This window comes from Zalophus californianus, chromosome X (genome assembly GCF_009762305.2).
Source record: "Zalophus californianus isolate mZalCal1 chromosome X, mZalCal1.pri.v2, whole genome shotgun sequence".
Lineage (NCBI taxonomy): Eukaryota > Metazoa > Chordata > Mammalia > Carnivora > Otariidae > Zalophus > Zalophus californianus.
The window spans coordinates 75,927,540-76,071,718 of NC_045612.1; the positions used below are offsets into that span (position 1 = coordinate 75,927,540).

General features: G+C 38.1%; 1 protein-coding gene across 7 annotated transcripts; it reads right to left on the minus strand.

Moving 5' to 3' along the window:
• Positions 1 to 21,669: 21,669 nt before the first annotated feature.
• On the minus strand, positions 21,670 to 104,063 carry HEPH (hephaestin). 7 transcript variants are annotated; one of them, XM_027609506.1, is made up of 23 exons: positions 103,957 to 104,042; positions 102,116 to 102,490; positions 95,684 to 95,889; positions 93,589 to 93,833; positions 91,804 to 92,016; positions 90,935 to 91,117; positions 90,654 to 90,791; positions 89,561 to 89,815; positions 87,380 to 87,548; positions 85,339 to 85,475; positions 74,144 to 74,275; positions 68,281 to 68,492; positions 67,170 to 67,320; positions 64,588 to 64,800; positions 59,074 to 59,287; positions 56,979 to 57,118; positions 55,941 to 56,072; positions 36,337 to 36,443; positions 35,148 to 35,373; positions 32,255 to 32,394; positions 31,201 to 31,363; positions 28,097 to 28,141; positions 25,482 to 25,714 (listed from the first exon to the last, which is right to left on the minus strand). In XM_027609506.1, exons 3-23 carry the CDS (start codon positions 95,857 to 95,859, stop codon positions 25,482 to 25,484), a joined length of 3,624 nt encoding a protein of 1,207 aa, XP_027465307.1. In that variant the 5' UTR covers positions 95,860 to 95,889; positions 102,116 to 102,490; positions 103,957 to 104,042. The 7 variants fall into 7 exon arrangements, with proteins under 7 accessions (XP_027465310.1, XP_027465312.1, XP_027465307.1 ...); XM_027609509.1 differs by lacking the exon at positions 102,116 to 102,490 and having other exon boundaries at positions 21,670 to 25,714; positions 103,957 to 104,063; XM_027609510.1 differs by lacking the exon at positions 102,116 to 102,490 and having other exon boundaries at positions 85,339 to 85,472; positions 103,957 to 104,063.
• Between the last annotated feature and the right edge of the window lie 40,116 nt (positions 104,064 to 144,179).

Below are 144,179 nucleotides of genomic sequence, written 5' to 3' on the forward strand. Positions count from 1 at the left end.
GAAGGAAACATAAGATAAAAACAAAGTGGTAGGCAAACTGTAAGAGACTCTTAACTATAAGGAACAAACTGAGGTTGATGGAAGGGATCTGGGTGGGGGGATGGGGTAATTGGGTGATGGGCATTAAGGAGGACACTTGATGTAATGAGCACAGGGTGTTATATGCAACTGATGAATCACTAAATTCTACCCCTGATACTAAAAAACAAAACAAAACAAACAAAAAACAACATGGAAAAATACAATACTGTGTCTTCTTTTTTCTTCCTGCCTTAAATATAGTTATGATGGCTGGAGTAATAGTAACCATTTTTGTTATTGTGAGAAAAAACTCAAGAGTATCTCAGTGACTTCACACTAATGTCACTTGGTTACTAAACCACTAGCAACCACTTTATGCTTCTTGTTAATGTGAAAAAAAAAACTATTTGTTTAAGCCACTATAAATGGATTTTCTCTTACAGTCTAAGGCAACTGTAATTGAAACTGCTAGTTAGTGTGGGGTAAGAATTCATTACAGGTCCGACTGAATATAAAGTTTATTTTCTTGATCAGTATCCTATACCACATACCATAATTAGACACAATTTATAAATAGCATAAAATACTGTAGATTAAGTGCTAAGTGACATGGTACAGGTTCTTTGTGGTATGTAACAGAAAGGTAAATTCTGGTATAGTCAGGAAAGGCCTCTTCCAAGGATGGAGTAGTGTTGATAAACAGAATGATGACAGGAGAGCATTTCATGTCATAGACAGTGCATTAAAAACAAAAACAAAAACTGGTCATTACTTTTGCTCCAGCAATGATTTGCTCCCATCCTCAGGTTCCTTCATGGGTCCCACTCACTTCCCAAAGGAGCCCTTATCCCTTGGCTCCATGAAATCAGGCATCTGAATTACCTCACAACTTAATAACAGCCTATAGTAGACCTGGTATGTTCCATAGAGCAGAGGGCAATGGAGGTTGTTGTATCTCCATCTGCTTTGTTGAAATTCTCCTGGGTATGGATCAAAATGTTGTATAAAGGAAAGTCCATAAAAACCTCAGGGATTTCTGTGGAATGGGTCTGTAAGGTCTCTCTGAAACCTTCCAAATTGTCCTGGGACCAGCATTCCTCAAAATCCCTACCTGGCCTATACCCCAATTAAATCATTAGGCCTGGCCTTGCTTCTTTATGATTATCAGCCTCAGTTTCACAGTATCAACCCCAAAACTTCATGTCACTGTAGCTCAATAGCAGCTCTTAGATTCATATTAAGATACTAGCCCCCTACTCCAGGATTTAGCAGGGATGTGTGTCTGGGGGTAAGGGTAAAAAAGTAGGAAATTACCAAATTTTCTGTGCACTTGCTTGTCATTTTAAATGTTTCATTCTTTATGTGATATCATCATTACACCAAGCCTTTCAAAGCCTTACACCTTTCAAAATGGAAAGTATTTCTTTTTTTCAGCTTTATTAAAGAATAAGTAACACATAAATTTGTATATATTTAAAGTGCACGATGTGGTGATTTGATATACATACATACTGTGAAATGATTACTGTGATGAATTTCATTAACACATCCATTGTCTCACATAGTTAATTAATTTTTCTCTTTTTGTGGTGAGAATGCTTATAATTTACTCTCAACAAAGTTCAAGTATACAATACTGTATAATTAACTAATTAATCATGCTAGATATTAGATACTCAGAACTTATTTATCATATAACTAAAAGTTTATACCCTTTAACTTACATCTCCCTATTTCCCACATCTTCCAGCCTCTGACAGCCACCACCATTCTACTCTATGTTCCCATGAGATAGTTTTTTTTTTTTTTTCAGATTCCACATACAAGTGATACTACACAGTATTTTTCTTTCTCTGCCTGGCTTATTCCACTTAGCATAATGCCTTCCAGGTTTACCCATGTTGTTGCAAATGGGAGGATTTCCTTATTTTTCATGGATTAATTATATATGTGTGTGTTTGTGTGTGTATAGCATTTCTTTATCTATTCATCCATCGATGGGCAGTTTCTTTCCACATCTTGGCTATTGTGAATAATGCTGAAATGAACGTGGAGGTGTAGATATTTCCTTGAGATACTAACTTCATTTTCATTGGCTATACACCAAGAATGGGATTACTGGATCATATGGTATCTCTATTTTTCATTTTTTAGGAATCACATTACTGTTTTCCATAATTGTTGTACCTATTTATATTCCCACCAACAATACACAAGGGTTGCTTTTTCTCCACATCCTTACCAGCACTTGTTATTTCTTGTCTTTTTGAGAATAGCCATCCAGGAGTGAGGTGATATCTCATTGTGAATTTTATTTGCAGTTCCCTGATGATTACTGCTGTTGAACACCTTTTAATGTACCTGTTGGTCATTTGTGTGTTTTCTTTGGAGAAATGTCTATTCCGGTCTTTTGTTCATTTTTTGATTGGGCATTTGCTTTCTTGTTTGTTTATTGTATCCTTTCCCCATCATGTGTTCTTGAAAATCTTGTCAAATATTAACTGACCATACATTCATGGGTTTATTTCTGAGCTCCCTATTCTGTTTCATTGGTTCATGTGCCTATTTTTGTGCCAATACCATACTATTTTGACCACTATAGCTTTGTAATATAGTTTGAAATTTAAAAAAAAGTATGATGCCTCCAGCTGTATTCTTTGTCAAAATTGCTTTGGCCTTTTAAGGTCTTTAGTGATTCCATACAAATTTTGTGTTTTTTTCCGATTATTGTGAAAAAATGCCATTGGAATTTTGAGTCAGATCATGCTTTTAGTTTACAGTCATTAGTTCTAAACGGTGAATTAGTGATTTGACAGCAGAGATTAGTGGCCTAAAGGCATACAAATTTTAGTGATACACTTTCAAAGGTCTTTGCCCTTTTATGCTTCTTCAAATTGGGTGCAATATGTTTTGAGAAGCATAACTTAAAGATTAGAGGGCAGAACCATATGCAGCATTATTGTGGACACAAATCACCTCTGCAATATTTACAGATGTAGACAGATGGTAGATATCAAGCTTTTTGCTTTCTTCACATTTGTCAATTTCTGATGAAGAAGAATTTAAAATTCCCAATAAATTAAGCTTTCTAATGGTTGTATTTTTATTATGTGAAACAAAGTACAATATAATAATGAAATAATTTTTGATAAATTTTGTTTGCAATTAGCACATTGTTTTAATAACAACAAATCCCACTTCTTTTGTGGACTGATGTGTATCATACAGTGTTGATACCCAAACAATATTTAATTTGGTTTGTATAAGTGGTTTCCAGATCATCCAGATCTTATTAATTTAAGAAAACAGAATTCTAATGAAAAAAGGGCAGAATACATTTGAAACATGTGACACCACTTTAGGAGAGCACTTTGTAAAAAACAAACAAACAAACAAAAAACAAAGCATGAGCATATTGAAAGATAGTAGGGAAAACATTAGGAAGTATATATGGATATTTGTTTTTATTTTACTTATCTTTTTAGCTGCTCAGCCTCAAAACTCCCTTCCCATGTTTAAGGAATCTGTCATTGTGTGAGTGTTAGCAGAACATAGGAAGACTTGGCCAATTGGATTTTCCTACATAGGACTATAGAAATGGAATGGTGGCAAAGGAGCAGGGACTAATTAAGAATTTATTCCACAATTAGTGGCAAAAATAACATCCAGGTTTAGGGTGTCCTAAAGTGAAAATTTTCATCAATTCTTTGAGCCATCTAATATTCTTTCAATAGACTATCTTTCTTATTGTGTTAACTGCAGAACCCTGACAAAAAGAAAGAAGATGAAAGCTGATGAATAATGGTATTTGCAAAAACGTCATGAGGCAGGAGATGATAAAACCAAGACTGAAAATAGATAAATTCACTTGGGTGGAACAGGCACACTGGTATAATTCCACTTCTTTTTTATTTTCTTTACTTTTGGTGCCAAAATCCAAAAAGTCACTGCCAAGACCAATGTCTAGGAATTTATATTTTTTATTGGAATTTTATGGATTCAGGTCTTACATTCAAATCTATACTTCACTTTTAGGGGTCTCATTTTTGTATATGATAGGATACTGGTAAATGTTTTTGCAAGTGGTTATCCAGTTATTGCAACATCATTTATTGAAGGGACTCTCCTTACCTTATTGAATATTCTTGGTTCCTTTGTCATAAACTAATTGACCATATTTGCATGAGTTTATTTCTTAATTTTCTATTTTATTCTACTGATCTATGTGTCTATTTTGTGCCAGTATCTTACTGTTTTGAATACTACAGCTTTGCAATATAATTTGAAGTCCAGAATTGTAAAGATTCCAGTTTTATTTTTCTTTTTTCAAAATTGCTTTGGCTATTTGGGGTCTTTTGTGGTTCCATACAAATGATGAGATTGCTTGTTTTAGTTCTGTGAAAAATGCTGGTGGTGTTTTGATAGGGATTGCATTAAATGTGCCGGTTGCTTTGGATAGTATAGATATTATAACAATATTTGTTCTTTCAACCCATGAGCATGGAAGTATCTTTTCATTTCTTAGCATCATCTTCAATTTCATTCATCAGTGTTTTACAGGTCTTTCATCTCTCTGGTTAGGTTTATTTCTAGGTATCTTATTATTTTTGGTGCAATTTTAAATGGGGTTGTTTTCTTAATTTCTCACTGCTGCTTCCATTATTGGTTTATAGAAATGTGACAGATTTCTGTACATTTATTTTGTATCCTGTGACTTTACTGAATTCGTTTATCAGTTCTAAAACTTTTCTTGTGGAGTCATTCAGGTTTTCTATATATAATATGTCATCTACAAATAGTGAAAGTTTTACTTCCTCCTTATTGATTTGGATATCTTTTATTTCTTTTTGTTGTCTAATTGCTGTGGTTAGGACTTCCCATACTATGTTGAATAAAAGTGGTGACAGGACCACTGAGGTGGCTCTGCCGCTTAAGCTTCTGACTCTTGATTTTGGCTCAGGTTATGATCTCAGGGTCATGAGTTGAGCCCCATGTTGGGCTCCATGCTCATTGCTGAGTCTACTTGAGATTCTGTCCCTCTCCCTTTGCTCGTCCTCCTGCTCATGCTCAATCTCTCTCTCTCTTTCTAAAATAAATAAAATAAGTCTTTAAAAAATAAACAAAAAAGTGGTAACAGTGGACATCCTTGTCTTCTTTCTGAACTCAGGGGGAAAACTCTCATTTTTCCCTATTAAGGATGATGTTGGCTGTGGATTTTTCATATATGACCTTTATTAAGTTGATGTATGTTCCCTCTAAACCTACTTTGTTGAGAGTTTTTATCATGAATTGCTGTTGTGTTTTGTTGAATGTTTTTTCTGCATCTATTGAAATGATCATGTGGTTCTTATCCTTTCTCTTATTGAGTGATGTATCACATTGATTTGTGAATATTGAACAACCCTTGCAACCCAGGAATAAATCCCACTTGATTGTGGTGAATGATTTTTTTAAATGTATAATTGAATTCAGTTTGCTAATATTTTGTTGAGGATTTTCACATCTATATTCATAAGAGATATTGGCCTGTAGTTCTCTTTTTGTGGTGTCTTTATCTGATTTTGGTATCAGTGTGATATTGGCCTCATAGAATAAATTTGGAAGTTTTCCTTCCTCTTTTATTTTTTGGAAAATTTTGAGAAATGTAGGTATTAACTCTTCTTTAAATGTTTGGTAGAATTTGCCTGTGAAGCCGTCTTTTCCTGAAATTTTGTTTGTTGGGAGTTTTTGATCACTGATGCGATTTCATTGCTGGTAATTGGTCTGTTTAAATTTTCTACTTCTTGTTGATTGCATGTTTTTAGGCATTTATCCATTTCTTCTAAATTTTCCAATTTGTTTGGTATTTGGATTTTCATAATATTCTTTTAGAGTTTGTATTTTTGTTTTTATCACTACTTTTTTTTCCCATTTTTCTTACTATGTGTTGCTGTGGACCTCCTTTGGTTGAGTTTCTGGGGGCTCTCTGTGCCTCCTGAATTTGAATTCTGTTTCCTTCCACAGATTTGTGAAGTTTTCAGCTATTATTTCTTCAAATAAATTTTCTCCCCCTTCTCTCTCTCTCTCTCTTTTTCCAGGATCCCTATAATGTGAATGTTATTAATCTTAATGGTGTCACAGAGTTTCAACCTAGTTTCATTTTTTTTTCATTTTACTGTCCAGCTTGGTTGTTTTCCATTACCTTGTCTTCCTAATCATTGATTGGTTCCATATCTTCTAATGTGGTGTTGATTCCTTTTTGTGGATTTTTAAAATTTCAGTTATTAAATTCTTCTTGTATGACTGGTTCCTTTTTATATTTCCAGTGTTTTTGTTGAAATTGTCACTGAGTTCTCCCACTTATTTCTCAAGTTCAGTGAATGTCTTTATGACGGTTACTTTGTATTCTTATCAGGCATATTGTTTATCTCCATTGTATTTAGCTGTGATTTTTCTCTTGTTCTTTCATTTGGGACATATTGCTCCTTCTCTTCATTTTGTTCTATTTCTCTTTGCTTGTTTCTATGTCTTATTAGGTCAGCTATGTCTCCTGGTCTTGAAAGTAGTCACCTTGAATAGACGAGACCATTGTTATATGGTGCCCTATAGAACAATTCCCCTTGGTCACTAGAACCAGGCATTCCATGGGTGTCCTTTGTGTGGGCTGTGTGTGCCTTCCTATTGGGTCTGAGACATGTTTGCCTTCATCCCAGCTGGATGCAATAACCTGCTTTGCCTGTTGTGGGGACACTGGGCCAGGTTTGTTCCCAGTGCTGTTGAGAGTCCTGTCTTCAGCCACCACAGTCTCATTGGTAGGCAGACCTGACAGTAAGCTTAGCTGTCTGCAATTATCTTCTCTGCCATAGCTGTAAGTTTACTAAATGGCAGGAGACTGCATGCTAGGTGTGGTGGGTCAGAGACTGCTTGGGAAGAATGCTTGCTGAGGCAGGTGAGTTGGATGAGGCAGGTACACAGGGGAATGCTGAAACAGAGCATGTGGTGTTAGTTTCCATAAGCATCCAACTATCTAGGTTGGGGGAGGGGAATAGAAATGGCAACCACCAGCTCTTGGCCACCAGCAGCACTTTTGTCCCCAGGTATTCTCCTGCAGATCCCTGACCCTCCAGAATCAATAAATCTTGTGCATTATACCATAGGTTCCCACCCCCCAACTGCTGGTTCTGTGCTGTGTTTCAGGCTGAGTTGTTTGGTAATCTGTCTCTTTAAGGGTGGGGACTCAGCTTCCTAACACCTTCTGGCTCTCCTAGAGTTAAGCCTGCTGATTTTAAAGCTCTGCAATTTAAGCACCACTGTTTTTTTCAAAGCCAGATGTTATGAGAACTTGTCTTCTCAGTATAGTTCCCTAGTGTCAGGGGTGCCTGCTGTGGGGCATGATCTTCTTGCTTTTTGTGTTTGTTATATCCCTTCTGTCTGTGATTAGTTGCACTGGAGGTTTGGTCCTGAATCACATCTCTCTCCCTTCTACCCTATTGCCTTCTCTCTATAATTAGTTGTAGAAAGTTTCTGCCAGTCTTCAGGTCATTTTTAGAGTTAGTCACATAGATGTAGTTGTTAGCTCGGTATATCTGTAGGACAAGGTGAGCTCAGAATCCTCTTACTCTACTATCTTCCCTGAGTCTCACTTTTGATATTTATGTGTGTGTGTGTGTGTGTGTGTGTGTGTGTGTGTGTGTGAGATACTTGCTTATTCAGGAGTGTGTGCTTTCATTTCCATGTATTGGTGTATTTTCCAGTTTTCTTCCTATTATTGATATCTACGTCCATACAATAGTGATCAGAAAATATATCTGATATGATTTCTAACTTCTTGAATTTTTAAGGAAATGTTTTGTAGGCTAATATGCATTTTTCCTTAAAAATTATCAGTGTGCATGGGGCTCCTGGGTGGCTCAGTCACTTAAGCTTCTAACTCTTGGTTTTGGCTCAGGTCATGATCTCAGAGTTGAGGGATTGAGCCCTGTGCCAGGCTCTGTGCTCAATATGGAGTCTGCTTGAGATTCTCTCTCTCCCTCTACCCCTCCCCTCTCTCACCCTCTCTCTGAAATGAATAAATAAAATCTTAAAAATATATATCTGTGTGCATTTGAAACAAACATGTATTCTGGTGCTGTTTAATGGAATGTCCTGTATATGTCTGTGGATTCTTTTGATCTATGATGTTGTTGAAATCCATTGTTGTTTTTTTTATTGATTTTCTGTTTGGATGATCTATCTATTGTTGAGAGTAAAGTATTACAGTCCCCACCTATTATTATATTTCTGTTTATTTCTCATTTTAGTTTTATTTGTATTTGCTTCATATATTATGTGCTCTGATATTGGGTGCATAAATATTTACATTTGTTATTACTTCTATTTTTATTTAACTTAAAGGCAGCTAATATATAGTGTATTACTAGGTTTGGGGTAGAATTTATTGATTCATCAATTGCTTATAACACCCAGAGCTCATTACATCAAATGCCCTCCTTAATTCCCATCACCCAATTACCCCATTCCCCCGTCTACCTCCCCTCCAGCAACCCTCAGTTTGTTTCCTATAGTTAAGAGTCTCCTCTGGTTTGCCTCTCTCTGTTTTTATCTTATTTCATTTTTCCTTCCCTTCCCCTATGTTCATTTGTTTTGTTTCTTAAATTCCAAGTGAGTGAAACATATGGTATTTGTCTTTCACTGACTGACTTATTTTGCTTAGCATAATATACTCTAGTTCCATCTATGTTCTTGCTAAATGCAAGGTTTCTTTCTTTTCGATGGCTGAGTATATATATATATATATATATATATATATATATATATATATATACCACTTCTTTATCCATTCATCTATATCCACTTCATATATATACCAAGTGGTGTGTATATATATATATATACCACTTCTTTATCCATTCATCCATCAATGGACATCTGGACTCTTTCTGTATTTTGGCAATTGTGGACATTGATGCTATAAACACTGGGTTACATGTGCTCCATCAAATCACTATTTTTGTATCCTTTAGATAAACACCTAGTAGTGTAATAGGTGGGTCATAGAGTAGTTTTAAGATTTTTTTAAAGATTTTATTTATTTATTTGAGAGAGAGAGAATGAGAGATAGCACGAGAGGGAAGAGGGTCAGAGGGAGAAGCAGACTCCTCGCCGAGCAGGGAGCCCGATGTGGGACTCGATCCCGGCACTCCAGGATCATGACCTGAGCCGAAGGCAGTTGCTTAACCAACTGAGCCACCCAGGCGCCCCATAGAGTAGTTTTAAATTTAAATTTCAAGGAACATCCATACTGTTTTCCAAAGTGGATGCACCAGTTTGCATTCCCATCAACAGTGTGAGAGGGTTCCTCTTTCTCCATATACTCACCAACATCTGTTGTTCCCTGAGTTGTTAACTTTAGCTATTCTCACCAGTGTGAGGTGGTATCTCATTGTGGTTTTGATTCCTATTTCTCTTATGATGAATGATGCTGAACATATTTTCATGTGTCTATTAGCCATTTGTATATCTTCTTTGGAGAAATGTCTATTCATATCTTCTGCCCATTTCTTAACTGGATTTTTTGTTTGTTTGTTTTTTGGGTGTTGAGTTTAATAAGTTCTTTATAGACTTTGGATACTAGCCCTTTATTTGATGCGTCATTTGCAAATATCTTCTCCCATTCCTTAGGATGCCTTTTATTTCTGTTGATTGTTTCCTTTTCTGTGAAAAAGACTTTTGTCCTGATGAAGTCCAAATAGCTCATTTTTTGTTTTTATTTCCCTTTCTTCTGGAGACATGACTAGCAAGAAGTTGCTGTGGTCGAGGTCGAAGAGGTTGCTGCTTGTGTTCTCTAGGATTTTGATGGATTCCTGTCTCACATTTAGGTCTTTCACCCATTTTGAGTTTATTTTTGTGTATGGTGTAAAAAAGTGGTCCAGTTTCATTCTTCTGCATGTGGCTGTCCAATTTTCCCAATACCATTTGCTGAAGAGACTGTCTTTTATTCCATTAGATATTCTTTCCTGTTTGTCAAAGATTAGATAACCATAGACTGGAGGGCCCATTTCTAGGTTCTTTATTCTGTTCCATTGAACTTTGTGTCTGTTTTTGTGTCGATACCATACTGTCTTGATGATTACAGCTTTGTAATACAGCTTGAAGTCCAGAATTGTGATGCCTCAAGCTTTGTGTGTTTTTTTTTTTTTGGTGTTTTATTGTTGTTTCATTTTTTGTTTGTTTGTTTGTTTTTTATGTTATGTTAGTCACCATACAGTACATCATTAGTTTTTGATGTAGTGTTCCATGATTCATTGTTTGCTTATAACACCTAGTGTTCTATGCAATACGTGCCCTCCTTAATACCCATCACTAGGCTAACCCATCCCTCCACCAACCTCTCCTCTGAAACTCTCAGTTTGTTTCCCATAGTCCATAGTCTCCCATGGTTTGTCTCCTCCACTTATTTCTCCCCCTTCATTTTTCCCTTCCTTCTCCTAATATCCTCCATGCTATTCCTTATGTTCCACACATAAGTGAAACCATATGATAATTGTCTTTCTCTGCTTGCCTTATTTCACTTAGCATAATCTCTTCCAGTTCCATCCATGTTGATGTAAATAGTGGGTATTCATCCTTTCTGATGGTTGAGTAATATTCTATTGTATATATGGACCACATCTTCTTTGTCCATTCGTCTGTTGAAGGGCATCTCAGCTCTTTCCACAGTTGGGCTATTGTGGACATTGCTGCTATGAACATTGGGGTGCATGTGGCCCTTCTTTTCACTACATCTGTATCTTTGGGGTAAATACCCAGTAGTGCAATTGCTGGGTCATAAGGTAGCTCTATTTTTAACTTTTTGAGGAACCTCCACACTGTTTTCCAAAGTGGCTATACCAACTTACATTCCCACCAACAGTGTAAGAGGGTTGATAGACCAATAACCAGTAGCAAAATTGAAGCAGTGATCAAAAACCTCCCAAAAAACAAGAGTCCAGGGCCTGATGGATTCCCAGGGGAATTCTATCAAACATTCAGAGAAGAAATAATACTTACTCTCCTGAAGCTCTTTCAAAAAATAGAAACAGAAGGAAAACTTCCAAATTCATTCTATGAGGCCAGCATCACCTTGATCCCAAACCTAAGCAAGGACCCCTTCAAAAAGGAGAATTACAGACCAATATCCCTGATAAATATGGATGCCAAATTTCTCAACAAGATCCTAACCAATAGGATCCAACAGTACATTAAAAAGATTATCCATCACTACCAGGTGGGATTTATTCCTGGGATGCAAGGGTAGTTCAACATTCGCAAATCAATCAATGTGATAGAACACATTAATAAGAGAAGAGGCAAGAACCATATGATCCTCTCAATTGATGCAGAAAAAGCATTTGACAAAATACAGCATCCTTTCCTGATTAAAACTCTTCAGAGTGTAGAGATAGAGGGAACATTCCTCAATTTCATAAGAACCATCTATGAAAAACCCACAGCGAATATCATTCTCAATGGGGAAAAGCTGAGAGTCTTTCCCTTAAGATCAGGATCAGGACAAGGATGCCCACTCTTGCCACTATTGTTCAACATAGTACTAGAAATCCTAGCAACTGCAATCAGACAACAAAAAGAAATAAAAGTTATTCAAATTGGCAAAGAAGAAGTCAAACTCTCTCTCTTCGCAGATGACATGGTTTTCTTTTTCAACACTACTTTGGCTATTCTGGGTCTTTACTGGTTCCAATAAAGTTTCAGAATTATTTGTTCCAGCTCTATGAAAAATGCTGGTGGCTATTTTGATAAGGATTGCATTGAATGTGTAGATTGCTTTGGGTAGTATAGACATTTTATCAATATTTGTTCTTCCAACCCATGAGTATGGAATGTTTTTCCATTTCTTAGTGCCTTTCTCAATTTCTTTCACAAGTATTCTATAGTTTTCAGAGTAGAGTTCTTTTACCTCTTTGGTTAGGTTTATTCTTAGGTATCTTATGGGTTTGGCACAATTGTAAATGGTATCAATTGCTTGATTTCTCTTTCTGCTGCTTCATTATTGATGTATAGAAATGCAACAGATTTCTGCACATTGATTCTATATCCTACAACATTGCTGAATTCATGTATGAGTTCTAGCAATTTTTTGGTGGAGTCTTTCAGATTTTCTACATATAATATCATGACGTCTGCAAATAGTGAAAATTTGAATTTTTCCTTGATGATTTGGATATGTCTTATTCCTTTTTGTTGTCTGATTGCTGAGGCTAGGACTTCCAGTCACATGTTGAACAACAGTGGTGAGAGGGGACATCCCTGTTGTGTTCCTGACCTTGGGGGAAAGCTCTCAGTTTTTCCCTATTGAGGATGATATTAGCTGTCAGTCTTTCATACATGGCTGTTATGATGTTGAGCTATGTTGCCTCTATCCCTACTATGTGGAGGGTTTTTATCAAGAAAGGATGCTGTATTTTGTCAAATGATTTTTCTGAATCTATTGAGAGGATCATATAGTTCCTTTCTTTTATTAATGTGTTGTATCACAATGATTGATTTGCTGATGTTGAATGACCTCTGCAGCCCAGGAATAAATCCCACTTGGTTGTGGTGAATAATCATTTTAATGTACTGCTGGATCTGATTAGCTCGTATCTTGTTGAGAATTTTTGCATCTATATTCATCAGGGATATGAGTCTGTGATTTTCCTTTTTAGTGGGGTCTTTGTCTGGTTTTGGGATCAAGGTAATGCTGGCCTCATAGAATGAGTTTGGAAGTTTTCCTTCCATTTCTATTTTTTGGAGCTTTTTCAGAAGGATAGGTATTAATTCTTCTTTAAATGTAAAGTTCCCCCGGGAATCCATCGGCCCTGTACTCTTGTTTGTTGGGAGAATTTTGAGTTCTGATTCAACTTCTTTGCTGGTTATGGGTCTGTTCGGATTTTTTATTTCTTCCTGTTTCAGTTTTGGTAGTTAATATGTTTCTAGGAAATTACCCATTTCTTCCATATTGCCTAATTTGTTGGCATATAATTGCTCATACTATTCTCTTATAATTGTATTTCTTTGGTGTTGGTTGTGATCTCTCCTCTTTCATTTATGATTTTATTTATTTGGGTTATTTCTCTTTTCTTTTGTATATGACTGGTTAGGGGTTTATCATCTTGTTAATTCTTTCAAAGAACCAGTTCCTAGTTTTGTTGATCTATTTTACTGTCTTTTTAAAAATATCTATATCATTGATTTCTGCTCTAATCTTTATTCTTTCTCTTCTCCTGCTAGATTTAGGCTTTATTTGCTGTTTTTTTTTTTTCTCCAGCTCCTTTAGGTGTAGGGTTAGGTTGTGTATTTGAGACTTTTCTTGCTTCTTGAGGAAGGCCCATATTGCTATATACTTCCCTCTTTGGGCTGCCTTTGCTGCATCCCAAAGGTTCTGAACTGTTGTGTTTTCATTTTCATTTCCTTCCATGTATATTTTTTAATTCTTCTTTAATTTCCTGACTGAACCATGATTCTTTAGGAGGATGTTCTTTAACCTCCATGTATTTGTGGTCCTTCCAAATTTCTTCTTGTAGTTGACTTCAAGTTTCATAGTATTGTGGTCTGAAAGTGTGCATGATATGATCTATATCTTTTTGTACCATTTGAGGCCTGATTTGTGACTCAGTATATGATCTATTCTGGAGAATGTTCCATGTGCACTTGAAAAGAATGTGTATTCTGCTGCTTTAGGATGAAATGCTCTGAATATATCTGTTAAGTCCATCTAGTCCAGTTGGTCATTCAAATCCTTTGTGTCCTTGTTGACCTTCTGCTTAGATAATGTCTATTGCTGTGAGTTGAATGTTAAAGTCCCCTACTATTATTGTATTATTATCAATGAGTTTCTTTAAGTTTGTTATTAATTGATTTATATATTTGGCTGCTCCCAAATTAGGGGCATAAACATTTACAATTGTTAGATCTTTTTTGTTGGATAGACCCCTTTATTATGATATAGTGTCCTTCATTTCTTATTACAGACTTTGGTTTAAAATCTTGCATGTCTGATAAAAGTATGGCTACTCCAGCTTACTTTTTATGTCCATTTGTATGATAAATTGCTCCCCACCCCCTCACCCTCAATCTGAAGGTGTCTTGAGATCTAAAATGAGTCTCTTGTAAGCAGCATATCAATTGGTCTTCCCTCCTCCCATTCTGACACTCTATGTCTTTTGATTGGAGCATTCAGTCTACCTTCATTCAGAGTAACTATTGAAAGATATGAATTTAGTGCTATTGTATTACTGTAAGGTCACTGTTCCTGTAGATTGTCTCTGTTCCTTTATGGTCTTTGTTACTTTTGGTCTCTCTTTCTGCTCAAAAGGCCCCATTTAATATTTCTTTCAGGCTGGTTTAGTGTTCACTAATTCCTTTAATTTTTGTCTCAGAAATTCTTTATACCTCCTATTCTGAATGACAGCTTTGCTGGATAAAGTATTCTTGCTGCATATTTTTTCCCATTTAGCACATTGATTATATCATGCCAGTTTTTTTCTGGCTTGCCAGGTTTCTGTGGACAGGTCTGCTGCCAGCCTTATTTGTTTACTCTTGAAGTTTAACAACTTCTTCTCCCAACCTGCTTTCAGAATTCTCTCTTTATCTTTGTATTTTGCAAGTTTCACTATGATACGTTGTGGAGTTGGACTGTTCTTTATGATTTTGAGGGGAGTTTTCTGTGCTTTTTGGGCTTGAATGCCTGCTTCCTTCCCCAGATTAGGGAAGTTCTCAGGTATAATTTGTTCAAATAAAACTTCTGCCCTTTTTTTCCTGTTCTTCTTCTTCTGGGACTCCTATGATATTGATATTATTTCACTGTATGGAATTGCTGAGTTGCCTAAGTCTACTTTTGTGATCTAATTGTTTTTTGTCCCTCTTTTCAGCTTGCTTATTTTCCATAATTTTATCTTCTGTATCACTGATTTGCTCTTCTGCTTTTCTGTCCTCATTTTTACAACCTCCACTTGGGACTGCATCTTAGTTATAGCATTTTAAATTTCGGCCTCGCTATATTTTAGTTCTTTCATCTCTACAGTAAGAGATTCTCTAGTGTCTTCTATGCTTTTTTTCAAGCCCTGGTAGTATTTTATAACCATTATTTTATTTTATTTTATTTTTTTTAAGATTTTATTTATTTATTTGAGAGAGAATGAGGGACAGAGAGCACGAGAGGGAAGAGGGTCAGAGGAAGAAGCAGACTCCCCGCTGAGCAGGGAGCCCGATGCGGGACTCGATCCCGGGACCCCAGGATCATGAACTGAGCCGAAGGCAGTCGCCTAACCAACTGAGCCACCCAGGCGCCCTATAACCATTATTTTAAATTCTAGTTCAGACATCTTACTTATATCTGTATTGATTTAAATCCCTGATTGTGAGTACTACCTCCTGTTCTTTCTTTTGGGGTGAATTTCTCCATCTTGTCATTTTGTCCAGAAAGGAAAATAAGAAAGAAAAGAAAAAAAAAAAACAGTAATGACAACAACAAAAAGAAAAAAAAACCTAGATCTTGTCTGTGTTTTGGTCTGCTTATTAAAAGAAACTAGATCTGAAGATAAAGAAAGAAAAATATATAAAATAGAATGAAATACAATGAACAGAAAAAATATATAAAGTGTATATAAAAATAAAAATTAAAAAATAATTTAAAAAAATAATAATAATAAATGAAGAATAAAAGTAAAAGAGCTGAAGCTTTGCAGCCCCCTTGATCAGTAAACCTGATGGGAACAAGTTGTTTATGCTGGTCTTCTGGGTGAGGGGTTTGTTGCACTGATTGTCAGGTGGGCTTGCCCTGGTGGAAATGTGCCTTCAGTGCCCAGTGAGGCAGGGCTCGGTGTAAGCGACTCTGGACTACACTAGGTGGCGCTGTTGTGCTCCCTGAAGGCTTTCAGCACTGATGGGTGGGATGAAAATGGCGGAGCCCCGCTCTCTAGTCCGTCGCGCCCCTTGCTCTTCAGTGAGCCCTTACAAAAGAGCAATCAATAGCTCTTGTCTCCCTGGTTTCTGTAAGAACCCTGTGTTCATCCTGCCTGTGTCTGAGGATTTTTTGTTTTTTAATCTCAGGCACGTGACTGAATTTCAAAACTACAACTTTTAGGGACTCTTGTGGCACGGACCCACACTGTTCCTCCCCGGGTCTTGTCAGGCTTCTGCATTTTGCCTGACTCATCCCAGGAAAGTGACTGCACAACCACATAGTGGTTTGCAGTTTATGGCAATACAGAGCCGAAAGCCGGTACCTAGATTTGCTGTTCTCAGCCGGCTTCCGCACGCCTATGCCTGGGAACAGTGCAGCAGTTAGGCCCCACCTGCTCTTCTTGTGACCCAGGGGAGCCTCAGACCACTGTGTCACACCTGGGATTGGGATTCCACCTACTTTTCCACCTGAGCACCTTAAGCTAGACACGTCTCCCGACTTCTAAAAGTTCCAATTTTGCACTCCACTCCTTATAATACTTTGTGGTAGCCTCCTTAAGCAGGCTCCCTCCCTTCTGCTATACCCACAGCTATATCACACTGGATTCAAGTCTCCACGCTGCCCACTTTCCAAAAGATGGTTGCTTTTCTACTTGTAGCCTTGCAGTATTCTCGCCAATTTCCAATTGATTTCTCAGGTGTTCAGAATGATTTGATAACTATCTAGCTGTATTCCAGGGATTAGACAAACTTAGGGTCCCCCTAAACCTCCGTCATTTTAACTCTTCATTTGTTATGGAACAAATTGACCCCTATATTTTCTTGATTAATTGACCCCTATATCATTACATACACATATGCATTATATATCTTTTTGTCATTTGTGACCATTTTTCACTTAAAGTCCTTTTTGTCTAAGTAAAGCAATCCCTGATTTTTATTTTGGTAATCATTAACTCAAAATATCTTTTTTTCATCCCTTTATTTTCAACCTTTGTGTGTCCTTAAATGTAAAGTGAGTCTCTTTTAGGCAGCAAATCATTGGATTTTTTTTTTTTTATCAATTCAGTCATTCTATGTCTTTGGACTGGAGAATTTAATCCATTTGCATTTAAAGTAACTATTAATGTTAGATAAAGGCTAGTACCATATTGTTAATTATATTTCTCAACAGCTGTAGATCTTTTGTTCCTTGATTCCTCTCATGCTGTCTTCCATTTTAACTTGATGACTTTTTTGTGGTGGTATACTTTAACTCCTTAACATAATCTTTTGTTACATACTACAGGCTTTTTTTGTGATTATAAGGCTTACATGAAATATCAGACTATTTTAAGCTTACAAATTAACTTCAATAGCTTATAGAAACTTTATATTTTTACTTCTTTCCTTTTATATTTGTTTTTGATGTTACAATATGCATTTCTAATAACATGTATCCAATAAAAATTATTGCAGTTATAGTTACTTTAAATATGCTTTTTGTCAAACTTTTAAACTGAGGTTGTAAGTAATTTACACACCACTATTACAATATTAGAGATTCTGGCCTTGACTATGTATTTACTTTTACCAGTGAGTTTTACACATTAATATGTTTTTATGTGTGAATTATCATCATTTCATTTCAACTTGAAGAACATCCTTTAGCATTTCTTATAAGGAAAGTCTACTGGTGTTGTACTCCCTCAGTTTATTTGTTTGGAAAAGTCTATATCTCCTTCATGGAGAGCTTTGCCATGTATAATATTCTTAGTTGATGTTTTTTTTTTTTTCTTTTAACATTTTGAATATATCATCACACTCTCCTGGCCTACAAAGTTTCTGAAAAGAAATTCACTAATAGTCTTATGGGGCTCCCTTTTATGTGATATTTGACAAGTCACTTTTCTCTTGCTGCTTTCAAATCCTCTGTTTTTGACATATGACAATTTCATTACAATATGTCTCGGTGTAACCCTTTCCCAGTTCTTATTTGCAGTTTTTTAGGCCTCATGAATTTAGATGTCCATTTGTTTCTTCATGTTTGGGAATTTTTCAGCCACTTATTGCTTTTTTCTTTTAAGATTTTATTTATTTATTTGACAGAGGGAGACACAGCGAGAGAGGGGACACAAGCAGGGGGAGCAGGGGAGGGAGAAGCAGGCTTCCCACGGAGCAGGAAGCCCGACATGGGGCTCGATCCCAGGACCCTAGGTTCACGACCTGAGCTGAAGGCAGACGCTTAACGACTGAGCCACCCAGGCACCCCAGCCACTTATTGCTTTAAATTAGCACTATGTCCTTTCATTTTTTCCTCTCCTTCTTGGGATGCTATGATGTGTATTTTGTTTTTCTTAATAATATCCCACAAGCCCCACAGGCTTTCTTAACTCATTTTTTTTCATCTTCTTTTTTTCTTTGTGCTCCTCTTACTAAAAAATTTCAAATGACCTATCTTCAAGTTAATTGAGTCTGACTTCTGCTTGGTTGAGTCTGTTCTTATGCTCTCTATTGAATTCCTCAGTGTAGTCACTTTATTTTTCAGGTCTATGAATTCTTTGTGTTTGTTTTTTGTTTATATTTCTTTAACTTATTATTTTGTTCATGTATTATTTTTTCAAGATTTGTTTAGTTGTTAACTTTTGCAGTTTGTTGGACTCTTTAAGAGGATTATTCTGAGCTGTCAGTTAGTTTTTAGATCTCCATTTTTTAAGGCTCAGTTATAGAAGCTTTATTAATTTCTTTTAGTGGCTCAATTTTTACTTGATTCTTCATAATCCCTGTATCCTTGCATTGTTATTTTCTCATTTGAATAAGCAGTCTCCTCTTCCAGAACTTACAGGTTAACTTCAGCAAGGAAAGGCCTTCACAAGTAAGCTTTGCTTGAGGTACTGAATGAGTCAGTTGGTAGCATCCATCGGCAGTCAGTGTTTATTATCAGTGTTTGTAGTTGGGTGAGGCCAGCTTTGGAGGCAGGACTGGGCTCTACAGTTGGGTAGGTCTGCTGGCTGAGCTCAACATTGAAGCATGGGCACTGGGTGGGTTTCTTGGTTTCAGGCTTGTTTGGTTTTGTAGTCAAGTGGGGACACTAGCTGGGCTCTGTAGTTACCTTTGTGTGAGTGATGTTGAAGGCTGTGTTCAGTAATCAGGCATTGCTGTTGGTTGGGCTACATGGCTCGGCAAGGCTAATAACAGTGCTCACAGGGTCACTATGTAGGCTCCCTAACTACACAGGTTTAGAGACTATGCTCAACAACTGGGCAGAATAATCCAACAATACATTTAAAAAAATCATTCACCATGATCAAGTGGGATTTATTGCTGGTATGCAAGGGTGGCTCAATATTTGCAAATCACTCAATAAGATACATCATATCAATAAGAGAACTAATGAAAATCAAATGATCATTTCAATAGATGCAGAAAAAGCATTTTACAAAGTACAACATACATGCATTCTAAAAGCTCTCAACAAAGTAGGTTTAGAGGAAACATACCTCAACATAATAAAGAGCATATATGAAAAAATCCATAGCCAACATCATACTCAGTGAGAAAAATTGAGAGCTTTTTCCCTAAGGTCAGGAACAAGACAAGGATATCTATTTTTACCACTTTTATTTAACATAGTACTGGAAGTCCTAACCACAGCAATTAGATTTTTTAAAAAGGCAACCAAATCAGTAAGGAGGAAGTAAAACTTTCACTATTTGCAGATGACATGATGCTTTATATAGAAAACCCTAAAAATCTCCCCCCACACAAAACCTACTAGAACTGATAAATGAACTCAGTAAAGTTGTAGGGTATAAAATCAATGTGCAGAAATCTGTTTTAGGGGAGCCTGGGTGGCTCAGTTGGTTAAGTGTCTGCCTTCAGCTCAGGTCATGATCTCACCATTCTAAGATTGAGCCCCATGTCCAGCTTTTTGCTCAGGGGGGAGTCTGCTTCTCCCTCTCACTCTCCCTCTGTGCTCTCTCTCTCTCTTTCTCTCCCTCAAATAAATAAATAAAATTTTTAAAAAAGAAATCTATTGTATTTCTATATGCTAATAATGAAACAGCAGAAAGAAAAAATGAGAAAACAATCCCATTTACAATTGCACCAAAAATAATAAGATACCTAGAAATAAACCTAACCAAAGAGGTAAAAAGATCTGTATTCTGAAAACTATAAAACATTGATGAAAGAAATTGAAAACTACACAAAGACATGGAAAGACATTCCATGCTCATGAATTGGAAGAACAAATATTGTTATAATGTTTATACTACCCAAAGCAATCGACACATTTAATGCAATTCTTATCAAAATGCCACCAGCATTTTTCACAGAGCTAGAACAAACAATCCTATAATATGTATGGAACCACAAAAGATCCTAAATAGCCAAAGCAGTTTTGAAAAAGAAAAAAAGCTGTAGGCATCACAATTCCAGACTTCAAGTTATATTACAAAGCTGTAGTAATCAAAACAGTGTGGTACTGGCACAAAAATAGACAGATCAATGGAACAGAATAGAAAACCCAGAAATAAGTCCACCATTGTATGGCCATATAATCTTTGGCAAAGCAGGAAAGAATATCCAACAAGAGTTAACACACTCTCTACAACAAATGGTATTGAGAAAACTTGTCAGCTACATGCAAAAGAAAGAAACTGGACCAATTTCTTACACTATACACAAAAATAAATTCAAAATGTATTAAAGACCCAAATGTGAAACTGAAACCATAAAAATCTTAGAAGAGAGCATATGCAGGAATGTCTCTGACACCAGCTATGGCAACTTCTTTCTAGATATGTCTCTTGAGGCAAGGGAAACAAAAACAAAAATAAACTATTGAGCCTACTTCAAGACACAAATTTTCTGCACAATGAAGGAAACAATAAAAAAAGGCAACCTATTGAATAGAAGAAGACATTCACAAATGATATATCTGATAAAAGGTTAATATCCAAAATATATAAAGAACTTACTCAAATCAACATCAAAATACAAATAATCCAATTTAAAAAGGGGCAGAAGACGTGATCGGACATTTCTCCAAGGAAAACACCTAGATGGCCAACAGACACATGAAAGAATGCTCAACATCACTCATCATTAGGGAAATGCAAATCAAAACTATAATTTGATATCACCTTGCACCTATAAAAATGACTAAAATCAACAACACAATAAACAGGTGTTGGTAAGGATGTGGAGAAAAATGGACCCTCATGCACTCATGGTGGGAATGTAAACTGGTGCAGTCACTGTGCAGAACAGTATGGAGGTTCCTCAAAAAGCTAAAAATAGAACTATCCTATGATGCAGTAATCATATTAGTTATTTACCCCCAAAATTACAAAAACACTCATTCAAAGATTTACATGAACCATTATGGTTATAGCAGCATTATTTACAATGGCCAAATTATGGAAGCAGGCCATGTGTCCATGGATAGATATATGAATATTATTCAGCCAAAGAAAATAATAAAATCTTGTCATTTGCAACAACATGGATGGAACTTGAAAGTATAATGCTAATTAAAATATGTCAGTGAGAGAGAGAGAAATATCATATGATTTCACTCATTTATGGAATTTAAGAAACAAAACAAAGGAGCAAAGAAAAAAAAAGGAAGAGAGACAAATGCAGAAACAGACTCTTCCCTATTGAGAACAAACTGATGGTTACCAGAGGTGGGGTGGGTGGGATAGGTGAAATAAGTGATGGGGATTAAGGAGTGCGTTTGTCATGATGAGCACTGAGTGATGTATTGAATTGCTGAATCATTATTGTACACTTGAAACTAATAAAACACTATGTCAACTGTACTTGAATTAAAATTAAAATTAAAAAAAATAAAATAAAAACCAAATGTGCAGGGCTGCTGTCTTGTTTCCCTGCCTGAATGGGGTGTTAGAATTGATTCCTCAACTTCCCAGGTTCTCTGGCATGAACTGGGGGCTATGCTCAGCAGTTGGGTAGGGCTGTAAGTTTGCTTTCTTGCTCAGGTGGGGCATTAGAATAAGTTCCATAGTCAGTATGCTAGACACCCAATTCAAGCCGAACTGCCAACTTAGCTCACTGGACAGACAGGGCCACCGCTTGGCTCTTCAGATGAGTAGAGCTGTTGGATAGAATCTCTGCTTGAGTACTGCTACAAGTAGGAATAGGGTCCACTGATGTCTAAGTACTGGTTACTACAAATCCAACACCAATTCTATGTCTGTATCTGATCCCCAGTGTTTCAGCCCTGAAGATCTCCCAGTAATCCTCATGAGGTGGGACCTGAGTGGGCCCCCCAGGAAACATCACAACTCTGGGATAACTAGATGTTCACTTTGCACTTTTTTCTTCCACTGGAAAAAACATAGGCCCAGAGAGGTCCTCTCCATGGGACACTGTGCCAGACTGGCCTAGTTGCGATATGGGCAAAATGAAACTGCTCTTTTTATCATTCCTTTTTTTAAGTAGGCTCTAGGCCAATGTGGGGTCCTGGCATAATTTTATGTTCCAGTAACAATGTAATTTTCAGAGACTTTGTTGTGGTATTTTGTTTTGTTTGGTTTCTCTGGTGCTTCTGTTGATCACTGACAGAGCCACTTATTTTCTCTGGGTAGTGAAAGGGATTCTCCAGCTTGCAGCAAAAGAGTGCTTCCTGGGCTGGGCAGCTTGTTATGTTGAGATTCCCCTTGCAGGTTCTTCCCAGTGCCTAAATAAGAAAGGGGGGTCTCTGGCCAAAAGAGATGATGACCGGCTTTCCTGGCTACTCGATGTCAGCAGGGATCCACCTCAATCTCTCTTTGTGCCTCTAGGTCCATCTGGGGTTTTCATTAGGATTCCTCTTTGATCTTGGGCTGTGTTCTGCTAGGTTGGGTGTTAGGAAGATGCCCAGTTGCTTTGTTGCTCTGTTCTTTTCCAGATTGCCTTCTCCTTTTCATCTTTTTTATTCCTTCTATTGTCTCTTTTATTATTTACAGTGCTTATCTCTAAAGAGAGATAAGTTTGTGGCATCTCATCTGAACTGTAAGCCTAACATATTTTTAAACATCATTTTTCTGCATGAAGAACAAAATGTAAGGGGCTAAATTAGATGCGAGGAGCGTGATCAGGAGTCTACCACTCTAGTCCAGGTAAAAGATGGTTGTTTTTTTTATACTGGGTGGTAGTAGTAAAGATAGAACAAATTAATCAGTTACAGCAATTTAGGAGACAAAACAGGCAAGACTCACCAATATGTTGACTTTGGGGTTTTCTGGCTTGATCAACTGAATGAATGGAAGTGTCACTTAATTGTCAAAAACATCTCCTACATCCCCACTGGGAGCAAACCCACCATAAAAATACATCCCTTTTTGAAATACATGGGCTTAGGTTTACATTTCCTGATCTGAAGCAGGGTTACACACTCAGAAGAAATGTAACCCCATTCCACCTACTTCTTCCTTGTCTCATATTCATGACCATGACCAAGCAAACAACCTCCCAGTTGCATGCAAATCATAGCCATTAACTATAGAGTCCCCAGTGTGCACTGGGTTTTCAATATCCTCCACATTTAACAATAGGACAAAAAGTTTTGCTGTTAAGGGGTATTGATTATGCAATGGCTTAAATACGCTATCATTTGATTTTATAACTAGCAATTTAAACTTTCCATCATTTTCTTCCTCTGTTATGTGTCTGTGATTTCCAGTAAAGGTGTCCAGAAATCACTCACTGACCGCTGTAAGCCAAGATAAATAATAAGCTCTGGACTGTGTTTTCTCCTTCAACCTTCAACATTATATGGCAACTGAATACCATCCTGGGGGGTTTCTACATTTGATCTGCAAAGGATACCTAAGTAGGGAGACAGGTTGTCTAAGAAGACAGGAAAATTGCAGTCAATGGAAGTTTCCATGATATACCAGAATGAAAACAGGTATTTGGAGTCAAACAGATTAAGACATGAATCCTTGCTCAACTTCTAGCTGAACGGCCTTGGGTAAAATTACTCTATCTGATCCTTTGTTTATTCAAATATAAAACAAAGTATCACCCTGATAGAACTAAAACAAGTCAAATGCAATCAGATATTAGATGCTTTTTAAAGTATAAAGCATATTTCAGTTATTATCTTCATTCTGCCTCTATGTCTTCTGTTCTCCTCTTGCCATGTAAAATAGTATTACGGATATTATAGTGAGGGTGGGTCATCTTATTTCATCCCTGCTTTTATATCTTTTTTTAAAAGATTTTATTTATTTATTTGAGAGAGAGAGAATGAGAGATAGAGAGCACAAGAGGGAAGAGAGTCAGAGGGAGAAGCAGACTCCCTGCTGAGCAGGGGGCCCGAGATTCCAGGATCATGACCTGAGCCGAAGGCAGTCGCTTAACCAACTGAGCCACCCAGGTGCCCCCTGCTTTTATATCTTGCCTGTGGTCTCTGACCAAGGTTTCAGAGAGGCATGAACTTACAGGTGACAAGGAATACTGCTTTAGGGTACCCGAGAGAAGGATTCTGTCCTATTAAAAAGCTCCCCAAATTTCAAAAATACCTCTTATACCCCCAAATGCCAAGGACCCCATGAGATTTGTGCCCACCTCTCCTTGCCCAGTGGACAGGTTTAAGCCTTGTCTCAGCCCTCTATTTCCATCTAGAAAATTTTCTTAGAATTCAAAATATTTTGGCACCTATGGGTTAAAAGATGATAGCCACCACTCTAAGACACCTTTTCCACTTCTAAAACACAAACACACAGGCTCCACAAATAGGATAAACAGACCCATATTACACTCTCCCCAGTGAGTGCTCTTTGTTTCAATAATGGGCACAAACTCCCAGAGGCCACAGGGATCATTAAAAACACCATGTTCACACTTATGGTCTTCTACCAAGTAGTTGAATGTATAGGATTTGTTGCCTGAAATATGGAAAGGACACCCAACATTCCCTTTAGTGAAACTGTGCCAGAAACATGGAGGATTAACTTCCTGAGGAGCTTCTGGCTCCAGGGGTTGCAGGTACTCATAGCAACAATATTCCATCTACCCACTTCTCCAAGATAGTTTATTCCTAAGGAGAATCAAAATAAATTTTTGATCTTCAAATCCCCCCCCATCCATTCTCCATCACGCCCATTTTCTTAGTCCTTAGTTTAGATGTGGATTATTTTCACAGCTCACTTAACCTTGGTTCGGAGTGAACTTGCCTATGTCCTGAAAAGCAACAGAAACCTAATCAATGAGTTTTACCCTTGGTATCTACTTTGCAAGAAGAATCAGTTATTAGGAATTTCCAGATCTTCCAAGTGTCAGTGGTTGATATAATCCAGCTGCTGAAATTTGTAATATAGGATACGAGGGGACTTTCTTGCCCCAGCTGCCCAAGTGGAGAAAAAAAAATAAAGAGAAAGAAAGTACATAATTTCCATGTAAATAAATAAATGAATAAATGCTCAGATGAGTCTGATTCCCTCCTCTGCCTCTCTACCATCCATGTGCTTTTGACAGTGGGGTCAGTTAGTAGAGCATGACCTTCTGGGACTGCATTCAAGGTGTGCAGTTGCAGGATTCAGCTGTTACTGCTTGAGGGACAGAAGCTTGAAGCTGTCATCCAGGATGGACCTCCTGTTGCGTCGTAGCTTTCTCTGCCGATGCTGGTACCAGACCACACCACTAAGAGCCAGAGCAATGAGCAGGAGAATGACACTCATAGCAATTAAAACAGAAGCCAGCATCTCAATATTCTTCACAGGGATCTGCAAGCCCAGCATCCTCACATTTCCTTCTCCAAAGTCTCTGAGGATTGTTGCTGAAATGGAATAAGAGAAAAATGGGAACCCTGAGGTGGAAAGTACTCTAATGGGGCACGATTTGCAGTCAACTCCTGGGAAAGAAGAAATAACCCCATCAAAACTGAACAGAGGAACTGCTATCCCTAAAAAGACCAGCTGATGAAGACAGATTTATAGGTTACAAAGAATTTGTGTAACCAGATGTCACAGCTGAGAAAGCCCTTAGGAATCACTGAGGTCCTAATTCCCCCATGGAAAGAGCTAAAACTCAGAGTAGAAAGGGCCTTGATATATTTCTTCAAATATATAAAGGCTTGTGATGTAAAAATAATAATAATAAAAATAATTGGATTTGGTTTGCATGTTTCCAGATGATAGAATTGAGAGCAATGAGTAGAATCTTAAGGGAGGCAGTATGACTAAATCATCTAGCTTATCAATGCTCAATTTGACTATTGGACCATGACAACTGCCTGCCACTGTGCTGTCTGGTCTCTCACTTTTTTGGGTCATGATAATACTGATGTCACACTGATCTTTCCAGGTGAAATAATCTGATTGTCTTAGTTCTTGGCATATAGACTTTTGCTGATCTCCAATTAACCCACAGAGTAAAACTCAGAATCAAGCCAGGCATTCCAACTTTCACAATCAGACTCTAACCTGCCTTTTATAGTTTTATCTTCTACTCTTTAGTCACAACTCATTCTTTGTTTCCCAGAGTAAGTGACCTTCTTTCAGGCTCCCAAGACTTTCTGAACACCGTTTCTCCCTCTTCACATTTCTATACCCATCTGAAATGTTACAGGTCTCTGCAAGGCCTTCTTCAATTTAGCTGGGCAGTTAATGGTCCTTTCTTGTGTCCCTAAAGTATCCTTACAGTCTCCTGTTTTATAAAATGGTGATAAGAACCAAACTTAGCTTAGAGGTTTCTTGTGAGATTTAAGTGAGTTAATATTTATGATATTTAGCATAGCACCTGGAAGATAACAAATGCACAATAACTGATAGCTGTTATTTTTTGCACCTCCCCTTTTTTACAATGTATACCAGCAGTGCAATTATTATTTTTGTGTCTCATTCCATATCTAGACACAAAACTCCTGGAGAGTAGTATGTTTCTTACTTGTTTTAGTGTCCCTGGAACTTAGCACATATTTGATAAATATATAAATGAATGAACATTCTTAAAAGAACAGAGAGAAGATGAAATATAATGAGTTCAAATGGAAGCTGGAAAACATCTTAGTTCTGAGTTTACATTCTACCACTTAACTCCTTTTGTAACCTTGGACAAATTTCCTTCTATCTCTATTTCTCACGTACAAAAATATTGGGTTTTATTAGACCACAGTTTTTGAGGTTTTTTTCCCCATTGTGGAACCTTTCTTATAAGTAAGAGCTTATGAGTATGTATATACATAGAAGTATGTATTATGTATATCCAAATATACACACAAAATATGTATATACACACCAATATATATGTGTGTATATATACAAATTCCAACTCTCACAATCAGGCTCTAACCTGCCTTTTTTGGTTTTATCTTCTACTCTTTAGTCACAATAACTCATTCTTTGTTTCCCAGAGTAAGTGACCTTCTTTCTATATATACAAATACACACACACACACACACACACACACACACACACATACACTCTCTCAGCCTCACTTTACCTTACCCCAATCCTTCCAGGACATACCCTAGTCCCCTGATTGACAGTTTATAAGTTTCTTAGGGAGATCATTAGGACTTTTTCAAACATAACTGAAAAAAATCACCAGATTCAACTGATGATCTCTAACATCCCTTCTAGCTCTCATAACTTTCTGAGTCTTTCTCAGTCCAGGTACAAATGGTGTGGGGGAGAGTGAAAGCACTATTTGGACCTAGTTTAGGTAGGACAAGAATTTCTACTTTTTTGAAGGGCAGAAATGGCTGGTTCCAAAGAGTCAACTATTTGGTATTCCAAAGATACAAGAATAAAAATAGCTGATGCAGACTGTATGTATGGTATTTGTACTAGTTTCATACTGTCTCTGTGAGTAGTTTATGTCTGTGTTACAGCTCCTTTATGTCCAACCCAGTGAAACTCTGAATTTTCTTCCCCCTCACACATTAGGTGGGAAGCTAAGAATGTAACCTTCAACTGGGGATGGGGCTGTTTTCCTCAACTTAGGAGGTTGGGAGTGGGGGGCAGAGACTAAACCTGCTTAGAGAAGTTGAACCTTGGGTTCCTGGCTTTTGAAGTCTTACAGAAATCTCAGAATGCTTCCTGCTAGTATTATAGTCCACCTTTTGGTCAGTGAATTTCATCTTCTAGAGGCACTACACCTCCCCCCACCAAGTACATACTACATACAACTACCCAGTTTGTGCATTATTCTCCTTACCCTTTCCAATCTCTTTGGTGATGGTGGTGATAGTGCTTAGGTGTTCTGGAAAAAAAAAAAGTTAGTTAGCTTTGTTATTATTCTTACCAATCCACAGGTTTGTTGTGGGTATTGGCATTGGTTAGAGGAATTTCTCTGTGGTATCCTAAGCAAATGGAGGTACCTAGAATTAACTACCTTATTGTCAAAGTCAATATTGGTATATGGATTTGATTTTGCGTACTGATAAAAATATAAGCAAAAACATAGGCTTCGGAGTCCAAAAGGTAAGTCACCCCTCTGCCATTATGTACATATTTATGGGTACTTCCTATCCACATTCTTGTTTTCTTTGTCACCCTTTCCTACTTTCCCTTCAGGAAATTTCTGTTCCTTTTCAAAACGACATCCCTACATATTCAAACTCTTCTCAAACACTTCTTCTTCTTCTTCTTCTTCTTCTTCTTCTTCTTCTTCTTCTTCTTCTTCTTCTTCTTCTTCTTCTTCTTTCTTCTTCTTCTTCTTCTTCTTCTTCTTCTTCTTCTTCTTCTTCTTCTTCTTCTTGCTTTAATGAGGCTGAGCTCTTCTCTGAGCACTGTGTTTCCTTTATATCCTCTCAATACTGGTTTGAGATAATTATTCCTCCCCCTTTTTTGTGGTATATATCTATCTCATTTAAGGCTTATATTATTTGGCTAAAAAACCCACAACCATTTTGTGTCACTGTCACCTGGTAGTTATTTTCATTCATGGAATGAATTTGGTACCTGGCACAGTCTTCTTCTTCCTCAATTCCCACCATTCACCCCTCAAGCTTCACAGTTTCTAGAACTTTTAACTCCAACAACTTTTACATCTACTCTTATTCTATCAACACCTCCCATGGTCACATTGGACTTATTATTCAGAACTGCTCCATCTCAGAAATATAAAATCTAACAACATCCTCCTATTCCTTCAATGCTTTAATGCTATTTATTCCATTTAACCTGTTATCCTCACTTCATAAAGATCTCCAGTTCCTGGATCCTCCCATTTTTCCCAAACTATTAGCTTCGTCCTCTCTTCCCCCCACCCCTTTCCTGGTCTGGCTAGACTCTATGGTCTATCACTTCAACTACTAACTTACCAGAAGTGTTATAATCATCCATCAAAAACCATAGTAACTATGTTTTCCCCGTGTTTTGTCTGATTTGTTGAATATTGGTGGAGAAAAATCATGTTGTAAATATCAGTATTCTTTGTGTCAAACTTTAGGCCCTCAGTGTTGCCTGCCAATAATTAATTTATTTTCCATCATTCAGAGTAAATTTTGTTTTCCCATCTCCTGGAGTGGTTATTTCAAACCTTAGCCCATTCTCTTCAATTCCTTATCCTACCAACTATCCTTCACTCTCAGTAGATGACTCTGTCTCCTCTCTCACAAATGAAGCAGAGACTATAAAACAGAAATATTCTTTCTGACAAGACCCTCACCCAAACTTACACATTGATCATTTTCTTTTCTGTCTTTTCTACCTTTTTAGTGAACAAACAAACAAAAACTTACTCCAGTCTAATTTTTCATTTTAGCTCCAGTTTTCATTCCCTGTTTCCTCATCAGGAACCTTGTTTCAACAATTAGTCCTTTCTTCCCTATCTGTCTTCAACTATTTCCTCTGGTTTGCCAGTTAGCACATATGTAGTTGGAGCAATATTGAATTAGACTATTGTGATGTATAAACAAACCAAAAAGCAAATAGGTGAGCTTTATGGGCTGGCTCCTTGTCAGAGATATGGGCTATCCTTAGTCATGGAAGTTCTCTGATCATATGTATTGTGATAGTCTGTTGTTTATTAAATGGTCCAGATTTTGGATGACTCATCATAGACAGATAAAACCTGTTGTCTTCCATCTATAGCACATTTTTTAAAGCTTTTATTTATTCATTTGAGAGAGAGAGAGAATGAGTGGGTGCGGGGAGGCAGAGGGAGAGGGAGAAGCAGACTTCCCAGTGAGCAGGGGGCCCAACATGGAGCTCGATCCCAGGTCCTTGGGATCACGACCTGAGCCAAAGGAGATGCTTAACCAACTGAGACACCCAGGCACCCCGAATCTATAGCATCTTGATGACACATCAATTCATCACTTGACTTTGGTTCTAAAGACTGAGAAAATACCACAAAGAATTCTGTGGACCTATCTGGGTAGTAAGGAATAGTACTAGAGTAGTAGTAGAAGTAGTAGTACTAGAGTTGAAGCCACAATTTAGCACTATGGGTTACTAGAGAACAAAGCTTTTCAAAGATGCAGGATATCATAATGGACGATTTCTCTTTCCCTGGGGGTAAATAGCAGAGTTGTATTCTCTACCCTGGCTTACTAAGCTATTTGAATACCCAAAGACATTTTCAAACTTTCTATTTCTGCTGATAGAGTGCCAATGACTGGAAATCCTAGACTCAGGTCAAGAGGCTCTTAAACAATGAATGACCCAAAGACACAAAGTTCATGGCAGCCTAATCTTTTATGTTCTTGGTGATGAACAACAACTGAGTGGTAAAGAAATTACCCCAGCAATTCACTATCCATACAAAAATATAAGACAAACCCTTTTTTTTCACCCTTCACATATTTCTGGGATAAGCTATAATTGAAGGCCAATATCTCCATCTAGCTTTAGACCAACTTGTTCCAAGACAGAAAGAACTTTTTCACAAATCAATTAAGAGGTGACTATTAGAATTATATTTATTCTTTTTTTAAAAGAAAGGACTTATTTGCAAAATTTCTTGAAATAGCACCTCTAATGAATCATAAAATAATAAATTTATATTCAAATGAAATATATTTCAAAGGAAGCATATCTATGGTAAGCATCAATGTATAGAGCTTAGTGAGTTTCAGGCTGGGTCAACCAATGTGAAATCAATAGGTGTCAAAGTAATTAGGAAGGGGCAGGAACAAGGGGGCAATGGAGAATGAGAAATATTAGTTGGGAGAACACCTGGGTGGGGCCTGTTCTGTCTTAAATCCTGGTTCTTCTGGGAGAAAGACAGGTGCAAGGGATTTCTAGGGATTAACTGGTTCCTGTAGGCTACATAAAGTGTTTGAAGATTTCCAGTCTTGAGAAATTAGACCTTACCTCTTTGGGATAAAACAGTAAAGAGGGTCTCCATACCAGCATGGACATGATCAGAAACATGGCAGTGCATCAACCATGTCCCAGGGTTGCTGGCTACCATCTCCACAACCTCAAAGGTTCCTGGGAACAGATCCACCACATCTGCCCGGTAGCTCTCTCCATTCTGTAATCAATATTGGGAATAGGGGAGAGGAAATAAAGGGTAAAGAGATAATCTCAGAGCTTATAGGGGCTAAAAAGCTTGGATGTCTCAATCAGGGACATGGGACTCCAAGATTCATAGATCAGAGAGCAGCTTAAAAAGCCCACCTTATCCATCTTCCCTATAAACCCACCCACACAAACTGAATCAACAGAGGAGACCCTTTCTTCCTACTTTTTCTTAAAGTGTCCCAAAGTAAAAGACATTCCATCTTCCTTTGGGGGATAAAACTAATATCACCATACTTTTCAGCAGGCTGACATCTGGGGAATCTGGCTTAAGCCTTGACTCCTAGGAAGGAACCACATATTTCCTTTAGAAATTGAACTCAATTTAGTTTCCTCTCCATGCTATCACTTTTATCACATTTCTATAACTTTATTTCTATATTAATGCCTTCAACTCTGCTCCCTTTCCCTAAGACTAAATCTTCTTTTTCAAAATCTGCATGTTGTTCCATGTAGCTCCTGAATTGAAGTTCCTTTTATAACTGATTAAGAACTTTCATAGATTCTGAGATATCACTCTGAAATTTCTTGCTCTTAGGATCACTGTTCACTATCTCTCCAGTCCTTGTCTGGTATCCAATTACATTGATTTCTTTAACCTACTTACACCATAAATGAGCTACTCATTTCTTCTATACTAGAAGGAAAAGCTAAGGACTAGAGGGAAGTGACTGACCCTGGAATACACAGCCCAACTAGAATTTCCAGCTCAATTCTCCATGTACAAGACCTCTCCCCTTTTAACTAACATCTTCTTCCTTAAGAAGTTGTTCTCTTCTTCCTTAATGACTCTCAAAGCATTCCTCTAATCATTCTTGAGGTACTCAGCCCTTTTCTTACTCACCCGATATAGGAAGCTCTCTGCATGGAAGTGGACAGTGTGGAGGTCAATATCTTGGCCCATGCCCAGCATGTACCAGGCCACTCGTTCTCCTTGGTACATGGTAAGACCCCCGAGGTTGCTATAGAGCTTTCCATTAATGGCTGTAAAAAAGAAAAAGTCTCATTTCTCTCATTTTGACTTACCATTGCCACTTTCTTAAAGATAATTCCTATCATGTCTGATGATAGCAATAACTTCTTTTTTTTTTGTTATGTTAGTCACCATACAGTACATCATTAGGTTTTTTTGTAGTGTTTCATGATTCATTATTTTCATATAACACCCTGTGCAATAGCTTCTTAACTTCTTTAATCTCTATTCCATTTGCCTCCCTTCAGTCTATCTTACACACTGGTATTATCAGAGTGGTCTTTCTAAATAACTAATCTGACCATGTCATTCTACTGTTTAAAATATTGTAATAGCTCTCTCCTGCATAAAATATCAAGACCACGGCTCCCTAGTTCACCCAACAAGGGCCTTCAAAATAAAATCCCAAACCACCTTCCCGTGCTCATCTCTCATTATCTAAAATATTTATTCCAATTAGGGTGTTTTATTCATCATCCCTCATATGTCCCCATATGCATGTTCTTTGTGTCCATGCTCATGCTTCTGATCTTTACCCCTATATCCTGCCTTCTTTTATCCATCTTTTCAAAGCCCAGTCAGAACTTCCCCTTATCCAAGAACACTTCCTTGATCTAGCTCCTCTTAGTACCTCTCATTCCCTTCACTTCCTTCTACCTCTGAGCCCCTCCAAGATTGTTTGTACCACTATTTGGAACTCACCAGAAACTCCCTTCTACACTTACTTATCTTTTAATTTGTGGAAGCTCATATCCCCAACTAGACTATAGGTTCCTAGTAAGCAGGAAATGAATGTATGTACTATACTAATATAGTTTCCTTGTATTCTTCAGAGCACCCAGCAGACACATGAGCTTACAATATATGCTAAATAAAAAGAATTTGTCATGTTCTTGGGCTTAATAATGATATTAATGCATGGGCCTCGTTATCTGTTTCTTCCCAGGCCACATCCTATGCTCTAAAGACAACAAATTACCCATAAGCCATGTTAATTCACATCATCAGGACTATTCCAGGATACATTCTTGTACCCCACATGTTCTCATGGAGGGGAAGTAATTTTTACTCTACACTCCAAGAGGGGAAATAATGGAAGGAAAATTTATAGCCTCTCTCTGTATTTACCCCAACTAATTGTGAATTTGAAAAAAAAAAACTAAAAATGGTCAACTCCACCCCCTCTGAATCTTCTGTCTCTTGAATCAGTCTGACCACATAAAGGAATGCAAATGGATTTACTATGCCATTACAGAGAAGATTCTACCCCTGCAAAGGAGAGGGCTATTGTTTATTTATGTCAATGTCAGGGTAGAAAATCCATCCACTGCAGGGGTAATATTAGCAAGTCCATTTAGTTTCAGAAATAAATTCAGTTTTCCGATTAGCTTTCTTAATAAGCTCACACTTGATCTTAAGAATCTCTATCTTTTTTACAATTTTAATTGGTTCAGGAATCTGGAAGAGAAGGGAAAATATATTATTTATTTTCCCTCAGACCCCAACATTACCTATCTACAGTAATACCATTCAGAAAGAACTCAACAAATACCTGATAGATAGATAGAAATGGGCATTAACCAAACAACTGGGCACTAACAAGGTCTAACTGTGCCCCAATTCCCCTTTTCTCCTGGGCAAATTATTTCTCTGATTTGACGGGAACTAAAAAGTTCACATTGTTCATTTTGTGAATCTTCTATTCCAATGTGAATCACTTATATCTCCATCAAGGGGAAATAGCTAAAATCTATGTGACAATGAAATACTAATTTTGAGTTCCATTGGAGTCACTATCAAAGCTACACCTCATCCTCAGGTCAGGTCAAAGAAATATTGCACTAGAAAGGATGGTGAGAAATCACTTCATACATTTCAGTATATTTAAGTTCTCACTCAGATTTTCTCTTGTTTGTGAAATGATACACAGATCTCTGAAACAAAGGATGGCTTGGATGTACAATTTCCTTCCAAAATTCATCCCAGCATCAAAAAGCTCTTCATTGTATGTAATATAAATCCAGCATTCTATACTCTGAGGCTCTCTCCTCCAATGCTTCTATCTGTAAATTGAAACTTTGTTTTGAAAATACACTAAAAGACGGGTGCCTGGGTGGCTCAGTTGGTTAAGCGACTGCCTTCGGCTCAGGTCATGATCCTGGAGTCCCGGGATCGAGTCCCACATCGGGCTCCCTGCTCAGCAGGGAGTCTGCTTCTCCCTCTGACCCTCTTCCCTCTCGTGCTCTCTGTCTCTCATTCTCTCTCTCTCAAATAAATAAATGAAATCTTTAAAAAAAAGAAAATATACTAAAAGACAAGCTGTCTTTCATCTGTCTATATTGGAATCTATTGAGAAAGTAGATCCCAGATCCGTAGTGGTAAAGAAATAAGATGATATTGAGAGACTAAACTTAGGATTTTGAAGCAGAGGGGCCATAAGCAGCCAACTCACCAGATAACATTGAGGGTCATAAATCTCCATATTCCTTTCCTAGTGTGTTAAAATATGTTGGTGTCACTACAACTTTACAGAGTCAGCCTCTTGCTTTATGGGCACCTGATCTAATGTGGACTGCTTATCTGCTTTGTGTATATAAATGTACAATAGTAAGAGACAGTTCTAATTTATTCACTTACCACCTTCCTACCTTCCTTCCCATCCTTTCAAGAACTATGCTCCCTTAGGTAGTGATGGGCCTATCATATACCCCCACGCAACTAGTGGGGAGTTCTTTGGAAAAGGGATATGTTCTTTTCTACAGACCATGCATTTTATTGCTCTCCAGAAAAGTCTCATCTTGTAGGTTAACACGGCCTGGCTCTTGGGGCCCATGGGCTGCTACATTCTCCTCCAGATACCAAGACTGGTTCTCATCAAAGATCAAGAATAACAAGGCAAATTCTCGGTCCATGTCATTACGTCCTCCATAGGGCTCCAGGGTGCCCTTTCGGCAGATGGTCAAGGGTCCAATCAGGCCACTATACATGTCCTGAGAATGGGGAAAAGGAGGATATAGTAAAAAAAATGGAGTTGTTCCTGGGTAGCAGTGCTCTACAGGGTGCAAGGCTGACATCCAAGTCTACTGTGTTCAGCACTTTATCATAATGTCTTACATTTATAAGGTATATATTTACCTCCACTATGTTATCTGAATTCATTCTCATAACCATCTTGGGACACAGGTTAGATGTACTATCCAACTTATTACTTTAGCTAGGCTGGCCTATCCATTGATCACCAAACCCACAAGGCACTTTCACTACCCAGTACTTTTCCTCATGCTTTTTTTTTTTCTTCCTGTAATGCCTTTTTCTCTGCCATATACCTTATCTTATGGTATACTGCTATTTAGATTTCAAGGTTTAAAGTACATGCAGCTTCCACTGTGGTGCCTTCTCCAGGTTCCCTTTAAGCATCTCCTCCAAGCAGAAGTAATCACTCTCTCATGGACCCCCCCCATAGCACTTTCTATCATATGGTTTTCAAGGATCCTTCAAGATATATGTATCTTTACATTTTTATCATCCAAAGCACCAAGTAAAATGCCTAAAATGTAGTAGTCTTTCAATAAATGATTGCTGACAGCTGACTGAATGGTTGCCAAGATAAACTCATTTTCCAGATGAGGAAACAGGGAGATAATGACTCATCTAAAGTCACTCCAAAGACAAGAGTGAACCAAATTTGGGGCTAAAACTCGAATTTCTTGACAACCAATCCTAGGCTTTTTAAATGAGAGCATATTGACTTATAGGATCCAAGACAAAGAAACAAAGAAGAAAACCCTTAGGGACAAATATGTGGTGCTACCTATTCCTTTCATTCCTTCTTCTGCCTATTAAAATAAACCCCATATTTGAGGAATTTTCCCCAAACTCTGGGCTCCAGTATTTCAGGGCTGGGCTCTGTCCATTTACGGGACTCACCTCCAGGAAACCAATATTGTCTTTACCTTGATGGGATCCACTGCAGAATAATAGATCCAGGAAACACAAGCAGAATCATTGGGCCCTGGGCCAGATCTTTCTGGGATGTTCCATTGGTAAGTGAGAACCTCACCTAGGAAGGGTAATAGGGATTACCAGTTGGGCCATGTAAATTTTTTCCCCAATTCTCAGGTGCCCCAAAATACTGTGATGGGTGAGTCTCAAGACCTTTAAGATCTTTTCCCATTATTTCCATACCAGTCTCCATTTTATTTTTGTGACTCTGCTTTTCTCCCTCCTGAGACACCTCCAGCCTCTCTTCTACTATCACTATCTTTAAAAGCCCAGGTCCAATCCTCTGGTAAAGGAGTTCTGATACTGTTCTCTCTGCTAAGATGTCTTCCCTCCTTCCTTTTTTGGCTCTGCTTTTTTCTTCTTTTCCTGCTGCTGCTTCCTATATTCAGCTGTTTCCTCAAGGCTCTGTCTCTAGTCCCCTTCTTCCTTTCTCCATACTCTCTCTATGGAAGATCAATTATGATCTATGTATTGGTGACTCATAAATACTTAACCAGACCTCCCTTGCCATTAAGCTCCCATCTGAATTTTTTTTAATTAGATACTGGGCATCTTTTGAAGATTGTCTTGACAACACATCAAAAACTAAAATTGTTCTGAATTCACCTCCCTCCTTTGAAAACATAACCTGTTAATTTAATCTGTGTTCCCAGTATCTAATAATGACATCAAAACCCTTCTCCTTACCCAGACTCAAAACTTTAGTTTTCTTTGTCTTCCCACCTTTACACACTCCATATGCAACCAAATAGTAAGTTCTATTGATTATACCTCTACAATACGTTGTATTGCTATGCTAATATTCTTCCAATTCCCAATACTACTGCCATAGTATAGACCCTTATTTTCTCAAATGGACTATTACAAACGCCTCTAACATGTTTCTCTGCCTCCAAGTTTTGTCCTCTCCAATCCATTTTCTAACTAATGCCATATTAATTTTTATAACAGTTTTATTGAGATATAATTTGCATATCATACAACTCACCCATTTAAAGGTTTTTAGTATATTCACAGGATTTTGTAACATCACCACAATCAATTTTTAAAAGATCATTACCACTAAAAAAAAAATCTCTTCACTCTTTAGCCATCATTCTCTACTCACCCACTCATGCAAGCCCTGGACAACCACTAACCCACTTTATGTCTCTATAGATTTGCCCATTTTTTTAGTATTTTATACAAATTCAATTATGCAGGATGGATGTCAGCAAAGTGATAGACTAAGGAGGTCTTAATGCTAATTTCTTCCCACAATAACAACAAAAATAAGGAAAATAAAGAATAAACAACTATATACCCACAAAAATAGCTCTAAGAAGGCTTCAGAATATAATGAAGAAATTGTAACAGCCCAGCAGGGCAAAAACCTGAACATGGCCATATAAAAAAAGTGTAGGAAGTATCTTACCTACATCATCCCTGTCTGGTGTAGTTGGTACCAAGGGGGAACACTCATGGGAGAAATGAAAAGAAGGTGGACCCCAGCAGCCCTCACCACCACCGCCAGGGATTCTTTCTTGGCACTGGTCCCAGCTGACTGAGCTGCCTTGAATCCATGACCCTCTGCCACTTCTTCAAGCAAGAATCGTTACCACTCTGCCCCAACCCAAGAAGTTATAGCTTATATGCCGCCTCAAAGCTTACCTTGTGCCCCAAGGGGGAGCCCCTAAGGAGCCACTTCCCATCTTCCCTCCCCCAGTGAGTCACAGGTTATTTGCTTCCAGCTCCACAAGGAGTCATTGTTGCTGTATTTCCTCAGAGAAGGAGTTGCTACTGCTATACTCCCTTAGAAGGAGATACCACCACGGCATCCTCCCAAGAAGAAGCTGCTACCATTCCATGCTCCACACCCAGAAAAAAACTGCTGCCATTCTGCTTATTCCCTCTGAGGAAAGAACCTTCAATGTTGCATTTTCCAGAAGAAGGAGCCATTGTTTCTCTGCATTACCCCAGGAGGAGCTGCTAGTGCTCCACATACCCCACCAAGAAGAAGCTGCTTTAACTCCCCACCCAAAGAGCCACAGACATTCTGTCCCCCCACAAGGAGCCACCACTTCACTGTTCTCCCAAAGTAGAAGCCACTACTGCACTGATCCTCAACACAAGGAGCTGCTATTGTTGAGCCCCCCAAAGTAGCCAGCTCTTCTATGGCTCCCTTACTCAGAAGGAACCATTGCTGCTCCACTCCACCCAGAAGTAGCTGCCACTTTTCACTTTCTTGATGGTATACTGTGAAGCACAAAAACTTAATTTTGAGGAAGTCCAGTTTATTTACTTATTATTTAGTCACGTGTGCTTTTAGTGTTGTATCTAAGAATCATTTTCTAACTCAAGGTCACAAATTTTTATGTTTTCTTTTAAAAGTTTTGTAGCTTTGGCTCTTATATTTAGGTGTTTGATCCATTTTGAGTTAGTTTTTCTTTATGGTGAGAGGTAGGGAGTCCAATTCCATTGTTTTGCATGTTGATATCTACTATGTCTCAGCATCATTTGTTGAAAAAACTATTATTTCTCAATTAAATAGTCTTGAAAAAACTATTATTTCTCAATTAAATAGTCTTGGCACCCTTGTTAAAAATTAATTGACCATAAATATGAGGGTTTATTTCTGTACTCTCAATCCTATTCCATTAATCTATATATCTTTATGCCATTACCAAAAGTCTTGATTATTATAGCTTTATAGTAAGTTTTGAAACTGGTAAGTGTAACTTCTCCAACTTTGTTACTCTTTTTGAAGATTGTTTTTGCTATGTGATATCAATTCTTTCCAAACCTCTCTTTTTCAAGTCACTTTCTGTTCAAAATTTTAATGGCTCCCTTATACCCAAAGAATGAAGTCTAAACACTTCATCTAAACATCTAAGCCCTTTCTAACTCAGCCCTAGTTTATCTTGTAGCCTACTTCTTACTCTTCCTACTTCTGCACAAAGGACACTGGCCAAACTTAATTATTTACCTCTGAGCATATATCCCATACTTTCACAGCTCGGTGCTTTGATGATGCTATTCTCTTTACCTAATCCATCCTTCAACCTCTCCACTGAGTTTTAGGCTCTTTTTTCAACTGCCTACTTGACACTAAGTTGTTTAATTTTTATCTCAAACTCAACATATCAAAAATACATCTTTGACTTCTCTCTCAAATCTACTCCTCCTATCTCAGTAGTGAAACCAGTTGTTCAAGAAAAAAATCAGGAGTTATTTTTTATTCTTTCCCCCCATATCTCATATCCATCAGCATGTTCTGAGGGATCTACCTAAGAAATATATCCCCATCCATCCACTTCAATTTGTCTCCTCAGCTACTACCCTAGTATAGACCATCATCTTCTGTCACCTGTACAACCATAATAGATAGCTAAATGGTCCCTCCCGTAACACATGTCCCACATAAACACAAATGAAATCTTTTAAAACATAAAGTAGACAATGCTACACCCTTGCAACAGCTTTCCATTACAATTACAATGAAATAAAAACTCCTTACTATGAATTGCAAGACATGACATAATATCTCTGATTTTTGTTCATCTCTCCAAATTCATTTCCTACTCTTATCCATAATGCTCAGTATGCTATAGCTATGCTGCCTCCTTTTTACTTCTCAAACACACTGAGATTATTCCTGTTTCAAGCTATTTACATTTGTGATTCAAGCTGTTCTGAAATTTTCTTAATATGGCTCATTCCTATTTATCATTCAAGTATCAGTCCAAACATCACTTTCTCAGAAGGGCCTGTTCTGACCATAGTAGCCAAGCTTTCACCTCTGTATCCAGAATACACAAAGAATTCTCGATTCAACAATATGAAAACAAAAACCCCATTCAAAATGGGAACATTTTTGAAATGATATTTCACTATTTTGAATTCTAAGGAGCAGGAAGATGGTGGCAGAGTAGGAGAATCCTAGGCTCACTTTGTCCCATGAATACAATAACTATGAAATCAACCTAAATACCCCAGACACTGACCTAAAGTCTGACAGAACAGAATTCACAACTAAAGGGAGAGGAGAGGCCACATCAAAGAAGGTGGGAAGTGTGGAAACATGGTTAAGGGGAAATTGGACCACAGCTGCTATGGAGGGGAGGAAGAAGAGTGAGAGAGAGAGGAGCATGTAGAGAATTCACAAGAATATTTCCCCAAAGCCATTGACTTGGAAAATGAGAGGGGCTGAATTTTGAGAGTTCTAACAATCACCAGACCTTAAAGCTTTAAAGGTCAGTGGGTTTGGCTGGGATAGAGTCTGGAGGGCACTGCGTTGTTCCTGGAGAGAAAGCAGGCAAACAATTCTGGGGCAGACAGCATGGAACGAGCTATCTGTAAAAGGCCTGGGGCACAGAGTGGGGAGATAATTTGGTCTTCTCAGAATGTGTCCCTGAGAGTCAATGTTCAGGGAGACACCTCTCCAGGAACAAAGGAGCTGGCCAGCACCATCTTCCTCCCCTACCCCTCAGTATAAACACAGAGACACCTGTGGGAAGCAACATAGCATCAATACTAGCTGTCTAACTTGTTTACACCAAGGCCCGCCACCTGTATTCTTCCCCAAGAAGACCAGCACAAACACCTGCCCACACCATGTCTCCTGACCAGAGAGTTTGCAGGGCCTCACTTCCTGTCAAGGTGGTGACAGGACTCATTTCACAAGCAGATCAGAGAACACCTAATTAAAACTCAACACATTCAGGCCAGAACCAAACACTACTCACAGCAGGCAAGGAAAACCTCTACAGACTGGCCTGAAGGAAAGAACAGCCAAAGCACAACAGCAGGGTGCATAAAGCACACACCAGAGACACTCCCTGTAGCACCAGGCAGTACATAACATCTTCTTCACAGGGACATTACTTTCAGAGGCAGGAGACGTAACAGGCTTTTTGAAAACATAGAAGAAGGCAGACACTTAGACAAAACATGAAGAAAGAGGAATTTATCCCATATGAAAGAGAAAGATAGGCCACAGCCAGAGATCTAAGCAAAACAGATATAAGTAACATACCTGATAAAGAATTTAAAGCAATGTTTATAAGGGTACTCACTGGGCATGAGAAAAGAATAGAAGACATCAGTGAGACCCTTACCACAGAGATAGGAGTTAAAAAAAATCCATCAGAGATAAAGAGTACAATAAACAAGATTAGAAACACATTTGATGCAATGAACAGCAGGCTAGAAAAAGCAGAGGAATGAATTTGTGACCTAGGAGACAAAATAATGGAAAGTAATGAAGCTGAACAAAAGAGAGAAAGGATTATGCAACAGGAGAATAAACTTAGGGAACTCAATGACTCCATCTAATGTGATAATATTCATATTACAGGAGTCCCACAAGGAGAAGAGAGAAAAGGGGGCAAAAAATTTATTTGAAGAAACAATGGCTGAAAACTTCCCTTATCTGGGGGAAAGAAATGACATCTAAATCCAAGAGGTGTAGAGAATGCCCATCAAAATCAACTAAAGCAGGACAACACCAAGACATACTGTAATTAACTTGGCAAAATACAGTGATAAATAAAAATTTTAAAAGCAGCAAGACAAAAGAAGTCCTTAACTTACAAGGGAAAACTCATAAGGAAAGCCAGAGATTTTTCAACAGAATCCTGGCAAGCCAGAAGAAGTGGCATGATATATTCAAAGTGATGAATGGGGAAAATCTTCAGCCAGGAATATTTTATCCAGCAAGGCTATCATTCAGAAGAGAAGGAGATTTGTATGTCTTCCTTGGAGAAATGTCTGTTCATGAAATGCTCAACATCATTCAGCATCAGGGAAATACAAATCAAAACCACAATGAGATACCACCTCACACCAGTCAGAATGTCTAAAATGAACAACTCAGGAAACAACAGATGTTGGCAAGGATGCAGAGAAAGGGGAACCCTCTTACACTGTTGGTGGGAATGCAAACTGGTGCAGCCACTCTGGAAAACAGTATGGAAGTTCCTCAAAAAGTTAAAAGTAGAAATATCCTATGATCCAGCAATCACACTACTAGGTATTTACCCAAAGAATGCAAAAATACTAATTTGAAGGGAAACATGCACCTTGATGTTTGTAGCAGAATTATCTATAACAGCCAAATTATGGAAAGAGCCCAGATGTGTATTGACAGATGAATGGATAAAGAAGATGTGGTATATATATACAATGGAGTATTACTCAGCCATCACAAAGAATGAAATCTTGCCATTTGCAATGATGTGGATGGAACTAGAGTGTATTACACTAAGTGAAATAAGTCAGAGAAAGAAAAATACCATATGATTTCACTCATATGTGGAATTTAAGAAACAAAACAGATGAGGGGCGCCTGGGTGGCTCAGTCATTAAGCATCTGCTTTCAGCTCAGGTCATGATCCCAGGGACCTGGGATCAAGCCCCGTGTCAGGCTCCCTGCTCCACGGGAAGCCTCCTTCTCCCTCTCCCACTCCCTCTGCTTGTGTTCCCTCTCTCACTGTCTCTCTCTCTGTCAAATAAATAAATAAAATCTTAAAAAAAAAACAGATGAACATAGGGGAAAGGAAGGAAAATAAAATAGATGAAAACAGAGAGGGAGGCAAACCATAAGAAACTCTTAACTATAGGAAACAAACTGAGGGTTACTGGAGGGGAGGTGGCTGGGGATGGAGTAATTGGGTGATGGACATTAAGGAGGACGCTTGAAGTAATGAGCACTGGGTGTTATATGCAACTGATAAATCACTAAATTTTACCTCTGAAACTAAAAATACAGTAATGTTAATTAAATTAGATTTAAATTATAAAAAATTTGAAAAATAAAATTAAATGCAAAAAATAAAAAAAGAAGGAGAGAGAGTTTCCCAGACAAACAAAAACTAAAGAAGTTTATGATCACTAAATCACCCCTGGAAGAAATATTAAAGGGGATGCCTTGAATGCAAAGGAGAAACCCAAAGTGACAGCATAAAGGCAGGAAACACAAAAGCAGTAAAAATGAATATTTCTGTAAAAAATCAGTGAAGGAACTGACACACACAAAAAGGATATAGAATATAATAGCATACACCTGAAATGTATGGAGGAGACGAGTAAAGAATGGGTTCAAACTTGAATGACCATCAACTTAATATAGACTATTTCCAGAAGAGGTTATATACAACATAATGGTAACCATATATCAAAAACCACTAATAAACATGCAAAGAATAAAGAGAAAAAATCCAAAAATATCACTAAATAAAAACAGCAAAACACAAAAAAGATAAAGACAAAAAAGGATCAGAGAACATCTCCAGAAACAACAAAAGAAGTAATAAAATGACAATAAGTACATATCTATCAATAATTACTTTGAATGTAAATGCCTTAAAGATTCCAATCTAAGCATATAGGGTGTCAGAATGGATAAAAAAACACACCCATCTATATGCTGCCTACAAGAAATTCATTTTAGTTATAAAGACACCTAGAGATTGAAAGGGAGGGGATGGAGAAACACTTATCATACAAATGAATAGTAAAAGAAACCAGGGGTATCAATACTTCTATTGGACAAACTAAACTTGAAAGCAAAGATTGTAACAAGAGATGAAGAAGGGCAGTATATCATAATAAAGGGGATAATCCAACAAGAATATATAACAATTGTAAGTATTTAGGCACCCATCATGGGAGCATCCAAATGTATAAAACAATAACAAAAATAAAGGAACTAATTGATAATAATACAGTAACAGTAGGGGATTTTAACACCTCACTTACACCAGTGGAGAGATCATCTAAACAGAAAATGAACAAGGAAACAATGGATCTGAAGGACACTCTGGATCAAATGGACATAATAGATATACTCGAAACATTCTATCCTAAAACAGCAGAATACACATTACTTTCAAGTACACATGGAACATTCTCCAGGAAAGATCACATATTAGATCACAAATAAGGCCTCAACAAATACAAAAAGATTGAAGTCATACAATGCAACTTTTCTGACCATAATGCTATGAAACTAGAAGTCAACCACAAGAAAAAACCTGCAGGGGCACCTGGGTGGCTCAGTTGGTTGGGCGGCTGCCTTTGGCTCGGGTCATGATCCTGGGGTCCTGGGATCGAGCCCCATGTCCAGCTCCCTGCTCGGTGGAGAGCCTGCTTCTCCCTCTCCCTCTGCCTGCCACTCTGCCTACTTGTGCTCTCTCTCTATCTCTCTGTCAAATAAATAAATAAAATCTTTAAAAAATAAGGAAGAAAAAATCTGCAAAGACCACAACTACATGGAGGCTAAATAACATGTTACTAAACAATGAATGTGTAAACCAGGAAATCAAAGAATAAATTTTAAAAAAGATACATGGTAACAAATGAAAATGAAAACATGACAGTCCAAAAACTTTGGGATGCAGCAAAAGTGGTCCGAAGAGGGACCTAAGAGGTCCTAAGAGGGCTGTAACAACACAAGACTACCTCAAAAAGCAAGAAAATTTTCAAATAAACAACCTGACTTTGCACCTAAAAGAACTAGAAGAAGAATAAACAAAGCCTAAAGCCAGTAGAAGGGAGGATATAATAAAGATTAGAGCAGAAATAAATGATATAGAAGCTAAAAAAAAAACAAACAATAAAACAGATGAATGAAACCAGGCAGTGGTTCTTTGAAAAAATTAAAAAAAAATTATAAACCACTATCCAGACTTACCAAAAATAAAAGACAAAAGAACCAAATATTTAAAATCACAAAGGAGAGAAAAAATAAAAACCAACACCACAGAAATACAAATAAATATAGGAAAATATTATGAAAGATTATATACCAACAAATTGGACAACCTGGAAGAATTAGATAAATTCCTAGAAATATATAAATTACAAATACTGAAACAGAAAGAAATAGAAAACTTAAACAGACTGATTACCAACAAATAAATTGAATCCATAATCAAAAAACACCTAACAGGGGGCTCCTGGCTGACTCAGTTGGTAGAGCATGCAACTGTTGATCTCAGGGTTGTACATTAGAGTACCACATTGGGTGTAGAGATTACTTAAAAATAAAATCTTAAAAAGAAAACAACTCCCAACAAACAAAAGTCAAAGACCAGATGGCTTCACAGGTAAATTCTACTGAACATGTAAAGAAGAGTTAATATATACTCTTCTGAAACTATTCCAAAAACTAGGAATGGAAGGAAAACTTCCAAATTAATTCTAAGATGCCAGCATTACCCTGATACCAAACCAGATAAAGACACTACTAAAAAAGAGAACTACAGGCCAATATCCCTGATGACCACAGATGCAAAAATCCTCAATAAAATACTAGCAAACTAAATCCAATAATACATTAAAAAAATCATTCAACACAATCAACTGGAATTACTCCTGGGTTACAAGTGTGGTTCAATATTTACAAATCAATCAATATGATTCATCACATTAATAAAAGAAATGATAAGAGCCATATGATCATTTCACTAAATGAAGAAAAGGCATTTGACAAAGTACAGTATCCATTCATGATAAAGACCCTCAGCAAAGTAGGGTTAGAGGGAACATACCTCAATATAATAAAGGCCATATATGAAAAACCCACAGCTAATATCATCCTCATTGTGGAAAAACTGAGAATTTTTCCTCTACAGTTAGGAACAAGATAGGGATGTCCACTCTCACCACCGTTATTTAACATAGTACTAAAACTCCTAGCCTCAGCAATCAGACAACAAAGAGTAATAACAGACACCCAAATCAGTAATGAAGAAATAAAACTTCCACTAGTTGCAGACTGCATGATAACTATATATAGAAAACCCAAGACTCCACCAAAAAAATGTCTAGAACTGATATATTTGGTAAACTCACAGGATTCAAAATCAAGGTACAGAAATCTGTTGCACAATGAAACAGCAGAAAGAGAAATTAAGGAATCAATCCCATTTCCAATTGCACCAAGCCCCATAAGATACCTAGGAATAAATCTAACCAAAGAGGTAAAAGTCCATTACTCTGAAAACTATAGAACACTGATGAAAGAAATTGAAGATGACACAAAGGAATGGAAAGACAATATATGCTCATGTGTTGCAAGAATAAATATTGTTAAAATATCACTACCCAAAACAATCTACACATTTTATGCAATCCCTATCAAAATATCACCAGTGTTTTTTACAGAGCTAAAACAACCAATCCTAAAATTTGTATGGAACCACCACAGACCCCAAACAGCCAAAGCAACGTTGAAAAAGAATAGCAAGGCTGGAGGCATCACAATGCCAGAATTCAAGTTATATTACAAAGCTGCAGTAATTCAAACAGTATGGTACTGGTACAAAATTAGGCACATTGTTCATTAGAACAAACTAGAAAACCCAGAAATGAAGCCATAACTGTTTGGGCAATTAACCTTTGACAAAGTAGGAAAGAATATACAGTGGCATAAAGAATGTCTTCCACAAATGGGAAAACTGGACAATAACATGAAAAAGAATGAAATTGGACCACTTACACCATACACAAAAATAAATTCAAAATAGATTAAAGACCTTAATGTGAGAGCTAAAACCATAAAAATTCTAGAATAGAGTAGAGCAAGTAACTTCTTCAATATTGGCTGTAGCAACTTCTTTCTAGATATATCTTTTCAGACAAGGAAAGCAAAAGGAAAAATAAACTTGTAGGACTTCATCAAAATAAAAAACTTCTGCACAGCAAAGAAAATAATCAACAAAACTAAAAGGCAACTTACTGAATGGGATAAGATATTGGCAAATGACAACTGATAAGTGGCTAGTTTCCAAAATATATAGAGAACTTATAAAACTCAACACCCAAAAACCAAATAATCCAATTAAAAATGAGTAGGAGAGTACTCACAAGATGGCGGAGGAGTGGGGGACTCCATTTCAACAGTCCCTTGAATTTAGCTAGATATCTACCAAGCCACTCTGAACACCCATGAAATAAGTCCGAGATACAAGATTATAGGTGTGGATCTCTACAGGGGCAGAAGATCATCAGTTGAGAGGTAGAAAAGACGAAGTTGGGATTGCTTGGACAGATGTCAGAGGATAAACAGAAGGGGGAGGGGACCGCCAGAAGCTAGCCTTTGCTAAGTAATACCCCAGTGCAAAAGCGGCCTGTGGCCTGGGGACCAGCGATAGCTTGGAGAGCTGTGGCCGAGGGACAGGAAGGGACTGATAACAGCGCTCAAACAGGACACAGGGGCTTAAGGGGCAAACGCTGGGACCGGGCAGTCACAGTGCTGCCAGCCACTGCCTGAGCCCAAACCCATGCCAGAGAGAACCCGGGGCTGACTGGAGTGCCACCGCCACCACAAGTGTCTGGGAGGACCCGACAAGGACCTGAGCCCGCGGAAATGGGGCTGGAAGCAGCCGCCGCCAGCGCCGCTACTGCCGCCATCGCTCGCTGCCCATGCTCAAGAGGACCTAGTTTGGAATTGTGCCCACAGACCCGGGGGCCAGCCACAGCTCCCGCTGTGGCCTGGGCCCGCCCAGTCCGGGCTCGCTTGCGATGTTGGTGGCACAGGGGGCAGAGACAAGTGGGGCTGAGGTCCACAGCTGAGGTGATCACTGGGGGTGCGCACTGCCTGTCAGAGGCTGTGGTTTTCAGCAGCACTTAGAGAGCAGGAGACTGTGTTCTGGAAGATTCAGAGAGGAGCAGACTGTGGCTTCTCTCCTCTGGGGAGAGGTTTGGGTGCAGACATTTTCCTTTGCTCTCACCCTTTGAAAAGTTGCAAAAAGCCGCCAAAGAACAAAAGCCCAAAAACCCGGTTTCCACAGAGCCCAGGCCCTTGATAGGGGGCAGGGCAACTCTGCCCAAGCAGGATTGACGGAAAAATGTGGCAGGCCCCTCCCCCAGAAGACAAGCTGGAAAAACAAGAGGACAACAGCCCCAAGGTCCCCATAAAATTGTAAAACCCCAACACCAGGGGAAAATTAGTATATTAAGCTCCTGATGTTGCCTCACAGCCTGTGTATTTTTTAGATACAACTATTCTCTCTCTCTTTTTTTAATCCTTTTTTAGGCTTCTTCTGTTTTCTTTTTTTTCCTTACTTATCATTTCAACCAGATGTTTAATACAACATATTCCATAGTAACTTTTTAACTTGAACTTTTCCACACATTACTTTTTTCTTTATATATATATACATATAGATAGGTAGATGATAGATAGATAGATAGATAGATAGATAGATAGATAGATAGATAGATAGATGATATAGATGTAGTCCTTTTTTCCCTACTCAATACTACCTGTATAATATATACCAGTTTTAATTTCCCTGTATCTCTGGGAAGTACGGTTCTCTAACAAAGAGAACAAAGTACACCCAGGAAGAGCTGAAACACTCTACTTGCCTGCATAGAGGAATTATAGCCACCTTCCCTGCACCCTGCTTTTACTTTCTCCTTTTTTTTGTCAGCTTTTTTTGGGGGTTATGTTTGTTTGTTTGTTTGTTTTTTGTACTTTATAAATCTTATTATTGGGTTTCATTTTGGTTGGGGTTTTTTGGTGGTGGCTTCCGATTGCTCCAAATATTCCCAGGGTACACCTTGCCTGGATTGTGGTTAATATTTTCAACTGTAAATCACCTCAACCACAACTCAACAAAATGACTAGGAGGAGGAACTCCCAACAAAAGACCCAGACTATGGCCTCTCCCTCAGAACTAATAGATATCTATATAAGCAAGATGTCAGAAATAGACTTCAAGTTAATAGTTATGAAGATGATAGTTAGAATGGAGAAATAGATTAATGGCAACATAGAGTTTCTAAGGGCAGAAATTAAGCTGAACTGGCAAAACTTAATCAATGAGATCCAATCTAATCTAGACACTCTTAACAGTGAGGGTAAACGAGGCAGAAGAACAAAATAGTGATCTAGAACACAAACTGATAGAAAAGAAGGAAAACAAGGAGGCCTAGGAAAAACAGTTTAAAATCCATGAAAACAGAATGAGAGAAGTAAATGACACCATGAAACGCTCCAATGTCAGAATTATTGGAATCCCTGAGGGGGTGGAGAGAGAGAGAGGACTAGAAGATAGATTTGAGCAAATCGTAGCTGAGAACTTCCTTAATCTGGGGAATGAAACAAACATTCGTGTCCTAGAGGCAGAGAGGACCCCTCCCAAGATCAAGGAAAACACGCAGCATGTAATAGTAAAACTCACAAACCTTAGAACCAAGAAAACCATCTTAAGGGCAGTTAGGGGGAAGAGATTCCTTACGTACAGAGGGAGGAACATCAGAATAACGTCAGACCTATCCATAGAGACCTGGCAAGCCAGAAAGGGCTGGCAAGACATATTCAGGGTACTAAATGAGAAGAACATGCAGCCAAGAATACTTTATCTGGGGGCTGTCATTTAGAATAGATGGAGAGGTACAGAGCTTCCAGGACTTGCAGAAGCTGAAATAATATGTGACCACTAAGCCAGCCCTGCAAGAAATATTAAGGGGGGTTCTATAAAAGGAGAAAGACCCCAAGAGTGATATAGAAAGGAAATTTACAATCTGTAGAAACAAGTACTTCACAGGCAACATGATGAGAATAAATTCATATCTTTCAATAATCACTTTCAACATGAATGGCCTAATGCTCCCATAAAATGACACAGGGTTGCAGACTGGATAAAAAGACAGGACCCATCCATATACTGTCTATAAGAGACACATTTTGAACCCAAAGATACATCCAGGATGAAAGTGAAGGGATGGAGATCCATCGTCCATACCAATGGATATCAAAAGAAAGCTGGGGTAGCAATTTTCATATCAGACAAATTAGATTTTAAGCCAAAGACTGTAGTTGGACACACAGAAGGACATTACATCATTCTTAAAGTGTCTATCCAACAAGAAGACCTAACAATTGTAAATATGCCCCCAACATGGGAGAAGCCAACTACATAAGCCAACTCTTAATGAAAATAAAGAGTCATGTTGATAATAATACGTTAAATGTCGGAGACCTCAATACTGCACTCTCAGCAATAGACAGATCATCTAAGCAAAAAATCAACAAAGAAACAAGAGCTTTGAATGACACACTGGACCAGATCGACCTCATAGATATATACAAAATATTCCACCCTAAAACAACAGAATACTCATTTTTCTTGAGCTCACATGGAACTTTCTCCAGAATAGACCACATGCTGGGTCACAATACAGGTCTCAAACGATACCAAAAGACTGAGTTTATTCCCTGCATTTTCTCAGACCATAATGCTTTAAAACTGGAACTCAATCAGAAGAAAAAATTTGGCAGAAATTCAAACACTTGGAAGCTGAATGCCACTCTGCTTAAGAATGTTTCTGTCAACCAAGAAATCAAAGAAGAAGTTACACAATTCATGGAAACCAATGAGAAAGAAAACACATCGATCCAAAACCTATGGGATACTGCAAAGGCGGTCCTAAGGGGGAAATACATAGCCATCCAAGCCTCACTCAAAAAAAAAAAAAAAAAAAGAAAAATTCTGAATTCACCAACTAACTCTATCTTAAAGAACTAGAGAAAAAGCAACAAGTGATGCCTAAGCCACACATTAGAAGATAAGTAATTAATAATAGAGCATAGACCAATGAATTAAAAACCAGAAAAACAGTAGATCAGATCAAGGAAACCAGAAGCTGGTTCTTTGAAAGAATTAATAAGATCGATAAACCACAGGCCAGACTTATCCAAAAGAAAACAGAAAGGACCCAAATTAATAAAATTATGAATGAAAGGGGAGAGATCACAACTAACACCAAGGAAAGAGAAACAATTATTAGAAATTATTATCAACAACTATATGCCGATAAACTGAACAACCTAGAAGAAATGGATGCCTTCCAGGAAAGCTATAAACTACCAAGACTGAAACAGGAAGAAATTGAGAACCTGAATAGACCAATAACCAGTTACAAGATTGAATCAGTGAGCAAAACCTCCCAAAAAACAAGAGTCCAGGGCCTGATTGATTCCCTGGGGAATTCTACCAAACATTCAAAGAAGAAATAATGCCTATTCTCCTGAAGCTGTTTCAAAAAATAGAAACAGAAGGAAAGTTTCCAGACTCATTCTGTGATGCCAGCACTACCTTGATCCCCAAACCAGGCAAAGATCCCATCAAAAAGGAGAATCTCAGAATGATATCCCTGATGAATATGGATTCCAAAATCCTCAACAAAATCCTAGCTAATAGCATCCAACAGTACATTAAAAGGATCATCCACCACGACCAAGTGGGATTTTTCCCTGGGATGCAAGGTTAGTTCAACATTCACAAATCAATCAATGTGATAGAATACACTGATTATAGGAGAGAGAAAAATGATATGGGCCTCTCAATTGCAGAAAAAGCATTTGACAAAATACAGCATCCTTTCCTGATTAAAACTCTTCAGAGTATAGGGATAGAGGGAACATTCCTCAATTTCATAAAATCCATCTACAGAAAACCCACAGTGAAAATAATTCTCAATGGGGAAAAGCTGAGAGCCTTTCCCTTAAGATCAAGAACACGACAAGGATACCCACTCGTGCCACTATTCTTCAACATAGTAGTAGAAGTCCTAGCAACAGCAATCAGACAACAAAAAGAAATAAATATTCAAACTGACAAAGAGAAAGTCAAACTCTCTCTTTGCAGGTGACATACTTTATGTGGAAAACCCAAAAGACTCCTCCCCCAAACCACTAGGACTCATACAGCAATTCAGTAATGTGGCAGGATACAAAACCAATGCACAGAAATCAGTTGCTTTCTTATACACTGACAATGTAACTGTAGAAAGAGAAATTAGAGAATCGATTCCATTTACAATAGCACCAAAAACCATAAGATACCTTGGAAGAAAACTAACCAAAGAGGTAAAGGATCTATACCCCTATACTCTAGGAACTACAGAACACTCAGGAAAGAAATTGAAGAAAACACAAAAAGATGGAAAAACAATCTATTGTCATGGATCAGAAGTAGAAACATTGTTACAATGTCTATGCTGTCCAGAGCAATCTATACCTTCAACGCCATCCCGATCAAAATTCCAATGACATTTTTCAAAGTGCTGGAACAAACAATCTTAAAATTTGTATGGAATCAAAAAAGACCCCAAATTGCCAAGGAAATGTTGAAAAAGAAAAACAAAGCTGAGGGCACCACGTTGCCTGAATTCAAGCTATATTACAAAGCCGTGATCACCAAGACAGCATGGTACTGGCACAAAAACAGACATATAGACCAATGGAACAGAATAGAGAACCCAGATATGGACCTTCACCTCTATGGTCAAATAATCTTCAACAAAGCAGGAGAAAATATTCAATGGAAGAAAGACTGTCTCTTCAATAAATGGTGCTGGGAAAATTGGACAGTTATATACAGAAGAATGAAACTCGACCATTCTTTTACTCCATACACAAAGATAAACTCAAAATGGATGAAAGATCTCAATGTGAGACAGGAATCCATCAAAATCCTAGAGGAGAACATAGGCAGTAACCTCTTTGACATCGGCCAGAGCAACTTCTTTCAAGATACATCTCCAAAGGCAAGGGAAACAAAAGGGAAAATGAACTTTTGGGACTTAATCAAGATAAAAAGCTTCTGCACAACAAAGGAAACAGCCAACAAAACAAAGAGGCAACACACAGAATGGGAGAAGATTTTTGCAAATGACACTACAGATGAAGGGCTGATATCCAAGATCTATAGGGAACTTCTCAAACTCAACACCCAAAAAACAAGTAATCAAGTCAAAAAATGGGCAGAAGACATGAACAGACACTTTGCAAAAGAAGACATACAAATGGCTAACAGACACATGAAAACATGTTCATCATCATTAGCCATCAGGGAAATTCAAATCAAAACCACATTGAGATACCACCTTACAGCAATTAGAAGGGCAAAAATTGACATGGCAAGAAACAACAAATTTTGGAGAGGTTGTGGAGAAAGGGGAACCCTCTTACACTGGTGGTGGGAATGCAAGTTAGTACAGCCACTTTGGAAAACAGTGTGGAGGTGCCTCAAAAAACTAAAAACAGAGCTACCCTATGACCCAGGAATTGCACTACTGGGTATTTACCCCAAAGACACAGATGTAGTAAAAAGAAAGGTCATATGCACCCCAATTTTCATAGCAGAAATGTCCGCAATAGCCAAACTGGAAAGAGCCAAGATGCCCTTCAACAGATGAATGGATAAAGAAGATGTGGTCCATATATACAATGAAATATTACTCAGCCATCAGAACGGATGAATACCCAACTTTTACATCAACATGGATGGGACTGGAGGAGATTATGCTAAGTGAAATAAGTCATGCAGAGAAAGTAAATTATCATAGGGTTTCACTTATTTGTGAAACATAAGGAATAGTATGGAGGACATTAGGAGAAGGAAGGGAAAAATGAAGGGGGGGAATCGGAGGGGTAGACAAACATGAGAGGCTATGGACTCTGAGAAACAAACTGAGGGTTTTAGAGGGGAAGGGGGTCGGGGGATGGGTTAGCCGGGTGATGGGTATTAAGAAGGGCATGTATTCCATGGAGCCGTGATCACCAAGGGTGTTGGTCCATCACTGGTTGTTATTCAAAAATAATAAATCATGGAACACTCTGTCAAAATCTAATGATGTACTGTATGGTTACTAATGTAACATAATAAAATTAAATAAAAAAATAAAAATAAAAATGGGCAGAAGTCATGAATAGGCATTTTTCCAAAGAAGATATCTAGATAGCCAACAGACACATGAAGAGATCCTCATTATCATTTTTCAGGGAAATACAAGTCAAGTCTAAAATGAGATAGCACTTCACACCAGTCAGATTGGCTAAATTCAACAACAGAAGAAGCAGCAGCTGTTAGCAAGGATGTGAAGAATCTGGAATCCTCTTACACTGTTGGTGGGAATCCTAACTGGTGCAGTCAGTCTGGAAAACTGGAAAACAGTATGGAGGTTCCTCAAAAAGTTAATAGGGGGCACATGGGTGGCTCAGTTGGTTAAGCATCCAACTCTTGATTTTCGCCCTGGTCATGATCTCAGGGTTGTGAGATCCAGCCCCATGTTGGGCTCTGTGTTGGACATGGAGCCTGCTTAAGATTCTCTATCTATCTCTCCTTCTGTCCCTCCCTCCCTCTTTAAAACAAAACAAAATTTAAAAAGTTAAAAATCGATCTACCCTATGATCCTGCAATTGCTCTATTATGTATTTACCCAAAGAATACAAAAACACTAATTCAACGGGATACATGCACTCTGATGTTTATAGCAGTATTATCTACAATAGCCAGATTATGGAAATAGCCCAAATGTGTATCACCTGATGAATGGATAAAGAAGATGTACACACACACACACACTCACACACACACACACACACACAGAGAGAGAGAGAGAGAGAGAGAATATTACTCAGCCATAAAAAAGAGTGAAATCTTGTCATTTGCAAAGTCATGAATGGAGCTAGAGAGCATTATGGTACATGAAATAAGTCATCCAAAGAAAGACAAATAGTATATTATTTCACTCATGTGGAATTTAGAAACAAATTAGCAAAGGGACAAAAAGAGAGGCAAACCGTGAAACAGACTCTTAACTATGGAAAACAAAGTGATGGCTCCCAGAGGGGAGGTGTGTGGGGAGGCGGGTTAAAAAGGTGATGGGGTTTATGAGTGTACTTGTCATGATGAGCACGGGGTGATATATGGAAGTGCTGAATCACTATAATGTACACCTGAAACTAACATTACACGGCATGTTAACTAACTGGAATAATTTTTTTAAGATTTTATTTAAGATTTTATTTATTTATTTATTTATTTATTTATTTATTTATTTATTTATCAGAGAGAGAGCACAAGCAGGGAGAGCGGCAGGCAGAGGGAGAAGCAGGCTCCCCATGGAGCAAGGAGCCCAATGCGGGACTCTGTCCCAGGACCCTGGGATCATGACCGGAGCCAAAGGTAGCCAGTTAACAGACTGAGCCACCGAGGCATCCCAATTAACTGGAATTTAAATAAAAACTTAAAAAAGTAAACCTGGGGTGCCTGGGTTGCTGTTAGTGAAGCGTCTGCCTTTGGCTCAGGTCAAGATCCCATGGTTCTGGGATCAAGCCCCACATCAGACTCTCCGCTCAGTGGTTTGTCTGCTTCTCCCTCTGCCTCTGCCTGCTGCTCCCCCTGCTTGTGCTCTCTTTCTCAGTCTAATAAAATAAATAAAATCTTTAAAAAAGAAATCTGGCATGTATAGAATATATTATGTGCATTTACAATATCTTTTATATTTTGTGGTATCAACATTTCTAGTACAAGGCTCCACGTGTGGCCAGTATTAAGGATGTCTGGTCAAACTAAAGACCTAAGATATGTACCCTGTTCTGAGATTTAAAATGAGTATTTCATAGAGACAAATTCAGGCTGTGACTTTGTCCTGGTTAATACTCTTATTTAAGTTCTCAAAGAGCAATTAAAAAGAAAGAAAAAGGAGCAAGCCAGGGGACTGAAGCCGAAGTGCTACACAACCTTTGTCCCTTCAACTTTGTGTTCTCACTTACCAGGTGCAGCAGCCAGTGGCCAACCAGTACTTGATTCTAGCACTCCATGGGCATGCACAGAGTAGGGGCGGCTGGCATTATTCTTGAACACCACAGTTAGGATATCACCAACCTCTCCTCTGAGAAGTGGACCTAATATATGCAAAAGAAGGGAAAGTCTCATTAGTGGAGTAGTGGAACAAGGATACTAAAGGCATTGAAGAAAAGGACATATATAGGAACGCCCTAGAATTAGGGGTTTCGGTCATTAAAATTAAAATCATGACTAGTTCCATTTTTTTTTAATTCAGAAGCCCATAAACTGATACTGGTACCTACAGGATGAGGATACTTCAACAAGAAGATTCTACCTCCAATTATCCCTATTTTCCCACACCAAATCCCTATCATATATCTATTATCTATCTATCTATCTATCTGTCTGTCTATCTATCATCTATCTACCTATCATCTGTCTTTCTATCTCTCTATCATCTATCTATCTATCATCTATCTATCTATCTATCTAATCTAGTATCACAAGGATCTAGATAATTAAGACTCTGTGGAATCACTGTCAGTAAGGACTGAGAGTTTGGCACAGAGTAAAAAAAGAAAAAAAAACTGATGGGTCCCTGCAAGGGTCAATGGGTTTCTTCTGTGTGAGGACAAGAATGAGGAAACTCATTGGCCCCTACAAAAGTGAAGAAACTGCATCAACAATTAAACTGGGGTGCAAGGGTAATACTGATTCCCTGTACAGTGTTTTTCTTACTCTTTGATGTTCTTAAGTTCCCCTGCCTTTAGTATTTTTAAAAAATCTGTCACTGTCAGAGATCCCTAGAGAGATTTCTGGAAAAATATGGCTCATGTTGCAGCAAAATTCATAAGTCCCCCCACTTTGATTGCTTATTTTTATGGCCAATTTTTAAGTTATGACTATAATTCCATTATATCATAAGTAAAAACTAGTAGAAAGAAATGAAAAAGACTTCCTGATATGACATAACCTTCCTAAGAGCAGCATAAACCTCTAGACCTTAGGAAGAACTCACTTACCTAATATTCCCAAGTGTTCTTCTGGTCCAGTCCTTGGCCGAGGGATCTTGAATGTACCATCAGTGTATTCTCTGAATACAGCTTTCTTGTATCTGGAACCCAGGAGCCCATTCTGGTTGCTCAGGAAGATGTGACCATAACTAGAGGAATCCAAAGAGTGGTATCAGCACCTGGGCTTGACCCCTCATTTTCAGGTATGACAAAGCTAAGTTAAACCCAACATCATATCACAGATAGAAGAGAAGACATGTTCCTTCTAATGTCAGATTTTCCACATTGGCTGTATAACTGCAATAAAGATGCCAGATTTAAATATCTATTTATGTTTCCTTGTTTATCATAATCCAGATTGTAATTTGCAAAACAATTACAATGACAAGAACACTGGAAGAAGAATCAGAAACTCTGGGCTTTAGCTCTATTCTTAGTGATGTCTCAGATGGAATTATTTTGACAAAAGGACAAGGTACAGGATGGAAGGAGAGCACTAACCGCTGCTGACGATGGGGAGCAAGGAATAGGAAGAGGTAAGGAGGAAATGGAATTTTACAGATTCCCCCTTATGGGATACTTTCCTGTTTACAAAGAACCGTATTATTTGTTTTATCATTTGACATTTCCAATAGGCTAATGAGATAGGTAGAAGGAGAATCAGTGGTCCAGAAGTGACAGGACTTATCTTCATCGATACTGTCAGCCAGAAAGGGAGCTAGCACTTGGATACAACTCTGCTGCTGCTTCTTTATTTCCTTCTAGTCAAGTTCTTTCAACTATGCCACATCACTTTATTTATTTTTTATTTAAATTCAATCAGCCAACATATAGTACATCCTTAGTTTCAGATGTAGAGTTCAATAATTCATCATATACCACATCACTTTAATGATGAGCAAACTAAGTCCCAGGGAAGAAAATTCACTTTCTCTAAGTTTCAGAAGAAGTTAGCAAGAAGACTTCAACATTCAACAACCAACATAAAAGACGGGAATTGCTAAAGAGTTGTGAGAGTACCAAAAATAAATTGTAGTGGAAATTGCTAAACTGTACTTCAGTTTCCAGTCTCCTCCCCTTCCTTTGTAGTAATAGAATCACCTAGATTTTAGCTGAGTACATGACCACGTAACCATGGATTATAGATTATATTTTCCAGGCTTTATTTTTTAGTATGGTTGACATACAATGTTACATTAGCTTCATATGTACAACACAATGATTTGATAAATGTATACATTTGTGCTATGTTCACCACAAGTGTAGCTACCATCTGCCCCAATACCTCTTTATTACAAAATTATTGACTACATTCCTTATGCTGTGCCTTATTTCCATGACTTATTTATTGCATAACTGGAAGCTTGTATATCCCACTCCACTTCATTCATTCTGCCCCACCCTCCAACCTCTCCAAGTCCTAGACTTTCTTGCAGCTAGGTACGGCCACATTAATAAGTTTAGGGTGATGGGTTATGAAAGAAAGTGATGTATATAACTTTTAGGTCATTACCTTACAGATACTGCTGCTTGCCCTGGACTGCTTTCCCCTTTTGTGATTGCTGGGAATGACTACAACTAGCATAGGCATCTTAGTTTCAGAGATGAAAGAAAGTATTATGGATGATTAGTTTACCTACTGGCCCTGGGCAGCTCATATTTATACTATTATTTGAGCAAGAAATAAAATTCTAACTCACTCAAACTACTCTATGTTGGATTTTTTCTGCTATACAGCTTAGCCTGTACCTTAGTGACATTTTGTCAAGTGACGGGTAAGCTTGGGGTGTTCAGTCTTTTGAGTAAGACCTCTATAAAATCTAAATTTTGCTGTAGATGCTACTGGCAACCAGAGGAAAAGAGGCAAAGATTAAGAGCATCAAGTTATGGGTAAGGTCTTTTACTTCAGACCCACAGTATAGTAATATAGAAGAAGCACTGAGTTCCAGCTTATCTGCATCCTGGCACCTGTTCCAGATTTGCTGGTATCTTATTAGGTTACTTTAGACAAGTGTCTCCTTTTCTCAGTATTTCAGTATTTTCCTCATCTGCAAAATGGTCCAGAGTCTCTGAAAGTGTGATCTTTTATTTTCTGAAACCTTACCTGTCCTTCTCAGACTGGTTGTGCCATTCCAGTTCCCAGCTCCTGTCAGGGCAATAGTCCCACTCCACCTCTTCTGCCATGATGTAGTAGATTCTTGCAGCTTGGTATCGTTGGTGATCATCGGCTTGACGGCCAGGACACTGGGAGACATTATAGACTGCTTTCATCCCTGATTCTCTATGGCTGCCTGCCTGGCAGTAAATTTCAAATATCCCTAAGGAAGGAACAGAGAGCAAAACCTGAATCTGAATATCCCTGTGTAGCACCTGGGGGATTTCCTGCCTTTTTCTAGGCATACTGTAGAGAGTGGGTAGTTTCAGATAAGGTTCTATGCTTTGGATAAAAGATTATTGCAAGTTTATTGAGAGCAGTGAGCACAGAGGTTAACAGCTCTCGCTCCAAAGCTACATTGTTTAGGTTGAAAACTAAACTCTGCCATTAGAAAGGCCAACTCCTCCCTGTTAACCCAAGGCTTTCCCAGTTTTATCACTGGAAGTCTTTCCATATACCTGTGGAAACTGCTCAGTTCTGAGCAAACTGGGATAGTTGGTCACCCTACCTGACAACTTGTTAGCTATATGACCTTGAAGTAATTTTTAAGCCTCTGTATGTTTTAGTTCCCTCATGGTACAATGGGGATCATTTTATTTATTTCACTGGGTTGTTTTAGAATTAAACACAATAATATGTACACATTGCTTAGCATATTGCATAGAAAATTTTAATAAATTTATAAATAAGTAAATGGATCTGTAATAATTATTATTCCAAAAAAATGCATTGACCAGTTTTCTCTCTTTCTTACCAAGTACCAAAGAAATAAAGGTGTGGTTAAATAGATTAAAAAAAGAAAACTTCTTGACTATCGGGATGCTTATATCAGAGGGCTTTGGAGTGGCTTTCCTTCAGTTTTTACAATAAAATGTTTGGATATCAGTCTTAAATATCAGGGTTGTGGAGCTGCCTAGAACTGCCTAGAGCCTCGGGTTCCTATGTCAAGGACATTAAGGCTCATAGAATGTTGATCAGGAGAAGTTGACTTTCTTAGAACATTTATTTTCATCATTCCTTCACTTGCTGCCCACTGCCTATCCCATCACTACAAACTTTTTTCTTGGCTTGTAAAGGCCTCTATGAACTAGCTCCAAACTATGACTCAGTCCCAAATTCAACCAGTGATCCAACTAAATTTGTCCCAGACATCCCTTATCACATATCTCATTTATATATTGGAATTTTCACTCATGTTGTTTCTCCCTTCCTGGAATGTACCTGTCCAACCCTCCCACAAATATCTACAAGGGCTCACTCATTCTCCAAGATCAAATTCACGTTTCATCTCTTCCAGAAACCTCTCCATGACTATTCTGGCTCACATTGACCTCTACATTCTTGGCCTCCCCACTCTTGACACACTTTACACCTAAACCACATGATTAAAGACTAAGTACTCCTCTCTTTACAAAACAGTCTTTTCCACTAGCTTATAGACTTCTTGAAAGAATCTACTCTTTTCTTTCCACAACTACTTCCCAACTCTTCTATTTCTCCTACCTTTCCACATCTATTCCATCAATAAATCCTATTGGCTTTTCCTTCCAAATTATCCTCCCATTTTCACTCTCCCTCCCCTAGTCAAAACCATCGTTGCCTCTCACATGGAAAACTTTAACAGTCTCCCAACTGTCTTCTCTGCTTCTTCCCCTTCCCTTTTCAACCATTTCCCACACAGGATTCAAGGCCCTCTTTAACAAATATGATCCAGAGCACATTGCTCCTTTGCTTCGAATGCTTCATTCATACTCAGAATGCAAACCAAGCTCCTAACTATGGTCTATAAGACCCCACATATGAATCCTGCCAACCTCATTTTATGTCGATCTTTTTCTTAGCTTACTACAGTCCAACACTACTGATCTTTCACTCTGACCCTTGAAAAGCCATGCTTGTTCCCACCTTTGGACATTTGTGCTTGTTGGTCCCTCTGTTTGAAATGTTCTGCTCAGAAATCTTTATATCACTCCCTCCTCCTCATTATTTAGGTCTCAGTGTAAATATCACATTCTTGGAGAGGTCTTCCCTGAACATCCTCTAAAATGCCCCTATCATTTTATCACAACACTACATTTTATTTCCTTTGTGATCTATATCACAATCTAAAATTATCTTATTGTTTTATGTATGTGTTTTGGTGTTCTTATTGCGGATCTTCCCAGAGAGTAAGAATCATTCTATTTTTTCACCTTTCTTCCCCAGTTTTAGCACATTGAAGGTATGCAATAAATATGTTTTGAGTGAATGAATGTGTGTGCAAATGAGTGATTGTAAAAGCTGCCCAAAACTCATAGCTCAGGAATTGATGTGGAGAAGAAAATCTGATGATCACTGAAGGGGATGAGAACAAAAAAGAAGGCATTCTGGGAAGTCATGTGCCTTTGGACTAGTTAGTACATCATCTAAATTTTCTCATATGGATAATATTATCCAAGCCACTCTTTCAATACTCTTCTGTTTTTGAAATCTGAGTTTCCTCTTAACTCTTTGACAAATTCTTTTCTGTTTCCTTATTTTGGCTTCTCTTCTCCCTTGTACCTCTTAAATGTTGATTTCTGCTTTAAGTTTTCTTTCCTATCACTCCACAACTTATGGACTTGAACTATGAGAACACTCAAACTCACTAGCCTAGACTTCTCCAACCTTTACATTTCTACCTGTAACTACCTACTGTAAAATCCACACCACCTGGATTTCACCAGGAACTTAAAACTTGACATGCCCTAAAATGAATACTTTCTACCCAAACCTTACTATCTTGCCCTTGTTTCTGTACTTGCTCATTTAGTTAATGGTTGTCACCATATATATAGTGCACAAGCCAGAAACTTCAGGCATCTTTTCTTCTTGCTCAGCCCCTCAGCAAAGTTCCATAATTTCTTTCTCAAATATCCCTTAACTCTACCCCTTCTGCTCATCCTTATTGCTTCCACCCATTGGCAGGCTCTTTTCACCTCTTGCAATAGCCTCCTACTTTGTCTCCTCTTACGCCTTATTTCTCATTATTCCTTCACAGGGCTGCTATTAGCATTTTGCGTGGGATTATTCTTCACTGTTTAAGACTGCCCTACATATTGATGAAAGTTTTATCATTTCTGACTCCCACTATCTAAATAATAGTATCATCCCCTCCATATCCCCAGTCATTGTGACAACTAAAATTACCTCCACACATTTCAAATACCTTTTAGCATACCACCTTGAGTTGAGGGTCACTGAATAAAAATAGTTTGTGTAAGTTCTTCAGGCAGATGCTGCTTCCAAGTCACTGCCCATAAGCTTCCTACTACCTATTTTAATGCCCTCTTCTTTAGGCAGATGCTGCTTCCAAGTCACTGCCCATAAGTTTCCTACTGCTTATAACAACACCCTCTTCACCAACCATCCCCTTTCTGTGCATGGTGACAGTTCACTCTTCCTCAAATGATCAGTTTGAATGCCTGTTTCTATAGGAAAGCTTTACTACACAAGTCAGGCAGAATTTGTTATAGTTTCCTATGTGTTACTATAGCTCTTGGCAAGATGATACCATCATCTCCCTTTCACACTAACTGTGAGCTGCCTAATTCATCCTCACATCCCTAGTATCTAGACCAGTAAGTGGAAGACAACAGATATTTACTATGTTTTGTGAAAATGTTATTGTAAAATAAAGGGAAAATAAAAAGAAGTAAGGAATAAAAAAGAAGGAAAAACAGGAAGACAGAGGAGGGAAGAAAATATACAGATTGAAGGAAAAGGGAAAAAAAGAAAACAGGAGATAAGGAAAAAGAAAATAAATTTAAAAAGAGAGAAAGGGAGACAAAGAAAGAGAAATAAAGAAAGGAGGGAAATGGAGAGAAGGGAAGCCAAAAAAAGAGGGAAAAATCAAAGGAAGAAAAAAGGGATAAAGGAGAAAAGAGAGGGAGGGAAGGAAAAAGAGAAAGAAAAAAAGGGAGAGAAGAAAGAATGGAAGAAGAAAATGAAAAGAAGAAAAGACAAAAAGTAAGATGGAGAAAAAATAGATGAAAGTAAAGGAAGGAAACAATGAATGAGAAGAGGAATAAGAAATGAGAGATAAAAAGAGATAAGAAAAAGAAAAAGATGATGAAAGAGGAAGAGGAAAAATGAGAGAGGGCAGGGAAAAGGAGCAGTGGAAAGAAAAGAAGATTAAAAAGGGAGTGGGGAAGAGGGGAATAATGAATAAAGAAAGCTCCAATGGTGAAAGAAAGGAAAGACACCCTGAAGGACTAGGGCAATTATAAATAATAAATTCTTCTCTTTGCTGTTGAGAACTCTACCATGAATTTGGTGGAAAATAACACATTACAAGCCCTAGCTTTTTATCTGCCAATTTTCCTATCTATTAAAGTTCTAGTATCATTAGTTTTATTGGAAGAGCTGAGGTATGTAAGATAATATTTTTAAATACAATTGTTAATTTCTATTAAATGTAATATAAACTTATTAAAATGTAAAGCAAAGCAAAAAGAGGATAAAAAAATCACCAATAAACCCATAGGACTCAAACATTCTTAACACTTTGCTGCATTTTTTCTGGGCATTTGTTTTTCTAGTTTGCTAAACATAACTGTAAGCATCCAGTACACAAAATGTTGAATATTCATGGTGATGTTTTTAAGTCATCTGCAAAGCTGCTTAATTACATATGTGTATTCACCAAAGTAACTGTTACATGATAAAATGTCAGACATAGATGGAATCTAAAGAAACATTCTACTCAATTTTGGTTTTTCACAAAAGAAAGATAGGGAAATGAGGGGAAGGGAGAGAGAAAGAGGAGGAATGGGAGAGGGAGAGAGGGTGGGGGAGAAAGGCAGGGAGAGAAATGAAAGAAAGGAGGGAGGAAAGGGGAAAGTAGTAAAGGAAGGTGAGGGAGGGAGGGAGGGGAGTGGGATAGAGAAAGAAAAGAAGGAAGAAATGCAACCACAGACTGGGGGTTGGTTAGGCCAAAATTAAATAGCAAATTAATGAATGTGCTTGGACTAAAAGTTTTTATGCTCTGATTCCAGGGCTGAAACTGTCACAGCACACTGCACCCCATTCCCACCAGAAGTTGGTAGAAATTCTCACAGAATATCAGAGTTGAAACCACTTATAGGTATATCTCTTGGACCTCCCTCCCAGAGCAAGGACTGTATCTATAAAATTCCTACATAGCCATGGGACTACACAGGCAAGACCACCTTCTACCTATATGAGAATTGCCCTGATGCTGGGCAACATCCCTACTTCTTCCCCATTGTTCCAGAAAGGAGTTTTCTCAGCTCTTTACTTTCTGTCTGCAGCTAAGAGAAAAATCCAAATAACCAGAACACAGAGTGCACACTGAAGAGAAAGAAAACAAAAGTGTTTTGAAAACTTCCCATATACCCTCAACATTTCTTTTCTTTTCACCAGCCCCCCTCATCCATGCCCAACAGAGCCTCTCAGCCTACGGCCAGCTGTTAAGGCACTTACCAGCATTGTCAGGCTGCATGATGGCCATGACAAAGGTATGAGGAAAGAGCATGGCTGCACTCTTCCTCATGCCCTGAAGCTTCACAGTGTTGCCCTGGAACATGACCCCATGCACATCAGTCTCTGTGCCCAGGCCAAGCAGGTGCCAGGCCACTGTGTCTCCCTTGCACATATCCAGGCTGGGCAGGTTAGAGAACAGAAACCCATTAATGGCTGGAGAGAAAAAAAAAAAAAACATAGAACAAGAAGATGAGACCAGAATATTCAGGCACTGGCCAGCAGCATAGCATCAGCTCTGTACTAGGGTTTCCCACAACTTGAAATTTCTGAGTCATCATTAACTCTTCTGCCTTCTTCCCTAAGCCACTTTAGTTGTACTTACGAAGATCTGCGTCTTTGAGATGAGGGTCCAACTCGCCTTTCTGACCTCACCTCCTGTCCCTCCTCTACCACACTTCAAATTCTTGCAAAACTGAACTTTTTTCCACTACCAGAACTCCTTACACATATGCATACACAAGGGTACCAGCCTCTACTATTTCCACTCTCTTGAAATTCTCCTCCCTTGGCTTCTATAGCACCACACATTCCTGGTTCTCTTATCTCCTTTCTGATTGTTCCTCCTTCATCTTGTTCTTGTTCTCCATCCTTCCATAAAGTACTGGGGTTCCCCCAAGTTTCCATATTTATCTTTCAATCTGTCTCTCTCTCTCTTTTTTCACTTCGCAGTTACTGCCCGTTCTAGCCCTCATCATTTTTGGCTTGAACTTCTGCAAAAGCCCTCTCCCTGGCACCCCTGCCTGCAGTCTATCCTCCCAACCCCGTCATAAACAGGTAGACACCATTGCTGTGAGTTCTATTTGTCTCTACGTCCCCAAGGCCTTAAACATGTTAGGTGTTTACAAAACACATATTGAGTTTTCACATGTTGTTTCCTCTGCCTGGAATAAATTTTCCCCTCTGGTCCCTCTACAGAAAACTATTACTCATACATCATGCCCCAGTTCAAATATCACCTCCCCTGTGAAGTTCAAATGTCACCTCCTCTCTCTTTCTCTCTCTCTCATTTCCATTAAACTCCCCCCCAAAAAAATTTCTTCCATATCACTTACTACAGAGCACACAGTCCAATGATTTACTTACAAATCTATCTCCCACACTAGATTGACCTAGCAGGAATCACATTTTTTTTCTGTATAAGTGTGATTGCCCAGTTGCCTTGCATGTTGCCTGGTACTACTCAGGTGCTCCATAAGTTCAAATTGAAATGAACTTTGTTCCCAGGATTGGTTTACTTTTTCCAGCTGATATAACTAACTGGTGATGAGAACCAAGAGATGGAGTCATAAGACAACACACTCATTCATGACTCCCTCCCATCTTCCATATTCCTCTTGAAAATACAGGGAGGCCTGCTTAAAGCTGATCCCTTTTCAATGTCCCCACATCCACTGGAACCACCTTTAATAAGTAACCCTACTTGGTAATTCCCCTAGATGCTGATGATAACATTGCTAATCTCCTGATTCTGCTTCCTTTTCCTGTAATGTCTAATTGCAAACCTATTTAGCCTTTGAACCCCAGCTCAAGCACTCCTTTTTTCCAGGAATCCTTTAATTGGATTGTCCTTTATTAATATTCTCCTGTGAACTCCATGTCACTTGAAACCTCTTTTACATAATTTAGGATTTAATTATAGTTGATCTTGGATTGTTCTATAATTATTTCATGTGTGTTATTAGTATCATTTCATTGCAAATGCTGGGAGCTCTTTGCAAATTGGGACCATGTCTTCCCATTCACTCACTTACCCACCTACATACCTACTCATTAATTTGGTAGTTCACTTGTTCAATAAACATTTACTATGTATTAGAAAGCATAGATAATACAAAGATAAGCAACAAACAATACTCACATTTAAGGAGACTACTCTAGCAGGTGAAAAACCGTGTAACAAATAACTATATAGAACATGCTATTAAAATATTCTGATAAAAATGCAATAGTGGTTCAGAAAAGGATGTCATCATCCTGGGATTTGGTGATAAAAAAATGGTTACATGGATGAAGTAGCTTTCGAGTAGGACCTTAGAGAATGGAAATAATTTCCACAGGCTAAGGGCAAAAATGTAAAGAGAGGCATTTCAACTGGAGAGCAAAGCACTGTAAAAGGCATGAAGTCAGAAAAGTACAAGGTATGTCTATATAGAGAAAAAATAGTGCCATTTGGCTGGAGTATGGAGTTGAGGAGCATGTGTAGTGGTCAATAAAGGAGAATAAGATAAGACTGGAAAGGCATCATTCCAGCTTTCTCTCCTCACTCTCTAGTGGATTCCTTATTTGCAATCCTCATTTCACAACACATTTTTCCAGTGTTCCCCATACTGTGTAACACAGGACAGAGCACAACCAAGTGTTAAATATAAGATCTGTTGCCTTAGGTTTAATTCTTCAGTCTAGCTCATGTCTTGGGATAGAGCTGACCAATCAGCTTTCAAGGATGGGACATGATTAAGTTTAGGTTAGATTTTTACTTGTAACCTCTCAATTGTAGCTCAGGGCAAAAGCACTCCCCATACCATGCATCCGATTGGAGTCTTGGAAACCCTTGACGTCCTCTGAGAGCAGTCGGGAATCCAACATAGCAGCTGCTTGATTGGTATTGCTGTACCAGCTCTTGTTTTCATCCAACACAGTAAAAAGGAGAAAAAACTCCTTATCCACCCCTTTCTATAGGCCCATGGAAGAGAACATAGGAAAGAATGACAATGGTTTCAGCAGTTGTATGTTGTGCAGCTCCAGATCCAATGAGCCCTGATTCTTTCCCATTTTTTTTCCCCAGACACAGAGACAAGCCCGTACTTCCTGCCTAGAGCTATAGGTGCTGCTAGGCAGTTTTTCTTCAGATAATTTCAAATTGAAGGTGGGTGAAACAGGTTAGAACAAGGTGACAAGACCGGAGGGGACAAATGTATGAAAGGGGACAGGGAAGTAGCACAAGATGGGGATTATGGACAAGTACAGACTGATAAAAGAGAGCTTGGAGTGGGGTAAAAGAGTGGGGAAAGGTGGTTAGCATATCAGGAAAGGACTCTAGTCAGAGGGGATTAGAAAATAAAAGGATATAAAATTGCTATTAATGTACTGTTATTTTAATTATCATTTATTATTATCACTATTATTATTATTACTTCTAACATTTACTGAGTGTTTACTATGTAATCCAGACACTGTGATAAGCACTTCATATGGATTATTTTAATTAATCCTCACAGAAACCCAAGATATATTATTTCATTGTTAACCCCTTACTACAGATGAAGAAACTGAGGCAAAGAGAGGTTAAGTAATATACAGCTAGAATGGTGAGCGGGACATGAGAGAACACAAGCAAATACTAAAAGAGATTTAAGAATTGGGATCACGGGTTAGGGAACACTGAGGTTTAAAAAAATGAAAAGATGATGAGAGGATACAAAATAGAAAGGAATAGAGACTAAGAGATATGTGTGAGTGAAAGAATAGCATGCAAAATAGCATGAGGTCACCAACTATTAATTTCTGATTAAATAGCTTATTTTTTTTTCTATTTCCACATCTCTAGAACCCAGTTCCACTTTCAACTCCTATTTAGCAATACAGCATTATCTTCCTCCCAGCAGGCTTTCCAGCCAAAAACCTTGGTAATACCTGTTTGCCATCTGCACCCAAGGCACCAGTCTTGCACACCAACAGAGGGCCCACCAGACCAGAATTTGTATCTCTTATGGGATCTGCAGCAGAGAAGTACATCCAGGTGAGACAGGCAGGATCCTGAGCAGTAGGGCCAGCATGGGAGGGGACTGTCCAACGGTATGTTACTTTCTCAAAGGGCTTGGCCACCAAGCCAGGGTAGGATGAGCCTGCAGGGGGAAAAAATAGGACTCATTATCACATTAGCTAGAGTGAAAATCATCAGCTCCAAACAGTGGGGTAAATATTATAAACTACAAGGCATTTTGGAGCAACAGCAATATGCAATATAGAATATTAAAAAGGATCCTAGATAGGAGTGAAGAGACTATAGTTAGTTTCTGGTTCTGACAATAGTTGTTATATAAACTGGGGAAATTTAAACTTCCCAGGTTTCAGTTTTCTAAGCTCAAAGGACCTAAGGATTAAAAGGGTCTTTAAAACTTATTTGGAATACTCCTCACTTGAAAACATATATTCATCTGTTCTTGTATCCTTACCATTGTTTAAAAATCTCCAGACAGGCAATTCACTACGTACCTTCATAGTTTGTTTCATCTTTGAATGGTTCTGATTAACGAACACATTCTTCTTTCTGTATGTATATATATATATGAGTGGATGCAAATACGTATCTATGTGTATATATACAAAAAACACAAGCACTAAGGCTGTAATTCCTTAAATGGACACAAGTTATGGTCAAATGATGCATAGAAATTTTATTTAAAAATTTTAAGCCTAGTAGTGCAATTGCTGGGCCATAGGGTCGTTCTATTTTTCACTTTTTGAGGAACCTCCATACTGTTTTCCAGAGTGGCTGCGCCATTTTGCATTCTCATCAATAGTGCAAGGTTCCCCTTTCTGCACATCGTCGCTAACACCTGTTGTTTCTTGTGTTGTTGATTTTTAGCCATTCTGACAGGCGTAAGGTGATATCTCATTATAGTTTTCATTTGTGTTTCCCTGACAATCAGTGATGTTGAGCATCTCTTCATGTGTCTACTGGCCATCTGGATGGGTTCTTTGGAAAATTGTCTACTCATGAATACTGAATCAAAGGGATATATCTACACTGATGTTTATAGCAGTATTATTTATAATAGCCAAATTATGGAAATTGCCTGTGTCCATCGACTGATGAATGGATAAGGAAGATGGGGTGCATATATATATATATACACACAATGGAATATTACTCAGCCATAAAAAGAATGAAATCTTGCCATTTGCAATGATGTGGAGTTAGAGAGTATTATGTTAAGTGAAATCTGTCATCCAGAGAAAGACTTATACCACATGATTTCACTCATATGTGTAATTTAAGAAACAAAATAATTTAAGAAACAAAATAAATGAGCAAAGGGGGAAGAAAGAGAGAGAGGCAAACCAAGAAATAAACTCTTAACTGTAGAGAACAAACTGATAGTTACAAGAGGAAGTGGGGGATGGGATGGGTGAAATAAGTGATGAGTATTAAGGAGTGCACCTGTCATGATGAGCACCCGGTATTGTATGGAATTGTTGAATCACTATACTGCACACCTGAAACTAGTATTACACAGTATGTTAACCAACTGCAACTTAAATAAAAACTTAAAAAATAAAATAACATTTTAAACCTATTTGTAATCAAAGAAGTACAAATGAAAATGGCTACATACTGAACATAATAAAAAATAAATTAAAAAATGAAAACACAAAAGTACAAACTGTGGTGAATTTGAGATGAAATAAATGTACAAGAGCTCTCTCTGAAAAAAAATAGCTACATAACTTTTTTGCCTGTCAGTTTAGCAAGATTTTATATATTATAATAATCCATGCTGTTGAGAAGTGGCTTAAATGGCACCTACACCTCTTGCCCAACTATAGCAACGGTAAGTGTAAATGAGAATAGACCTTTAGGAAAAAAACGTTGACAAAATGTATCAAAAGCCTGAAGAAGGTTCAGGCCCACAAAAAAGTAAGATATACAATAAATACTGAAAAGAATGTCCAACCTAATACAAATCGAAACAATGGTGATTTTGGTTATTGTGTTGTTTGCCTACAAGATTGACATTTGACAAAGATGAAAATGGCTGCCCTGTGCTGTTACTGTTGATGCAAGTCGGAGTTTATGGGACTGCAAATTTTTCCAGATAGCAACTTGGATGTAGGTATCAAAATTTTTAATGTGTATACCCTCAGACACAGCAATTCCACATGTTAAAAATATATTCTGAGGAAATATTCATTAAAGGGTGAAAAGAAGCATACACAAGGATATTTGTAGTAAGAACTTATGACAAGTGGTATAATTTAAGATGGTTTTAACATCCTTTCTTATTCATTTATTATTCCCAACTTTTAAAATTTTCAAACGTACAGTAAACTTTAAAGGATAGATAGTACAATAATCATCCTACCAACTGGAGTTGTTTGTTAACATTTTTCCATCTTTAATTTATCTACATCTATGTCTATGTATATCTACACACACATACACACACACATGAATTTTTGATTGTTTGCTTTTGCTAAATCATTTGGAAGCATGATGGCGTCTTACTTCTAAATACATCAGTAACTTTGTTCTATATTGCCACAATAATATTACTACATCTGAGAAAATATCCTAATATCATCTAACATGTAGTTTATATCAGAAATTTTCCAATCATCTCCAGAATGTCTCTTTTTAAAGAAGATTTTACATACTAATTTTGAGAGCGAGAGAGAGGAGGGGCAGAGGGGGAGACAGAGGGACAAGCAGACTTAGCCACTCAGAGGCCCAAAAATGTCTCTTTTAAGTCTATTTATTTTTTAATAACCTGGATCAGACAAGGTTTGCTTTTTGTGTTATCCCTATTTTTTTCCCTATAGCATTGACTTTTTGAAGAGACTAGACCTTGTAGAATGTTCTTTTGTTCTAGATTTGTCTGTGACATTGCCCTTAATGCTTTTGGTATTTTTTTTTTATGTTTTTGACTTGGGATTAGCATGCATTAATATTCTCAGAGAAAACAGGAAATTAATACCCAATAATCCAACTTCTAGGATTGTCTCCTGAGATGGTAATCCAAATAAAATATAAGCATTTATTCATTGCAACATGATTTACAACATTTAAAAATAATGAAAACTAAATGTTCAAACAATAGAAGATAAGATAAATAAATTATGGCAAATCCATGTAATAGAGTATTTTATAATAGGTAGCAAGTTTATAACTTTACAATGGCATGAGAAAATTGATATAATGGTAAGTAAAAACAGTATGATACAAACCTGCAAAAACCACATGATCACAAAAATGTCAATAGATATGATTTTATAAGCACAGGAAAATATTAGAAGGTATATCAAAAAAGTAATGGTGACTTATCTATGAATGGTATTTATTTTATAATTTTCCATTTTTTTTCAAAATTCCATAAAATATATGTTACTTTTATAATCAGATATTTTTATTTTTTTAATTTTGTTTTAATTCCAGTATAGTTAACATACAGTGTCATATTAAATTCAGGTGTCCAAGATAGTAATTTGACAGTTTCATATAACACCTAGTGCTCATCATGACAAGTGGACTCCTTAACTTCCGTCACCTATTTCACCCATCCCTCCACCCTCCTCCTCTCTGGTACCCATCATTCTGTTCTCAATAGTTAATCCATTTCATAGTTTCTCTCTCTCTCTTTTTTCCCTTTGCTTCATTTCCTAAATTACACATATGAGTGAAATCATGTGGTATTTGTCTTTCTTTGACTTATTTCACTTAGCATTACACTCTCTAGCTCCATCCACGTTGGTAGCAAATCACAAGATTTCATTATTTTTCATGGCTGAATGATATCCCATCACAAACACACACACACACACACACACACACACACACACACACACACACACACACACCACTTCTTTATCCATTCATCTATCAATAGGCACTTGGGCTTCTTCCATAATTTGGCTATTGTAAATAATGTTGCTATAAACATAGGGGTGTATGTATCCCTTTGAATTAGTGCTTTTAGAATTTTTAGAAGCCTTTATTTATTTACTTACTTATTTTTAAATTTTTATTGTTTTTATTATAATAATAATAAAAGTTTGTATTTAAATTCCAGTTAGTTAACATACAATATAATATTAGTTGTAGTTGTACAATTTGAAGATTCAACACTTACATACCATACCCAGGGCTCATCACAACAATTGCACCCCTTAGTCCCCATTGCTTATTTCCCCCATCCTGCCACCCACTTTCCCTCTGGCAACCATCAATTTGGTCTTTTTGTCTATGGTCAGGAACAAGACAGGGATGTTCACTCTTACCAGTTACTTAGCATAGTACTGGAAATCCTAACCACAGCAATCAGACAGCAAAAACATCCAAATCAGCAATGAAGAAGAAAAACCTTCACTATTTGCAGATGGCATGATACTCTATATAGTGTTTTTGTATTTGGGGGGTACATACCCAGTAATGCAATTACTAGATCATAGGGGTAGTTCTACTTCTAACTTTTTGAGGAACCTCCATACTGTTTTCCATAATGCCTGCACCAGTTTGCATTCCCACCAGAGGGATAGAGGGTTCCACTTTCTCCACATCCTTGCCACCACTTATTTCTTCTGTTGTTAATTTTAGCCATTCTGACAGATATGAGGTGATATCTCATTGTAGTTTGATTTGTACTCCCTGATGAAAAGTGATGTTGAGCATCTTTTCATGTGTCTGTTGGCCATCCAGATGTCTTATTTGGAGAAATGTCTGTCTTCTGCCCATTTTTTAATTGGATTATTTATTTTTGGGGTGTTGAGTTGTATAAATTCTTTACATATTTGGGATACTAACCCTAAAGGCCCTATATGAAAAAACCCATAGTGAACATCATACTCTGGGGAAAAACTGAAAGCTTTACACCTAAGGTCAGAAAGAAGACAAGCATGTCCATTCTCAGTACTTTTATTCAACATAGTACTGAAAGTCCTAGCCACAACAATTAGACTACAAAAAGAAATAAAAGGCATGTGAATTTGTAAGGAAGAAGTAAAACTTTCACTATTTGCAGATGACATGATACTATATAAAGAAAACTCTAAAGACTACACCAAAAAGCTACTAGAACTGATAAATGAATTCAGTAAAGTCATAGAAATCAATGTGTAGAAATCTGGTGCATTTCTATATACTAATAATGAAGCAGTAGAAACAGAAATTAAGAAAATAATCCCATTTACAATTGCACCAAAAATAATAAGAACTTAGAAATAAACCTAACCCAAGAGGTGAAAGAACTGTACTCTGAAAACTATAAAACACAAATGAAAAAAATTGAAGATGACACAAAGAAATAGAAAGACATTCCATGCTCATGGATTGAAAGAACAAATATCATTAAAATGTCAATCAGGGGTGCTTGGGTGGCTCAGTCGGTGAAGCATCTGACTTTGGCTCAGGTCATGATCTCAGGGTCCTCGGATTGAGTCCCACATAAAGCTCTGTGCTCAGTGGGGAGTCTGCTTGTCCCTCTGCCACTCCCTGCTCATGCTCTCTCTCTCTCCCCTCTCTCAAATAAATAAAATCTTTTAAAAGATTTTAAAAAATAAAATAAAATGTCAATCAGAATATATTTAAATATATTTAAAAGAACATGTCTCTTATTGAACTCAGTTCTGCTTCACTATAATATCATGGATTCATTTAAGAACATCCATGCAAGGACAATCAATTCTGTCTCCTCCCTCATTCCCTCTCCTATTTATTTTTCCTCTAGAGCTATCTGCTATTACCTGCAGCTCATATTAGTTGGAAACCCTGCTTGCTCACCATCATTGTACACAGTTCCCTCGTAGTCTTTCTCATAGAAGACTCCATGAGGCTGTATACTGAATGGCTGGGAAGCACGGTTGTAAAAGACCACCTGGATGGTGTCACCCACCTCAGCCCGGATCACTGGCCCTGGAAGATGGGAAGGAGAGACAATGGGAATAAAAACAGAGATGACCAGGGGGGATGGAAATAAAATAAGAAGGAGGGAAAGAAAGAGCAAGTGAAAAAGATTTTTAAAATCCTCTATTTGCAATAATAAGAATAATCCCTTCCAAGTTTATTACAACTTACAGTTATAAAAAGCATTTTAAAATCCATTATCTCATTTGGTCTTCAAACATCATATGCAGGACAGGGGATATTTTCATTTTATAGATAAGGAAACTACAGCTCAGAGAGGTGGAATTGATCTTCCCAAATTCAAATAACTGATTAGGAACAGAATCAGGACTTAAAGCCAGGGCTTTCTCCCACCTCCCCATCAGGTTCAATCCCATTTCCCCTACGTTTATTGTCCCTCTTCCCATAGCTCCATTTCCTGGTAGGGTTCATCTCAATATCTGATCTTGCCTCAATCCTAAACCATTTCTGAGCAATAAAATTATCATATCTATGTACAGGTCCTGAACTAGGTAGCTGAGCCATGATTCCTGGAGTTTTCTTTGTTCCACGACCCACCACCTCTGACCTAGCTTCGGTCACCTTTGATATTAACCAGAAATACCAAGACAATACCCTGAGCATTTATGCTGGCTCAAACCCTAGTTCAGTGCTTCTGGCTTGTTTTCTACTAGATTTCTACACCTAATGCAACACCTGTGATCCAAGAAGCAAATGAAAATGAAAACAAAGCATAGCAAAACATGAGATGCCATGGAAAATGGGCTAAGGGAAAAATTTATATATTTTTATCTCAAATTAACATTAAAAAAGATCTCAAATTAACAACCTAACTTTAGGACTTAAGGAATTAAGAAAAGAAATACAAACTAAATCCAAAAATAGAAGAAGGAAGGAAATAATAAAGACTAGAGCAGAGATAAATAAAACATAGAATAGAAAAACAATAAAGAAAATCAATGAAACCAAAAGTTGGTTCTCTGAAAAGATCAACAAAATTGATGAACTCTCAGTGAGATGGACTAAGAAAAAAGAGAGAAGACTGAAATTACTAAAATCAGAAATAAAAAATATATATAAGGTAGTATTATGAAAAATTGTACACCAACAAATTGGATAAACTAGATGAAATGGACAGAGTCCTAGAACAGAAAACATACCAAGACTAAAGCATAAAGAAATAGAAAATCTGAATCTTTTTTTAAGAAAATCTGAATCTTATTGTAACTAGCAAAGAGATTTTTTTCTTTACTATTATTTTTACTTTATTACAGTGTAGTTAACATACAGTGTTATATTAGTTTCAGGTGTACAATATAGTGATTCAACACTTCCATACAACATCTGAAGCTCATCACAAGGAGTGCTCTCCTTAATCCCCATCACTTATTTCACTCATCCCCCACCAACCCCCTGTCTGGTAACTGTCAGTTTGTTTTCTATAGTTAAGAGTCTGTCTTGTGGTTTGCCTCTCTCTATCTTTTACTTTTCCTTTGCTCATTTATTTCTTAAATTCCACATATGAGTGAAACCATATGGTATTTGTCTTTCTTTGACTGACATTTTTCATTTAGCATTATTCACTCCAGTTCTAACCATGTAGCTGTAAATGGCAAGATTTCATTCTTTTTTCTGGCTGAATAGTATTCCATTGTATATATTTACCCCACCTCTTCAACTGATGGACACTTGAGCACTTCTATATATTTTGCTGCTATAAACTTACGGGTATGTGTATCCTTTTGAATTAGTGTTGTATTTTTTTGGTAGATACTCAGTAGTGGGATTACTGGATTGTTGGGTAGTTCTATTTATAACTTTTTGAGGAATATCAAAACTGTCTTTCACAGTGGCTGCACCACTTTGCATTCGCACCAACAGTGTGAAAGGGGTCCCTTCTTTCCAAATCCTCACCAACACTTGTTGCTTCTTGTGTTGTTGATTTCAGCCATTCTGACAGGTGTGAGGTGTTACCTCATTGTAGTTTTAATTTCATTTGCCTAATGATGAGTGATATTGAGCATCTTTCCATGTGTCTGTTGGTCATCTGGATCTCTTTGGAGAAATGTCTGCTCATTTCTTCTACCCATTTTTTATTGAATTATTTGTTTTTTGAGTGTTGATTTGTGTAAGTTCTTTATATAGTTTGGATACTAACTCTTTATTAGATAAGTTATTTGCAAATATCTTCTCCCATTCTGTAGGTTGCCTTTTAGTTTTGTTGACTGTTTGCTTCACTGTGCAGAAGCTTTTTATTTTGATATAGTCCCAATAGTTTATTTTGTTTTTATCTTTCTTGCCTGAGGAGCCATAGCTAGAAAGAAGTTGCTACTGGCAATGTCAAAGAGGTTACTTCCTGTGCTCTCCTCTAGGATTTTTATGATTTTAGGTCTCACATTTAAGTCTTTAATCCAGTTTGAGTTTATTTTTGTGTATGGTGTAAGAAAGTGGTCTGGTTGCATTCTTTTGCATGCAGCTGACCAGTTTTGCTAACACCATTTGTTGAAGAGACTATGTTTTTCAATGGGGACAGTCTTTTAAACGGTGCTGTGAAAACTGGATTCCCACATGCAAAATAATGAATCAAGGCTCCTATTTAATACCATATATAAAAATTAACTCAAAATACATTAAAGAGCTGGAGAGAGGAGGAGTTAACATGGCAGAGGAGTAGGGGACCTTAAGTTTGTCTGGTCCCTGGAATTCAGCTAGATAGTTATCAAATCATTCTGAACACCTGCAAAATCAATCAGAGATCTGAGAAAAGAAATGCTGCAATTCTACTAATAGAACAGCAACCACTTTTGGGAAGGTAGGAAGTGTGGGGATGTGAATCTGGAGCAATATATTGAAGGAGATGGCAGCAGGGAGGGAGCCAGCTTAAAGAGGCTAAACCAAAGAATTATAAGCAGCAGAGTACAAAATTGGAACTTTAAAAGTCTACTATAATGGGGGACATCTCTGGATTAAAGGTGCTCAAGTGGCAAAGTGGGGTGGAATCCTAGGTGGGACAGCGTGGTCTCTGGATCCCCAGGGTCACAAGAAGAATGGGGGTGCTTGAATGCAGCAGAATTCCCAGGCATCAGAGTGGGGAAGCTGGCTGAAAACAGCAAGTCTTGGCACCGGCTTTTTGCTCGGTGTTGCCATAAACTGTGAACTGCCGCATGGGGCCACAACTCCTCTCCTGGCAGGGGCCCAGGAAAAGGCAGAAGTGAGTCGAGACGCCCTCCCTCCCCTGGGAGGAACAGCGTGGATCTGCACAGCAAGAGTCCACAAAATTTGGATACTTAAATCTTAGTTGCATGCCTCAGATGAAAACACTCAGACAGAGGCTGGGTGAACACAGAGTTCAGATGGAAACCAGGGAGACAAGATGATTGCATCTTTGTGAGTGCTCACTGAAGATTGGAGGGGCACAGACCTTCAGCTCTGGGGCTAAAGAGTGGGGTGCCAGCGTTTTCATCCTGCCCATCTGTACTGAAAGCCTTCAGGGAGCAAAACAGCACAACATAGAGGAATCCAGTGCCTCTTACACTGAGCCCAGCGCCCTGGCAAAGGAAGCACATTTCCACAACTACAAGGGCACCTGAGAATCAGCTCAACAGGCACTTCCCCCCAGAAGACCAGCAGAAACAACTGGCTAGAACCAAGTTTACAGATCATAGAGAACTAAGAACTTCAGCTCTTGGGGAAAGCAGTATAAAACAGTATAAAACATTCATTTTTTTTTTTAATTCTTTAGTCTTAATCTCAGGAAACAAACTGAGGGTTGCTGGAATGGTGGGGGGTGGGAGGGATGGGGTGGCTGGGTGATAGACATTGGGGAGGGTATGTGCTATGGTGAGTGCTGTGAATGGTGTAAGACTGATCAATCACAGACCTGTACCTCTGAAACAAATAATACACTATATGTTAAAAAAAAAAAGAAGATAGTAGGAAGAGAAAAATGAAGGAGGAAAATTGGTGGGGGAGACGAACCATGAGAGACTATGGACTTTGAGAAACAAACTGAGGGTTCTAGAGGGGAGTGGGATGGGGGGATGTGTTGGCCTGGTGATGGGTGTTAAGGAGGGCATGTACTGAATGGAGCACTGGGTGTTATGCATAGGCAATGAATCATGGAACACTGCATCAAAAACTGATGATGCAGGGAGCCTGGGTGACTCAGTTGGTTAAGCGACTGCTTTCAGCTCAGGTCATGATCCTGAAGTCCCGGGATCAAGTCCCGCATCGGGCTCCCTGCTCGGTGGGGAGTCTGCTTCTCCCTCTGACCCTCTTCCCTCTCGTGCTCTCTATCTCTCATTCTCTCTCTCTCAAATAAATAAATAAAATCTTTTAAAAAATTGATGATGCAATGTATGGTGATTAACAATATAATAAAGAAAAAAATTCTTTAGTCTTTCAGTTTTATTTTTTGAACTGTTGTCTTATTTTTTCAATTCTTTTTTCTATATATGAGTTTTGGTTTTTGTTCATTGTATTTTATTTTATTTTATTTTTGTATATATATGTTTTTCTTTCTTTCCTATTTTGGGATCTAGTTTCTTTTATCAAGCAGATCAAAATACACCCAAGATCTAGTTTTTTGTTTTGTTCTATTTTGTTTCTTGTTTTATTTTATCTTATCTTACTTTGTTTTGTTTTTATTTTCTCCTTTTTTTTTAAATCTCAGTTGTTGTTGCTACTGCTGTCTTTTCTCTCTCTCTTCTATTCTTTTCTGGACATAATGATGAGATGAAGAAATTCACCCCAAAAGGAAGAACAAGAGGTAGTACTCACTAAAGGGACTTAATCAATACAGATATAAGTAATATGTTTGAACTAGAACTTAAAACAATGATTATAGGGGTGCCTCAGTGGTTCAGTTGGTTAAGCATCTGCCTTTGGCTCAGGTCATGATCTCAGGGTCCTGGGATTGGGCCCCATGTCAGGCTAACTGCTCAGCAGAGAGTCTGCTTCTCCCTCTCCCTCTGTCCCTTCCCACTCTGCTCATGCTCTCTCTCTCTCAAATAAATAAATTAAATCTATTAAAAATAAATGATTAAAAATGCACTAGCTGGGCTTAAAAAAAAGCATAGAAGACACTTGAGAATTCTTTATTGCAGAAATAAAAGAATTAAATCTAATCAGGCTGATTAAAATGCTATAAAATTAAAAATGCTATTACTGAGATGCAGTCACAAAGGAGGCCCTAACAGAAAGGAAGAACAAGGCAGAAGAGATAGACAGTGATATAGAAGATAAAATGATGGAAAATTTGAAAATGCTGAAAAGAAGAGAAAAAGACAACTGCTGGATCACAAAGGAAGACTGCAAGAACTCAGTGATTCCATAAAGTGAAATAATACCCAGTTAATAGGGGTCCCAGAAGATAAACAGAGAGAGGGGGGAGAAGGTTTACTTGGACAAATTATAGCTGAGAACTTCCCTAATCTGTAGAAGGAAATAGGCATTCAAGCCCAGGAGACACAGAGAACCCCCCTCAAAATCAATAAAAATAAGTTAACACCTCGATATATAATAGTGAAGCTTGCAAACATCAGAGATAAAGAGAAAATCCGGAAAGCAGCTCAGGACAAGAGATCCTTAATCTACAAGGGTAGACACATAAGACTGGCAGCAAACGAGTCCAGAGAGACCTGCCAGGCCAGAAAGACCAGCATGATATATTCAACATATTAAATGGGAAAAAAATGCAGCCAATAACACTTTATCCAGAAAGGCTGTCATTCAGAATAGAAGGAGAGATAAAGAGTTTCCAGGGGGTTGGGAACTAAAGAAATCTGTGAACACTAAACCAGCCCTGGAAGAAATATTAAATGGGATATTTTGAGCAAAGAGAGAGCAAAAAGTAACAAAGACCAGAAAGGAACAGAGACAATCTACAGAAACAGCAACTTTATAGGTAATACAAGAGCACTACATTCATATTTTTCAATAATTACTCTGAATATAAATGGACTGAATGCTCCAATCAAAAGACACAGGGTGGGGCACCTGGGTGGCTCAATTGGTTAAGCGTCTGCCTTCAGCTCAGGTCATGATCTCAGGGTCCTGGGATTGAGCGCCATGTCGGACTCCCTGCTCAGTGGGGAGTCTGCTTCTCCCTCTCCCTCTGCCCCTACCCCTGCTCATGCACATTTTTTCTCTCTTTCTCTCTCTCTTACTCTCTCTCAAATAAATAATCTTTAAAAAAAGACATAGGGTATCAGACTGGATTTAAAAAAAGAAGAACCATCAATATACTGGCTACAAGAGACTCATTTTAGACCCAAAGACATCTCCAGATTGAAAGTGAGGGGGTAGAGAAACACTTATCATGCTAATAGACATCAAAAGAAATCTGGAGTAGCAATCCCTGTATCAGACAAACTAGATTTTAAACCAAAGACTGTAATAAGAGATGAAGGAAGACACGATATCATAATAAAAGGGTCTACTCAACAAGAAGATCTAACAATTATAAATATTGATACCCCCAAATTGGGAACACCCAAATACATAAAACAATAAGAAACATAAAGGAGCTCATTGATTATAATACAATAATAGTAGGGGACTTGAATACCCACTTACATCAATGGATAGATCATCTAAGCAGAAAATCAACAAGGAAACAAGGGCTTTGATTGACACACTGGACAAGATGGACTTAACAAATATATTCAGAGCATTTCATCCTAAAGCAGCAGAATACACATTCTTCTTGAGTGCACACAGAAAATTCTCCAGAAAACATCATATACTGGGTCAGAAATCAGGTCTCAACCAGTACAAAAAGATTGAGATTATACTGTGCATACTTTCAGACCACAATGCTTTAAAACTTGAAGTTAGCCACAAGAAGAAATTTGGAAGGAACCCAAATACATGGAGGTTAAAGAGCATCCTACTAAAGAATGGATGGGTCAACAAGGAAATTAAAAAAAAAAATTAAAAAGTACATGGAAGCAAATGAAAATGAAAACGCAATAGTTCAGAACCATTGGGATGCAGCAAAGGCATGGTAATGGCACAAAAACAGACACATAGATCAATGGAACAGAATGGAGAACCCAGAAAAGGACCCTCAACTCTATGGTCAACTAATATTTGACAAAGTAGGAAAGAATATGCAATGGGAAAAAGACAGTCTCCTCAACAAATGTTGGGAAAATTGGACAGCCATATGCAGAAGAACGAAACTGGACCACTTTCTTATGCCATACACAAAAATAAACTCAAAATGGATGAAAGATCAAAATGTAAGCTAGGAATCCATCAAAATTCTAGAGGAGAACACAGGCAGCACCCTCTTTGACTTCAATCACAGCAACTTCTTTCAAAACAGGTTTCCAAAGACAAGAGAAACAAAAGCAAAGATGAATTAGACTTCATCAAGATAAAATCTTCCTCATGGCAAAGGAAACAGTCAACAAAACTAAAAGGCAACTTACAGAATGGGAGAAGATATTTGCAAATGACATAACAGGTAAAAGGCTGGTATCCAAGATATATAAAGAGCTTCTCAAACTCAACCCCAAAAAATAAAAAATCCAGTCACAAAATGGGCAGAAGACATGAACAGACACTTCTTCAAAAAATATGTACAAATGGCCAACAGACACATGAAAAAATGCTCATCACTTGTCATCAGGGAAATACAAATCAAATCCACAATGAGATACCACATTACACCAGTTAGAATGGCAAAAATTAACAAAACAGGAAACAATAAATGTTGGTGAGGATGTGGAGAAAGGGGAACCCTCTTACACTGTTGGTGGGAATGCAAGCTGATATAGCCACTCTGGAAAACAGTATGGAGGTTCCTCAAGAAGTTAAAAATAGAGCTACCCTGCAACCCAGCAATTGCACTACTAGGTACTTATCCAAAAGATACAGACATAGTGATTTGAAAGAGTGCATGAACCCTAATGTTTACAGCAACAATGTCCACAATAGCCAAAATATGTAAAGAGCCCAGGTGTTCATCAACAGATGAGTGGAGAAAGAAGAAGCAGTATATGTGTAATGAAATATTACTCAGCTATCAGAAAGAATGAAATCTTGCCATTTGCAACGATGTGGGTGGGACTAGAGGGAATGCTTCCATAGCATTATGCTAAGCGACATAATTCAGTTAGAGAAAGACAAATACCATATGATTTCCATCATATGTGCAATTTAAGAAACAAAACAGATGAACATAGTGGAAAGGGAAGAACTTAAAGTAAGACAAGAACAGAGAGGGAGGCAAACCATAAGAGACTCAACTTGAGGAAAGAAACTGAGGTTTGCTGGAGGGGAGGTGGGTGGGGGATTGGGATGATTGGGTGATGGGCATTAGGGCGGGCACTTGAAGTAATGAACACTTGATGTTGTATGCAATTGATGAATCACTAAATTCTACCTCTGAAACTAATAATATGGTATATATGTTAATTAAACTGAATTTAAATAAAACATTTTAAAAATAGATTAAAGACCTAAATTTAAGACCTAAAGCTATACAACTCTGATAAGAACACATATGGCATAATTTTCCCAACATTTTCTTTGGCAGTGATTTCTTGGATATGACACCAGACACACAGGTAATAAGAGAAAAATATAGACATAATGGACTTCATTACTTTCTAATTGTGCATCAAAATACACCATAAAGTTAAAAGGCCACCCACAGAATGGGAGAAAATATTTGCAATTCATAAGTCTGATAAGGGATTAATATCCTGAATATATAGAGAACTCCTAAAACTTAACAACAAAAATTATACAGCTCAGGGGCGCCTGGATGGCTCAGTCATTAAGCGTCTGCCTTCGGCTCAGGTCCTGATCCCAGGGTCCTGGGATCGAGCCCCGTGTCAGGCTCCCTGCTCCACGGGAAGCCTGCTTCTCCCTCTCCCACTCCCCCTGCTTGTGTTCCCTCTCTCACTGTCTCTCCCTGTCAAATAAATAAATAAAATCTTTTAAAAAATTATACAACTCAATTAAAGATGGGCAAATGACTTAAATAGACATTTCTCCAAAGAATACACAAATGACCAATTGGTACATGGAAGAATGTCCAACATCAGTAATTATTAAATAAATGAAAATCAAAAATACAATGAGATACCTTTTCACACCTATTAGGATGGCCACTATCAAACAAAACAAAACAGAAAACAAGAATTGGCAAGAATGTGGAGAAATCGTCACCCTTCTGCACTGTTGGGAAATATAAAATGGTACAGGCACCATGAAAAACAGTATGGTGGTTCCTTAAAAAATTAAAATAGGATTACCACATGACCCAGAGTTTCCATTTCTATGCATATACTGAAAAGTAACCAAAGCATGTGTCAAAGACATATTGTACACCCATATTCATAGCAGCATTAATCCCCATAGCTAAAATGTGGAAGCAACCCAAGTGTCCACTAGTGGATGAGTGGATAAGCAAAATATTATATACATACAGTGGAATATTATTCACCCATGAAAAAGAATGAAACCTTGTGATTTGTATCAACATGGATGGAGCTAGAGAGTATAATGCAAAATGAAATAAGCCAATAAGAGAAAGACAAATACCATATGATTTCCCCCATATGTGGAATTTAAGAAAAAAAACAAAGGAACAAAGGAAAGAGAGAGAGAAAAAAAAACAAAAACAAGAAATAGACTCTTAACAATAGAGGAAAAGCTGATGGTTACCAGAGTGGAGGGGATGGGTGGTTGGGGTAAATAAGTGATGGGGATTGAGGAGGGCACTTGTCTTGATGAGCACCAGGTGATGTATGGAATTGTTGAATCACTATTGTACACCTGAAACTAATATAACACTGTATGTTAACTATATTGGAATTAAAATTTAAAAGCTTAATAAAAAATAAAGAAGGGCATGGGAATGATAGATGTCAAGGAGAAAAAAAAGAAATTCTGTATACACAGCAATATGGATGAAACCTCAGCTGGTCACAGAAAGACAAATACTGTATGATTCCTCTTATATAAGGTACTTAGAGTAGTCAAGATCATGGAGATAGAAAGTTGAATGGTTGTTGCCAGGGGTGAGGGGGAGGGAAGAATGAGAAGTTACTGTTTAATGGGTATAGAGTTTCAGTTTTGTAAGATGGAAAGAGTTATGAAGATGGATGGTGATGATAGTTACACAACATTATGAATGCATTTAATACCACTGGAGTGTACACTTAAAATGGTTAAGATGGTAAATTTTATGTTATGTGTATTTTACCCCAATATTTTAAAATATTGAAGAATAAAAAAGACTGAGACTCATACTGAACACCAGCTAATGATAGCTTTAATACTGTCCACCGTCTTTCCCAAAGTGATTTTCTGCTCTTTATATCTTCCTGTCTAGCAGATGTAAGGTCTATTGTCCATGTTCAGATCTCCTAGAATCAACTGTGACACACTTATCCCCAGAACATGGTCAATTATATTACTTTCATTACCAAAATTTTCTTCCATCTAATCTATTTTACTTCCTGGCTCTACCAAGTGGCTAAACCACACTGAACTTTGCTATGTCATTTCAATACTGTGCTTTACACAAATCTGTGCTGCTGGATACCTTATCCAAGACCAGGCTTTAAGCCTTGTACTGCATCCCTCACCATAGCAAGCATGTCTGCCTGTAATGTCAATCTGTTCCTGGCCTCATATTGCCAAGAACCTGGACACTCTTACTGCATTAAATAACTCTTCAGAAATACACTTAGAGAAACACTTCTAAAAGTGTGATCTGTATAACAGTGCTACCAAAAGATGTTTACTAATAAAAGGTTCAGTAATTAAGTATGATAAATTTTACATACTCTATTCCCATCTTGGATATTTTTGATGAACAAAAATAAATAAAAGGCTCTGAGAAGCCCTGTAACAAAGAATACTATTTGACCACATTTAACCTAGTGTTTGGCAAACACATTCAGACTCATAGCGTTTTATTTTTTCACCAAACATTTATCCCTTGGAACTCAGTTTGAGAGATGCTTGTTTTGAGTGTACCTCTGAGGTACCCCCCAGGCTCCAGTTCTCAAGTTCCAGTCAATGAATTTCATAAGTACAGTATTTCTCACCCAGAATTCCAAGATGCTTATTTTCCTCCAGCTGCACCTTTTCCTGGAACGTCTCATCTTGGAAAGCTTCATACCGGACTTTCCAGTAAGTGCCCCCAATCCGACTGGAACTCTTCTGGAAGAATTTATCTGAGCTACTGGCATATAAAAAAGGTAAATGTCACCTGACTTATGTATCAAATAGATCCCCATCTCACCCTTGGTCTCATCAAGTTATGGATACTTATGTTTAGGAAGAACCTCAGAGATCATCCAGGTTAAGTTCCACCCAATAAATGTATCCCCTTTGATGACACCACTAATAAGTAATATACGGCTTCTGCCCACTTGAGTCTTTCAAAAGTCAAGGGACTTATTTTCAGAGATAGCAATCCCTCTTACTGTTGGGTAGTTTTAATGGTTGGAATTATTTTTTATAGTAGGCTAAAATCTTCTCTTGTAAGTTTCAGACAATGGGACCAGTTCTGCCCTCTGAAGTTAAATAGCCTTACATCTGTCCTAATCATCCTCAGATACTCAAAATCCTTTCTCACCTTAATAAAAAATATTCTTCATTTTGGGGCACCTGGGTGGTTCAGTCAATTAAGCAACTGACTTCAGCTCAGATCATGATCTCAGGGTCCTGGGATTGAGTCCCATGTCAGGCTCTGCACTCAGCAGGGAGTCTGCTTCTCCCTCTCCCTCTGTCCCTCCTCCTGCTTGTGCTCTCTTTCTCTCTCCCTCTCAAATAAATAAATAAAATCTTTAAAAATTTTTTAATTGTTTTATTTATTTATTTATTTTTTATTTTTTATTATGTTATGTTAGTCACCATACAGTAAGTACATTGTTAGTTTTTGATGGAGTGTTCCATGATTCATTGTTTGCATATAACACCCAGTGCTCCATGCAATAAGTGCCCTCCTTAATACCCATCACCAGGCTAACCCACCCCCCCCACCCCCCTCATGGAGGACATTAGGAGAAGGAAAGGAAAAATGAAGGGGGGGATCAGAGGGGGAGATGAACCATGAGAGACTATGGACTACAGGAAATAAAATCTTTTAAAAAATATTCTTCATTCCAAAATGAAATTCCACTAATTTAACAAGCACAGTTGGGAGATTCTGGAAGCTATGCTGAGACCCAAGTTCCTATTTTCTTATGGTTTCTGCAGATTCATTCCATTTTTTTTTAGATTTTATTTATTTATTTGAGAGAGAGAGAATGAGAGATAGAGAGCATAAGAGGGAAGAGGTTCAGAGGGAGAAGCAGACTCCCTGCTGAGCAGGGAGCCCGATGTGGGACTCGATCCCGGGACTCCAGGATCATGACCTGAGCCGAAGGCAGTCGCTTAACCAACTGAGTCACCCAGGCGCCCATCATTCCATTATTTCTTACTGGGAGAATAAATATAATGGTGCCCTAGAATATTCCTCCCAAAACTCTCCTAATCATTTACTAAGTACCTCTTCTGTAAAAGACCTGGAATCACTGATAGCCCAGTGAGTCAATATAACTTAAGGCCTAGCATCTGAATAGGGAAATAACCTTCTGCCCTATTTTGTCTACATCTGAGTAGTGGATGAGGTAGGAGAATTTGGAGAAATCCCTCCAAAAGGATGAAAATGGAATGGCTACAAGGTAGGTTGCTCCTGCTCTTCCTATATTTCTCCAAGTGCCTCCTTCAGATTATAGAAAAGAGAGGAAGGGACAATGAGGTAAACAAAAGAAAAATAAAGAAGAGTTGGATAAGTGCCATTTCAACTGTTCTGGTTTTTTGGGGGGTCTTATTTTCTTAATGCAGCCTGGGATCATAACAGAAGCAATCTCAAACTCTGCTTGAACCCTTTGTTAAGGATGTGACATAACCCTACAAAAAGTTTTATAGCTTCCCAAGAGCACGTTCTCCAGGGGACCACAAGAATTTGGCTAACCATTATCATGTAATTCCAGCCAGACAATGATTGTAACCCCCAAGTGAAGTGAGAGATTTCTGAAAGGGAGTAATAGGAGTTGGGCTGGGCCCAGAAGCTGGGGGAGGAAACTCATTGCCTCTTACCTGCCTGGTTCCCTCAAATTCTTCCCAGTACTCCCATCATGCCCCATCGGGCCATAGTCCCATTGAATCTCATGCGCCTCAATGAAGTACTGCCGAACTTTGCCTGTGAGTTGGTTCATAGGAGGGGTCATGGAGCAAGACTTGACCTTGTAGAGTGCTTGCATGCCACCTGGAGGAAGAACATCATGGCTGGCTCCATTCCACCCAACAGGTCCTGTAGCTAGATGACCCACCTTTCTCCTTCTAATGTTTTTCCCTCCCACCTTTCATCAGACCACTTTCTCTCACTCCTCAAGAACCCGGCTGGGAGAAAGGGAGCCTATATGGGAATTCAAGTACCTTCACCTGCTAACCACAACTGACTCATTTTACCAGATCCTCATTCCTGCTTCTGCAAAAGGCTTACATTGTAGCAAGATCACAGAATTTGAAGTCAGAATACTTGTGTTCCATTCTAATTCTTATCAATCTCTGTAGGACCTTTGGCCAGTCACTTCCTAGATTTGAACTTTAAACGTTGTTTTGTAAATGAGGAGAATAGGGATGTCTATCACACTGGGCTGGTGGAAGCATCACATTTTAAAAAGAGGGAGTAAGAAAAAAAAGGGAGTAAGTTACATGTAAAGTAGGAAGCTCCTAAAATAATGGAACATCTTCTATACATGGAGGTGAAGCTTCAGACTTGGGAATACCAGGAAAATTTGAATTCTAAATATTATCTCCAAATGTGGAAAAATTTCCTTTGAGGCATAGTGATAATGGATGATACTGCTTATATTTGCTTAGCAACTTACAGAGGTCATTCAAGTATACTATCACATTTGAGTCTCACATCATTCCCAAGGAAATTTGAAATTTGTAAATTAGAAATTGGAGGTAAGAAAAAGGAGAAAATAATATTAATTTTTGTTGAATATGAATTACATGCCAAGCCTTGTGCCAGGTGCTTTACATTTGTTACATCCTTCAGTCCTCATAACCCTCATGTGAAACAGACTTTTAATGTCCCTTTCTGCAGATGAAGAAAACTAAGGATCAGAGAGGTTAAGTAACTTGCCCAAGATTAAACGGCTAGTCAGTAGTGAAGCTGAGACTTAATCTCCTATCTTTTAACTGCAAATTTAAATGCTCATTCTCTTCTTTCAGAGAAGTTATATGAATTACCAAAGTTAATTAAACAATTTGTAGAACCAAGATTTGAATTCAGGCTTATCTGCCTGGCCCTAAGGCCCATACTTGCTTCACTATTGTGCTGCATCCCTAACCTCCATTCATATTCATTCATACTCTCTTACCCGGGTACCTTTGGGACCAAGGGTGGGCCCTGGATGATGGAGCATGGGTAAGTGGCCTCTGTTCATCAAACCTACCACCACAGACTCATTATCCTACCAGTCTGTAACTCTTCATCTGCTCAAATCTACTTTCACATACTCATATTACTCTCCTAACACCTACCTAATTTATCATATATCAAATAATTCTAGAAAGTAAGAGATAATAAAGATCTTAGAGATTATTTAGACCAAACCCCTCATTTTGGAGATGTGGCAAATGAGGCCTATACATGGGAAGGGACTTTTCCAAAGTCATACAGTGAGTTTCTCACAGAACTGAGACAATAACTCAAACCTTCTAATCACTTGTCTAGTGCTCTTTTCATTGTCTCATATATTCCTCTTCTCTGATGCTCCTGGATGCACTATGCCATTACTTCAACAATTTTCTCTCTAAAAACCAAACCTTCTACTCCTATTACTATTGGGTCCCAACTAGAGTGTCACTACTTGCCCACAATACTCTATGATCTCCCAAAGAAGCCTTTGTTTTCTTTAATCTCTCCTTCACTCCCTCTTCAATAAGCTGCAAATACCTCCAGGTATTAATTCCTTAGAATTCTGAGCAAAGAAGAACAGCTTGAATAACTGCTTATCCATCTCTATACCATCTTATGTTAGAGATGGGGAAGATAAAACCCAGAGAAACGTCCCTGAGGTCACCCTGCAAGTTAATGGCTGATCCAGGGAAAAATCTGGCTAGATCCCCAAATTCCAATCTAATATTTCATCCTTTATACCTAGCTGTCTCATCTGAAAGACCTATCTTATGGCTCCAGGCTCCTGATGATCATTAATGCCATCTCCCTTCCATACCTCAAGGGTCAAAGATGTCGGATCTCACCTCGCAAGTGACTATTCACTTGACAGCTAATCAACCAAGTGCCAGGTTCCCAAGGCACCATCTCAGCAGTCACAAAGGTGGCTGGAAAGATATGAGCCACATCAGTGCGGTGGCCCCGGATGGTCAGTATCTGTCCATGGAAGAAAGCTGTGTGGACATCTACTTCATTGCCCATGCCAAATAAGTGCCAGGCCACACGCTTCTGTGCACACATGCTTAGATCTGGTAAGTTCCCAAAGACAAAGCCATTGATTGCTGCAAAGAAAAATCCAAAGAAAATATCAGAAAATATCTTAGGAAAGAACAGCCTGATGAGAGATTTGCCATCTAACAATAATAATAGACCACATTTAGATGAATTTTTAAAAAGCACACTGTGCTAACCATATACTTTATTTAATTTAAAATCTCATAAACAGCCTGGGAAAATAAATAGATATCATTGATCTCAAGCAATGAGATAACCAAGGCCCAGAGAAGTGAAGTTACTTCTCTCCCAAGGCCACAGAGCTGTTAAGTAGTAGAACCAAGATTCCAACCCAGCAATCTGAGGAAGCTTTCTAATGAATGGGGTTCATTTTGCAAGCTATTTTTCCCTTCCAGGCCAATTTCCTTCTGAAATTTCCACAGGAGAATTTTCAAGTTAGCTAATTACCATGGTTATCAAAGGTAATTTGTGTAAAACCCAAGAGAAATTTGAGCTGCCCAAGCCATCTCTTAAATTTTCCCCCTGAGTTTTCACTTTCCCTTGGGACTATCAGGCTTTGAGACCATCTCTGGCACCAAAGGGACATAAATCTTTTTCTTAATTAAACAAAAATAAAATCAACTTGTTTTTGTTACTAAAATCAGTTATTTACCCATGCCTCAGGGTTCTTGTGTCTTTAGTTTGTTTTAAATGTAATTAAGGTGATCAACTTCCTTACAGCCAATCATTTTTCCTCACAAAGTAGGTAATTCTTCCAAACTTTTTAGGACAAAGAAATGTTGACTAATTACATCAGTGGACAACCCTCACCTTGAGAGACTTAGAATAAAGTACATGACTTTGGAATCAATAACCTAGGCTATTACACATTAAGAGGCAAGGTACCTAATGGCAAGAGCACAGCCTGTGCAATCAGACAGATCAGTATTGGAATTTTAGCGTGCAGATTTTCTATTGTGTAATTCCGGAGCCTCAATTTCCTCATAGGTGAAAGAGGGAAAAGGTACCTATTACTCTTAGTTCCTGTGAGGAGTAAAAACAGGGAAAATGTACCTATTACTTTTAGTTCTTGTGAGATATATGGAAGTATCCACCAGATGCTAGGCCCAATGTAAACTCTCCATCAGTCTTTACTGTCATGGTGTGGCCACCCTCTCCCAGCTCACCATGCATCCTATTGCTTTCCTGAAAGGCCTCATCTTCTTTGTCTACTGAGGTAGGATCTGAGCAGTAAGTGACAATGTTTTCATCGATATGCCAGCTAAGGTTCTCATCTACCACACTGAAGAGCAGGAAGAAATCATTATCCACATCCTTCCGCTGAGGAGGGGAATTCCCATCCAGGGTACCTAGAGTAAGTAAGAAATGTGCCCTTGAGAACTTTCTCTCCTTAGCAACAGTAACCTGCAAGGGGTACTCATAAAAATTAATAGGAAGAGAGGGTGCCTTAAGAGTCTTTTGGCAACAGAAAAGCAGATAAGGCCTTCTGCTCTTAATTTCTATTTCCAAATTTCTATTTCCCCAGTTAAACTCAATTCAGGTGAGCCTAGGACTTGAAGACTGGACATACAGGACCTAGAATAATTCCCTCCCACCATCCCTGCATGTACCTTCAACCCAGGGCCTTAATCTGACAATTCTCCTGCAACACCCAGGTCTTCCAGGTCTGACAATATTTAAACATACCATATTTCCAACAAAGTTCCCCAATTTTCCCCAAATACCGATGGCTACACTTTTGATCCTAACCACACTTAAACTCTTAACACATGCCTTACTTTTAGGTGGTTTGACTCCCATCATTACTAATTCAAGGTTTTAAAATGAAATAAGAAAATATTAAAGTTTTTAAAGGTAATGAAATAGGGAAAAATAGTGGAAAAAAAGTTTAGCAGGGTTTATTCCTGCTAATAAACAAGGGTGTTGAATTAACACCCCTTCAGGTTGCTGTTTAATATGTAGGTGATTCAGCTACATCACTGCTTCCTGTAGATATCCCACACTGCATCTCAGTAGCTCCCCATGGGGCCTGTACCTTTTTTACATGTGATTAGGGGTCCAATGAGGCCAGTTGCAATGTCTCGTGGAGCATCTACATGAGAATGGTAGATCCAGGTGAGGCATGCTGGGTCAGCATCAGTGGGTGCATGGCCTTCTGGAATGGTCCAGTTGTAAATGTGGCTGCCTCCCGGAGGAACAGAATCATCAGCTTTTAGCTGACCAGAGGAGCCATCTGGGTATAAGGAGCCTAGAAAATAAAATTGCACATGCCCAGTCTCAAGGTGAGTGAGAGGGAGCCTGGCAGATATAGAAGCCAAGAGAGGGCTGACATATGGGACAGTGTTCCTCACAACCTGAGGATACATATTCAGGTAATATCCAGCCAAAGAATCCCAGACCTCACATCAGCTATGGGTGGAGAGATGACAGCCATCAGAAAAGGAGCTGTGGCCATGGAAAGTGCTTCACAGCCTGATCTAATAGTATCCTAGTACAAAACCAGTGGCATAGAAGTGAGAAAGAAGACAGAATTCCCCCCTTCAAGAACTCACTTTGGAAAACAGAAAGCAGACAATTACAGAATTTCAATCTAAAGCCAACTTAAGTTCCTCTGAACATTAAAAATCGAACTATGCTATGATCCAATAATCACACCACTGGGTATCTACCCCCCAAAATACAAAAATACTAATTCTAAATGGTACATACACCCCTATGTTTATAGCAACATTATTTACAATAGCCAAATTATGGAAGCAACCCAAGTGTCTATCCATTAATGGATAAGGATGTGATATATATATATATGTATATATGTATATATGTATATATATATATATATATATATATATATATATTTCAACCATAAAAAAGAATGAAATCTTGCCATTTTCAATGACATGAGTGGAGCTAGAGAGCATTATGCTAAGCAAAATAAGTCAGTCAGAGAAAGACAAATACCATATAATTTCACTCATATGTAGAATTTAAAAAATAAAACAAATGAGCAAAGGGGAAAAAAAGAGACAAACCAAGAAATAGACTCTTAGCTATAGAGAACAAATTGATGGTTACCAGAGGGGAAGTGGGTGGGGAGATGGGTGAAATAGGTGATGAAGATTAAGGAGGGCACTTGTCATAAGCACTGGTAGAGGTATGGAATTGTTGAATCACTATATTGTACATCTAAAACTAATATAACTCTGTATGTTAACTATATTGGAATTAAAATTTTATAAATGAAGCCAACTTAATGATCAGTTGGTCCACTTACCCTTTTTATGGAGGAGAAAACAGGAAAAATAACTTGTCCGAGGCTATACAGGAGTTAGTGGCCCAGTCAAAACCTGGATTCCCTTTCTACTACTGTCACTCACTGTTGTGTCATTATAGGCCATTAGATGGGGGATACAGATTAGTAACTGAACTTCCTCTTAAGAAAAAAAAATGGACCTTTCAGAAGACCATGACCCTAGAATAGCGTTCCCTTACATTCACAGCACACTTTTCTCTTTCCAAAGCACAGCCAAATACTTTATGGAAATGTCCTTCAAGTAATTCTTTGTGAGAAAAGGCAGATTGAATCTCCATATACATAATGAAGAATATGAGGCCCAGAGAGGGGAAGTGGCTTGCCCAAAGTCACAGCATATGAATAGCAGAAGTGATAACATTAGTTACCAGTTTTTCTGGGAGTGCCTCTGCCACCTCAGATCAATAAGGAGAAAAAAGTCTATTCTCATTCCTAGCTCCTCTCTCTCAAATATTAGTAAAAGAAAATTTGTTGTGGACAGGAGAAAAAAAGGTTGGTCTGATTTACCTTCTGAGTCCTTTTCATAGAAAACGCCATGGGGGTGTATGGTGTAGGGACGAGTGGCAAAATTCTTCAGGTGGATAAGGATGACATCTCCCACCTCAGCCTGCAACACTGGCCCCAAGAAGCCCAACCAAGCAGGCTGGACCATTTCATCCATGTATGAACCATCTCTGTATTCCTTATAAATGGTTTTCTTGTAACTGCTCCCTATCCGGTTCTTGTCAGATTTTAGGAAGCTGGAAGCTACTCTGGGAAGGAAGAAGAGAAAGACTCAGAATTTTGCCACAGTCTTCAAAACTCTGGAGAGTTCTTTTCCAGATGAAGCTGACCAAAAATGTCTATTTTTGTTTAGGGCAAAACAAGGGAAAATGAGATTGTACTGATCAAAACACAGGTTAGAGTCTAACTTTTAGACAATGGGAAGCATTAAATTAAAGCATATAAAATTGGGGCACCTGAGTGGCTCAGTCAGTTAAGCGTCTGCCTTCAGCTTGGGTCATGATCCCAGGGTCCTGGGATCGAGCCCTGCTTTGGGGGGGGGGGTCCCTGCTCAGTGGGGAGTCTGCTTCTCCCTCTCCCTCTGTCCCTCCCCCTACTCATGCTCTCTCTCTCCCTCTCTCTATCTCAAATAAATAAACAAAAAAATCTTTAAAAATTAAAGCATATAAAATTGCTGATATTTGACCACTTTTAACCTCCAAAAAAGGCAATTTCACATAGTTCCACTTAATATATAGTAATGGGGAGACAATCAAATATGGACTGACTCTTTTTAAGTGATCAACTCCCAATCCATATGGCCTGACCTTGCATCATCTTGCTATATATGAGAGATCTTATAGCATAGTTGTTAAGATCACAAGTTCTGGAGCCAGGATGAGTTGATTAAATGCCCATATTACCATTTCCAAATCTGTGGGACTTTGAGCCAGTTACTTAACTACTTTATGCACAATTTCCCCATCTGTAAAATGGACATAATCAGGGTACCAAGTTCAGACAGTCAATACTGGTGACTAAAAAAATTAAAATACATAAAGAGCTTAGGACAGTGCCTGGAAAATAGTAAAAGCTTAATAAATGCTAGCTATTATTTCAAAGTATTGGGGATGGAAGATAATGAAGTTATCCCTCAAGGACACCTCTAATAAAAAGACTCTGTTACTCCAAAACTAGATGGACCAGAAGGTGGTTTGTTAAAAAAAAAAAAAAAAAAAAAGCTGCTTTACTTACTTTAATACATCCTAGAGAGCTCTGAGATAATACAGTCAACTTTGGAAAATTCTGACGCTTTGGGGAGGCAAAGTGATTCAAGATCACAAAAGATTCTTTAATATATTCTTTTTCTTTTAACAGATATTTGTGGAACATCAGCAAGGCTCTAAGATTAAGAAAGGTTAATCTTATGGAATCTGTGAAAGGCAGAATGGTGAGAAGAGTACTAGCTTTGCATCCACATTACCCAGGCTTGAATTCTAGCTCTTCCATTTACTAGCTGTAGGACATGGGCAGGTCACTTAATCTCTTCGAATCTCAGTTTTCTCATCTGTAAGATGAGGACATTCATACTCACCTCCTAGAGCTTTTGTGAGAATTAGGTGAGAGAAAGTATGTAAACTCCTAGTATGGTGACTGTCACAGAGAGACTGTTACATAAGTGATAGCTATTACTATTATTTCCTTGATTCTGAAGCTTACCATATTTTTTCACATTTTCACATATCCAAAATCAATGTAGTTCTACTCAACTATAGGAGCATAGTTCCATCACACACATCTTATAAATACTGTATATATTTCATGTTTTTTTTTCTTTTTTGAAAGTGTTATAGATATCATTTTCAAATCAAGAGAATATGGAATTACCTTTAGGACCCTAAAAATGCTGAGGCACCTCAGTGTGGAAAAGCAGACTCCATGTAGGTTGCTGTCTCCTGAGTCAACTAACACTCTTACCAGCAAATGTGCCACTGGGTATATGGCCATGGAGATCAGGAGCTGACACACCCTGAGAAAAGATCTTCAAAAGGCTACTTCCTGACCTCAAGGGTGCCCCCCCACCAACTCCAGCTATAATTCCACAAATGATTAAACATACGTGTCATTGTCCAGAGTCTGGTTCATGATGACGTTCCTTCCCTTGGGAGCATAGTTCCACTGCACGTCCTGGATGCCCAAGTAGTAGACTCTAGTGGCCCCTTCAGTCAGATGGGGCCACAAAGTTTGCATCAACAACAGAGCCCAGATGAGATGGCCTGCTTCCATGACCCACATTACTCTGGGAAACTGGCAAATGAATAGCTGCTGGTATGAAAGAAAGAAAACAGAAGGGCTTTGCATGTGTCTGGAAAACTAAGGAGGCAAAAGCCAAACCAAGTGCCTGAGAAAGCAAAAACCAATTAGCCCAGAATCTCTCCCTTACCTGATATGTTTCAGTTCAAGAAACATTCAATGATCTGTGTACATTGGACTTTGGAGAGCAAAGTTGAAAACTCACTTATAGTGATAATTATGCATCACTTCTTTCAGATTAGAAGCCTGGATACTGTCCCTTTAGAAGTGTAAAAGGAAGAATGTACTCTGGCCCAAGAATCAGGAAACAGGCACCAGAAACCTGAGTGGGCCACTGACTCACTTGTTACCAAAATCAAGTCACCAATTCTCCCTATGCCTCTTTTTCCTTTGTTGCCACTTTCCATCCTCCATGAATTGTTTAAAAACAAATGATAATTTACCAAAAAAACATTTACTAGAATGTTCATAGACCTAAAAATGGAAATAGCCAAAATATCCATGAACCCTAGAATGAATGACTAAATTGCATTTTATTCATACAATGGAATTCTATATAACAATGATGATGAACAAACTACAACTACAAATAAAAATATAGATGTCTCTCACAAATGTAATGTTGCAGAAAGAAAAAAGACACCAGAAACCAGAGAAAAGAATACATACTTTATGATTTAATTTATGTAAAGTACAAAATAAGGCAAAACTAATCTATGCTGTTAGAAGCCAGAATAGTGTTTGCCCTTTAGGAAGGGATAAGTGGCTGAGAAAAGAAGAGGATAAAGGCTTCTAGGTAATGTTATGTTTCTTTTTTTTTAATTTTTTTATTGTTATGTTAATCACCATATATTACATCATTAGTTTTTGGTGCAGTGTTCCATGATTCATTGTTTGTTCATAACACCCAGTGCTCCATGCAGAAGGTAATGTTATGTTTCTTGATCTACATACTTGGTTATATGGGTGTATTCAGTTTGTGGAAATATATTAAGCTATAAATTTAACATTTGTGCACTTTTCTGCATGTGTGTTATGCCTCAAAAAGTGAATAATGAAAGAAAACAAGTGAAAATATGTGAGGCAAATATTAACTTCTCAGAAGAAATATTCTCTGCTGGTTCTCTGCTATGCACAAACCCATTTCATTAGACCAATCCCAAGTCAGAGTCAGAACTGAGTCTCTAGCCTCTCATTCCGGTACATCAGCCAAAAGGCTAGACTTCTTAGGGATGGGATGAAGCCAAAGTCAAATTATACACAGCTACAGTCAAACCCAGAAACACAGACAATAATATAAATACACATATACATAAGTACATGCAGTCTTATCTAAAAGCAGACATAAGTGCATGTAGTCTCAATTAAAACCAGAAATGCACACACTTGCATCCACACATAAAACCACACTGTCACACAGAGCTTTATTACTTTCATCATCAACATCACCATCATCATCATCATCATCATAATAATAATAACAACAACAACAGGGGTGGCTCAGTAGTTAAGCATCTGCCTCAACTCAGGTCATGATCCCAGGGTCGGGCTCCCTGCTGAGTGGGGAGCTTGCTTCTCCCTCTCATACTCCCCCTGCTTGTGTTCCTTCTCTCACTGTGTCTCTGTCAAATAAATAAATAAAATCTTAAAATAATAATAACAATAATAACAATAATAATAAATCAATATTATTGTGTGTGCATGGCAAGCCAGACACTAATTCTATGTGTTTTATATAGATTAAATAATTTAATCATCACAACCACACTATGAAGCATATGCCATTACTATCCCTATATTACAGAAGAAGAAACTACAGAAGTATAAAGTAATTTGCTCAAGGTCACCTCATTAGCAATCAGTAGAATTGGTTTGTGAGCCCAGAAGTTATGATTTTAATGTCTATGTTCTTGATCACTATACTATACCACCTTCCACAAAATAGACTTGCACACTCACATACATATATACACAGAGAATATGCACATGCCCATAGCCATAGCTATATCTGGGAAAGCCCCATACACTCTGAAATATGCAACCAGATGTTGTTATAATCACTTCTAGAAACAGACATACATACTCATATAGGAAGAGATACACCTAATTGATATCATTCATGATGAGGATAATAATTATGGAAGCTACCATTCACTGAGAGATTACTGTATACTAAACACCATGTTCAGTGGTTTATATAAATTATTTCACTAAATTCTAGTCCTAAACACATGAGATAGGGACTATTAATCAAAAATAGAAAATCAAAGGTATGCATAGACTCACATATGGATAGGAAATTCCTGGATGTTTACCCTGGCTAGGCCTAGATATTTCCCTTGGTTAATAAACAGAACAATAGACACCCCTACAAAATCTCAGGCCCTCAACACACAACAGTGGCCCAAGTATTAATTCCCAGTCTCCATATGACATTTCTCAGAAAGCTTTTGATATAGAGGAGGACCAGTTCCTGGGTTTTTCTTTCCAAAACCTGGGTCTCCCACTGACCAGTTGTGTAGACTTGGGTAATACTTAACCACCCTAAACTTGTTTTCTTACTTATAAAATATTTATAATAATGTCAACCTTGGAGAAATAAATTAGAAAACTTACATGAAAAGGTCCCAGTACAATTTGTGTTTAGAACATAACAGAAAGTAACTACTGGTTTACTTCTCCTTCTCCCACCTGGCTACAGTTTATTTATCTTTACTGTATCCTGACACACCATATGTTCTATATTTTTACTCTAAGGGCTAACTTAAATCTTAACTTCCCCAGAAGGCCCCTTGTAGGCTCTCCATATCAGTGTCATCTGAGAAACTACTTACTCTCTATAACTCCCAACTGCTTTGTTACCTTTCTGTGAGCGGGTTCATGAACTGTCTTTATTTCCCAGTTTGGACTATTAAAACTCTTTGAAGGTGGATGTCATGTGTTAGAAGTCTTTGTGTATCTATTGCCAAAAACGGTTATGGGGGCTCTGTAGTTATACCATAAACAGCTACCGCTAGAGTGCCATAAAAGTGACACAAACATGCATTTTCCCACCAGTTGACTCTGGTTCAAGTTTGCCACTGATTTCAAAGAGTGACTTTCAGCAATTCACCTTAGTAAGCCTGAGTTTTCCTACCTATAATATAATGGAGCAGCCCTATATAGTTCTTACATTTTTGGGGTCATGAATGTTTGAGAATATAATGAAATGCAAAAATGCAGAACTACAAAAAATGTTTTACATAAAGAGCTCTCAAAGAATTATTTTAGGCTCTCACACTCCGCTGATACTCACCTTCACTGATAAAACACAGGTGCATTTATATGTGTTTAAATATAGTCCCACATAAGGTAACCCCTGACAGGAAGGGGGTGTCCTTAGTTCAATAAAAGTCTGGATATAACATAGGCCTCATTTAAACTTCCATTTCATAAAGATGCCAGCTAAGCTATTGTGCCTTAAACTCACTTACCTAGAGAGAAAACTACCCTGGGTAGGAGTTTCACAGGTTCTAATTCTGGAATCCTAATGTATTAGTTGTATGACATCATGTATTAGTTGTATCACCTAATTCCTGAGCCATACATGGTGATGATCTCTTAAATGGAGATAATCTCTGCTTTGGGTTCCTCATTAGTTTGCAATGGAAATTTGATGAGATAAAGAATGTAAATCCTTATGTAAACTTTTCATTTGGACAGGGCTGTTTTCTCTCAGCTGAGTCCATAGAAGGAAGTCTTAAAGAAAGGCCAGACTGAGGAGGAAAAATCAAGGGGAAGGTTAAAAAAAAATGAAATGAAATAGGTAAGGTAAGCAAGAGTCCTGGGAGAAAGAAAGAAAGAAAAGAAAGAAAGAAAGAAAGAAAGAAAGAAAAAGAAAGAAAGAAAGAAAGAAAGAAAGAAAGAAAGAAAGAAAGAAAGAAAGAAAGAAAGAAAGAAAGAAAGAAAGAAAAAGAAAAAGGAAAGAAAGAAAGAAAAGAAAGAAAGAAAGAAAGAAGAAAGAAAGAAAGAAAGAAAGAAAGAAAGAAAGAAAGAAAGAAAGAAAGAAAGAAAGAAAGAAAGAGAAAGAAAGAAAGAAAGAAAGAAAAGGAGGGGAGAAAAAGGAAAGGAAAGGAAAGGAAAGGAAAGGAAAGGAAAGGAAAGGAAAGGGAAAGGAAAGGGAGAAAGAAGAAAAGAGAAGAAAGAAAAGCAAAGAAAGGCAGAATGAAGAGGTGCCCAAAGGAGGAGAGGAGGAAACAGAGAGAGGGAGAGATGGAGATGGAAAAAGAGAGAGAAAAATGGTGAACTAATTTTTGGACTACTTGGAATTAGACATAGTTTAATTAATGTACACTTGAAAATAGCCTTAGGGAGAAACTCAGCAGCAAGTCAAGCCTCTCCTTCCTTTACCTCATCTTCCTGTCATCAAAATGCCACATGGACCTGGTCCCCATTACCCCTAACAATTTGCATTACTGTTTTCCCTAGGATTTGCAAGTTGTTCCTTTAATGCCACAATGCTATTTTCTCTCCCTCCATGTCTCTGTGTTGGGCTACACTGGGCTGGACAGGCTCATTCTAGACAAAAGATCACTCATCTGAACACAGGAATGCTGAGCTAATCTTGGGGGCCTGTCTCTAATCCTGGCAGCTTTTCTAATAGAACGCTCCATCAAGATTGACCTTTTGGTTCTCTGTTTTCTTAATGCTTTAATGTTCTTTCTTCACTCTGTGACTCAAAACAAAACAAACAAGCAAAGGGGAAAGAAAAGGGGGGAGCTAATCAAGAAACACACTCTTAACTACAGAGAACAAACTAATGGTTACCAAAGGGGAGGTGGGTGGGGGATGGGTTAAATAGGTGATGGGGATTAAGGAATGTACTTGTGATGAGCACTAGGTGTTGTATGGAAGTGTTGAATCACTATATTGTACACCTGAAACTAATATTACACTTTATGTTAACTAACAGGAATTTGAATAAAAACTTTAAAAAAATAGATTCCATATAGAGATTTTCTCACCTTCTGTAGGTATAGGCCTTTCTTTTCAGGGAGGGAAAATGGAGAGTGTTAAAAGCCCCAAAGGGTTCCAGATAGTACAAGTACAATTTATATTATTATTTAATCATTATTACTGTATCCTAGCATGCCAGAGGTGGGAAAATTGAAGCCCAGAAAGGAAGGGACTCACCTGAAGTCCTGAGAGCCAGTACTAGACCCTAAGATTCCTGATTCCCCAGCCTGGCAATAATGTCCTTATCACCACCATACCATTCCAGGGACAATATGATTCCACTATATATTGGCATTTGTGGTAATAAGACTGCTTTATTTTCATACCTCAGTTGTGGTATCATAGAAAGCAAACTGATTTTAAATTAGATGACCTGGATTCAAATCCTTCCTCTTGCCTGTAATAGCTATGTGACCTTTCAACAAATTACTTTTACCTACCTGAGCCTCAGTTTTCTCATCCAAAAATGGGAATATTTATCTTATAGGATTGTTTTGAAGTTCAAACAAAATGATGGATTTGAGCGCCTAGCAAAGAGCTTGGAATACAATGGATCAAATGTGTTATAGATTCATACATCCATAAGACTTTTAGAAACCAATTTTTTTTAACCCCTTGATGTGACATACAGAAAACTGAGGCCAGAGAGGTAAAGGTATTTGCTCAAAGTCAGGCAGCCAGTTACTGGCAAAGCCAGAATATGAACCCATGTTTTCTAAAATATTTCTGCTATTTAGACACTAAGCATGAGAAATAATTTTGATTTTAAGCTGATAGTTTGGTTCAGCTATCATTTATTGGCTTATTCTATGCCAATTTGGATCTCAAAACATAAAACCAAGTGGTTGTTTTTAAGTGTTTGTGGTTCCCACTTACGTAGCCCTCAGATCCATCACCTCAATAAACTCCTCAATTTGTGACCCAGAAAATGAGCACATTATTTCAACAAAGAAAATTAACTACTGTATACAACTCCATGGCTATCCTTGAAATGGTCAAGCCAGTGTGGTCCTGGTCATTTTGGGGAGAGGAATGAAAGGGGCCTATTGTTCACTTTAACTTCCCTGCCCACCCAGCCAGTCTTCCCCCAACCTCTCTGACACTGACTTTCCCAGTGGCCTAGGACTCCTCTAAACCCAGCCAAATAAAGGTTTTTTTTTTTTTTTTTTTTTTTTTTTTTTTTTTTTTTTTTTAAAGAAAGGAAGGTGGGGTAGGGTTTGGAAAGAGAGGAAACAAAGCTTACCTTTGCTAGGGTAAACCCTTCCGTATTTATGTCAGCGGCCCAGTGACGCTGAACTGCAGACCACAGCGTGAGTTGGTCAGCCCTGCTCAGTTAGTATCCGGAGTTACAGAGCCCTTCTCATAAATAAGCCCAAGGTTCCAATTTGGCTGGTGTTACGGGAGTGGAGCGAACAGAAGAGAGGGCAATGCTGGGTGCCTTCTTTTTCCCCCAAAACTAAACTTTTGGAATGTCTTGTTTGGCCTGGTTTGGTACAAAACCCGGGATGGTTCTTTAACCATATCCGGGTGTTTTTCAAATCCCGGTTAGGATTTCAGGAGGAATTACAGGGGAGGGGGGGCTGCATTTTTGTTATCAAAGCTTGATAGTTGGTCTTTGCTGAAAGGGGGAGGAGAATGCATTGTCAGTGTGGCCAGTCAAATCTCACAGACAGATTCCAGCAGCCCTATTTAAGAAATGGGGCCCTTTGCAAGAGTTATTAGATGTGGGAAGGGCCCCCACCCCCACCAACTTTTTTCCTTCTTTCTGTGAAGCACAGTTATCAGCCCTGCCTGTTATTCTAAGGCCATGGTTGCTTGGTAATAGAGAAAAAATGAAACTGGTAATAAAATGAAGAACTTTCTACATGTCAGGCCCTATGCTAACCACTTTACATGCATTCTTTAAGTCTCATGATCATCTTGTGAAACAGCTACTCTAATTCTTCTTATTTTACAGCTAAAGAAAACCAGGCTCTGAGAGAGAAGGTAACTTGTTCAAGGACGCACTGTTAGGAAGTAAAAGGGAAGGGGGAGTTTTACGGGGTCCATCTAGACTTTTAGCCACCACATTGCCATACTGTGCTACTAAGGGGAGAAACAGAGAACCTTTTTGAGATGAGGAAAGTGACTTCAAAATTATGTGCCTGCTGTGCACTAGTCACTGCTAGATTTTTTTTGATGTACATTAACTCTACCTCTATCATTTCTAGCAACTCCTAGAGTGATAACCCAGGACTGTATTATCAACATTTTCCAACAAGGAGACCAAATGTAGCTAAAAGATAGTCTGGATTAACATAGATCAATATCCTAAAACCTAAGAGACCCAGAAGAATTGGAAATATTAAATTAAAAAAAATACACTGAAAGAAAGCAAATGGGCCCTAAAATTCTTGAGTAAAACTGGAATCTGGATTTTTTTTATTTTATTTCATTTTTAATTTTTTTTTAAAGATTTTATTTACTTGACAGAGAGAGACAGCGAGAGCAGGAACACAAGCAGGGGGAGTGGGAGAGGGAGAAGCAGACTTCCCGCAGAGCAGGGAGCCTGATGCGGGGCTTGATCCCAGGACCCTGGGTTCAGGACCTGAGCCGAAGGCAGACGCTTAACGACTGACCCACCCAGGCGCCCCTGGATTTTTTTTTTTAAATCAAAGGTCATTCTTGTTCCTGCCAGAAAGAGAGGGTAGTGAAAAATGACTATCCTGAGTCAAATGACCTAGGTTCCAGCCGCGGTTTGCTCTGGCAGTAATCAACCATGTGGCCTTGGCCCAGACTCTTCTTTTCTCCTGGTCTCAGTTTCTCCATTTGTACATTGAGGACCTTGAACTAGATATGAACCCTCCCAGCTCTATAAATTTACATATCTGGGATTCCATGAAGACAGCATATTCTTTACATTAAGAATAGAAGAGAAAGAGGTTTCAAAAAAGCAAAGTATAAGGAAAGAATGGGTACAGAGTGATTTGTGAAGAAAAGTTAGAGAACTCCATACCTCTTGGGAAAGGACTGCATCTACCCACCAGACCCAGGTTATAGGAAGGAGACAGGTATGATGGCGGTTCCACCGCCTGATATCCTTACTTTGTGATGAGATCTTGGCTAGAAGCAAATGCTCTTCTCTAGGCAGGCTGGACACATTTTTCTCTCCTGGATTTAAAGTGTCTGGAGCAGGATCCAGGGAGGAGAACTTTCAAAGACTGAGCTGGTGGGGCAAAGTCTGGGTCATAAACCAGTGGAGGTACTTAAGGGTGCCTAGACACTTAGGAGTTGCCCCCATGGACTGCACCCCAGGCTTAGGCAAGTAGAAGCAACCAGCAGGAAGAAGGGAGGAGTCACAAGCTACAGTTCCCTTAGAAATGCTTAGTGATCAAAGGAAGCTGGATCAGGCCATAGCAGCCCTTGGGGTTATCTGCCTCTTCCCCTACTTGGCACAGATGTAGACCTTGAAGTTACAGGGGGAAGGTGGGGATCAAACCCATTAAGCTGAGATCCAAGTCCAGGCTCTAAGGCATTTATGACAGGGAGTGGAGGGGATAAGGTCTCTGTTCTGACTCATAAAAGAAAACAAGAAACAGGTCATACAGACACACTTAAGTCAACACAGTGAAGGCTGCAGGAGGCCAGTGAGACTAGCTTTCTGAGCTTGTATTATTCATTCAGCAATTCTCTGTGAGGGCACACAATGCCTACCTCTTCTACAAATCCTGGGCACATTTCTGGCTCCTTTCCTCAGGGGTTACCTAAAAGATGTTTAAGTCAATACCTATAGCAGTTGGTAAAATATTTCAGTAAAGGACCAGTTAGTAAATATTTTATTTGAAGAACATATAACCTCGCTCTGTCATAACTACTAAAATAGGCCATTGCAGCATATTAGGTATATCTATGAACTAATAAAAGTTAATTTTAAAAACAAGAAACAGGACAGATTTGCCCCACAAGCTATAGTTGAATACCCCTGCTATAGACTGTTTTTTAATATAAACACTTGCAACATGGCAACTTATTAAGAGCACAGAAACTAGAATAAGACATCCTGGATACAAATCCCAGCTCTACAATTTCCTGAGTGTGTGACCTTGGGAAAATCATTAAATCCTTCTACACCTCAGTTTTACCTCTGTAAAATTGAGAATAATTATAGTACTTGTTAGTAGAGCTTTTATGAAAACCAAAATAAAATTATATGTATGAACTACTTAGCACAGTGTCTGGCAAAAAGTAAATTCCAGAAAATAAGTTGCATTTAAAATTTTTCAATAAATAAATTAATCTAAATTCTCCTTTCTCATGCTTAGAAAACAAGTTGTACTAATTCATGATAAAAAAAAGAATATTTCAGGAATCTTGGTTTTAAGTTCTAGTTATATTACTAAAGAAAACAGAGATAATCTAGGACAAGTCATTTTGCCTTTATGGGACTCGATTACTTCACCTGTAAAATGAAAAAGGTGATCTATAATTTATCATTTTTCAAAATTATTTTTGGGACCAAAACTATTTCCCCAAACAGAATATTATAGTAAACCCTCACTATCTATGGAAGATGAAAGTGGAGATTTCCTGGTGGGGTTAGGAGAGAGAAAGAAAATGAGCACGGCTAATTTTCTTTAGGACCTTCCCATTTGTATGGCTGCCCACTCAGACAATGTGGTTAGCCCTGGAGCACCAGCAAGGAATCCTGATGGCTCTAAAAGCACATTTGAGAGGGGCGTCTGGGTGGCTCAGATGGTTAAGCGTCTGCCTTCAGCTCAGGTCGTGGTCCTGGGGTCCTGGGATCGAACCCCGCATGGGGCTCCCTGCTAGGTGGGGAGCCTGCTCCTTCCTCTGCCTCTGCCTCTCTCTCTCTCTGACTCTCATGAATAAATAAATAAAACATTTAAAAAAATAAAAAAATAAATAAGATAAAAGCACATTTGAGAAACACAAGACCAGAATGCACTTAAAAGTCCTTTAAGTCTCAAAACAAAAAGACAACCTGCTGAAAGGGAGAAGATATTTACAAATGATATATCCAATAAGAGGTTAATATCCAAAATATGTAAAGAATTTATACAACTCACAGGCACCTGGGTGGCTCAGTTAAGCATCTGACTCTTGATTTCTGCTCGGGTCATGATCTCAGGGTTCTGAGATCAAGCCCTGTGTTGGGCTCTGTGCTCGGCATTGAGTCTGCTAGAGATTCTCTCTCTTCCTCTCCCTCTACCCCTCCCTCTGATCATGCTCTCTCTCTCTTTCTCTTTCTCTCTGTAAAATAAATAAGTGAATCTTTAAAAAAAAATACAACTCAAAACTAAAGCCCAAAATCAAACAAATAATCTAATTTAAAAATGGTCAGAGCACCTGAATTGACATTTTTCCAAAGAAGACATTTAGATGGCCAAAGACACATGGAAATATGCTCAACATCACTAACATAAGGGAAATGCAAATCAAAACCACAATGAGATATCACCTCACACCTGTCAGAATAGCTAAAATAACACAAAAAATAACAAGTGTTGGAGGGGATGTGTAGAAAAAAGAAGCTTCATGTACTCTTGGTGGGAATGAAAATTGGTGCAGCCACTGTGGAAAACAGTATGGAGTTTCCTCAAAAAAATAAGAATAAAATTACTATATAATGGCAATTTCACTACTGGGTATTTACCCAAAGAAATTGAAAACACTAATTTGAAAAGATACATTCACCCCTATGTTTACTGTGGCATTATTTATGATAGCTAAGATATGAAAGCAACCTAAGTATCCATCAAGATAAATACCACATTTTTTCTTTCATATGCGGAATTTAAAAAACAAAACAAAGAAAAAAGATTAAAAATAGACTCTTAAATACAGAAAACAAACTGGTGGTTGCCAGAGGGGAGGTGGGTGAAGGAAGCGATGAAATAAATAAAGGGGATCAAGAGTACACTTATTGTGAGGAGCACTGAACAATGTATAGAATTGTTGAATCATTACAGTACATACCTGAAACTAATATAACACTGTATGTTAATTACACTTCAATAACAAAAAAAAAAAAAGAAAAAAAAGAATCCTTCTAGTTTCAGATTATGTCACTAACTCATACTGTTATTTACTCACCTAATCAATATTTCCAGGTTATAACTGTGTATGGACAATCATAAGGGCATGGCCCTGGGATGGCTAGATGAGAGTTTCACAGGGTCCCTCACTATCTAGTGTGAAAGCATAGTGTTTGAAGTCAGAAAGAACTAGGGTTTGTATCCTGTCTGGTTTCTTCCCAACTATTTACTTAACCTTTCTGAGCCATTGGTTCCTCATCTATAAAATAGGAACAATGAAACTTCCATGACTGAAACATTGTGAGGATTAAATAAGCTTGCATTTGCATGAACCTTGAGCACAGTGCTCAATGCCTTAGGGACCTTCAACAAATGTTTTATTTTTCCTTCCCATCTTCCCTACAGTGAAATTTAGTGGCAACATAAGGTACTTAGTGAGAATAAAAAGCCATGGGCAGTGCCCTGGCATAGCAAGTCTGCCTGCTTTATCTCAGAGTCATTTGATGAGCTTGCCCTTGATAGTTCTTTAAAAAAAAAAAAAAGACCTATGGGAAAGAGTAGAAAGGTGCAAGGAGGAAGGGGTTGTCCCCTAGACACCACACCTCTGAAACCACTGCCCTTCCTTTACATCCCTACCACAGCTTCTGACCAGCAGGCTCCATCATGCTTTGAAAGGATTGATCTGCACTGCTGTAATGTGTAACTGTCCTGGGCTCTCTCAGAGAACACTATCTGGTTCTTTTGTTTGTTTGTTTTTCACTATCTGGTTCTTGAACTCTGGTTCTTGAATTCTATGTGCTGATTTCTCTGTCCTCCAAAACAATGGGTCTCACACTTGAGTATGCACCAGACTTCCTTGGAGGGTTTATTAAGGAACTGAGTGTCTACTTCAGTAAATCTGGGGTGAGGCCTTGACAATCTGCATTTTCCACAAGTTGGCAGGTGATGCTGATGCTGCTGGACTGAGGACCACACTTTGAGAACCACTGCTCAAATCTAAGGGACTCTTGCTTTGAAACTCACTCCCTGCCAGCTAAATTGAATATGCAGATTGATCCTTGGGCTCCTGACACTCCTGGTCTTCAGGTATCCATCTATGTCCCCAACCAAAGGTATATTTCCTTCAGCTTCCTGTTACATTATTCATATAGTGTCTCCCTGAGCATCCTCTCAACACTTATTTGCCCATTTCCTTTGCCCCAGACCCCTCCTGCCTGCCTCTCTTTCCCCTTCATGCTCAGTTAACATTTCTTCCTTTCTGGCTGCCTTCCTTGAAAAGCTCCATGAATGGCATCAGCTCCTACTTTACTTTTCTTTACATTATCATATGGCTTCCTGATTGTGGGTTTTGGGCATGGACTATTCTAGTTTGAATCTTGGCTCTGCTTCTTCCTGAAGTGTGTGATCTTGATAAAGTCATTTGAATTCTCTGAGTCTTAATTTGTCATCTGTAAAATTAGGTTGTGAAAATAAAATGGAAGAATTTCTATAAAAGGGCCTAGTACAACACCGTTCACAAAGTCAGTTATCAGTTAATACTAGCCTCTTTTTATTTACTCCTTCTGCTTTCCTTATACCTGCCTGTCCATCCCTCACTACTAAGAAGCTGGCAGTAAATAAGGATTGAAAAATGCAGGAATAAAGTCTTTCATTATTATAAAAGAACATGGTAAGTGAGAGAAGGGAGGCCCATACAAAGTGATATATCATTTAAGAGAAGGGAAAGATCATTTTCAAAGTATGGACATCAGGATAAGCTTCAAGAAGGTGATAGCATCTTCCCTCCCACTTCCATTTCTCCAGCTAGAAACCTGAATGTCATCCAAGATCCCTAGTTTCTCTCCCATCCTCCACACCCATTCCATTGACAAATCCTGACATATTTATATTCTAAGTATTTTTTAAGATTTTATTAATTTATTTGAGAGAGAAAACATGAGCTGGGTGAGGGGCAGAGGGAGAAGCAGACTCCCTGCTGAGCAGGGAGCCCGGTGTGGGGCTTGATTCCAGAACTCCAGGATCATGACCTGAGCTGAAGGCAGATACTTAACCCACTGAGCCCCCCCAAGCACCCCTAAATATCATTTTTTTATTAGAGAGAGAGAGTGCAAGGGGTGAGAGGGAGAGGGAGAGAGAGAATTGTAAGCAGGCTCCATGCCCAGCATGGAACCTGACACAGGGCTCAATCTCATGACCCTGAGATCATGACCTGAGCCAAAATCAAGAGTTGGATGCCTACCTGACTGAGTCACCCAGACGCCCCCTAAATACCTTTTAAATCCACCTACTTCTCTGCTTCTCCACTGCCATAACCTTAGTTTGAGCCATGCTCAATTCTTAATTGGATCACCGTAATAACCTCCTCACTGTTCTTTTTGCTTTAATTCCTGCCCTGCATGTTCTATTCAAATAACAGCCAAAACTACTTTTCCCAAACCACAAAGGTGATTGTATTTCCCCTTAACACCCTCCAACAGTGTTTGCTGTATTGACTGAAATTGGAATAATACGGAGTTTAGCAAGGCCCCTAGGGAGGGATGACATTCAAACTGGTAAAATGTGTGTGTATGTGTATATATGGAAATATCCCTAAGATATACCATTAAGTACAATGCGGGGTACAAAAGAGGGAGCATTTTGTATTTGCCCATTTTGGGGAGGGGGACAAAGGGAAAGAGAATCTTAAGCAGGTTCAGACCCAACATGGAGCCTGACTCAGGGTTCTATTTCACAACCCTGAGATCATGACCTGAGCTGAAGTCAAGAGTCAGACACTTAAATGATTGAGCCACTCAAGCACCCCTTGAGGTTGCTTTATAGATACACCCATGCACACATCTATGTGCATGTGTATACTAATATAGTAAGATAAGGAATTTTTCTTCTGCAAGTCATCACAAAAATATACATTTTTTAAATAGTGGTTTCCTTTAGGGAGAGTGACCTGGTTGGGGAGGAGGGTGCTTTGCATTTTTCATGTTGAACTGTTTGAATTTTAAAACTTTATACATTAATTTTTAAAAAGTTTTCTGGAAAGTGAATATAAACTCACTTTTGTTTCTTTCTTTGTATTTCCATGCATGAGAAAGAAACTTATAACTGTATATTAAGAAAACTAATGACTGCATTTTCACTAGGATTAAGGTCAAACTCTTTGACATGGCCTATATGGCCCTTTGTGATCTGCCCCTTCCTAATGTTTCTAGCTCACCATTTTGGCCTTCTTCACCTCGTATGCTATGTTCCACCCATGCCAAAGTTCTGTCAGTTTCCCATTTTTTCCAAGGTACTATGTTCTTTCTCTTACCTCCAGATCTTATGTGTTGTTCTATTTGGCTCAATCATGCTTCGCCTTATTCATTTTCCCACTTACCTTTTGGGTCTCAGTTTAGAATTTCCTTCTTCCAAGAAGTCTTCCTTGACTTCCTATGTTTCTCTGTTAGATGCTCCTGTCATATACTCCCAATGCACCCTGTATATTTAAGCACAGTTTATTCAAATTTCTTGTTTAACTGCCTGTCTTTAAAGCTTATAATGGAAGCTCTGTGAGGTCAGGGATTTCTTTCATGCTTCCCACTCTAGCCTTAGAGCCTAGTACAGAATTTGATAAAGACTGGTGCTCAATATGCTAGATGAATAAATGTGTGATGACTAAAAACATTAATAATAAGATAGCCTTTGAGCTGGGCTTCATAGTCAGCAAAATTCTAGAAAATGACTGCATTTGTAAGCTTCATGTTTAGGAAGATGACTTAGGTGAGACTTTTCGAGCTTTGGGGTTGACTTAGATGTACCTGATGTTTCATTGTTTAGTCAAAAAGCCTATTCCCAAAATACCTGTGGCATGTCACTGCCAGTCCCTCTGCTATTATAATTTACCCACTGTAACTGCTCCAACTTTGTTTTTTCAAGCATCTGACTCCATTCTTCCAGGGTATCTTGGGTTAGAATAGTTATCAAAAAGAGGCATCAGAAGAAATGGAGGGTGTTTGCTTCTAGATTAGGCTGCCTTCACAGTGCTCTTAAAAGAGCTGAATTAACCTGTTTTATATTCTGGTTTAAGTAACCATGTAGCTTCTCATTCAAATAAATAATTATTTTATAAAAAATATTTATTTATTTATTTATTTATTTATTTATTTATTTGAGAGAAAGAGGGGGGGAGGGCAAGGGGAGAGGGAAAGAGAGTCTTAAGCAGACTTTGCACAGAGCACAGAGTCTGACTCAGGGCTGATCTCACAACCTGAGTTGAAACCAAGAGTCAGACACTTAACCAACTGTGCCTTGCAGGCACCACTCAAAGAAAGAATTCTTAATGAGATAAATCTGAAACTCCCAATACAGAATTCTTTCCAAATGGCTACACAAACTCTGCTTGGATGCCTCCAATAATTGAAAGCTTACAATCTCCTAAGAAAATTCAGTCAACTTCTGGATTACTTTTCCTTATATAAAATAGCCAAACATATTTCTTCTTCTACTTTTTGTTCATTGGTTCCTTTTTCTATTCAATTCAGGACTCCTGAGCAAAAAATTTAGTCAGTGTCACTTGCTATTTTTTAACAACAAAGGAACCTGTTCTCTTGTGGACAGTGTTTATCCTCTCGGGCACCTACAATGCAGTGCTGGCTCCCAAATCCCATCTTGTCTCTGTTCTCATGCCAGTACATTCTTCAAACTGTGGTGGAAGAGTCCATGATGCCATCTGTCCCTCCTAATCTTTCTAGTTCATTGCTTGTCCTTTCTTCTTTGGCCTCAGTCTTCCCATTTGCACTATGATTCAGGATTTTGGATTAGAATATACTAGCATACAGAAAGCATGCGTGGGGATCTGTAAACAACTTATAGGCCTCCTTAATTTGCATAAGTGACTTATGGCAAGTTAACCATTTGGAAAAAAGAAGTATGCAGTTTCAAAATCTGGATCTCTATTCACATGCAGAAAACACAGGCATTCTCACAAAGCAACAGTTTCAGGAAAGATGAACACAATCAAAACTCAAGGCATAGCCCAGCCCAGATTGGTCCTTTCTCAGCCTTGCTTTCCAAATCTATTGATCTTCATCTTTGGTTCCCTGTTAATTCTGTTACAGTGGAAAAGACACTTGTTTGGGGGATGAGGTAGACTGAATAATGTCTCCCCCAAAGATGTACATATCCTAATCTCCAGAACTTGAGAATATGTTAAATTACATGACAAAGAGGAATTAAAGTTATAGATGGAATTAAGGTTGATAATCAGCTGACTTTATTTATTTATTTATTTTTGAGACAGAGATAGTGACAGAAAGAACAGCGGAGAGCAGAGGGAGAAGCAGGCTCCCCAGGGGAAAAAAAAGATGGCAGAAGAGTAGGGGACCTTGTTTCAACTGGTTCCCTGAATCTAACTGGATATCTACCAAACCATATTGCACACAGATGAAATCAGCCTGAGATGTAAGACTATATATCTGGATCTCTACGAGGAGAAAAACGCCATCTGTTGGGAGGTAGGAAGGGTGGAGTTGTGAATCTGTGGGCAGATATCAGAAGATAAACGGAAGGGAGAGGGAGCCACCATAAGCTGGCTCCTGGAAAGTGATATAACATGTGAGCCCAAAACCATCCTCTGCTGGGGACCAGGCAAAAACTCGCAGAGCAGTAGTACCTGGGAAAGGGCTTTAGAGCAGCCCTCAAACAAGACCCAGGCCTGAGGCAGCTCTTGGTTTTAGAAGTACAAAGGGCAGAGACATGCCCGGGGCTGAAGCCACACTCTAGGAGAGTTGCTGTGGGCTCCTACCACCATGGGAGGCTGCGGTTTTCAGAAGCACATACAGAAATTGAAACTGTGTGTCTTGGAAGGCTCAGTGAAGAGCAGACTGCTATTTCAATGCTCTGAGACAGAGGTTTGGGTGCAGCTATTTTTGCTCTGAACCTTGGAAGAGGGGCAGAAAGCTGCCAGAGAACAAAAGCTCAAAAACCCAGTTTCCACTGAGCCCAGCCTCTCAACAGAGGGCAGGGCAACTCTGCCAAAGCAGGGACACCCAAGAAAGAGTGCAGCAGGCCCCTCCCCCAGAACGAGGCAGGAAGAACAAGAGGACAACAACCCTAGGTTCCCCATAAAACAGGTGCATCTTGCTTGGGTTGTGGTTAATACTTTGGACTCTGTACATTCCCTCAACCACCCCTCAAAAGAATGACTAAGAAGAGGAACTCCCAACTAAGAAAAGAATCAGAGACAATGGCCTCAGCAACAGATCTAATGGATATAGATATATGCAAGATGTCAGAGATACTTCAGGGTAGCAATCATAAAGTCAATAGCTAAGCTTGAGAAAAGCATTAGTGACAATATAGAATTTATAAGGGCAAAAATGAGATCTAATCAGGCCAAAATTAAAAATGCTATGAATGAGGTACAGTCTAAACTGGATACTCTTAACAGCCAGGGTAAAGGAGGCAGAAGAACGAATTAGTGATCTAGAAGATAAGCTAATGGAAAGGAAGGAAGCCGAGGAGGATGGGGATAAACCGCTAGAAGTCCATAAGAACAGACTTAGAGAGATCAGTGATGCCATGAAAGGTTCCAATGTCAGAATTATGGGAATTCCTGAGGGGGAGGAGAGAGAGAGGACTAGAAGGTATATTTGAGCAAAACATAGCTGAGAACTTCCTTAATCTGGGGAAGAAAAGAAACATTCATGTCCAAGAGACAGAGAGGACCCATCCCAAAATCAAAAAAGAAAAGAAAAGAACAACACCCATGCATAAATAGTAAAATGTACAAATCTTTGAGCCAAGGAAGCTATCCTGAGAACAAGAAGGGGGAGAGATTTCTTACATATGGAGGGAAGAATATCAGAATAATGTCATACCTGTCCACAGAGACCTGGCAAGCCAGAGAAGGCTAGCAAGACATATTAAGGATACTAAAAGAGAAGAATGTGAAGCCAAGAGTATTTTATCCAGCAAGGCTGTCATATAAAATGGATGGAGAGATACAGAGCTACCAAGACCGGCATAAACTGAAAGAATATGTGACCACTAAGCCAGCCCTGCAAAAAAATATTAAAGGGGGTTCTATAAAAGGTGAAAAACCCCAAAAGTGATATAGAACAGAAATTTACAGACAATCTATAAAAAAAGGACTTCACAGGCAATATGATGAAAATAAATTCATATCTTTAAATAATCATTCTCAATGTGAAAGGCCTAAATGCCCCCATAAAATGGCACAGGGTTGCAGATTGGATAAAAAGACAGGACCCATCCAAATGCTGTCTACAAGAGACTCATTTTAACCTAAAGATACATCCAGACTGAAAGTGAAGGGATGGAGATCCATCTTCCATGCTAATGGACCTCAAAAGAAACCTGGGGTAGCAATTCTTATATCAGACAAATTAGATTTTAAGCTAAAGAGTGTAGTTAGAGACACAGAAGAACACTATATCATTCTTAAAGGGTCTATCCAACAAGAAGATCTAACAATTGTAAATATCTACACCCCCCGATATGGGAGCAGCCAACCACATAAGACAAAGGTTAACCAAAATAAAGAGTCATGTTGATAATAAAACATTAACTGTAGGAGACCTCAATACTCCACTCTCAGCAATAGACAGATCATCTAAGCAGGAAATCAACAAAGAAACAAGAGCTTTGAATGACACACTGGACCAGATGGACCTCATAGATATATACAGAACATTCCACACTAAAACAACAGAATACTCATTCTTCTCGAGTGCACACAGAACATTCTCCAGAATACAGCACATACTGGGTCACAATACAGGTCTCAACTGATACCAAAAGACTGAGATTATTCCCTGCATTTTCTCAGACCATAATACTTTAAAACTGGAACACGATCACAAGAAAAAAATTGGCAGAAATTCAAACACTTGGAAGCTAAAGACCACTCTGCTCAAGAATATTTGGGTCAACCAGGAAATGAAAGAAGAACTTAAATAATTCATGGAAACCTATGAGAATGACAACACATCGGCCCAAACCTTTAGGATATTGCAAAGGCTGTCCTAAGGGGGAAATACATTGTCATCCAATCCTCACTCAAAAAAATAGAAAAATCCCGAATTCACCAACTAACTTTACACCTAAAAGAACTAGAGAAAAAGCAACAAACAATGCCTAAGCCATGCATTAGAAGAGAAATAAAGATTAGAGCAGAGATCAATGAATTAGAAACCAGAAACACAGTAGATCCAATCAACAAAACTAGAAGTTGGTTCTTTGAAAGAACCAATAAGATCGATAAACCACTGGCCAGACTTATCCAAAAGAAAATGGAAATGACCTAAATTAATAAAATTATGAACCAAAGGGGAGAGATCATGACTAACACCAAGGAAATAGAAACAATTATTAGAAAATATTCTCAGCAACTGTATGCCAATAAATTAAGCAACCTGGAAGAAATAGATGTCTTCCTGGAAACCTATAAACTACCAAGATTGAAACAGGAAGAAACTGACAAGCTGAATAGGCCAATAACAAGTAACGAGATTGAAGCAGTGATAAAAACCTCCCCAAAAACAAGAGTCCAGGGCTGGTTGGACTCCCTGGGGAATTTAACCAAACATTCAAAGAAGAAATAATACCTATTTTCCTGAAGCTGTTTCAAAAATAGAAACAGAAGGAAACCTTCCAAACTCTTTCTATGAGGCCAGCATTAACTTAATCCCCAAACCAGTCAAATACCCCATCAAAAAGGAGAATTTCAGACCAATATCCCTAATGAATATGGACTCCAAAATTCTCAACAAAATCCTAGCTAATAAGATCCAACATTACATTAAAAGAGTCATCCACCATGACCAAGCTGGGATGCAAGGGTGGTTCAACATTCACAAATCAATCAATGTGATAGAACATATTAATAAGAGGAGGGAGAACCATATGGTCCACTCAATTGATGCAGAAAAACTTTTGACAAAATACAGCATCCTTTCCTGATTAAAACTCTTCAGAGTATAGGGATAGAGGGAACATTCCTCAAGTTCATAAATCCATTTATGAAAACCCCACAGCAAATATCATCCTCAATGGGGAAAAGCTAAGAGCCTTTTCATCAAGATCAGGAACACGACAAGGATGCCCACTCTTGCCACTATTCTTCAACATAGTACAAGAAGTCCTAGCAACAACAATCAGACAACAAAAAGAAATAAAATGTATTCAAGAAGAAGTCCAACTCTCTCTTCACAGATGACATGATACTTTATGTGGAAAATCCAAAAGACTCCACCTCCAAATTAAAAGAAATCATACAGCAATTCAGTACTGTGGCAGGATAAAAAAATCAATGCACAGAACTCAGTTGCTTTTTTATACACTAACAATGTAACTATAGTAAGAGAAATTAGAGAATTGATTCCATTTAGAATAGGACCAAAAAGCCATAAGATATCTTGGAATAAACCTAACCAAAGAGGTAAAGGATCTATACTCTAGGAACTACAGAACACTCATGAAAGAAATTGAAGACACAAAAAGATGGAAAAACAATCTATGCTCATGGATCGGAAGAATAAGCATTGTTAAAACATCTATGCTGCCCAGAGCAATCTATACGTTCAATGCCATCCCAATCAAAATTCCAATGACATTTTTCAAAGTGCTGGAACAAACAGTCCTAAAATTTCTATGGAATCAGAAAAGACCCTGAATCTCCAAGGAAATGTTGAAAAAGAAAAACAAAGCTGGGGACATCATGTTGCCCGACTTCAAGCTATATTACAAAGCTGTGATCACCAAGACAGCATGGTACTGTCACAAAAAGAGACCCATAGATCAATCTAACAGAATAGAGAGCCCAGATATGGACCTTCTACTCTATGGTCAACTAATATTCCACAAAGCAAGAAAGAATATCCAATGGAAAAAAGACAGTCTCTTCAATAAATTGTCCTGGGTAAATTGGACAGCCTCATGCAGAAGAATGAAACTGGACCATTCTCTAACACCATACACAAATATAAACTTTAAATGGATGAAGGACCTCAATGTGAGACAGGAATCCTTCAAAATCCTAGAGTAAAACTTAGGCAGTAACATCTTTGACATCGGCCACAGCAACTTCTTTCAAGACATGTCTCTAAAGGAAGGGGAAAAAAAGCAAAAATGAAATTTTGGAACTTCATCAAGATAAAAAGCATCTGCACAGCAAAGGAAACAGTCAACAAAACTAAGAGGCAACCCACGCAATGGGAGAAGATATTTGCATATGACATATCTGATAAGGCCTGGTGTCCAAGATGTATAAAGAAGTTATCAAACTCAACACACAAAAAACAATTAATTCAGTCAAAAAATAGGCAGGAGACATGAACAGACACTTCTCCAAAGAAGACATATGAATGGCTAACACAGACATGAAAAGATGTTTAACATCACTAGCCATCAGGAAAATACAAATCAAAACCTCAGTGAGATACCATCTTATACCAATTAGAATGACAAAAATTAACAAGGCAGGAAACAACAAATGTTGGAGAAGATGTGGAGAAAGGGGAACCCTCTTAGACTGTTGGTAGGAATGCAATCTGTTACAGCCACTCTGGAAAACAGTATGGAAGTTCCTCAAAATGTTAAAAATATAGCTACCCTACAACCCAGCAATTGCAGTACTTGGTATTTACCCCAAAGATACAGATGTAGTGAAAAGAAGGGGCAAATACCCCTCTCTGTTCATAGTAGCAATGTCTGCAATAGCCAAAGTGGAAGGAGCTGAGATGCCCTTCAACAGATGAATGGATAAAGAAGATGTGTTTTGCATATACTCAGCCATCAGAAAGGGTGAATACCTACCATTTGCATCGATATGGATGGAACTGGAGGGGAATATGCTAAGTGAAATAAGTCAAGCAGAGAAAGACAATTATCATATAGTTTCACTCATATGTGGTACATAATGCAAAGTATGGAGGGATACAGGGAAATGTAGGGAAAACTGAATGGGAAGAAATCAGAGGAGACAAACCATGAGAGACTATGGGCTCCAGGAAACAAACTGAGGATTACAGCAGGGAGGGGGATGGCGGATGGGGTAACTGGGTGATGGGTATTAAGGAGGGCACATTTTGTGATGAGCCCTGGGTGTTTTACACAACTAATGAATCGTTGAACACTACATCAAAAACTAATTATACGTTGGTTAACTGCACATAATAAAAAAAAAACATAATTTCACATCTATGTGGAATTTAAGAAACAAAGCAAATGGGGAAAAAAAGAGAGAGGGAGCAAGGTAAACCAAAAAACTGACTCTTTATTTTCAAGAACAAACTGAAGGTTACTAGGAGGGGCATGCATGGGTGGAATGACTTAAATAGCTGATGGAGATTGTGGCATGCACTTGTGATGAGCACAGTTTGATATATGAAAGTATTGAATCACTATATTGTACACCTGAAACTAATATAACACTGTATGTTATCTAACTGGAATTAAAATAAATAATTAAAAATAAAACTAAAAAAAAGCGGTTAATAGAAATTCATGTATTGTGATAACCAAATTTATTTGTCCCAGGTCATTGTATATAGCATGATGCAATGAATATTCTTGTCCATTTATGTCCATTTTGGTGAATATGAGCAAGTGTTGCTGTGGTAGAAGATACATTCATTTTAAATATTAGCAGATATAAACCAATTACTCTTCAAGGTCATTTCAATATACAGTCCACATTAAAGTAAGAGAGGGTTGGGTCCTTGGGTGGCTCAGTTGGTTGGGCAACTGCCTTTGGCTCGGGTCATGATCCTGGAGTCCTGGGATCCAGTCCCACATCAGGCTCCCTGCTCGGCGGGGAGCCTGCTTCTCCCTCTGACCCTCCCCCCTCTCATGCTCTTTCTCTCATTCTCTCTTTCTCAAAAATAAATAAATAAATAAATAAAATAAAAAAGGGTTTGTTTTTTCACACATTTGCACGCACATTTATGAATATTTGAAATGCTTTAAGACTGTTAACCATTATAGTTGGTTGGTGAGAAATGGTATCATTTGTTACTTTGATTTTCAGTTTTCATTTCCCTGATTATTAATGAGATTGAGCATCTTTTCATGTGTTTACTTTTTTATTTGGGTTTTCTTTTTTATTCGTGTATTTTGCCATATATATACATATTTTTCTGGATAGTAATTTATTATTTTTATATGTTGTTACATATGTGGGAGAAATTTCCCTGGTATATTGCTCATATTTCCTATTTCTCCATGAGGTTTTCATTGTGCAGAACTATTCCATCTTACATTTATATGGCACTTTTACTTTATTTGATCTCCAAGACTACTTGTGATATTAACCAGCAAGGTGTTTTCCTCATTTTACAAATCAGGGCTCTAAATCTTAGAGAGATAAAAAAATATGCTGGTATTACACAGCTAGTATGTGGCAATAGCAGGATGCAGAGTTAAGTCTATTGATCCCTCTATTAGTTTCCTATTGCTATTGTAACGAATTAGCAAATCTTGTTTGCTTAAAATAACACATATTTATTATTTTAAAATTCTAATAGATTAGAAGTCTGAGATGTGTCCCACTGGGCTAAAATCAAGATGTCAACAGTGCTACATTCTTTGGGAGGTTCTATAAGACAATCTATTTACTTGCTTTTTCCAACTTCTCAAGACATGCCTTATGGATCGTTTTCTCCATCTTCCAACCCAACAAGTGTGGATTGAGTCCTTTTCACACTTCATCACTCTGGCATCGTCCTCTGTCTTCCTCTTCCAATTTAAAGGACTCTTGTGATAATATTGGACTCAATCAAATAATCTACAATAATATCATTTTAAAGTCAGCTGATTATCAGGCACCTGGGTGGTTCAGTCAGTTAAGAGCCTACCTTTGGCTTGGGTCCTGATCCCAGGGTACTAGGATGGAATCCCACATTGGGCTCCCTGCTCAGTGGGGAGCCTGCTTCTTCTTTTTCTTTTAATAAGTCAAATTTATTCTTTATTTTTTTTACTGAGTAAGTCAGCTTTATTTTTATTTATTTATTTATTTATTTATTTATTTATTTATCTATTTTTATTATGTTGTTAGCCACCATACAGTACATCATCAGTTTCTGATGAAGTGTTCAATGATTCATTAGTTGCTATAACACCAAATGCTCATCATAACACATACCCTCCTTAATACCCAACACCCGGCTACCTGATCCCCCTACCCATCTCCCCTTCAAAACCCTCAATTTGATTCTTGGAGTCCAGAGTCTTTCATGGTTCCTCTCCCCCACTGATTCCACCTGTTCTTTTCCCTTCCTTCCACTATTGTCCTCCATGCTATTCCTTATGTTCCACATATGTGTGAATCCATATGATAATTGTCTTTCTCTGCTTAACTTGTTTCACTTAGCATAATCCCCTCCAGTTCCATCCATGTCAATGCAAATGGTGGGTATTCATCCTTTCTGATGGTTGAAGGGCATCTCGGCTCCTTCTGCAGGTTGGTTGTTGTGGACATTGCTGCTATGAACACTGTGGTAACATGTGCCCCTTCTTTTCACTGCACATCTGTATCATTGAGCTAAATACCCAGTAGTGCAATTGCTGGGTCGTAGGGTAGCTGTATATTCAACTTCCTGAGGAACCTCCATACCATTTTCCAGAGTGGCTATACCGCTTGCATTACCACCAACAGTGTAAGAGCATTCCCCTTTCTCCACATCCTTGCCAACATTTGTTGTTTCCTGCCTTGTTAATTTTTGCCATTCTAACTGGTGTAAGGTAGTGTCTCAATGTGGTTTTGATTTGAATTTCCCTGATGGCTAATGATGATGAACATTTCTTCATGTGTGTGTTAGCCATTCATATGTCTTTCTTCTTTATGTCTGTTCATGTATTCTGCCCACTTTTTGACTGAATTACTTGTTTTTTGGGTGTGGAGTTTGAGAAGTTCTTTATAGATCTCAGATACCAACACTTTATCTGATAGGTCATTTGCAAATATCTTCTCCTATTCTGTGGGTTGCCTCTTAGTTTTGTTGACTGTTTCCTTTGCTGTGCAGAAGCTTTTTATCTTGATGAAGTCCCAAAAGTTCATTTTTCCTTTTGTTTCCCCTGCCTTTGGAGATGTATCTTGAAAGAAGTTGCTGTGGGTGATGTCAAAGAGATTACTGCCTATGTTCTCATCTAGGATTTTGATGGACTCCTGTCTCACATTGAGGTCTTTCAACCATTTAGAGTTCATCTTTGTGTATGGTGTATGAGAATGGTTGGGTTTCATTCTTCTGTATATAGCTGTCCAATTTTCCCAGTACCATTTATTGAAGAGACTGTATTTTTCCATTGCATATTTTTTCGTGCTTTGTCAAAGATTAGTTGACCATAGAGTAGAGGGTCCATATCTGGTCTGTCTATTCTGTTCCATTGATCTATGGGCCTGTTTTTGTGCCAATACCAAGCTGTCTTGGTGATCACAGCTTTGTAATATAGCTTGAAATCAGGCATTGTGATGCCCCCAGCTTTGTTTTTCTTTTTAAACATTCCCTTAGTGATTTGGAGTATTTTCTGGTTCCATACAAATTTTAGGATTGTTTGTTCCAGCTCTGTGAAAAATGTCAATGGTAGTTTGATAGGGATAGTGTTGATTGTATAGATTGCTCTGGGAAGTATAGACATTTTAACAATATCCAATCCGTCAGCATGGAATGTTTTTCCATCTCTTTGAGTCTTCCTCTATTCCTTTCATAAGTGTTCTGTAGTTTCTATCCTTTACCTCTTTGGTTAGGTTTATTCCTAGGTATCTTATGGTTTTTGGTGCTATTGTAAATGGAATCGATTCCCTAATTTCTCTTTGTACAGTTATATTGTTAGTGTATAGAAAATCAACTGATTTCTGTGCATTGATTTTGTATCCTGCCCACTTGCTGCATTGCAGTATGAGTTCTAGTAACTTGGGGGTGGAGTCTTTTGGGTTTTCCACATAAAGTATCATGTCATTGGTGAAAAGAGAGAGTTTGACTTCTTTGCTAATTTGAATGCCTTTTATTTCATTTTGTTGTCTGATTGCTGAGGCTAGGACTTCTAGTACTACGTTGAACAATAATGGTGAGAGTGGACATCCCTGTCATGTTCCTGACCTTAAGGGGAAATCTCTCAGCTTTTCCACACTGATAATGATATTCGCTGTGGACTTTTCATAGATGGTTTTTATGATATTGAGAATGCTCCCTCTATCCATACACTCTGAAGAGTTTTAATCAAGAAAGTTTAGGTTATTTTGTCAAATGCTTTTTCTACATCAGTTGAGAGGATCATATGGTTTTTGTCTTTTCTTTTATTAACGTGCTCTATCACACTGATTGTTTTGCAAATGTTGAACCACCCTTGCATCCTAGAAATAAACCCCACCTGGTCGTGATGGATAATCCTTTTAATGTACTGTTGGATCCTGTGGGCTAGGATCTTGTTGAGTATTTTGGCATTCATGTTCATCAGGAATATTGGTCTGTAATTCTCCTTTTTGTTCCAGTCTTTGCCCGGTTTTGGGATCAGGGTAATGCTGGCCTCATTGAACAAGTTTGGAAGTTTTCCTTCTCTTTCTACATTTTTTTTTTTTTTGGAAACAGTTTCAGAAGAAGTATGATTTCTTCTTTAAATGTGGGTAGAATTCCCCTGGGAAGCCATCTGCCCCGGACGTTTGTTTTTTGCAATGGTTTTGATTACTGCTTCAATTTCATTACTGGTTTTTTATCTGTTAAGATTGTCTATTTCTTCCTGTTTCAGTCTCGGTAGTTTTTAAGTTTCCAGAAGACATCCATTTCTTAACTTGTTGACATATAGTCGCTGATAATAATTTCTAATAATTGTTTCTATTTCATTGGTGTTAGTTGTGATCTCTCTCTTTTCATTCATGATTTTATTAATCTGGGTCCTTTTTCTTGACTTTTGGATAAGTCTGGCCAGAGGTTTATCGATCTTATTCTTTCAAAGAACCAGCTTCTAGTTTCATTGATCTGATCTACTGTGTTTCTGGTTTCTAATTCATTGATTTCTACTCTAATCTTTATCATTTCTCTTCTCCAGCTTGATTTAGGTTTTATTTGCTGTTCTTTCTCCAGCTTCTTTAGGTGTAAGTTTAGCTTGTGCATCTGGGATTTCTCTGCTTTTCTGAGTGAGCTTGGATAGCTATGTATTTCCCCCTTAGGACTGTCTTTGCAGTATCCAATAGGTTTTGGACCGATGTGTTTTCAGTCTCATTAGTTTCCATGAATTGTTTAAGTTCTTTCATTTCTTGGTTGACCCAACCATTCTTTAGGAGGATGCTCTTTATCTTCCAAGTGTTTGAATTCCTTACAATTGTTTTCTTGTGATTGAATTCCAGTTTTAAGGCATTGTTGTCTGATAACATGAAGGGAAATATCTCAGTCTTTTGTTTTCTGTTGAGACCTGATTTGTGTCCCAGTATGTGTCTATTCCAGAGAAAGTTCCCTGTATATTTGGGAAAAGTGAGTATTCTGTTGTTTCAGGGTGGAATGTTCTGTATATATCTATGAAGTCCATCTTGTCCAAAGTGTCATTCAACGTTAATCTTTCTTTTTGATCTTCTGCTTAGTTCTGTCTATTGCTGTGAGTGGAGTGTTGAGGTCTCCTACTATTAATGAATTATCAATATGAATCTTTTTTTGGTTAATACTTGTTTTATATAATTGTTTGCTCCCATGTTGGGGGCATATTTACAATTGTTAGATCTTCTTGTTGTGTAGACCTTTTAAGTATGATATAGTGTCCCTCTATATAGCTTACTACAGTCTTTGATTTAAAATCTAATTTGTCTGATATGAGAATTGGAACCTCAGCTTTCTTTTGAGGTCTGTTGGCATGATAAATTGTTCTCTATCCTCTAACTTTCAATCTGGAGGTGTCTTTAGGTTCAAAATGAATCTCTTGTAGACAGCATATGGATGTTCCTGCTTTTTTTTTTTTTTTTCCAATCTGAAACCCTGTGTCTTTTGATGGGAGCATTCAGCCCATTCACTTTGAGAGTAAATACTGAAATACATGAATTTAGTGCCATCATATTTCCTATAAAGTCTCTATTTCTGTAGATTGTCTCTTAAATTTCTGGTCTATATTACTCTTGGGGTCTTTCTTCTTTTATAGAATCCCCCTTAATATTTCTTGCAGGGCTGGCTTGGTGGTCACATATTCTTTCACTTTCTGCCGGTCCTGGAAGCTCTTTGTGTCTCAGTCCATTCTGAGTGACAACTTTGCCGGATAAAGTATTCTTGGCTGCATGTTCTTCTCTTTTAGTACCCTGAATATGTCGTCCAGAACTTTCTAGCTTGCCAGGTCTCTGGACAGGTCTGATGTTATTTTGATGTTCCTCCCTCTTTACATGAGATATATCTTCCCCCCAGCTCCCCTCAGGATAGCTTCATTGGCTCTCAGATTTGTACATTTCATTATTGTATGCAGGTGTTTTGATCTATTTTTATTGATTTGGGGAGGAGTTCTCTCTGCCTCTTGAACATGAATGCATGTTTCCTTCCCCAGATTAGGGATGTTCTTAGCTATGATTTGCACAAATATACCTTCTAGTCCTCTCTCTCTCTCTCCACCCCCTCAGGGATCCCAATAATTCCGACATTGGAACTTTTCATGGCATCACTGATCTCTCTACGTCTGTTCTAATGGGCTTCTAGATGTTTATCCCAATCCTCCTCTGCTTCCTTCTTTTCCATCAGCTTATCTTCTAGATCACTAATTCGTTCTTCTGCCTCCTTTACTCTGGCTGTTAGAGTATCCACTTTAGACTGTATCTCATTCGTAGCATTTTTAATTTTGGCCTGATTCGATCTCATTTTTACCCTTAGAGATTCTATATTGTCACTAATGCTTTTCTAAAGCCTAGCTATTAACTCTATGATTGCCACCCTGAAGTCTATAACTGAAGGCTTGAATATATCCCTATCCATTAGATCTGTGGCAGAGGACATTGTCTGTGATTCTTTTATTTCTTGGGTGTTCCTCCTCCAAGTCATTAGTTTATTTTATATTATGTTAATCACCATACATTACATCATTAGTTTTTGATGTAGTGTTCCATGATTCATTGTTTGCATATAACATCCAGTGCTCCATGCAGAACGTGCCCACTTTAATAGCCATCACCAGGGTAACCCATCCTTCCACCCCCCCCAGAACCCTCAGTTTGTTTCTCAGAGGCCATAGTCTCTCATGGTTTGTGTCCCCTCCAACTTTCCCCCCTTCATTCTTCCCCTCCTGCTATCTTTTTCTTCTTCTTTTTTTTTTTGAAAAATAATGTATTATTTGTTTCAGAGGTACAGATCTGTGATTCAACAGTCTTGCACACTTCACAGCACTCACCATAGCAAATACCCTCCCCAATGTCTATCAACCAGCCACCCCATCCCTCCCACCCCCCAACACTCCAGCAACCTTCAGTCTGTTTCCTGAGATTAAGAATTCCTCATATCAGTGAGGTCATATGATACATGTCTTTCTCTGATTGACTTATTTTGCTCAGCATGATATGATCCAGTGCCATCCACGTCATTGCAAATGGCAAGATTTCATTCTTTTTGATGGCTGCATAAGATTCCACTGTATACATATACCACATCTTCTTTATCCATTCATTTGTCGATGGACATCTTGGCTCTTTCCACAGTTTGGCTATTGTGGACATCGCTGCTATAAACATAGGGGTGCACATACCTGTTCGGATCCCTACATTTCTATCTTTGGGGTAAATACCCACTAGTGCAATTGCTGGATCGTATGGTAGCTCTATTTTCAACTTTTTGAAGAACTTCCATACTGTCTCCCAGAGTGGCTGCACCAGGTTGCATTCCCACAAAGAGTGTAGGAGGGTTCCCCTTTCTCCGCATCCCCGCCAACATCTGTCATTTCTTGACTTGTTAATTTTAGCCATTCTGACTGCTGTGAGGTGATGTCTCATTGAGGATTTGATTTGGATTTCCCTGATGCCGAGAGATGTTGAGCACTTTTTCATCTGTCTGTTGGCCATTTGGATGACTTCTTTGGAAAAATGTCTGTTCATGTCTTCTGCCCATTTCTTGATTGGATCATTTGTTCTTCGGGTGTTGAGTTTAAGAAGTTCTATAGAGATTTTGGATACTAGCCCTTTATCTGATATGTCATTTGCAAATATCCTCTCCCATTCTGTCAGTTGTCTTTTGGTTTTGTTGACTGTTTCTTTTGCTGTGCAGAAGCTTTTTATCTGGATGAAGTCCCAATACTTCAATTTTGCCCTTGCTTCCCTTGCCTTTGGCAATGTTTCTAGGGAGAAGTTGCTGCAGCTGAGGTTGAAGAGTTTGCTGCCTGTGTTCTCCTTTAGGATGTTAATGGACTCCTATCTCACATTTAGGTCTTCCAACCACTTGGAGTCTATTTTTGTGTGTGGTGTAAAGAAATGGTCCAGTTTCATGCTTCTGCATGTGGCTGTCCAATTTTCACAACATCATTTGTTGAAGAGACTGTCTTTTTTCCATTGGACATTCTTTCCTGCTTTGTCGAAGATTAGTTGACCAGAGAGTTGAGGGTCCAATTCTGGGCTGTCCATTCTGTTCCATGGATCTATGTGTCTGTTTTTGTGCCAGTACCATACTGTCTTGATGACGACAGCTTTGTAATAGAGCTTGAAGTCCAGAATTCTGATGCTGCCAGCTTGATTTAATTTTTCAACTTTCCTCTGGCTATTCGAGGTCTTTTCTGGTTCCATACAAATTTTAGGATTATTTGTTGCATTTCTTTGAAAAAAAGTGGATGGTATTTTGATGGGGATTGCATTGAATGTGTAGATTGCTCTAGGTAACATTGACTTCTTCACAATATTTGTTCTTCCAATCCATGAGCAGGGAATATTTTTCCATTTCTTTCTGTCTTCCTCAATTTCTTTCATGAGTATTTTATAGTTTGCTGAATACAGATTCTTTGCCTCTTTGGTTAGATTTATTCCTAGGTATCTTATGTTTTGGGGTGCAATTGTAAATGGGATCGACTCATTAATTTCTCTTTCTTCTGTCTTGTTGTTGGTGTATAGGAATGCCACTGATTTCTGTGCATTGATTTTATATCCTGCCACTTTACTGAATTCCTGTATGAGTTCTAGCAGTTTTGGGGTGGAGTCTTTTGGGTTTTCCACATAAAGTATCATATCATCTGCAAAGAGTGAGAGTTTGACTTCCTCTTTGCCAATTTGGATGACTTTTATTTCTTTTTGGTTGTCTTATTGCTGTGGCTAGGAATTCTAATACTATGTTGAAAAACAGTGGTGATAGTGGACATCCCTGACACGTTCCTGACCTTAGGTGGAAAGCCCTCAGTTTTTCCCCATTAAGAATGATATTCACTGTGGGTTTTTCAAAGATGGGTTTTATAATATTAAGGTATGTACCCTCTATGCCTATACTCTGAAGAGTTTTGATCAAGAAAGGATGCTGTACTTTGTCAAATGCTTTTTCTGCATCTATTGAGAGGATCATACAGTTCTTGTTCTTCCTTTATTAATGTATTGTATCACATTGATTGATTTGCGGATGTTGAATCAACCTTGCAGCCCAGGGATAAATCTCACTTGGTCGTGGTGAATAATGCATTTAATGTGCTGTTGGATCCTATTGGCTAGTATTTTGGTGAGAATATTTGCATCCATGTTCATCAAGGATATTGGTCTGTAATTTTCCTTTTTGATGGGGTCTTTGTCTCGTTTGGGGATCAAGGTAATGGTGGCCTCGTAAAACGAGTTTCGAAGTTTTCTTTCCATTTCTCTTTTTTGGAACAATTTCAGAAGAATAGGTATTAATTCTTGAAATGTTTGGTAGAATTCCCCTGGGAAGCCATCTGGCCCTGGGCTTCTGGTTCTTGCGAAATTTTTGATGACTGCTTCAATTTCCTTAGTGGTTAATAGTTCTGTTCAGGTTTTCTATTTCTTCCTGGTTCAGTTTTGGTAGTTGATACATCTCTAGGAATGCATCTATTTCTTCCAGATTGTCTAATTTGCTGGCATATAGTTGTTCATAATATGTTCTTATAATTGTTTGTATTTCTTTGGTGTTGGTTGTGATCTCTCCTTTTTCATTCTTGACTTTGTTGATTTGGGACATTTCTCTTTTCTTTTTGATATGTCTGCCCAGGGGTTTATCATTCTTGTTAATTCTTTCAAAGAACCAGCTCCTTGTTTAGTTGATCTGTTCTACTCTTCTTTTGGTTTCTATTACATTGATTTCTGCTCTGATCTTTATTATTTCTCTTCTCCTGCTGGTTTTAGGCTTTATTTGCTGTTCTCTCTCCAGCTCCCTTAGATGTAGGGTTAGGTTGTGTATTTGAGACCTTTCTTCTTTCTTGAGAAAGGCTTGTATTCTATACACTTTCCTCTTAGGACTGCCTTTGCTGCATCCCAAAGATTTTGAACAGTTGTGTTTTCATTGTCATTTGTTTCTATGAATTTTTTTCATTCTTCTTTAATTTCCTGGTTGACCCATTCATTCTTTAGTAGGATGCTCTTTAGCCTCCATGTATTTGAGTGCTTTCTGACTTTCCTCTTGTGATTGAGTTCTAGTTTCAAAGCACTGTGTTCTGAAAATATGCAGGGAATGATCCCAATCTCTTGGTACCAGTTGAGACCTGATTTGTGTGTGAACTAGGATGTGATCTATTCTGGAGAATGTTCCATGAGCACTAGAGAAGAATGTGTATTCTGTTGCTTTGGGATGGGATGTTCTCAATATATCTGTGAAGTCCATTTGGTCCAGTGTATCATTTAAAGTCTTTATTTCCTTGTTGATCTTTTGCTTAGATGATCTGTCCATTTCAGTCAGGGGGGTGTTAAAGTCCCCCACTATTATTGTATTGTTGTTGATGCGTTTCTTTGCTTTTGTTATTAATTTCCTTATATAATTGGCTGCTCCCATTTTAGGGGCATAGACGTTTTCAATTGTTAGATCTTCTTGTTGGATAGACCCTTTATGTAAGATATAGTGTCCTTCTTCATCTCTTATTACAGTCTTTGGTTTAAAACCTAATTTGTCTGATATAATGATTGCCACCCTAGCTCTCTTTTGGTGTCCATTAGGATGGTAAATGGTTTTCCACCCCCTCACTTTCATCTGGGGGTGTCTTTGGGTCTAAAATAAGTTTCTTGCAGATAACATATCGATGGGTCTTGTTTTTTTTAATCCAATCTGATAGCCTGTTTCTTTTGATTGGGGCATTTAGCCCATTTACATTCCAGGTACCTATTGAGGAATATGAATTTAGTGCCATTTTATTGCCTGTAAGGTGACTGTTACTGTATATTGTCTGTGTTCCTTCCTGGTCTATGTTGCTTTTAGGCTCTCTCTTTGCTTAGAGGACCCCTTTCAATATTTCTTGTAGGACTGGTTTCATGTTTGCAAATTCCTTTCGTTTTTGTTTATCCTGGAAGTTTTTATCTCTCCTTCTATTTTCAGTGACAACCTAGCTGGATATAGTATTCTTGGCTGCATATTTTTCTCATTTAGTGCTCTGAATATATCATGTCAGTCCTTTCTGGCCTGCCAGGTCTCTGTGGATAGGTCTGTTGCCAATCTAGTGTTTCTATCATTGTAGGTTACATATCTCTTCTCCCAAGCTGCTTTCAGGATTTTCTCTTTGTCTCTGAGACTCATAAGTTTTACTATTAGTTGTCAGGGTGTTGATCTATTTTTATTGATTTTGAGAGGGGTTCTCTGTGCCTCCTGGATTTTGATGCCTGTTTCCTTCCCCAAATTAGGGAAGTTCTCTGATATAATTTGCTCCAGTATACCTTCTGCCCCCTCTCTCTTTCTTCTTCTTCTGGGATCCCAATTCTTCTAATATTGTTTCATCTTATGGTATCACTTATCTCTCGAATTCTGCCCTTGTGATCCAGTAGTTGTTTATTTCTCTTTTTCTCAGCTTCTTTATTTTCCATCATTTGTTCTTCTATAGCACCAATTCTCTCTTCTGCCTCATCTATCCTAGCAGTTAGAGCCCCCAGTTTTGATTCCACCTAATTAATAGCCTTTTTGATTTCGACTTGGTTAGATTTTAGTTCTTTTATTTCTCCAGAAAGGGTTTCTCTAATAACTTCCATGCTTTTTTCAAGCCCAGCTAGTATCTTTAAAATCATCATTCTGAACTCTAGTTCCAACATCGTACTAATGTCCATATTGAGTAGGTCCCTGGCAGTTGGTACTGGCTCTTTTTCTTTTTTTGAGGTGATTTTTTCTGTCTTGTCATTTTGTCCAGAGAAGAATAGATGAATGAGAGAACAAAATGCTAACAGGGTAACAACGTCCCCAGAAAATATACTCTAAACAAATCAGAAAAGACCTGAAACCAGGGGAAACAAAGGGAAAGGAAGAAAAAAGAAAAAAAAAAGAAAAATCAGAAGATAAAAACAAACAAAAATGGAACAAATAAACAGAATATGAGCAAATATGATCAGGCTGGTGTATATTTCAGTGCCACACACTAAATTTTGGGTGTATTTTGGTCTGTTAGAAGAAAGTGCCTCCCAAGATTTTAAAGAAAGAAAAACTTATATACGTACAAAAATAAGCGTTAATACAATGGCGGGATGGAATATGATTGTAAAGATGAAAATTATAAAAGATTTTATAAAAGGAATTGATAAGATAAGAAGTTGTATAAAAAAAAGAAGAGGATTTAAAAAAAAAAAAAGAGAGAATGTGATCAGGCAGGAGACTAGAATAAAGCCATACACTAGAGATTTAGGGTATATGTTGATCTGTTAGAAGAAACTGTATCTCAAAATTTTAAAGAGAGAACAACTTATATACATATATGTCAAAAATAAGGGCAACTATGAAGGGATAGAATATGACTCTAAACATGAAAAATAAAAATGTTTTTTTTTAAAAAAAGGATTGATAAGATGTTGGTTGAAAAAGGGGGAAAGAAAAATTAAAAAAAAAAGTTAGGGGCACCTGAGTGGCTCAGTTGTTAAGTGTCTGCCTTAAGCTCAGGTCATGATCCCAGGGTCCTGGGATCGAGCCCCACATCAGGCTCCCCATCCCACTCTCCCTGCTTGTGTTACCTGTCTTGCTGTGTCTCTCTCTGTCAAATAAACAAAATATTTTTAAAAAAAAGTTACAAAAATTTAACTTTGAAAGACTAAAGAATCATGGTAAAAAAGCCATGAATTCTATGTGCAGTATTCCCCTAAGCGCTTCAGTTCTGCCGTTCTCATTGATCGGTAAACTTGGTCTTGGCTGGCAGTTCTTGCTGATCTTCTGGGGGAGGGGCCTGTTGCCATGGTTCCCAAATGTCTTTGCAGGTCTAGGCTAAGTAATCTGCTCGGGTTTGCTCTCAGGAGCATTTTTTCCCTGCAAGCTTTCTGTACGGCTTTGGAGACAAGAGTGAAAATGGTGGCCTCCCAATCTCCACCCCAGAGGAGCCGAGAACTCGGGGCTCCGCTCCTCAGTGAGCCCCCAGAGAAAAGCAGTCAATCATTCCCTTCTCCCCAGTCTCTAGCCCCACTCCGTGCTCACCTGGCCTGTGACCAAGCATTTCTATCTCTGGCACCTGATTCGGTGTGGAGTCTCCAAACCCAGCAGATCCCTGCGGCTCCTGCGCCACTCCTCCTGGGGGAGGAAGGCACGTCTCCCCGGTTCTGCCACTTGCTGGGTCCCTGCTGGAAGAGCAGGGGCCTGACTGTGCCACAGATCATGGTTTATGGCAACCCTCAGCTGAGAGCCCGCTCCTCTGCTCCATCTCTGCAGCTGGCTTCCCCGCTCTGATACCTGGGAGCTCTGCCACACTCAGGCACCCCCGGTCTCTCTGTGACCCCGAGCGTCCTGAGACCGCACTGTCTCGCGAGGGTTCCACCCCCTGCTTAGCCACTGGAGCAACGTCCCTCAGCGGAGTCGACTTCTAAAAGTTCCGATTTTGTGCTCCGCTGCTCTATCACTTGCCAGAAGCGGCGGTCGGAGGCCCCCTCCCCTGCTGTCTGTCTTCCCAAATATCACCTCGGATTCACTTCTCTGCATGTCCTACCTTCCAGAAAGTGGTCGCTTTTCTGTTCAGAGAGTTGTTGCTATTCTTTTCTTCGATCTCCTGTTGAGGTCGTAGGTGTTCAGAATGATTTGATCCCTATCTAGCTGAATTCTTGGGACCAGACGAAATCCAGATCTACTCCTCTGCCATCTTACTCCCCCCCCCCAGTCATTCTTTTGAGGGGTGGTTGAGGGAATGTACAGAGTCCAAAATATCAACCACAATCCAAGGAAAATGCCCCCACAAAGAAATCTGAAGTGGTCCAAAGCTACCACTCATAGGCCACCAATGCCAGGATTACCAAATACAATAAAAAGGAAAGAAAAAAGAAAGTGGAAAAAAAAGAAGGGGGCGGGGAGAGAGATTATAATCTCTCATGGTGGACACAGCAGTGTGATCTGCCTGTTCTTGCTTGATTTTTGTTCTGTGTTAGAAGACACTATTTCCAAAATCGCAAAGAAATCAGAACTTATATATCAACATAAAATTGAATAGAGTGAAAAACGGGCCAGTATGGGCCATAAATCTATAAGACATATATGTGAAACAGAAAATAAAAGTTAAGAAGCGACTTAAAAACAGTTTGTAAAATAGAAATCTATTTTTAACAGGAGCAGGGTTTAAAAAAAAAGAAAAAAGACACAAAGAATAAGAAAAGAAATGTAAAATTTTAGCATGAAGTATAAGTGAGTCATGAGGGAACACCTGGAGCTCCCTATATTATGTTTCCCTGGCACTGGAGTTTAACAATCCTGTGGGAAATAAGCTTATCATTCACCTGTTCTTCCAGTCTATCTTCTGGGGAAGGGGCCTGCTGCGTGGCTTCTCAGGAGTTTTTGCCTGGTTGGACTTGCCCCACCCATTGTCAGAGTGAGCTGGTTGGCTGCTTGGCTTTTGTTCCCTGGCATCTTTCAGCTTCTCTTTAGAGAAGAGCAAACATGGCCATGCAGGAATCTCCAGCCCAGAGCCCCATCTTCGCAGCCCCCCCCCCCCCACCGCTCAGCAAATCCTCCAGGTCAATCCATTTCCACATCTGTGAATACCATACTCTACAGACAGGCACAATTCGCACCTGCCACACCTCTCCCAGTGAAACCACAGGAATACAGGAGCGCCTCTGCACCTTGTGACTCCATAACTGCCAGCAGCCATGGGCTCACACATGCACCCTCCTCTGCAGCTCCTAGGTCACGCTGGGTGCCTCCCCAGCATCTCCTTGTGGGCCCCAGCACCCTGAGAGCTGTCCCTGTCTTGAGCACAAGCAGTTCTATATCTCCCCTAGGATGTTAGATAAGCTGTACCTTCTAGTCCTTTTCAGGGTGATCAGGCAGAGGGCGGTCTCCTTACCGTCTTGGCTCCCAGTTTATGGTGTCCGGAGCTGAAAGTCCCCTCTGGTCTCACTGACCACAACCAGTCTCCCCACTCCACTGCTTGAGCACTCTATTGGTTCAGGCTCCCCTGTTCTTTCTGAGTCTCCTGGAATCCTGATACCACAAGGATCCACCTAGAATTCTACCCTACTCACCCCCTGTGCCCTTTCAGAAGGGGGTTCCTCTCATTAGAGTAGATTTCCAAGGGTCCCTTTTTTTGTTGTTCCAGTGTTATATCACTTTCAGGCAGCTGTCTTATGGAGGCTTCCTCCCCATTCTGCTTATCTTCAGATATTTCCCCTGAAGAGTCAAGGTTCCACACCTCTTACCTCAAAAAACGTAGTAATTTTTCTGCTTGTGGAACTCCAGATAAATCTTGTTACATCTCAGGTTGAATTCGTGTGTGTTCAGAATGGTTTGATAGATATCCAGCTAAATTCGAGAGACCAGATGAAATGAGGTCCCCTACTCTGCCACCATCTTGCCTCAATCCCCACAAATTTAGTTTTTTAAAAAATATTGAGGGCACCTGGGTGGCTCAGTTGGTTAAGTGTCTGCCTTCAGCTCAGATCATGGTCCCGGGGTCCTAGGATCGAGGCCTACTTCAGGCTTTCTGCTCAGTGGAGAACCCACTTCTCCCTCTGCCTGCCTATCTCTTCTCTTTCTCTCTGTCAAATAAATACATAAAATCTTTAAAAAATAAAGAAAAAATATTATGACTCTTTTTTTCCTTTTTTTAAGATTTATTTATTTATTTTAGATGGAGAGAGAGCATGAGTGAGAGGGGCAAAAGGAGAGGGAGAGAGAATCTCAAGCCAACTCCATGCTGAGTACAGAGCCTGATGTGGGGCTCAGTCTCATGACCCAGAGATCACTATCTGAGCCAAAACCAAGAGTTGGATGCTCAACCAACTGCACCACCCAGGCACCCCTTTTCTTTTTAAAGTAAGTGAAAAACACTTTTGTTAGTTTGTTGTCAGATTTCCCAAAGATCTCTCAGCTGCAACAGTGTCTGCAGCGAGTGACAGTCAGCAATTAAAGTATCTACACGAACTACACCATCTGTCAGGTAAGAATTTCCTCTGCCCTTCACTGGAGAAAGTCAAATTTAATAACATATATACAGAGAATCCACACAGACATGGAAATTTCAGAGATTCAGGCAACAGGATGCTTCTCTGAGCTAAGGGGAAGGGTATGGTCTATGTAGCAGTTTAAATGAAGCAAAAAAAATGAAGATGGATTGATAGATGGATAGAAGAATGCATAGATAAGACGTGATCAGGCAAGCATAATAAAATGTTAATGGTAAAATGTAGTTTGTTAGGTATATGGATAAACTCTGTAAAATTTATTCGAGTTTTCTGTAGGTTTGAAAATTGTCATGATGAAACAATAAGGGGAGAAAAACTACACTAGTAATTAGGTAAACAAAAAAAATCAACAACAAATGGTAATGAGTCATATTTGTCTTATTTATTTATTTTTATTTGAGTATAGCTGAACTTAGATGTATATTTATGGCATACTGAGCAGGCACAGAATGATAATGTTACTTCTGTTATAAAATATGCTAATATAACAACATTATGCATTTTCTTTAGGTAAAACATGTATGCATTTATACAGTTACAAAACCTTATATACACTTACGTAAATCGCATATACTCTCACAGAAGATAAGTCATTTTTTTAAAACACATTCATAAAGACAAACTAATAAAATAGCAGTAACCTTAGGAGGTAGTGGACAGCATGTGTATACCAGAATGGTGGTGATGGTCAAGGAGACATTAGCATAATCTTGTAATGCTTTAATATTTTACAAAAATAATGTTGCTAGAAATCACTTTAAAAATAAAACTAAAAATAATATTAGATATAAATATATATTTATCCCTATTAATATATAAGTAACATTTATATATTATAATAATATAAATTAATATATAATAAATAATATTAAATATAAATATATATATATCCCTATTAAGGATCCAAGCTATCTGTGGCAATATGAACTATGAGTACTTATTGCTCTTAACACAAAGCCTTCCCCAAAAGATCTTTCTTTTTCTGGGGCCTAAAATTTTGTCTCTAGCTCTCAAAAGACTAAAGCCTTCTCCCCCTTTAACCTCTCATCAAGCTTATGAAATGATTAAGTGTGAAGGCTCTGGACACAGCCAACCTGGAATTGAATCATTCAACACGACTTCAAGTCTCTGCCACTTTCTAAATATGGACTTTAGGTAGGTTACTTAAACCACATCATGCTTTTAGTTCCCTCATCTATTTAATAATAATAATAATAATAATAATAATAATAATAATACCACCTCACCGGCTATTGTGAGGATTACATGAATAAATACATGTTAAGTATGTAGAATAGCTCTCAGCACATAGAAGATTGTCAATAAATGTTAGCTAGTATTACCTGTGAAATCTGCATAATTTTGACTAATAGTTCTGACTGCTATGTTTTAGTCAAAGGAAGCTATCATTCCTGTTTCTCTGATTCATTCAAATTTTATAAGAAATTTTAGGAATTTTTTTTCTGAGGTTACAGTTAGATTTTAAAATTTTGTAAGGCAAAAAAAATATGGATGCTGAAAAACTAAGTCAGTTTATAACCAAAGCTTAGTTTAGGAGTATAAACATGTTAGATTTCCCCAAACACACCTCACTTGAAACGCTTTTCCTTTCACTTTCCACTAATCCAAATCTGTTCTGTCTTTCAAGGACAAGTTGAAATTCTACCTTGTCCAGAAAGTTTTCCCTGAATGTAGCCTTCATTAATTGCTTTCTCTTCCAAATTTCTAGAGCATTTTTAGTTGGTACCAAGCAGTGTAATGTTTAGTTCCATAATGTCTCATCACTTTTTAGTAATTCAGTGTTTAGTCTTAAGTATGAGAATGAAATATATATCACCTCCTTAACCACCAGGAGTGAGCCACATGACTCACATGGCATATTACCTTCCTTACTCAGCCTAGTGATAAAAAGAGATGTAGTGGGCATTGCAGACACATGTGGTCTGATAGCCACACCTAATGTAAATGAAAGTGTATGATGATTGTTTAATAGCAGGTTTACTGGGTTCATTACTGGGATCTCTTAGAACCTGGCATAATGTTCCACACATAATAAATATCTGTTGGATGGAGGCAACAAGGAACAGCAATGCTGACACACTACAAAAGTATAAAGTGAATCTACTAAAACCTAATGAACTAATGAATATTTAGATTAAAATGGCTATTTTGGCAAAAGTCATGGTTTAAGGGAAAGAAAATATTTTCTTTCAATTTATTAAAACAATAACTTTGTACTGGCTAAATCTTGATCAGAGAGATAACTTTTTGTTAGAATTCATTTTCAAAGCTATTTGGTCTTGGGCTTTTATTCATTGGGAGATTTTTGATTACAGGTTCAATCTCCTTGCTTATTATTGGCCTGTTTAGATTTTTTATTCATCATTAAGTCTTGACAATTTGTGTTTTTCTAGGAATTTACTCATTTTTTTTCTAAATTATCTAATTTGGGAATATAATTGTTCATAGTAGTCTCATTATTCTTTGTATTTCTGTGGTATCAGTTGTAATGTCTCCTCTTTCATTTGTAAGTGTATTAATTTGAGTCATCTCTCTTTTTTTTCAGGTGTAACTAAGTTTCCCAACTTTATCTTTTCATAAACCAATTATTAGTTTGCCAATATTTTCTATTTTCTTTCTATCTCTAATTTATTTCTGCTCTAATCTTTCTTTTCTTCTGCTAAGTGAAATAAGCCAGTTATAGAAAGAAAAAGAAAAAGAAAAATAATATTTGGTATCATTTATATGGAGAATCTTTTTTTCAAAAATCCAATTTCATGAAAATAGAGAATAGAATGGTGGTTTCCAGGGGCTAGGGAAAGAGGGAAATGGGGTTATGTAGGTCATGGTTACATATATTCAGTTATAAGAATAAGTTCTGAGATCTACTGTACAGTATAGTGACGATAATTGATAACATAGTATTGTATACTTAAAAGTTGCTGAGAGTAAACTTTAAGCATACTTAAGACACACACAAAAAAGTTGACTATGTTAACTATGTGAGGTGGTGGCTGGATGTGCTTATTATATTGACATTGGTAATGTTGAAATTCTACAGTGTATGTGTACATCAAATCAACACCTTGCACACTTTAAATATATGCAAGCATATCTGTCAATTATTCATCAATAAAGTTAAAAAACAATGTGTAAGAAAAAAGGATAATTTTTTATCAATAGAGGAAGTTTCTGGAAGTAAGGCTGTTATGTGATAATTTTGATCAACTGAGAAATATTCCTGGAAAGGAGGGCCCTGTTCTGCAATCAGAAATAGGAAGTTACCAGTGTAAAATACAGAACACAAATTCCCATCAGTCAAATAAATTACTTAGTACTAAACAAACACTTCATTCCATTTTGAGCTGGAGAGAAAAGCAGTGACGTAATTCTTAAATGCCTGTAACTGCGATTTGCATTTTTATACCAGTTTCCTTACAAGACCCCTGTCAATTTACTTTTTCTTTCAGCGCCTTCAATCAGAAAAGATAAAGGAAAAATGTTATAAATTGTGGGGACCCTAAGTAAGTCATTTCTATGAAATAATGTATTCGAGGGGCTTTGCAAATTTTAAAGTGCTAAATTAAAGTAATATAGGAACACAAGAGACTTCTGTTAGTATTATTACACTTTTCACCACTCCCGGTCACCTATATGCCATTCTATATCATGGCTATGACCATAATTTGGTGCCTAACTGCACAGTTCTATGTCTGAAATGCATTTAAAAATAAAAATAAAATGATGAAAATGACCTCTTTTTTATGTCTTGTAGTTCTCTTTTCTTTTTTAAAAAAATATTTATTCATTTATTTGAGAGACAGAAAGAAAGAGAGAGGGAGATCAGAGGAGGGACAGAGGGAGAGGGAGAATCAAAAATAGACTCCCTGCTGAGCACAGAGGCCAACACAGGGCTCAATCCCAGGACCCTGAGATCATGACCTGAACCAAAATGAAGAGTCAGATGCTCAATGGACTGAGTCACCCAGGCGCCCCAATCTCTTCATTTTCAAAAATATTTTCCTCCTCCTTTTCCATCTGTCTCCTCTAATTTCTCACTCATTCTTTTGCTTCACTAATTTCATTTCTTTGTAACTCCTCTACCAACTTTTTTCTTTTCTCTCTATATTTCTTCTTCTTCTTCACTCCCCATTGTCATTTTCTCCCTATACTTTACCTTGTTTGCTGTCTCAGTCACAGCTTTCTTTGACATCTATCATGACTCTCTCCTCTCTTTCATCCCCAGCATCCATGTGTGTGTTTGTCTCTGTTTATCTGTATCACTATTTGTCTCTCGGTCTCTGTAACTCTATCTTTTTGCTGACTTTTTCTTTAACACACCCCAACTAAGCTCAAATTTCTCTAATGATAGATTATTCACTAGGAACTGTAATCTAAACTTTTGACGTTCACTTTTCATCAGTTGGCAGTGTGTCATGGGAATCTCCACTCCTCATAGAGCTACATGCTGTTATTTATGGTTATTTTAAAGAATTTTTCTGTTTGGGGGAAGTTGGAAGATGGTGGTAGAGTAGGAGGACATTAGGTTTGCCTTGTCTCACAAATACAAATAGATAAATATCAAATCATCCAAAATACCCTAGCAATTGACGTTAAGACTGCCATAACAAACTCCACAAATAAAGATAAAGAAGAAGCCACACTGGAGAAGGTAGGAAGTTCAGAGATGCAGATGGGAGAGAAATGGATTATGGCTGCTGCTGTAGGAAGGGAGTTGCAGTCATGGAGAAGAGTGAGAGATAGACTAACACACAGGGGAGTGCACAGGGAAAACGCACCCCAAAAGCAATTGTCTTGGAAAGTGAGAAGAGCTGAATATCATGACTTCTAACAACCAGTAGGGCTCAAGACCTGGAGTTTTAAAGGCCAACAGTCTTGGCTGTGAGAGAGCCCTGAGGACATTGCACTGCTCTTGGAGAAAAGGCAGGCAAATAATCCAGGGACATGCAGTGAGGAAACAGCAATCTGAAGAGTGCCTAGGACACACAGTGGCGAGATTGCTCATCTCAGAGCACATCCCAGAGAGGCGCCATTCACACTCAGACACCTCTGGGAACAAAGGAACTGGTCAGTACTATTTCCCTCCACCACCCCTCAGCACAAGTACGAGGCCATCTGTGGGAAGCAACCCAGCACCCACACTAGCTACTTACCTTGCTTACACCAAGCCCTGTCCCCACATGCTCTGGTGGAGCGGCCATTCCTAGATAAGCTTGCAAGTGTCCCAAAGCAGCAGGCCCCTCCCAAGGAAGATCTGTCCAAGCCCCTGCTCACACTGCATCTCCCAACACTGGAGTTTTGTGGAGCATCATTGCCAACAATGATGGCAACAGGTCTCATTTCACAAACAGATCAGAGCACACCTAGTTAAAATGCACCATATTCAGATCAAGGACCAAACACTACCCACAACAGGCAAAGAAAGCCTCTGCAAATGACTGGTCTGGAGGATAAAGTGGCCAGAATAAAACTGCAGAACACACACAGCACACATTGGAAACATTCCTGGAAGTACCAAACCCTAAAGGACAGCAGATACAAAATGACAAGGCACTTTTTATGAGATCATTATTCTCAAGAACAGGATAGGTAAGCTGACTTTCCTAACACAGAGAGGAAGGCACAGAGACAGACAAAATGAGAAGACAGAGAAATTTATCCCAAATGAAAGAACAAGACAAGGTCATGGTCAAGATCTAAGCAAAACAGATATAAGTAACATGCCTGATAGAGAATTTAATGTAATGAATATAAGGATATTCACTGGACTTGACAAAAGAGTGGAAGACATAGTGAGACCCTTAACACAGAGAGAAGGAATAACATAGCAGAGATAAAAAGATCAATAAGTTAAATGAAAAACACCTTGGTAGAATGAACTACAGGCTAGAAGAAGCAGTGGACCTAATTAGTAACCTAGAAGACAAGTAGTGGAAAGTAATGAAGCAGAGCAAAAAAGAGAAAAAAAGAAATACGCAAAATGAGAATATATTTAGGGAACTCAGCAATTCCATCAAATGTAATAATATTCATATTATAGGAGTCCCAGAAGAAGAAAAGAGAGAAAAGGGGACAGAAAATTTATTTGAAGAAAAAAATAGATGATAATTTTCCCTATGTGGGGAAGGAAACAGATACCCGGATCCAGGAAGCACAGAGAACCTCCATCAAAATCAAAACAGAAGCAGATCCACACCAAGACATATTGTAATTAAATTGGCAAAACATAGTAATAAAGACAAAAATTGAAAAGAAGCAAGAAAAAAAAAGAAGACAGTAACTTACAAGGGAAAACCTATAAGGCCAGCAGGGGATTTTTCAGTAGAACTTTGAAAACCAGAAGGGAGTAACATGACATATTCCAAGTGCTGAATGGGAAAAATCTGCAGCCAAGAATACTCTACCCAGCAAGGCTATCATTCAGAATAGAAGGAGAGATAAAGGGTTTTCCATGACCACTAAACAAGCCCTGCAAGAAAAACTAAAGGGGACTCTTTGAGTGGAAGGAGAGACCAAAACTGACAGTATGGAAACACAAAAGCAGTAAAAATGAATAGTTCTGTGAAAAATCAGTTAAGGAACTCACAAAATAAAAAGATGTAAAATATGACACCATAAAATACGACACCATAAACCTAAAACATGGGAAGAAGAGGAGGAAAGAATGGATTCAAACTTAAATGACCATCAACTTAATATAGATTGCTATATGAAGAAGAGGTTATATGCAAAATTATGCTAATCATATATAAAAAATGACTAATAAATATTCAAATAAAGATAATTAAATCCAAATATATCACTAAAGAAAAACAGCAAACTTTGAAAGAGAGAAAGACAAGAAAGAATCAGAGAAAACCTTCAGAAATAACCACAAAACAAATAACAAAATGACAGTAAATACATATCTATCAACAATTACTGTGAATGATAATAGACTAAACACTTCAATCAAAAGACATAGGGTAACAAAAAGGATAACAAAACAAGATCCAGCTATATGCTGCCTGAAAGAGCCTCATTTTAGACCTAAAGACACCTACAGATTGAAAGTGAGGTCATGAAGAAATATTTCTCACATGAATTGATGTCAAAGAAAAGCCAGAGTAGCAATACTTATTTCAGAAAAATTAGACTTTAAAATGAAGACTATAACAAGAGACAAAGAAGGACACTATATAATAAAAAAGGGGACAACCCAAAAAGTAAATATAACAATTATAAATATTTATGCACCCAGTATAGGCGTGCCCAAATGCATAAAACAGTTAATAACAAACATAAAGGAACTCATTGATAAAAATACAATAATAATAGGGGACTTTAATATCCCACTTACAGCAATGGACGCATCATCTAAAAAGAGAATCAACAAGGAAACAACAATCAACAGAGATTTGAATGACACATTGTACCAGATGGATTTAACACATATCTTCAGGAATTCCACCCTAAAACAGCAGAATACCCATTCTTTTCAAAAGTGCATGGAACATTCTCCAAAATAGATCACATATTAGCTCACATACAAACCTCAACAAATTCTACAAGATCAAACTCATACCATACATCTTTTCTGAACACAATTCTATGAAACTAGGAGTGAACTATAAGAAAAATTCTAGAAAGTCCACAAATACAAGGAGGTTAAATAACATGCTACTAAATAATGAATAGGTCAACCAGGAAATCAAATAATAAATTTGAAAGTACGTGGAAAAAAATGAAAATGAAAACAATGGTCCACAACATTTAGGATGCAGCAAAAGTGGTTCATGATGGCAGTTTAGAGCAATACAGGCCTACCTCAAGAAGCAAAAAAAAAACAAACACCCTACCCTTACACCTAAAAGAGATATAAAAGAAAACAATGAATAAAACCTAAAACAGCAGAAGGAAGGAAATAATAAAGGTTAGATCAGAAATAAATGATATGGAAACTACAAAAACAATAGAACTCAATGCAACACTAGCTGGTTCGTTGAAAAAAATCAATAAAATTGATCAACTTCTACTCTGATTTATCAAAAAAAGAGAAAGTACTCAAATAAAATCACAAATGAGAGGGGAGAAATAATAACCAATACCACAGAAATATAATCATAAAAGCATATAATGAAAAACTATGTGCCAACAAATTGGACAACTTAGAAGAAATGGATAAATTCGTAGAAACATATAAACTACCAGAACTGAAATAGGAAGAAATAGAAAATTTGAACAGACTGATAACCAACAAAGAAATAGAATCAGTAATCAAAAATCTTCCAAAAAACAAAATCCAGGACCAGATGGCTTCACAGTGAATTCTACCAAACATTTAAAGGAGAGTTAATGCATATTCTTCTCAAACTATTTCAAAAGATAGTAAAGGAAGGAAGACTTCCAAATTCTTTCTATGAGGCGAGCATTACCCTGATACCAAAATGAGATAGATACCACTAAAAAGGAGAACTACAGGCCAACATCATGAACATAGATGCAAAAATCCTTAAGAAAATACTAACAACCTGAATCCAAAAATGCATTAAAAAATGATTCACCTTTAACTAGTGGGATTTATTCATGGGTTGCAAGGGTGGTTCAATATCACAAATCAATCAACATGACACATTACATCAATCAGAGAAAGGATAAGAAATGTATGATCATTTCAATAGACACATATAAAACATATGACAAAGTACAACATCCATTTATGATAAAAACCCTCAAGGAAGTAGGTTTAGAAAGAAGATACCTCAATGCAATAAAGACCATATATGAAAAACCCACAGCTAACATCATCCTTAATTGAGAATAATTGAGACCTTTTCCCCAAAGGTCAAGAACAAGACAGAAATGTCCACTCTCACCATTGTTATTCACAATGATACTGGAAGTCCCAGCCATAGCAATCAGACAACAAAAAAGAAATAAAAGGATCCAAATTGTCAAGGAAGTAAAACTTTCACTTTTTTACAGATGACATGATACTCAATATAGAAAACTTGAAAGACTCCACCAAAGAACTGCTAGAATGAATTCAGTAAATTCTTAGGATACAAAATCAATGTATAGAAATCTGTTGCATTTCTATACACCAATAATGAAGCAGCAGAAAAAGAAATTAAGAAATCAATTCCATTTACAATTGCATCAAAAATAAGATATTTTATATAATAAGATATTTTATAATAAGGAATAAATTTAATGAAAGAGGTGAAAGACCTTTACTCTGAATACTATACAACACTAATGAAAGAAATTATAGAGGATACAAAGAAATGGAAAAACATTTCATGCTGATGGATTAGGAAAACAAATATTGTTAAAATGTCTATACTCCCCAAAGCAATCTACACATTTAATGCAATCCTTATCAAAATATCACCAGCATTTTTCACGGAACAAGAACAAAAATAAATCTAAAATCTGTATGGAACAATCAAAGACCCTTAATAGCCAAAGAAATCTAGAAAAAGAAAAGCAAAGCTGGAGGCATCACAATTCTGGACTTCAAGTTATACTTTAAAACAGTAATAATCAAGACAGTGTGGTATTGACTCAAAAATAGATGCATTGTTCAATAGAACAGAATAGAAAATGCAGAAATAAACCCAGAATTATATGGTCAATTAATCTTCAACAAAGCATGAAAGAATATCCAATGGGAAAAAGAGAGTCTCTTCAATAAATGGTGCTTGGAAAACTGGACAGCAACATGCAAGAATGAAATTGAACCACATTATTATTCCATATACAAAAATACCTTCAAAATGGATTAAAGA

What these genes read in the sequence shown, in the direction of transcription:
- HEPH (XM_027609509.1), bottom strand. Translation starts at nt 95,859, where the DNA reads ATGTGGGTCATGGAAGCAGGCCATCTCATCTGGGCTCTGTTGTTGATG. An exon ending in CCTAATCACATGTAAAAAAG is followed by an intron (nt 91,118 to 91,803) that starts GTACAGGCCCCA and finishes TACTTACTCTAG; the next exon opens with GTACCCTGGATGGGAATTCC. An exon ending in AGTGAATAGTCACTTGCGAG is followed by an intron (nt 87,549 to 89,560) that starts GTGAGATCCGAC and finishes TTCTTCCTCCAG; the next exon opens with GTGGCATGCAAGCACTCTAC.